This window comes from Lissotriton helveticus, chromosome 10 (assembly GCF_964261635.1).
Source record: "Lissotriton helveticus chromosome 10, aLisHel1.1, whole genome shotgun sequence".
Taxonomy (NCBI): Eukaryota; Metazoa; Chordata; class Amphibia; order Caudata; family Salamandridae; genus Lissotriton; species Lissotriton helveticus.
This window is the reverse complement of record NC_136071.1, coordinates 435,213,499-435,357,677: the sequence shown is the minus strand read 5'-3', so window position 1 is coordinate 435,357,677 and position 144,179 is coordinate 435,213,499.

Here is a 144,179-nt window from a genome sequence, read left to right as displayed (position 1 = left end):
AAAGCAGGTCTGAGGGGGGAGACAATCAGTTATACTGCCCGCAAGTGGAAAGAAGTGAAGGAAGAGAGAGCACATCTACTGGGTAAATTGGCAGAGGCAGAGGAACAACATAGGAGGGATGTGTGCCAGGGGAATAGGGATACTCAGAGTATGGAACGATTGAACAGTTTAAAGGCCGAAATACAAAAGCAACTGGCTAAGAAAGCTGCTGCAGAATATCATACCCAGAGGGCAAGGGTGTACGAAACCGGTGAAAAGGCAGGCAGAGAATTGGCTTTACGTATAAGACAGGCTACATCTAAGAATATTATCACTAAGATTGAAGAGGGGGGCCAAATCTTTAAAAAACCAGCCGAAATCCTTGATGTCTTTAGAAGATTTTACCAAGACCTGTATAAGGAAGAATTGGACACTGAGGACCTAGATGTAAATTGGCCGGAAAGTGGCACAAAACTCACATCTATTGAAAAAGACATTCTAGAACAGGATATCACTATGGACGAATTGTTAGAGGCACTACAAGATCTAGCAGCAGGCAATGCAGCAGGGCCCGACGCTATACCTTTGGAGGTCTATAAACATCTGATAGAAGAAACGTCACCTCTTCTATTGGATTTATTTAATGGAGTTGTAAATACAGGAGTAATACCGGAATCATGGACTAAAACTAATATTGTGGTATTTCATAAGAAAGGTAAACCGGAGGAAAGCCCAGGCTCCTATAGACCAATATCGCTAATAAACAGTGATAATAAACTATATGCAAACATTATGGCGACGCAAATGGGGAGGATCATTGGGACCCTGGTCTCTCCCTGGCAGCACGGTTTTGTTCCGGGCAGGGGTACGACTGATCACATAAAAAGAGCTATCACATTGTTTGACATCTATGCTGCCAGGGAGGGGGGGGCCGCAATGGTCCTCCTTGATGCGGAAAAAGCCTTTGACCGCGTCAGGTGGAGCTTTTTGTGGAGAGTGATGGAAGATAGAGGATTTGGCCCCAAATTCTTACAGGCAATTCGGGCTATGTATTTTAATCCCACTGCAAGCATTCAACTTATGGGTGAGAGCTCAGATCAGATTCATATAACAAGGGGGACGAGACAAGGGTGTCCGTGTTCACCTATCCTCTTTGCGCTATATATAGACCCTCTAATTACCCTTATAATGAATAATAATAGAATCAAGCCAATTACTATTAACGGTTTCCATACTAAAGTCCTCGCATATGCAGACGATCTAGCCATAACCACCACGGACCCCGACAGCTCCATGAGGGAAATAGTCGATATCACATCTAACTTTGGGAAAGTATCCGGATATCGTCTAAATGAGGCAAAGACGCAGGTATTATGTTCCAGAAACATAGTTAAATGCGATGAAAGATACGTTGACTCTGTAACATACCTAGGAATAATAATCAAGGCTCAGCCAAGGGATATTATTAGAGATAACTTTGCTCCGTTATTGATAAAAATGAAACTAGATCTAAAACGGATAGATACGCTTCGCTTGTCAATAATAGGTAGGGCCAACGTCATTAAAATGACAATGTTCCCGAAAATCTTATACACATTCAGATCTATTCCATATAAGATAGATGACTTATTGATCAAGGAAATCGAGGCTATTTTTATGAATTTTGTGTGGCAATACGGTAAAGTGAGGAGATCAAGCAAGCTGATGTCCCTTCCCCAGGAGAGGGGTGGGTTGGGAATACCAAACCTCAGGCTTTATAACTGGTCTTGTCTGCTCACAGATATGGCTCTACTTTTCTTTCCTGATGACATTAGGTACACTCAGGGAAATATCCCCTCCTTCTTTCAGCTTGCCCTTGGTAGAGAAGCGCACGGGGTTTTGTTGAGAAAATTCGACAAACGATATTTTAAGGCGTCAGGCTTGAAAATATTGGAAGACGTTTGGGGGCTTTGGACTTCTGTACAGAAAAACCAGGGTATTCCAAGGTATAATCAACATACTCTACTTTGGAAGTCAGGATTATTTCCTCATTTAAGCAGTGACGGGTCATGGAGACATTGGGAAACACAGGGAATCTCCACCTTAGGCCAAGTAATGATAAAGGACGTATGTAGACCACTAGAACTTCTGAGGCTACGTTATTCACTTCAAGGGTGCCAAGAGTTCAAGTATATGCAGCTGGTCAATACAATAAAATCAAAAAGACCCTGTATAAATATATCCAAAAAATGCGCACTATTAGACTACATGAAGGGGGGTGGCTGTAAAATAAGGGAAATATACAGGTTATTGATTGAAGTACTCCCTGATGACATGATTAAGACAGAGTCAGCTTGGGCCTCAAAATTAGGCGATCCAGATATTGACCTGGACAAAGTCATTATAATGGATAAAAGGTTCCTGCGATCCTCAAATCTAAGAGCACAGCACTTTAAGACCCTCTTTAACTTATATTATACACCGGTGAAATTATTTGATTGGGGCAAGAGGGCGGACAACAACTGCCCTAGGTGTGGGAACGGGCCAGCTGATATTGTACACATGTTTTCTAGCTGTAGTAAACTAGTTCCCATTAAGAAGGAAATCGCAGCTTTTTTAGAGGGGCTGCTAGATGTCAAAATAGACCTATCCCCAACACTTTTAATAACTGGTCGTGATGCTAAACTAGTTGTGACTATTGAGTGTGAGGCGCTCATCTTTATATCAACTGCGGTTTTTAGAATACTAATCGCCGCTGCTTGGAAGGATGTCGAGGCCCCGACTTTCCAATTGTGGATGTGTAGGATGCTGGGGATTCATAATATAGAGTCAGAACTTTATGCTCTAAAGGGATCTAAATCTAGGGAAATGGGGATACGGATTTGGGCGCCAGTGGCTAAATGGCGGGTATCAAGATGCGGGCCTTTATAATTCTTTTTTTGGTATGATCTTCATTCCCTCGACTCTGTCATTTTCACTACCCTTCTTTTAAATCCCTGTTTTATATCTAACATTCACTCTTTATGATATTTTTAAGTGCCCCTGCTTTTATCTTATGTAACTGTATTCCTATAATCTTTTGTATATTGTCATGTATGATATGTACCAAATTGCCTTGAACTTTCAATAAAAAAAAAAAAAAAAAAAAAAAAGAATTGCAGGGAATTTTTGTGCAGCCAACCAGCCGTCTCTCTTAGGCAATCGTGAAATGATGTTAGAGGGATAGAATCTTCTCCCTCCCAAGAGAGAATGAGCTGGGTATCGTCCGCATAGTTAATAGTTTTTAACCTATGGGACTTTATTAACGTGATCAGGGGCTTAAGGTACACGTTAAACAGAATGAGGCTGATGGACGAGCCCTGGGGCACCCCGTGGGGCACTGAGACAAAGGTGGATTGGAATGGGGGGAGGGACACAGCCTGCTTCCTGTCCCGCAGGTAAGAATGGAACCATAGCAGAGCCGTACCATCCACCCCAGCCTCTCCGAGTCTCTTCAGCAGAATCCCATGATTAACCGTGTCGAATGCGGCAGACAGGTCCAGCAAGATCAAGGCTACTGCCTGGCCCCTGTCTGCACGCATACGAAGATCTTCCATGGCTGTCAGGACAGCTGTTTTGGTGCCATGGGCTGGACGAAAGCCGAATTGGAAATCGTCCAGGATGTGATTCTGCTCCAGGTGAGTAGAGAGACAGGAGCTCACCCATCGTTCGGTAACCTTTGCCGGGAATGGCAGGAGGGAGATAGGCCGATAGTTCGACAAACATTCAGGGTTTAAGGAGGGTTTTTTCAACAGCGGGGTGATAAGAGCCTGCTTCCAAGGAGTAGGAACAGATCCGCAACGCAAGGATTGGTTGCAGATCCTGCGCAGGGTGCCGAAGAGTTCAGATCCAAAACCTTTCCAGATTTTTGGAGGCAGAGGGTCGAGAGGGGAGCCCGATGTAATCCCGAGCGCCAATCTGTAGAAATCGGTTTCTAAAATGGGGGGGAGTTCCCGCAACTTTCCCATGGGGTGGTGCCCTGAGTGCATCGGATCAGGGTCGGTGGTGCTCGCCTCCGGGTTGTTGGAGCTGTCCGATGATGGGGAGGTGTTCAGGTTGTGGATGATGGTCTCAATTTTATCTTTAAAAAATAGTGCGAGATTGTCGCAGAGTGCTTGTGTGGGTGGGATTGTATTTTTGGCACAGTCGGGGTGGGTAAGGTTGTTAAGAATCTGGAAGATACTTTTCGAGCTATTGGTAGCGTTGACTATGGTGGAGCAGAAGTAATTAGCTTTACTTTGAACAATTGCAGTTTTATATACCCGGAGATTAATTTTCCAGAGTGACTTATTGGTGTCGGAGTAGTCTTGCCTCCATTTCCTCTCAGATTGTCTACAGGCTAGTTTGAGGGCTTTCAAAGAGTCGTCAAACCAGGGGGCTGGTGCTCTGCTCTTAGGTTTGCATTTTTTCTGGGGGGCAAAGGAGTCAGAGGTAAAGGATATTTCTGTACAGAAGGCATTGTAGTTGTCCTCCACCGAATTAGTGGGGGAGAAACTGTTTTCCACTTTAAATACGGTGCCGTAAGATCTTAAATTATCCAGAGCTTTCCAGTCTCTGTACAGAAATTCAGGAGGGGTACTGTGTGGCGGCCTTCTGGCTCCGTTGCTGGTTATGTAGAATTTGATGAGCGCGTGATCGGTCCAGCACATAGGCAGGATGTCGCTAAGGTGTACTAGCTAAGGGGAGGAAAAAATTGAGTCAAGTTGGTGCCCTGCTGTGTGGGTGGGTTTGTTAACCAGTTGCAAAAGTCCCACGCTTTCACAGGAGAGTACAAGATTGTTCAATGCAGTGTCCAGGCTGCCATTTGGCCAGAGATTGAAGTCACCTAGAACGATCAACTTGTTGTGGGAGGTAGCCATATTAGTGAGGATGGTGAGTAGCGATTGTTGTTGTTGGGAATTAAAGGCTCCCGGGGAGCGATAGCAAATAATTGCAGTGAAGGTGACTCCGGGGTGGCAGTTTATGGAAAGGCCGAGGAGTTCCGTTCCGGCAACTGGGTCCATGTCTAGGATGTTTATAGACCATGAGGCTCTATAGATAATGCCTACTCCACCACCGCGGCCCTTGGGTCTAGGAAGATGCAATATTTTGAAATCAGGGGGGCAGGCCCAATCGACTTCAATGTTACAGTCGACGTGAGTCCACGTCTCAGTAAGGAATAGTGCGTGTAGGTGATGAGTATCAATAAGCAGTTGGATTTCGTTAGCGTGCTTTGGCAATGACCTGACGTTAAGCAGGCCTCCCATTAGCAGACCCTTACTGGTGAAATCGTGCAGAGGATAGGCAGTGTCGGAAAATAAAAGGTGACCTTCGTGTGCGAATTCTCTGAGATGGAGCAGGGACTCACGAGTTAGATGCGGGAGGGGGGTGGTGGGCAGCGACGGGGCCTGGGCATAGAGGGCTGTGCCAGTCGCGTCCGAGGCGCGGACGAGCGCAGACGAGCTTGCCTTATGCGCGCCTTCGGCGCGCAATCGTCGCGCCCGCTGCGCTCGTCCGCTGCGCTTCCGGCAGAGACTCATATTTTATAGTGGAACTCTGTGCGTAGGAGGGGGGGCGTGGCCAACCGGGTGGGCGCGTCTGGCGTGTCCCTCGACCAGGAAATGGCGGCAAGACGCGAGACCAGGGCGAACAACAAGCAATCTGTGGCTCAGCGCTAGTTCAGGTAATGCCAGGCGATAATGTGCAAAATGGTAATTTAAAAACACAGTATTACAGTATTTAAAAGTATATCAGGTTTCTCAAATTGCTGCTCCCGGCTTTCCGCCTCAGGAGTTTCTCAGAGTGAAATTGCAGCGCTAGCGATCAGCGCGCATTTATAGTACCTGTGAGGGGGAGGGGCGTGGCCAACCGGGTGGGCGTGTCTGGCGTGTCCCTCGACCAGGAAATGGCGGCAAGACGCGAGACCAGGGCGAACAACAAGCAATCTGTGGCTCAGCGCTAGTTCAGGTAATGCCAGGCGATAATGTGCAAAATGGTCATTTAAAAACACAGTATTACAGTATTTAAAAGTATATCAGGTTTCTCAAATTGCTGCTCCCGGCTTTCCGCCTCAGGAGTTTCTCAGAGTGAAATTGCAGCGCTAGCGATCAGCGCCCATTTATAGTACCTGTGAGGGGGTGGGGGGGGGCGTGGCCAACCGGGTGGGCGTGTCTGGCGTGTCCCTCGACCAGGAAATGGCGGCAAGACGCGAGACCAGGGCGAACAACAAGCAATCTGTGGCTCAGCGCTAGTTCAGGTAATGCCAGGCGATAATGTGCAAAATGGTAATTTAAAAACACAGTATTACAGTATTTAAAAGTATATCAGGTTTCTCAAATTGCTGCTCCCGGCTTTCCGCCTCAGGAGTTTCTCAGAATGAAATTGCAGCGCTAGCGATCAGCGCGCATTTATAGTACCTGTGAGGGGGGGGCGTGGCCAACCGGGTGGGCGTGTCTGGCGTGTCCCTCGACCAGGAAATGGCGGCAAGACGCGAGACCAGGGCGAACAACAAGCAATCTGTGGCTCAGCGCTAGTTCAGGTAATGCCAGGCAATAATGTGCAAAATGGTAATTTAAAAACACAGTATTACAGTATTTAAAAGTATATCAGGTTTCTCAAATTGCTGCTCCCGGCTTTCCGCCTCAGGAGTTTCTCAGAGTGAAATTGCAGCGCTAGCGATCAGCGCGCATTTATAGTACCTGTGAGGGGGGGCGTGGCCAACTGGGTGGGCGTGTCTGGCGTGTCCCTCGACCAGGAAATGGCGGCAAGACGCGAGACCAGGGCGAACAACAAGCAATCTGTGGCTCAGCGCTAGTTCAGGTAATGCCAGGCGATAATGTGCAAAATGGTAATTTAAAAACACAGTATTACAGTATTTAAAAGTATATCAGGTTTCTCAAATTGCTGCTCCCGGCTTTCCGCCTCAGGAGTTTCTCAGAATGAAATTGCAGCGCTAGCGATCAGCGCGCATTTATAGTACCTGTGAGGGGGGGGCGTGGCCAACCGGGTGGGCGTGTCTGGCGTGTCCCTCGACCAGGAAATGGCGGCAAGACGCGAGACCAGGGCGAACAACAAGCAATCTGTGGCTCAGCGCTAGTTCAGGTAATGCCAGGCAATAATGTGCAAAATGGTAATTTAAAAACACAGTATTACAGTATTTAAAAGTATATCAGGTTTCTCAAATTGCTGCTCCCGGCTTTCCGCCTCAGGAGTTTCTCAGAGTGAAATTGCAGCGCTAGCGATCAGTGCCCCCAGTCTGTACAGTGAGTGCTGAGCCGCCAAGGTTATCATAAAGTGCGAGCCTTTTTATCGGCGTGTCCGTGTAACACATTCTAGACACAACATTTTGGCAGCAGCAAGCAGAGTAAGATTCTGGAGCCTTTATCATAGCACACTTGCCATAATTACACACACTTGGAAGATTCCAGGCATGCAGTGAGACTGACCGGTCCTGATATAACTGACACTTACTGAGCAGACAGGTAAATGGGGTCCCCCTAGCAAAGCTCAAGAGACCTTCGATAGTTTTATAATACATAGTTCCTATATAGGGAGGGTGTTTAAACTAGGCGCTTTTATCATCTGTTTGCACTATCATTGTAATTTGATTCCTCCTTTTATATTTTATGGAGTTGTAACCATGCTGACCATATTCTTTTTTAATCATATGTATGCTTATGTTGACTAAAATACTGCGCTTGAGATCACGTCGTTAAAATGAATATTTTAACCTTATCGTGTCTCTTTTTTACTCCTGTTGTGGACTGTTATGAGAGTATAACAAAAGAGTGTTCTCACTTCCCACCATTCCTGAGATGGTCCTTAGTCGCTTGTTCTAGGTTGTCTAATCATTGGTTTCTTTGCTATAAGACGAGGAGCTAATGTGACACTGATTGCCAGTCTGGTAAGGGATTTTGGGTACTAATGTGTTTTTGGCACACCCTAATTCACTGAGGTCCTGAGTCTCTGTGCACAGTTCTGTGTCTGAGCAGAATCCCTGCAACAGTCTACCTTACAGAATTGACCTCTGATAAAATCAAATCAAATAAACTGACTAGAATAAAAAAAACGGATAGGCAAAATAAACAACATTTATTCACCATCTACAGATAATCGTGAGTAATCAATCTTTTAGATGGGAAGCTATTCTCTGAGATGCATGGCCATCTCTTGATACATATGTAGACCATTTTGAACTTTGGTATCTAATTTGATGTATCTTGATTCAATGTAAGTCACTTATGTTCTCTGCCACCACCACAAGGGTGACTTTCTATTGTGTTGATGATAAAAATCCTCAACAGTTTACGGTTACTATTGTGTGCCAGTTGACAATGTCTTGCAACAGGGTACTAGTGATTATTATTCTCTAAGGTTCTGCTTTGTTCAGGAATTATTTTCTTCATTGGGAATATAGTACTCCTTGCACACCATAACTTAAGGACAAACCCAAAACTTACACGCAAAAAGTTAATTTACCAATCTTTCAATTGTGTCTGATACCTGGTATTTTATATAAAATCTATTGGTGCAATTCTTGCAGGCTTTACAGGAATTAAATGTATTAAAACATTTTATGGTATTCCTGTTTTTCTGAACCCCACTTTTTGAGAGATGACCAAGTACTAGCGTATCTCACAAAGATTTTGCCCTTTTGAATCTAACAGAGGGCTTCAGACTCAGCTTCTTGCACAATGTGTTTTCTAACTGCAAGAATTTCCAATTTCTCTGTAGTGTACATCTTATGGCAGGCAGCCTTACACTGTCATTTAATATAATAAATATTATTTAATTTGAATTCTCATGTACTTTTGGGTTGAGTAAATTGTTCCTTAGTCCGTGTTGAATCTTTTCTACTGCTTGTTTCAATACATTCTAGGATAACCAGGGGGCATATTATCAAGAACGGCATTCAAATTATTGCCGCTTTAGCTGCAGGAAAATGCCGCTAAAGTGGCAATAATGGACTTGATAATATGCCCTTATGAATTCCTATAGAAGCCAATGTTCTGGTGTGAACATGGGCTTCAATGGGAATTCACAAGGGCATATTATCAAGCCCATTATTGGTGCTTTTGCGGCAGTTTCCTGCCGCTAAAGCAGCGATAATTTTAACACCGTTCTCAATAATAAGCCCCCACATTCCGTTAACTTTTGAAACATACCATTCTCAGTTCCAGTGTATGAGGATTCAGTGAAACAATTTCTCTGTGCATGGAGTAGCTCCCCAAATGGAATACTCAATTTCAAGTGTTAGGGATGATGGCTGGATGCATGTAAGACTATTAGCTGAGTTGTGTTTGCGGAATAGTTTATTCTACATTATACAACCTTACATTTTCACCAACACTTCTTGGAATTCTACTTCCAAATTATTAATTCTGTAGGTGAGCTGTACATTAAGGTCACCAACACTGAGCTTACTAGTTAAGTTTGTGGTGGTCTCCTGTGTCAATCCAAATGACAAACAAATTGTCCATACAGTGTAAACATAACAACATATTGTTGTTATGTTCTGCTAAGGTAGGTGCCCATAGTACTTGCTCCTCCCACCAACCCATATAAAGGTTTGCATAACTTGATGGGAGCAGCAAGTACCCATGGCAATCTCCCTACATTGTCAATACATTGTATTTTGGAACACAACATACTGTTCTTGAGGTAGAATTACAACATACCCAGTAGCCTTTGAGTATGTTCTAATAGGTGTATTGGTTGAGGTTTCAGAAAATGTCTACATGTTTTGAGACCATATTTATGTCTTATAATAAGATACAAACTTACTACATCAATTGCTAATAAATGGTAACCTGCTGCCAGGGACACCTTCAATGCTTGATAGTAAATGTGTAGTATCTCTTACATATGAAATCAAATCTTTTAAATATGGTACTAAGGAATGAGCCAGGTAGTGTGATGTATTTCGAATGGGAAATAACCTTCACAATGCAGACATTAGACCGCTGAAGAAAATAGAAACCTTCTCAGGGGTCTCACTGATACTTGGTCCTTTTAAACCAACAAAGAAGAAATTGGCACAGAAGCTGAAATATAAAAAGAACATCTTTATTAACCTCAAATGAGGGAGACTATGTCACACAGAAGCCTTAGCAACTGAATGAGGCAGTCTAAGGAGTACAGGAAACTGGGGCCTTATATATGCTTAGGGTTACATAGTCAGCATAAGACCAAGGGGCAGTCCTGGCTCATGTAAGCATGCAAAATGACTAATATGGACATGCAAGATCTGCTTGTTCAACAAAGTGGGAGGAGCTAACAGTTGCTAATTCTGGTGAACACATCCTGACATTTACAGACTAGGAACATTTGCAAGGACAGCTACAAGCTCAACTGAGCATGTGCGAAGGTGGAAGATGCTGAATATAGTTTGTTTCTAGGCAGATTTCAAGAGCAGTCAACACTGAGGGAGGACAGAGCACAAGGCGAGCACGTGTCAGCACATGGCTAACTAAAATGGCTACCAGAAATAGAAAATGGCTTTCAGCTCATGCTAACAAATCCGTCCAATATTTAACAGATAGTCCTTTTAGCATGAGCTAAAGACATTCCTATGATCCAGTAGGAACATAGAAAATATGTGCACGTTAATTTTCATAAATTTATCAATATCCTTATTCATTGCTAGGTGGGCATTTTCCATTCTAAACATTTTATTAAGCGGGTATATATAAGCATAAGCAGGAATACAAAGGAAACGAAGCATTAGGTCATAATTAACATACAGACAGTAGGAGAGAGTAATGACCACTATTACAAACAGAATTATCATTTTTTTAGTCCTAACTAAAGCAAATCCTAAAACCATCTAGTAAACATTTTCAGGGCTCCTATGCATTTCAGTGACTATTCATTTTAAATTTCAGAATAGCCAACAGCACATATCTAATAAAAACATTTTCCAATTGACTTTTACATTTTCCTTTTTTGAGGGCTAGAACATCAATTATATCTGGGACCAGGAGGACCACACAGGTCCATAAGAATTAGAACGAAGAGCTGCAAAGGCCTGCTCCTCCTCAAAAATGGGACGAATAGAGGGTTACATTCTTGACAAAAAAGAAGAAGTCCTTGGGGAAATTGAAGCCGCTGTACAACCAAGCCAGAGGGGAGTTTTCTCCCTGTGACCGTTTGTGCCTCACAGGCAGGCTCTTGTTGTTTCCACGGTGGAGCTGCACAACTCGCAACTTAAGAATCACAGCCCAGTTTCAAGGAAAAAGTCTCTTCTTTCAGGATAGGGCAGTCACCCACCAGGGCAAATGCTCTTAGCGATCCTGTCCAGTGTCTCAGGCAGTGCTCCAGTTTTCTTCACTTCAATCTAACAGGCACCAGAGACACAGCACCTGTACCCTGAACTCAAGTCCTTCCCTAACTCCTGTATTGCTCTGCTGGCGCACTGCTCATTCGTTGGGGCCACACATTACATCCAGTGTACCCAGGTATCTCTTGACCAACAAACAAAGGTGCAAATATGCATTCAGTTTAGGACCAGGATTCAGAGGCCTGATGCACGGATCTCTGAAGCAACCCTTGTTTCAAAACGGGTCACCTCAGGCAAAGCCTCCTCGCATTCTGATCGGTCTGTGACTCTCAGCTGGGCATCAAATATTTCTCCTTTCTGATTTGTGTCCCCGTCTTTCGCCTAAGACAGTGGCAGGGGTTCACAATTCATTTCAGGGCTTTCTCCTTCACTGAGGTCCTAGTTGCCAGCAATGCCTGTGCTGGTTACCTTTACTTTGGCTTCAAGCTGGACTGGTGTTGATGCTGACTCTCCAGGCTGAATCTGATGTCCGGGTCCCTCTGGCAATGGTTGTAAGGCAGCAAATATCTATTGGTGGACAGAACAAAAGGTCTTTAGACAAGCACAGAAACAGTCTATCACCAGAGAGGATAGTCTCAAAATATTTCCTAGTCTTGGGACGTCCCATATATTAGCAAGGCACCCAAGAACCTCTTCCATCTATCTATGTGAGAATAAAAAAAACAACAGCCTGGACCTATTGGCAAGTATAAAAGGAACATCACCCAATCCCAAGCAGCCAAGGAAGTCTGTATTAATTTACTAAACTCAGAGGAAAAGAGAAAAACAACACAGACATACCCTAAATCCTTACATTGGTGTATTCCTGTATACTAATCTGAAAACCCTCAAAAAAAAGGAAATGTTCTACACTTTTGCTCATAAATGTTACATTACTTGAACAGGACTGCAGACACTTCTAAAATGATTCTTCTTAATAAAAGTACCTACATACCTACAGTGTATGCTTAGGACCGTGCTCTCATGTTATAGGAGCAGCAGGAAAAACTGCTAATTTAACAGGGTTTCTTATCTACAGAACAACATTTTCTTCAAAACATTTGCTAAGGATCACATAGGCATCTTCCCTGTGTTCTACTTTTCATGATCCAGACTATGCAACATCAGCTCTAATAAGGAATGTTAGTTTATTTACACGGACTAGCTAATAAAAAACTAGCAATGGCCTTGCAAAACTATGTAGCATGGAATAACATACAATAATGGTGTTATCACCTAAGAATTTTAGAACAAAAACTACCCACATCTAGCTCCCCTTAAAGGTCAAATGAGGGAAAAACAATCTAGACTACTGATCCTGTCATAATTTCATCAAACAGGACGGGCAGTAACATAACATATATTTTTATTCATTTTATTAATGCTAACAATGTTTAAAACAGTATACTAAATAGCCAATTAAGTGTCTTATTGCTAATTCACAGTTTAGACAGGCTAAAAAAATTGAGAAAAGGAGAGAGCAACATACATATTACCTAGCCTTAATTTGTAGAGGAGCTAGCCTCCTTCCCCCATTTTGACAGTAGGAAACCTGAAACAGGTTTCACTTCTGTCAACACTATTAACCCCTATTTGTAACAACTGGGCATAAATAAAGTTATAGGAGGTAGATAGCACATTTGAGAGAACTAAAAAAACATGAATACCCAAACCCCAAACCCTTTTAGCAAATGTACAAATGAAACATGAGGGCAAATGAATTCAAACTAAATTTCATTGGCTCAGCCCTAGTAAGCACCAAACTAAAAGCATTAGTGCTGTATATATGGCCAAGTTCACATATACAATTGTATTATGGTATATTCATATGAGTGCATAAAACTTGCTTTTGTCAACAAAAAATTGGCACAACTCCTCCTTCTTTCCCTGCGCTGCCATGTTGTCTTTCAAAAAGTTTCAGATGCCAAAATGTCAAAGCAGACCTTACTCTGGTAGCCCTGCCAGGCTTCTAAATATAGAACTGACTTTTAACTCTTCCCAGCTGTCCAATTCTGTGTGCAAATGCAGCCCCATTCCCCTGTTTGTCAGCTTAGGGTTACGAAAATAACTTCTGCTCATTTTTTATACATATTTTCAATTATAAGCAGTGTGGAGTAGACTTGTCTAACAATATAAAAGTCAGCTATTTGTATTATACCTAAATGAATGCATTTACTGAAGCCTAAGGCACTTTAAAAGCTGCTCAGAATGGAAAAACTACTGTTTAAATAGTGAATTTCACCCAATTTCGACTTTGATATTTGGGGCACTTAAAAATGAATATCCTATAATTGTTTTGCATAATAGTCATCCTCAAAATGTTCTCTAGATAGCCCAGGAGTAAGAAATAAAAAATAATCATATATACCCTTATTTAAATGAGTTTTTTACGCCTGCGTGGAGTTATATTTCATATGCAAATATCCTCATTATGCGGTACAACACAACTTAAATTACATTTTTATGCTAGGAGGTCACAGTATGAGTATTAAGCTTTATAAATATTAAAAAACGAATTTAAAAGCACTTATTTTTATAATTTTTTTCATAATTAATAAAAAAAATTATATAAAACCAATCATTTTGATAATTCCACATAGGAAAAGCAAGCTTCATTCCTTGCCTATCATATTTAGACGCATTCATTCACAAGCCAAAGCACAGATGCCTAACTTGAAACATGACACATTTTTGCGCCACTTTTTTAAAAGGACAGTTATTATTTAACATCAGAACCACGAATATGCTTATAAAAAAGCTTTAAGAAAGGAAATCCCTACTTTAAATGTTTTCCTGGTATCTAAAATAATGAACCTGATTTTTGTAACTTTTTAAAACAGCAGTCTGAAATGCAGGATTTTGCCCCGTGTTTAACTGTCAAAATCCTGGCTGAGTCAACATTCCTGTCTCTCCATGGCCTACAATCAAAACAACAGCTGCTGCTACGCGGCAGTTAAAACACAGCTGTTGTAAAGCTTTTTTTTGTGTTGAAATGGAAGCACGGTGGCAGTCTATTTAAAACTGAGGCATTTCAATGCATGTTCTATAATATGTGTTTAGTTCAACAAAATCCAATTTACTCAGATGATGTGTTTGCCTGTTAATATCTAATACAATGTATTTAAGGAAAATGGTGTAACATCCTATTGTTTATTTATAGCAAAACACACAATTTCGTTTTTTTTTTTAGATCTATTTTATTCCTATTCAACGTGAATTCTAAATTTATCTTTTAAGCATTGGCAATTCGTACATGTGCATAGTTGCTTACTCCATTAATTAAATAGTAACATATAATTATTTAGCATATCATATGGTTCATTTCTAGATTTTTATTATTTTTATTTATTATTAATTAAATTACATTTTGCAGAACAGACTGATGACAGCAAGAAAACACAAACACACACATTGAGCTCATTCCAGACATATACAGAAGGGGTCATACACTCAGGACACACAATACAGCATGCTTAAGGCTTGCAATCCTTACACAAAGAGCGCAATTGCTATTTACTTACAGAAGTATCACTAATGTTAAAACCACAAACCACATAGACATTTAAACACACATTTAATCCACAGATCAACACTTAAGACAGAAACAAAGGACAGCCCACAGACTGTACTTAAATCAAACCATTTGTAAATACTAGTTGTAAGTCATATTTACAGGAAGAGCTTCTCTATAGTATTCCAAAAGACTGCACAAAACAGCCCAACAGACTGTTTTATTTCCAAGAAGCCAAAATACACTCAATTCACTAGCTTTGGCTGGCAGAACACCAAAAATAGCTCTGCATATCTCCATTTAAAAAAGTGCGCAGAAAAAGGATCCTTGTTTGAATTATATCCATATTTGAATTCTATGGGGATACAGAATCACCAAGGAAGAAATATGTTTTTTTACCTAAACCTATTTAGATATTCCGTCAGGGGAGCCGGCTAATTTAATTCACATCTCACTATGGTACCTCCAAAAAGCAACACATTCTTCGATGTGTGCTTGAAACAGGCATGCCCAAAAAATTGCAGAATATGCAAATATTATAATCAAAGTAGCACTTAAAGTACTCTTTGTACGTTGTGCCGTTCAAACAAATTCAAACAGAGAAAAATCTCCTCATTACCTGCCTATACAAATTGCACTTCGTATATCTAGCCCAAAAAAATCCAAAGTTGGCCAACACAAATTCCAAAATTCCAAAGCCACAGCAAGCGTTACTAAACTACCTTACCAATCCAAGGCATCAAACCAACAGCAAGCGCCGCAGAACGACTCTTACCAAACAAATGGTTGTCCAAATTCTAACTGCCAAGTTCTGAATGACCTAACGGTCTTTTTAGAATACTCACGCCAAAAAGGTTCTCAGTCAGGGGTGACATCATGTGGAGGATCAAAATCAGGAAGATCAGATATATACTGGGCTGCAGAGACAGAGAATCCCCAGAATCTCCGTGCACAGAGTACCTCCTTAGTAGAGTCCTGTTGTGTCCTCTTCAGTAGATTTCTGTCTCCTGACAAGATCACTCCTTAGATATCCACTTCTCTGATGAGGTCCACGTTGGAGCGCCATTTGTAGAAAATATAAACCTTCTCAGGGGTCTCACTGATACTTGGTCCTTTTAAACCAACAAAGAAGAAATTGGCACAGAAGCTGAAATATAAAAAGAACATCTTTATTAACCTCAAATGAGGGAGACTACGTCACACAGAAGCCTTAGCAACTGAATGAGGCAGTCTAAGGAGTACAGAAAACTGGGGCCTTATATATGCTTAGGGTTACATAGTCAGCATAAGACCAAGGGGCAGTCCTGGCTCATGTAAGCATGCAAAATGACTAATATGGACATGCAAGATCTGCTTGCTCAACAAAGTGGGAGGAGCTAACAGTTGCTAACTCTGGTGAACACATCCTGATATTTACAGACTAGGAACAGTTGCAAGGACAGCTACAGGCTCAACTGAGCATGTGCGAAGGTGGAAGAGGCTGAATATAGTTTGTTTCTAGGCAGTTTACAAGAGCAGTCAACACTGAGGGAGGACAGAGCACATGGCGAGCACGTGGCAGCACCTGGCTAACTAAAAGGGCTACCAGAAATACAAAATGGCTTTCCATCCAATATTTAACACCGCGATACCTTTACAACGCGGTTGTTACAACGACCGCATTGTTTCGCTAGTCCTTACATCGACTTGCAGTAGATGGCGCTCTAACATAAGGAATAGTATAATTTACTACTCCAAAACCTTCCCTACTGTTGTGTAGGCGGGAGTTGGAATAGTAAATTATACTATTCTGAATGTTAGAGCACCACCTACTGCAAGTCAATGTAATGACTTACGTAGTAATGGCATCGCATTCTAACAACGCGGTCGTTGTAATTACCTTGTTTTTAAGGAAAGCAATGTGATTGCATGCGTTCCATTGGACACGAGAATGGATCTACCTGGTGGGCACCTAGGGTTCTTGCGTATTTTCGGAAGAAAGTACATAGTAAGGATTGTATGGTTAGACTCAGTAGACTCGCTAGTGAATTTCATGTGCATGTTCGATTTGCTCTTTCTCATGTTTCTGTTGCAGGTGGAGAAATTCATCCTTGTTAGCTAGAATAATGTGTTTGTTTTAGGTTTAGGGAGGATACATTGAATGGTGATACTGATAATATAGGACTGTTGTACTTTCTCATTGGAGTGACCCTGGGAATCAAAGTCATCTAGCCAAGGCCTGGGACCATTGTTGCTGCGGGGAAAGTTACCTACAAGGAAGTGGCTTGAGTGGATGGTGTGATTTCGCAATGCATCTTGGGGTATTACTTGCAAGTCATGTTTTGAAGTTAGGGACAGTGCCCCGGGAACTTCAGCCTTGCCTTGAGAGAGAGAGAGCATCTTAGAACAAGCTCTGTAGCTTCATGCTACTTGACTCATCTACACGAGAAGAGACTTCTTAGGAAGACTTCACATGCTGACACCTTTTACTGATCTTGCCTTGAGAAATGCTATGTAGGTATGTCACGTTAGTGGTAGAGTACGGACAGACTAATGCTTTATACTTACAAATGTCCAATGAAGGGGAATCTCGACATTGGGGCCATCATTTTCTGTATCCTGATTCAAGAACTGGTCATTCTGTGCATGCTGCACCACCTAAATTTCACTTGTACGGTTGGCTTTGCATTAGTTGCAATGTATTTCTACACTCTCATCTTGAGGTGCCTGTATGCCCAACTGTTTTTGGCTGGGTAATAAACTAACTACATTTAATTGGAAGTCTGTGATTCTCCAGGGTCATGGTTCATTGGACATGTAATGATTGATTAGCTAACGATTTTCCTACCCTCCACACTTTCATGCAGGGAGAAAGAGACATCGGCCTAGGGTTCCAGAGTACATCTAGAACTTGGAACCCGACTCCTTCAGTTGGTAGCAGAGTAGGATAGTTCTCTCAAAAATTGAAAGGATAATCTAGAAAACTCTAGAAAAGATCTAGATCCCTAGAGTCCCAAAATAGAGCCCAGCGATCGAGAGTGGAGAACAACGCACTTTGGTGGAGACTGACAGAAATTGATGGTGCAGCGAGAACAGCAGTGAACGGAGGAGTGGGTATCAATAAGGATGCGTTGTGTGTTAGATTTCGGGAGAGTGTTGATAGTATGATGTCTAGTGCAGTTTGTGTGAAACTCGAGTGAATGTAGTTTCGGGCCAGACATGGTCCAAGAGATTTGTTTTGAGTTTCAGGCTCTGAATTTGCCTAAGATCCTGGGATATATTTTGTGGTGTTGAAAACACAGATTTTATGTGATTGTCTGACCATTGGCTTGAAGACTTGTCCTTAGACGTCATCAGCAACTCACCTGAGGCAGGGAGCTTTGTGTGAGTGGGACATGTTAGGATCATATGGTAAACCTTGTGTACAGGGGTGGACTATATTGATTCAGGTGACCAGCGCAGGTCAAGGGTTCGTAAGTGTAAGTGTTCTTGAATGATTGAATTCTATCGATCTTTTAGAAAGGCAGACAATTACATAGTATGATTGCATGAGTAAATGGAAGTGGAGAAATTGTTCAGAAGGGTGAACCCCTGCGAGGAGGAAGAGGTGACTTTGGAGTAATAGGCCAGTTTGTGTAACACCGCGCTGTGATTGGTTGGTGTTCATCAGGAAGTTGAAGTGAGGAAATATTGTCTGTTGAAGAAAAAAGGTGATTTAATCATGAGATGCTTTAAGGTATTACGGGATCTCTTCAGGGGAGATCAGGCAGTGGCAACTGGAGTGAGTGAGGAAGCACCGCCCGAGGATACTCCAGCACAAGACATAGCAACAAATGTAGGACTCCATACTATAGTTTGGCTTCAAAATTGGCACAAAATCACTGAAAAATCGGGAGATTTGGCTTTTCCGTGTTATGTTTCATTTTGATCGGAGGTGCTATATAAGTTGAGGGGAGTGATGTCTTGTTGCAAAGTTATCCAGTGCCCTAGGCACCCCCAACTTTTTGCGGACTGATACTGTTGGTAACTGACTCTGACTGACCCTGGGCTCTGCCTAATCAGGCCCTGGACCAGTACAATGCTAAAAGAGACACTTATAATACAGTAAAAACACCTAGATACACTAGGGTACACTATGGGTTAGGGTACTCCTGTCATTGGCATGCCCTATCCTATAAGGCCCTAATACATAATCGGGCAGGGGGATTGAAACTACCTCTAGTCCCTAGTATATAGTAAGGCATAGTAGTTTAGAGGCCAGCAGCCCTTTCTGCACTTGCATGTGTGCACTGCTGAAGCCTGAGGTCAGTTTAAAAGTAGCTGTGTTGCAGGACTGCTTTTAAAAAGTAAATTGTGTCCAAAGTCAACTTGGGTGTTTGAGACACTTAAAAATGGATAACCAATCAATCAATCAATAAGGCGGTTTAAATTAGGCTATTCACCCATGAGCGTCTCAAGGAGCTGGGGTGGTACAGCTTCGGATCAGCCGTAGAGCCAGGTCTTGAGGCTTTTCCTGAAGGTGTGCAGAGTAGGGGACCGTCTGATGCTGACTGGGAGTTCATTTCAGGCTTTGGTTGTGATGTAGGAGAAGGCCCTTTGACCTGCACTGATTCTGCGGATGATTTGGGTTTCTGCTAGGGCAAGGTCGGTGGAGCAGCTGTTCCTAATGGGTACATGGAAGGAGACTCTTTCGTTGCAGTATTTGGGTCCGCAGTTTTGGAGGGATTTGTAGGCATCAGTGTGAAGCTTGAAGGTTACTTTCTTCTCGACTGGGAGCCAGTGGGGGTCTCGCAAGTGTTGGGTGATGTGCTCACGGCGTGGGATGCAGAGGACGAGTCTAACCGCAGTGTTCTGGACGGTCTGGAGGTTGAGTACCAGGGATTTGTTGATTTCTGCCTAGAGGGCATTTCCGTAGTCCAGTCTGCTTGTTATGAGTGCGTGGGTGACAGTCTTTCTGGCTTTGAGAGGGATCCACTTGAAGGTCTTGTGGTGGATGTGGAGGGTGTTGAAGCAGGTGGAGGCAACCGCTTTATCTGTTGGATCATGGTGAGGGTGGAGTCGAGTATGATGCTGAGGTTTTAAGCGTGGTCCGTGGGGTTGGGGTGTTGCCAGTGCAGAGGGCCACCAGGAGTTGTCCCACGCCGAGGGGGAGGGTCCAAGGACTAGGACTTCTGTCTTCTCCGAGTTGAGTTTCAGACAGCTGTTGCTCATCCAGGCTGAAACGTTTTTCATTCCTCCTCAGTCTGGTGGTTTCGGGGTCCTTCAGGAGGGAGAGGATGAGCTGGGTGTCATTGTCATAGGATACAATGTTGAGTCCGTGCTGTCTGATGATGGCGGCGAGGGGGGCCATATAGATGTTAAACAGCGTAGGACTGAGCAATGATCTTTGTGGTACACCACAGTTGATCTATGTGGGCTCGGAGAGGAAAGGTGGGAGTCTGATCCTTTGGGTTCGGCCAGCTAGGAAGGAGCAGAGCCAGTCGAGGGCAGTATCCTGTATACCGGTGTCTGGCTGCGAGGATGTGGTAGGAGACGGTGTCAAAAGCTGTGGAGAGGTCGAGTAGGATGAGGGCTGAGGTGTGGCCTTGGTCAAGGAGCGTGCAGATGTTGTCAGTGGCAGCAAAGAGGGTGGTCTCAGTGCTGTGGTTGCTGCGGAATCCGAATTGGGAGGGGTTGAAGATGGAGTTCTCTTCAATAAAGTATGTCAGCTGGGTGTTGAGGATCTTCTCAGTGACTTTGGCTGTGAAGGGAAGGAGAGAGATGGGTCAGTAGTTTTTCAGGTCTGTCGGGCCTGCCAAGGGTTTCTTGACTTCTGCACATTTCCAGTTGTCTGGGAAGGTGCCGGATTTGAAGGTGGCATTGATGGTGCATGTAGCTGGGGCGCAGTGGTGGCGACGGCTCTGTGGAAGATGTGTGGAGGGCAGGGTCCTTGGGGGTTCCTGTGTGGATGTTCTTTATGGTAGTGGTGGTATCTTCTGTTGTGACCGGGGTCCAGGAGGTGATGGTGGGCTGGCTATTGTTGCTGGAGGAAAGTGTGGTTTCTGGATTCTGCTTGCTGTAGTTGTTGTAGTGGGCTTTGATTTTCAAGTAGAAGTAGGAGCCAAGCTTGTTGCAGAGGTCTTGGGAGGGAGTGATGTCTGTGGCTTCACTGTGGGGCTTTGTGAATTTCTGGATGATCTTGAAGAGTTCCTTAGAGTTGCTGGAGTTGGTGAGGATTTTGTTCCGCATGGAAATCTTCTTTGCGGATCTCATGCGTTGTAGTAGTCTGTCATCGCATTCTTGTAGATGGTCAGGCCTTCCATGGTATTGCTGTTTCTCCATCGTTTTTTGAGATATTTATTGGAGTGTCTGGTATCTTGGAGGTTGGTGGTGAACCTGGTGGCCTTCATGGGGGGCTGTCTTTCGGTGGTGCGGACGGGTGCAAGCGTGTCTGCGCAGTTGGTAATCCAGTGGTGTAGCTCCTTGGCTGCAGAGTTGGAGTTGGTTGAGGTGGAGGGGTCACGGTTGAGGGTAGAGTTGAGGTGCTCCTCTGTGACCTTGCTCCAGTTCCTTCGTGGAGAGTGAGGAATGGGTTTGAGAGAGGTGGAGGTATTGAAAGTGAAGTCTACGCAGTGATGGTCCATCCAGAGGGGCTGTGTTGTGTGGCTGAAAAGGATGTTGTTTCCACCTGCGAAGATGGGGTCGAGGGTGTGTCCTGCATTGTGGGTAGGAGTGGTGATGAGCTGTTGCAGTCCGATATTGGGGAGGTTTTCCAGGAGGGCGGTGGAAATGGAGTCGCTGAGGTTGTCGAGGTGGAAGTTAAGGTGAGTATGCAGTCCATGGAAGTGATGGCATGGGGTGCGACTAGGTCGGCAATAGTAGTGCCGAACAAACACAGGGGCCGGTAGGTCTGTAGGCAAGTGTGCCTCGAAGAATGGTTCTAGGACTCATCTGGATCTGGAAGTGAAGGTGTTTGGTGGTGGGGAGGAATTGCTTGTGGTGGAGGTTTAGAGTCCTAGGGAGATCTTGTTTGCGATTGCGAGTCATCCTCCTGGGCGGTTTGAGCGATCCTTTCTCTGTATCTTGTAGCCGTCAGGGACGGTGGTGGCGATGTTGGGGCTGGAGAAGGCGTTGGTCCTGATTTCCCTGAAGGAGGCGACGTCTGGTGAGAGGGTGTCGAGGAGGTCCCAGATGCCTACGGTATGTCTGTGCAGGGAGCGCAGGTCGAGGAGGATGCCCTTCATGGCTTCGGTGGTGTTGGCAGTGAGGAGGGTTGTGAAGGTTCGGTGTGAGTATATACCTTTACATCGCAGATTTTATTCCGCAATACAATCACAAAGCGGTTGTTACAACGACTGCGTTGTTACCAGGCAATACCTTTACTACGCAAGTCATTACATGGACTTGCAGTAGAAGGCACCGTAACATTAGAAATTTATAATTTACTATTCCAACTCCAGCATACGTAACAGTAGGGAGGGTGTCGGAATAGTAAACTATACTATTCCTTATGTTAGAGCGCCATCTACTGCAAGTCGATGTAATGACTTGCGTAGTAATGGCACTGTGTGGTAACAATGCGGTCATTGTAACGACCGCGTTGTGATTGTTTGCGGAATAAAATCTGCGATGTAACGGTTGTTTCCCATTCGGCTGCAGTGGCGGCAGGAGAACTGGCGGTGGATGGGGTTCGGTTTCGATAGCTCGCAGTTGTTGTTTCTTCTGGGGTTGAGTGCGAGAAGAGCAGCTAGGTAATACCGCTGGGTGGCCAGGGCACCCGGGTCTTTGGTGCTGGTCGCAGTTGGGTCGTGGACAGGCGCGGACGGGCCCAGACGGGCTTGCCTTTGGTGCACCAGCGGCACGGCCGCACAGTGGCTGCCATTAAATAGAGGAAGGGCAGTGGAGTGCAGCTAGGAGGAGGGAGCGGGAAACCATCGGGGGGGAGGTGCCCTGGGGCAACAGCGTCGAAAAACGAGCACGGAGGGAGCAACAGGAGAAGAGGATCAGGGGGCAAAAGAAATTAAACTAAGGCGAATAAAAACAAGTAAAAACAGAAGAGACCACAAAAGGGCACAGGAGCAAGAGGCAGACTCAAACCCCTACCAGCGGACAGGTAGAAACAGCAGCGGCAGAGGCACAGTCAAATGAGCTCACGGGCGGAGAGCTGGGTCACGGACCAGGAGTTCAGAGGTCCTGCTCAGACGTCCTGCAGTGGCTGCCATTAAATAGGGGAAGAGGGGAGGGAAGTGCAGTTAGGAAGCGGAAGGGGAAAACTGGCAGGGGGGAGGTGACACGGGGAGCAGAGCAGCAAAAAGAGGGTGAGCAGGAGGCAAAAGAGATTAGACTAGGGCAACTAAAAAAAAATAAAAACAGAAAAGACCACAAAAGGGCACAGGGGCTAGGCAGACTCGAACCCCTACCAGCGGAAAAGTAGAAACAGCAGCGATGGAGGCACAGACAGCCGAGCTGCACAGGAGGAGAGCTGGGTCACTGACCAGGAGGTCAGAGGTCCTGTTCAGACATCTGCGTAGTGGCCGCCATTTAATAGGGGAAGGGGGAGCGTAGTGCAGCCGGGAGTCGGGAGCGGGAAACTGGTGGGTGGAAGGGGCTGCGGGGGCACCAGCAGCAAAATTTGCCATGGTGGGCGCAAGAGGAGAAAAGGGTCAGGGGGAAAAAGATATTAAATTAAGGTAAATAAAAACAAATAAAAAACAGAAAGGACCACAAAAGGGCACGGGGCAACAGGCAGACTCGAACAGTACCAACAGAGAGGTAGAAGGGCAAGCGGCGGAGGCACAGTCAGCAGAGCTGCTTAGTGGAGAGCTGGGTCACTGAACCTACAATGTTTGGGCATATTAGGTACCCCCAGGGTCTCTCCTAGGTTTTCCAGGGGTGGGGCTCAGGTATTTAGAAGGAGGACCCTTATAAAATTAGTTTTACATGCCCTCGGTTAAGTGAAATTGCACATTTCACTTTCCACACTGTAAATAAGTGCTGCACAAGCTTGGCTTTAATGCAAGGAGCACTGTGGAGGGAGGATATGCAATATTTATACATATTCAGAACCCCTAAAATCTCCCCTAGGTGTACAGACCAAGAACGCCTCAGTACAACCTGACCCCTGAAACGGTGGCAGGGATTATGCCTGTGATTGAGTAGCAAAACACACCAGCTGATGGACGGAATGTTGCACATTGGCAAAATATTCACCCCAGTAACACATCTGGCTTTAATCCATCGTTATTTTGCTCACCACGCCACCCCAGTTCAGACATGGCCATATGCAAATCAGTCTTGACCCTGTGCCTCATGGGATCAGTCCAGACCGAACTGCCAAGCAATGTCTTCCCTGGACCGGAATCAAGCATCCTAGGACCGGTTTCTGGCTATCAGCCGTCTTCAGCCAGAATAGCTTGACTCCAGTGGCGTAGTGAGCGCGGGACCCACGTCTGCGCATTCCCTTCCCACAAAGGGTGAACAGCAAAACACACAAGGTGATGGACGAAATGTTGCACATTGGCAAAACACTCACCCCCAGTCACAGATCTGGGTTTAATCCATCGTTAATTTGCTCACCACGCCACCCCAGTTCAGACATGGCCATATGCAAATCAGTCTTGACCCTGTGCCTCATGGGAACAGTCAAGACCGAACTGCCAAGCCATGTCTTCCCTGGATCGGAATCAAGCACCCTAGGACCGGTTTCTGGCTATCAGCCATCTTCAGCCAGGATAGCTGGATTCCAGTGGCGTAGTGAGCACGGGACCCATGTCTGGGCATACCCTTCCCACATAGGGTGAACAGCAAAACACACAAGGTGATGGAGGGAATGTTGTACATTGACAAAACATTCACCCCCAGCCACAGATCTGGGTTTAATCCATTGTTATTTTGCTCACCACGCCACCCCAGTTCAGACATGGCCTTATGCAAATCAGAATTGACCCTGTGCCTCATAGGAACAGTCCAGACCGAACTGCCAAGCCATGTCTTCCCTGGACCGGAATCAAGCATCCTCCGACCGGTTTCTCGCTATCAGCCGTCTTCAGCCAAGATAGCTTGACTCCAGTGGCGTAGTGAGCACGGAACCCACGTCTGGGCATATCCTTCCCACATAGGGTGAACAGCAAAACACACAAGGTGATGGACGAAATGTTGCACATTGGCAAAACATTCAACCCCAGTCACAGATCTGGGTTTAATCCATCGTTAATTTGCTCACCACGCCACCCCAGTTCAGACATGGCCATATGCAAATCAGTCTTGACCCTGTACCTCATGGGAACAGTCCAGACCGTACTGCCAAGCCATGTCTTCACTGGACCGGAATCAAGCATCCTAGGACCGGTTTCTGGCTATCAGCCGTCTTCAGCCAGGAAGGATAGCTTGACTCCAGTGGTGTAGTGAGCACAGGACCCACGTCTGGGCATACCCTTCCCACATAGGGTGAACTGCAAAACACACAAGGTGATGGACGGAATGTTGCACATTGGCAAAACATTCACCCCCAGTCACAGATCTGGGTTTAATCCATTGTTATTTTACTCACTACGCCACCCCAGTTCAGACATGGCCATATGCAAATCAGTCTTGACCCTGTGCCTCATGGGAACAGTCCAGACCGAACTGCCAGGCCATGTCTTCCCTGGCCCGGAATCAAGCATCCTAGGACCGGTTTCTGGCTATCAGCCTTCTTCAGCCAGGATAGCTTGACTCCAGTGGCGTAGTGAGCACGGGACCCACGTCTGGGCATACCCTTCCCACATAGGGTGAACAGCAAAACACACAAGGTGATGGACGGAATGTTGCACATTGGCAAAACATTCACCCCCAGTCACAGATCTGGGTTTAATCCATTGTTATTTTGCTCACCACTCCACCCCTGTTCAGTCCAGGGCACCTTGAAAAAGATAACTGGAAGTCAGTTAAATTCACCCATAATGGGGTTACAGAAACCGAGTGGTAAATACCATATTGTTCAAGATTTGAGGAAAGTTATCTCGATTGTGATTCCATGTTGTCCCGTGGTACTGAATCCTTCTGTGATCCTATTCCAAATTCCATGTGAGGCTAAATTGTTTACTGTGATTGACCTATGCCAAGACTTCTTTTCAATCCCATTAAATGAGGAAAGCCAATTTGTATTTGATTTACGGCTGGAGAACAGTGTGTTTACAAGGTGTATGCCACAAGGATATACTGAGAGCCCATCATCCGTAATTAGATCCTGAAAAATAACCTTGAGAGCTTGGTGCTGCCACTGAGTTCAGTGCTTTTGCGATATATCGACGACCTTCTGATTGCTTCAGAGACCAAGGAGGCTTGTAGGGATGATACCATTGTTGTACTGAACCACTTGGCTGGTAATGGACACAAGGTGTCACCAAGCAAACTTCAGCCCTGCTTACCTGAAGTTCAGTATTTGGGTCATCGTATTGAGAAAGGAAAGAGAAAGGTGCCACTAGATCGGATTGAGGCATCATAAAAATGAATGAGCCTAACACACAAAAAGAAGTCAGGATGTTTCTGGGAATGGTTGGCTACTGCCGACAATGGAGCCCAAATTTCTCACTGAAGGCAAAGCCATTACAGAGACTGACCCACAACGATGTGAGTGATCCGGTACCCTGGGATAACGATTGATTGGTTGCATTCTTGGAGTTGAGAGATAGTTTGTGTTAAGCTCTGACTCTAGGAATGACTGATTACAACAAAGCATTTTCATTATTTTTCTGTGAGAGGGACTGCTGTGCTCTATCTGTACTCACCCAGACATATCAGGGTGTCTGTATGCCAGTGACCCATTCCTCAGCTACATTAGATCCTATAGCTTCAGCATTGCCCAGATGCCTCAAATCCGATGCTGCAACAGGTGTCAGCAACAAAAAGATGTGAAAGTATTGTGATGGGTCATCCTCTTACTGTTTATGTTCCACACTCAGTTGAGCTCCTGATGACGAGAACCAAAACAAAGCACTTCACCAATAATAGGCTCACAAGATATGGGTACATCCTGTTAGCCTCTGAGAATGTCACCTTGAAGAGGTTTTTCTGTGTTTAATCCTGCTACTTTTATGCCTGTTCCCAATGTTGAGGGGGAAGATTGTGAGGAACATGACTGTCTAGATGTGACTGAACATTGTTCCTAACCGAGACCCGACATTGTCGATGAACCTCTACCTGAATCCAATCAAGTCCTTTTTGTTGATGCTTCATGTTTAGGAGACAATGAGAGTTACTTGAGAGCAGCGTTTGCTGTTTGTACCATTTCTGGAGTTTTGGAAGCTGCTTGTCTACAAGGAAGATACTCCGCACAAGTAGCTGAAATAATCAATTTGACCAGTAAATGTCTTGTTTATGATCATATCTGAGTCACCATCTATACAGATAGCCAGTACGGTTTTGATGTAGTTCATGACTTCGGACAGCTATGGTCACAGAGGGGGTTCTTAACGGCATCAGGATCTCCCATCAGAAATAGAGAGTATGTGAGGCAACTGTTGGAAGACTTACAGTGGGCAATGGAAGTGGCAGAGGTAACGTGTGCTGCCCATGGGAAAGGGGAGGATGTTGTGACAGTTGGTTATCGGTATACAGACGGAGTTGACCGCTTTTGTGCTAGTCATGCATGCATTTTTAATGGGGAACATTCAGGGAAGACCACAGAAAGAACTATAGCGGATACCTGGGATGAGGTCAGGTATATGCAGGGAGAACTGACTGATCTAGAACAGGCTAGTTGGATCAAAGCAGGTTGTGAGAAGAGCGACGATGACATTTGGGTTTTGACTGATGTTAGAGCACTGTTACCAGACTGTTTACTGAATCCTATGGTGAGACAGATTAATGGAGAAGTTCACATTGGGAGGGATACAATGGTGTGAGTGTTCAGACAGACGTGGTTTAACCCAAGGTTTTGTGTGTTTGCTGATGCCTTGTGCCATTGATGTGTTACGTGTCAACAGATACATGCTGGAAAGAAAACTGTGGTTGCCTTGAGTCACATTGGAAGGTCGGGGGTCCTTTTAACCAAATTCAACTGGATTTCATTGAGATGCCTAGGTGCAATGAACTGTGGTACATTCTAGTTGTAGAGTGCATCTTTTCACAGTGGGTGGAAGCATATCTGACTTGAAGGTGTGATAGCCTCACAGGAGCTAAATGATTGCTAAGAGAGTTGATACAAAGGTTTGGATTTCCAACTTCATTGGATTCGGATTGAGGAACTCACTTTCATAGTGAGATCATGAAACTGTTGTGCACTGCCTTGAATGCAGATCAGAGCCTGCATTGTAGCTACAGGCCGGAGGTGTCAGCCATTGTGGAGCAAATAAACGGGACTTTAAAGAGGAAAATGGCAAAAGTGTGCTCTTCAAAGTATCTGAACTGGCCTGATGCGTTGCCTTTGATGTTGATGAATTTGCACAGTATTCCAGACAGGACAAAATGATTGTCCCAGCAGGAGATTCTCATGAGGAGGGTGATGTACTTGCCAGAGGTGCCATCGACAGCATTGATAAACATCACTGATGATTTGGTTATTGACTATTGCAAGGGATTGGCTGATGTTATTATTTCTGTGTCTCACCAGATTTAAGCTGCAACTGCACCAACCTCAAAAGACCTCTGTCTTGACCTGGGTCCTAGTCCGGAAGCATGTGAGGAAGAATTGTCTTGATGCATGTTGGTGAGGTAATTACCAGGTGATTTTGGGGACAAACACTGCTGTGAAGTGCTGAGGTTTGCCGAATTAGTTTCAGGCCTTCCACAACCATAGAGTTTCAGGACCCTCAGAAGAAACAGCTCCTCTCCCTGAAGTTACTCCAGCCGTGGTTGCAAGACCACCAGAGAGGACAAGCCAAGCTGTGGGGGTTCCTGAAGAGGCTAGATACCACCAGGTCAAGCTGAGGGGGGTCACTCTGCACAAGACCCAGGTACAGACTCAGAGGGAGATGGTGACGTTGCGAATGGTGTAGAGTTTGACTTAGCTCAAAAGACTGGTGTGGAAAGTGGTCCAGTACCTAAGAAGAAAACTGAGGTCGCAAGAGAATGGTGGCCTTTGAGACAGAAAAGACAGAACCTGAGATTGCACTGGAAAGAGATCTTGTACCCATATCTGAATCATCTCAGTCAGATCACAGTGATGCATATTGTTGTATTTACAAGTGCTTATTATGTTTCCTTTACAAAATCTTTATGTTGTCATGGGGCTAATGGGGTTCTAATTCTGTAAATTGTCAGTTGGTGTTTCCCAGTGCTAGTGCATGGTGCGGTGGCTCGTTGCTCTGAGAATAAACACACCAACCAACTTAATATTTGTTTCCAGTATTTTATTTGACACCCACAACATTATTTTAATTAAAACCCCATTAGCCCCATGACAACATAGAGATTCTGTAAAGGAAAGATAATAAGCACTTGTAAATACAACACATAACAAGCACAGGGGGGCTTGAGGAGATCAAGGAGAGTGACAATACTGTGCCAGAGATACGCTTCCCCGTGTGGACTTATCTGGGTACAAATGCTGGGGATAGTGAGGTCTGGGAGAGTGAGGTCCGGGAGAGTGAGGTCCGGGAGAGTGAGACGCGGATGATCAGTGGTGATAATTGAAATTGAAACATTAGTTCCTGGAGTAGAAGCTAACGGAGTTCAGACATTGACTGTACCAGATCAACCGAGGCTGAGTGGCTTACTGAGCTTGATTTGGAAAGATCTCACATTTCCAACTTTTGGGTATCAGCCACCAGCTCAGGAGATTGCAACATTTCATACTGAACTTTTGCAGTGTGTCATTTAAGAGATTGGCTCTGATCTCATAAGGGATGTAAATTGAACTGTGAACTGTAAACAAAAATCTTTTGCTCAAAAGAAGATAACCTAGGCCCAAATGGAAGAAGAATAAAATGAGGGACTTGTCCATAGAAGAAAAAAGGGGACTAGAGAAGTAAATAATTGTGCCACAAACTGTGTGAGAACTGTTTCCAATCCTTCAAGAAACTGTTTATGAATTTTGTTGTGAAACAGTGAGAGGCCGAGAAAGAGACTTTGCATTGATCCTGTTACAGTCACAATCTGAACTCAGTCAAAAATGGAGTCTGGAAATTTAAACAGTAGGAACAAATGTATAATAGGTACACTTATAGTAAGAGTGATCGTAGTTATATCGGTAGGCATCACTATGTCCGTTATAGGTTCACTCAAAGCTTAAGTTAATGGAGTGGGAGTACATGCGACGTCCACACCTACCGCTTCTAACACAAAAGAGGGTACATTAGGAGCTGACAGTGGTTGGGTAGAAGAGACTAGTCACTTGCGGCACGTAGATTTATCTAAGGGTGATTATACTTTGAATGCATATGCAAAGCTACTATCTGAATATGTGAATACTATGGGTGCGGCAGATTATGTGTGCATGCAATTACCTGCATCTGTTGGAGAGGGTATCAGATACCACCACCTGCCTTTGACGTGTGGAATCACTTGTAGTTTGTTGCTTAACATGCTTTATGGCAAGGGTCATTACGAGTACTATATCTCAAATTATGAGGTGGTGCTTTCAGAGGTTCCAACTTACAAGCATCTGAACAAGTATGTCTATTACAAACAAGAGAAATATGAAAGTATTTCATACTGACTATTACGTTAGACACAGCTTATGCACATAGATATAATTTGACATGCATTTTAATTGACATAGAAAGAAATGTGTAGATCAAGTTGAAGATAGACATAGATCATTAGTAGTTAAGCTTAACCATAGAAAAGGGAATTTTAAATGGATCAAGGAAGAGTTAGCTCACAAGGCTAGGGGAAGTTATGGCCCAATTGCTTTAGACTTGGAACACTGAGGAAAGCTTTGCATCAGACAAGTACAGAAATTCTATAATAGTATATTCGTGGGATAGAGTGTGTGTGACCATATCTTCACAATTAATGCTCCCTTAAAGAGAAATTCCAACAGGACACAGTGAAAATGATGCCAAATGTGTATTTTGTTTAAAAAAAATATTTTGTATTATTTTCAAGCCAGCATCAGCGAATTAATGTGACCCAAAACAAGATGAAAATCATCGACCAAAAAGACTAATACTCAGGATGGCAGACATAGTTAAAGCATGCATAAGTAAAACCCAGAACATGAGACATACAGCAGAGTCAGAGAGAAACTACACAAAAGAAAAGAAAATTAAACTTTCTGTTTTGTGTAGACATTATAACATTAATAATGGTCCAGCAGGACCTGCAGGACTATCCCCATTGCAGACCAGCCCAAATCCTTTTTAATCTTAACACCGAACAGGGGCCTCTGGCCTTGGCTAAGGCCAATTCAGACTAAGCATGGGCGTAAAATCCGTTCCGCTCGCGGATTTTGCGTATTTTCGGTAAATTCGCAATCCGCGAACTCTAGCGAACTTGCTGAATTTCGTAAAATCCGTGCGAAGCGGATTTTTTGCTTGCCAACTAGAATACTATACAATTTCGCGGGAGTAAATACTTGCGAACATGTAGATGCGGCGGGCAGCGACAATCTCGCAATTGCGAGATTGCAAAATTTGCAATTTCGCACAAGAAATCCACCAGCAAGCAGCATAAACCTTGGAAATTATGATTTTTATCAGAATAACTCCTCAGGTTGACATTTTCCTGCACTTTTTCTATGCAAGGAGTCCATTTTGGGGGGTGGGGGTGGGAGGAAGGACGTGCCCCACAGTCTCCAACTTCCTGTTCCTGTCCACCAGGCACCTCCCAGTGCTTTCTTCATGTGCTGGTCACTTTGATTTGGATCTTGACCTGGAAGGACTACTTTTGTGGATGCTGCTGGATATTTGGATTTTTGCAATACTGAAAGCACTCAGCAGGTGCAAAAGTTCAATCTTATCATTAGTAACCATTCCCTGTAGTGCTTCCTGAGGGGCCGCTTCAGAGTTCATTTGCCTACTTGCAACTATTCTATGACCCTGCTCTGACCCTCACAGCAGGCTCAGAGAATAGCTACAAGTATACAACAAAGGTCCTGTTAAAAAAATTACACTGCAACAGAAAGCAATTACAGACAAAACTGAAAGCACTCAGCAGGTGCAAAAGTTCAATCTTATCATTAGTAACCATTCCCTGTAGTGCTTCCTGAGGGGCCCCTTCAGAGTTCAGCAAATTACAGATAAGGAAGCAAGTGCCAGCCAGACTGGAAGTTTAAATTCAGTGACACATTATTCAACCCCAAATTAATTCATGTCAGTTGAAGCAGGGCAGGTGTGCTTGCTTTTTTTCACCCCCATAATCTACAGTGATAAACCAACCAGAGGGTGGCAGTGATGTACCAGAGGGTGGCATGGGTGTACCAGAGGGTGGCAGTGGTGAAACAGAGGGTGCTGTGAACCTGTGATGATGAACCAGATGTAGAAACAACATAGTCGCGGCCGTTGCGAGCCGACAAGTAAGTTCGCAATTGCGAACTGGTACAGAACCCTCGCGAACTGGCAGAAATCCTTGCGAACATAAAAAAAAAAAAAAACGCAAATTCGCGAGAGTTCGCGGATTTTGCGGATTGCGAATCCGTAAATACGCAAGTTCGCGGATTGCCAATTCGTAAAATCCGCCCATGCTTAATTCAGACTCAAACACCTGTCTAAGCAGGACACAGAGCTCATTTACATTTGGGGTAGTAGGGTTTATCCAGGCCCTAGCAATACTTTGATGAGCACATTAAATGATGATAGATGCCAGCAACCCCTCATGTCGGGTAGCCTGAAATTTAAACCCAAGGAGGATTTCCTTATCTGTGGCCAAAACTCCCGGCCCATACGCCCTGTTAGGAAGAGGAGATGTAATTCCAAAAAGCTTTTGACATAGAGAAATCAACAAACATATACCTCATAGAGCTTAAATTTAGGGAAATATGCTTTATCGGAGATTCTGAGAGTTGCCCATTTGGAGAAAAGCTCTGGCATGTAAGGCAACATAAGGATTGGGCTATGCTGCTGCAATTTTAAAGTAACAGAGGCTACTGATTGATCTATAATATCCAGGGCCTCCTGTATATCGATTATAGTGACATCAGATGCGAGAAGCCAACTAAGTTTAGCAGATATCTGCATGCTATCATCCTGTACTGATGAAATAAGTCTTTGATACACTACACTGATTGAAGTTTTAACAGGCATCCTATAGATACAAGACAATATTTCAGAAGTGAATGGCATATCCTGCAATTTCTGACCATATATGTGGTAATCCCTTATTTGTAAGTATTTGAAAAAAGACTTCTGCGGGCACAACGTAACCCCCGGTTGTCATACAACTGACCCAAGTTGCAAAACCCCATATAGTGTCAAACTTTCCCAACATTATCCTGAAATATTTCTGGAAATATTGGGTTACCCCATAGCAAATGTGTATTTTGTATGTGGGAAAAATGTACTGTTGCCACTGATTTGATATGGCACATGTTATGTGGCTGTTGTGTTTACTAAAATATACCATGTTGAGGATTTGAAGACTTTAAAAAGGAAGTCACAACATATAGAGAGACGTGGTACCCATGCAGGAGAGATTGTGGGAGATGTGCTTGAAGCGATTATACCTAGTTTGGGAGTGGCTTTGAATGATGTTATGATTAGAAGGTTGTCAACTAAAGTGGATAAGTTGTCAGTCAATACAGCTCAATCATGGCTACTCGTAGATGGAGGGAAAGTTTTGATACAGGACATGGTAATGCAAAACCGTCTTGCTTTTGATGTGTTATTAGCAAAAGAGGGAGTAGTCTGTAAAATGCTGAGGTTCAACAGTCCTGTACTTATATCTCAGACCATAGGAAGGATATGAGAAAGTATGTAAGTGTTGGACCTGTCAGACTTAGGGAGGTCCCCCCCTAAATTTTTGCCCTTTTGCCTCCCACTTTAACCGCACATTTTTGTTGGACTTAGGACTCTGGGCACCTTACCACTGCTAAACAGTGCTAAGGTGCAGGTGCTCTCCCCTGAAAACATGGTGACATTGGCATACCCGCCGCAGGCCCCTGCCCTTGGAGTGAGGCCTAACCCTCCATAGGCTAACAAAGGGAACCACCCTTATATCCCTTTATGGGATAACATCTGAATGGGACATAATAGGTATGTCATCTTTGGCATGGTTGGAATGGTGGTGGGGAACCCTCTCAAGTGGTGTATTGGGTTTGGGCATTATTGTCTCCTAAATAGAAAGTGGGCATTTTCCTGCCCTGCACTTAGTTCTGTGCACTACAGACTCCCCCCTCCCATCTGCATGCTGATGGCCTCCCCGGGCTGTGAGGAGGGAGTGGTGATTAACACCTTTCCATTTGAATAGGCTGGGCCAGGCTGCCCCACAATAGACTTAACAACCCTGCTTTTGTCACCGCAGACAGCCAGGAGCCAGGTCAGGGAAGACAGGGAACACCCCAGAACTCCCCAGACCCTTCCGGAAGCATCTGTCACCTTCTAGTGGCTTGGCATAAGGGTATAAGAGGGAGGGCCCTGGCCACACACCTTGGTTACACTACTGGACCAAGGAGAAACTCTGCCGGAGTAAAGACTGCTGCGCCAGGAGGATTGCCACTTTGCTGAGTTTGACTGTTCCGAGGAACTGCCACCCCGTTTTGCTGAGCTATCCTATGGCCTGATGATCTTGCCCTGTCAGGGGGAGCTGAAGAACATCTCCAGAGTGTCTCCACACCTTGCTGGCTGGCCCCTGTCCTTCATAAAGTAGCAGGGGACCGCAAAGTTTTCAAGGACTGTCTCTGAGGCGCAGTGGGCTCGTGCTTACAAACATCCCAGCCAGCACAGGGATCTGCGTGAAGTCTGGAGCGCAATCACCAAGATTGCTTGCGCCCCGTCACAGCCGCTGGCCCGGGTGAAACGTTAACAGAACCGCCGCTGCAGAAGTAGCCACGCTAGAAGTTGGAAGGGCTGCCCTGCTCCTCCCCCATCCAGTGCCAGCAAAGACAAAGCACCCCTGGGGTCAGAGGAACCTCGCACCGGCGCCTGCACTCATCTCCCCAGGTAACACTTCCAGTGCGCACGGAGTCGCCGCGTGGGGCGGGCTGTGGGCCGGCAGAACTGTTTTGGGGCATTTTTGAGAGCGGGCCTGTCAGGGGCTGTTTCTGTCTGATAGCGGGCCTGCCGGGACCTGTTGACTCTGCATTAAGTTGTTTGAAGCATTAAAAGGCATTGACCACGGAGCCACCATAACAGGTGTGAGCTAGTTTTGCCTCAACAGGGGCATCGTTACGCTGGAAAGAAGAAAGAGGTACAGGCGCTCATAACATTTCAACTACTACAAGTCAATAACCGTCCCCACCTCAAATCTCTCTCTGACTATCTTACCCCAGTGCATGTGACTGAGGAGGTACAGAATCCACAAGCTCATTTTTGTAACAGCTTCCCAAAAGACATTTTACTGGAAATCTTTTATTGTGATTCTTGTCATTTTTGATCTTGGCAAAATTTAGATAAAGATACTTTTATTTTTCTAAAACCGGTGTATTGTCCTTTGGTGGGGTTTCACTGGACTACTGTGAGAGTGTGCTACGCAAGTACTTTACACATTGCCTCGTGAGTTAGGCCTTCCTGCTCTGCACCAAGCTACCAGAGGGTGGTCTAGGGTGTTTTGGGATCTATCCTGTCGGAAGTGGTGATACCTACTTGGACAAGGGTGCAACCCCTGCCCACTAGAGACCCCGTTTCTAACAATAAGTAACATCACTGAGATATATTATGAGATACATGATTTGACAACAGAGGGAGTTTGGAGCTGAGTTGGTAAAGGATTTTGAAAGATTGGAAGTTGGTTTGCAAGGCTTGGAAAGGGAGTTCTTGGTTATATCTTGAAACCAATAGTGATAGTTGTGGTTTGTGTCATCTTGGTGATGGAAACAGTGAGAGAGTACAAGTGGCATCAGTCCAGACAAGCTGAAAATTCTCTTACACAGTGAGGGAGGAAACTATGAGAATCTCAAGAACTTAGAGAAGTTTCTACAGGCAAGACTGGCTACAACTTCTGTTTAGGTCGGTCCTTTCTATAGCAAGTGGTAAAATGATTGCGATGACACTAGTCATCAGAGGGGGACTGATAGAGCGCAGATTTTGCTCTTTCATTTGTAGGGGTGCATTATACTCACTGATAGTTCACGCCCGCATATAATCTTTTGTGGTGTTAACATTAGGTCATTCGAATGTGAACTGTAGTAACATGAAAAGTGAAGCATTAGGTATATTTCAATGTAAACGTGAAGAAATTAACGTTGCAAATATACATGATCAAATGAAACCATTAACGTGTAGAATGTTTACATGTAGCTAATGAGTATTCACACAATTCATGTGCTTATGTAACGTGTTAACTTAGATGCACTCAGTAATAATGATCACTTTATATGTGTACTTTCATGAGGCTATGTGCTATTTCTTATGTTGACAAAATTCTGTAGGCCTGGATTGTATTTTTCCTCTGGAAGCTCTCTCATTAGACTCGCTAGTGAATTTCATGTGCATGTTGGCTTTGTTCTTTCTCATGTTTCTGTTGCAGGTGGAGAAATTCATCCTTGTTAGCTAGAATAATGTCTTTGGGGCCGATTCACAGAACTAACTTAAGACAAAATCCTAAACTTACTACTTTTGGTATTCACAGAAATTAGGATTTTTCTTAAGATTGTTTTAAGACAGACTTAAGACAGACTTAAGTTAGGATTTTGTCTTAAGTCTGTCTTAAGACAAACTTAAGACAAAATCCTAACTTCTGTGAATACCAAAAGTAGTAAGTTTAGGATTTTGTCTTAAGATAGTTCTGTGAATCGGGCCCTGAGTTTTAGGAGTTAGGCTTAGGGAGGAGAGGATACATTGAATGGCGATTCTGATAATATAGGATTCTTGTACTTTCTCATCGGAGAGAGCGCCTGGAAGGTTACCTACAAGGAGGTGGCTTGACTGGATGGTGTGCTTTCGCAATGTATCTTGGGCTATAACTTGCAAGTCATGTATTGGAGTTAGGGACAGTGCCCTGGGGACTTCTTCCTTGCCTTGAGAGAAAGAGAGAGAGCATCTTAGAACGAGCTCTGTAGCTTTGTGCTACTTGACCTATCTACACATCAAGAGACTTCTTAGGAGGACTTCACAGGCTGACACCTTTTACCAATCTTGCCTTGAGAAATGCAAAGTAGGTATGTCACGTTAGTGGTAGAGTAGGGACAGACTAATGCTTTACACCTATAAACTTCCAATGAAGGGGAATCTCAACATTGGGGCCATCATTTTCTGTATCCTTATTCTAGAATTGATTATTCTGTGCATGCTGCACCGCCTAAATTCCACTTGTAGGGTTGGCTTTGTATTAGTTCCAATATATTTCCACGCTCTTATCTTGAGGTGCCTGTATGTCCAACTGTTAATGGCTTTGTAATAAACTAACTTATTTTAATCGGGAGTCTGTGATTCTCTGGAGTCATAGTTCATTGGAATTGTAAAGATTGATTGCCTAATGATGGATTCGACACTTGATTGACGGAGTTTGGTCCCGCCCCGCACCTGGAAGCTCTGACCGTTGGAGTGGCTTGATGACGGCATGAGAGACGGAAAGAAGCAGATTTCTCGGCAGCTTCGGCTTGCTCGCTGCCTCGGGTGCTGCAGGCTGCACAGAAGAGAGGGGCGCGGGACTTCGTTCCTGACTTCGGTATCGGCCCCCGCTGTGGTTACTTCGCTCACGAGGCTCTGTCATTGGTGCTGGGAGACCCAGGCAGCACCGTGGGTGAGCTGCTCAATTGAGGAGGGTTTACTTGCTCTGGATGGTTGGCTGACCCGGTGTCTTTTCTCTGAGGCTCCAGCAAAGGAATTCAAGGTCTCAGAGTGGTTCACAGCGGCTAGTGGCGTGATTCCGGGGTTTTTTGGAAAGAGAGCTTCCCTCGCTGGCCGCGACTGTTAGCACAGCAACGTGAGAAGCAAAAAGGAGGGGGAATTAAGATTTGAATAGTCGGGAGTCTTTTCCTTGGGAACTTGGCATCCCTGAAGCCTAAATAAAAAAAAAAACTAAATCATGCGGGATGCTTAGGGGAGTTCTACACTGTCAAATCTACTGGAGACTTTGTTTTTTGTTGTTGCGGCGTCTTGTGCTGCACTCCATATTATCGCGGCTGTCAGCCATGAACAGCATGCCCTGGTGGGACTCGCTGTCCCAGGGTGCACCAGCCCCTAATCCGCGCATTGGTTCCAGCTGCTGCTGGGGGAGGCTATAAAGCGTTGCCCAAACCCCGCGGGACACGCACGGTTGCGCCGGCTTAGGGAGGTTTGAGCCTGTTAAAGCCAGGTAGAGGCTGGGCTGGGCCACCCCCCCCAAGGTCTCCGACACCAACGGCGGTACTGTAAGTGGTCTGAACTACTGTTTTTGTGCTAAATTAAACTGTTTTCCTGCTTACCTGACTTATAATGACAGCCCGAGAGGGAAGAGGGAGGAAAGCTGTTGGAACGGGGTATGTTGCAGGGACCCTCGATCAATTTATAACGAGGGCTACATCAGTTCTGGCACACAAGATCGCCCTCACGGAACGACGCCTCTCTATGGACTCAGTATTTTCTAAAAGATCATCTTTAGGGGCCATTACGAATGTGTGCTCGCCAGAAAATCGTGGTAAAATCGCTCTGGTTACCGTTCCACAGGCTGAGAACACAAGTATACAGGAAATCTCAGCATCCTCACCACCCCGCAGTATACTGCCAAAATTGCCAATGAACACAGTAACGGGGGTGGTAGCAGTTCATGAAGAGCCCCGACAATAGTTGAACATTCGCAGGGGGCTACCTCGAAAAGGAAGCGAGGAGTTACACGAGGTGGCACGCAGCAGAAAGGGAAGAAGCCCAAGACCTCCAACCAAAGTACGCAGAGGGAGACCCCTAATGTTGACCCCTCAACTATCCAAGCAGTACAAGGTCCCCAGTGTACAGAAAATGCTACAATTAGGGATGACACTGAAACCGCAACTGAATTATTGCAGATCGAGGAAATGTACTGAACAAAAATAGGGGCCCTTTTAACATCCCGTTTGGTGCCCCTATTGGAAAGACTCTCTGCAATTAAGAGTAGACCTGGGAAGGCGGAAGGACTGATCTTGCACACCCTGGGTAGCATCGACGACAAAATAGCGAACTATTGTCGTACTAAGAAATCAGGAAGGGAGGGAGAAATGGAGGGTGCATCCGGTACGAACCTTATTGTGTCACCCATTGTGGACCATGTTGTGCAATCACTGGGCACTGACAAGTTGGGGGGGGGAAACCACAGGTAGTGGAAACCCAGACCAAGCAAGGTCACAGGGGGAACCAAGTAATGCTGATAGGGGAAGGAATAATGCAAAGAAATGGTATCTCCATTTAGATCTACCCCCAGATTGTACGCCTTATGTTGTTGTCCTGACTGGAATCGGGTGCAGTGGAACCTTATGACCAACTCAAAACAAGACAATACACTGGTTAAATAACAATAGATCACTGCCCGAGATGTCCATTGTAAGATTCTCTTTGTAAGGAGAGTGAGATGGGTGGGACACAGGCAAAAAAATGTAGCTGGGGATTGCATTTTCGTTAATTTTAAAGACTCAAAGGCAGTGCACTATGTCACCCAAGGTCTCCAGATAGGCTCACGATCAAAAATCCAGGTACAGGATTTAAGTTATTTCTACAGGCCAGCAGATTATAGGTCTAATCGTGGGCATTTTGAGACCTATAGGGGGAGGAATGATCAGCTAGGCAGACTGAGAGGGGGGGTTGAGGGAGAGAGGAGTGAGTTTCTGGAAAGAGTTGCAGTGGGAGGAAATACACACAACTGCCAGGCAGCACCACAGAGGGAAGGAGGAGGGCCAGTGCTCCCGCTATTCAATAAATATGTGCCACTTGGTTGGGGAAGACACCTCAGCGAAGTGGACTGACTATACGGAGAGGAGTTAGGGCAAGAAAGGGAGTCAAACTCAACATCATTTGCAGGGGAGTACTTGGAATTTGCTTCTCTGAAAGAGAATCAGTTGACCCCTTGCAACCTAAACCTAGCTAGGATGAAGGGCACCCAAAAGAGTAATGGGTCTATTATGCCCATTGGTCCCCTCACACACTGCTATGGGAGCTCTTTCGAGCTGGTATCCTGGAATGTGGCAGGTTTGTCTGCCAAATTTAAAAACCAGGAGTGGCTCGAATACATTAACAGATTCAAAATAATCTCTATGCAGGAAACTTGGGAAGTAGATCACACCAACTTTCATCTAGCTGGGTATAAGTCCTTCGGGGCCCCAGCAAGCAAGTCAACGGCCAGAAGAGCAAGGGGTGGTCTCCTAACGCTGGTAGATTTGGGTCTGGAAGGGGTATGGACCGACCTAAACTGGAACTCGATTGCATGTTAGGCTTACGGTTTAAAAGTAGGGACCTCAATATAATTTTGGTCAATTTTTATAATGTGGGAGGATATAGAGCAAGAGAGCTGGATGAAAGACTTAGTTTTCTGCGAGAGCAGGTCCAGGGTACAACGGCTCCATTGTTTCTAATAGCTCAGGACTTTAATTGTCACCTGTGCCCAAATCCTATACCCTTCACAGAAGACTGGACCTCATGCAGTTTAGAAAAGGGAGTACACTTCGAGCACACAGTGGAAGGCAGGGTACTGAGCAGGGTGATGAAAGGACACACAATGGAACACTCAATGGACTTACTGACCATTGAACCCAATAAGCAGGTTAATCCTACCTTTAAAGGGAGGGGTTGCAGCTCATACATTGATTTTATACTAGTGGCCCAACTGTTTAAGAAGTGGCTTTTGGGATTTGCAATAGAGTGGAGTGGTTTTAGCAACCACAACCCACTAACACTGTCGGTGGCAGCGACAAACGTTAGTAAGGTTACAAGGAGCGGGGTGGGGACAAATACAGAGAAGGTTACGGATCAAGGCAGGAGCCTGAAATGGTCTAGGCTTGACGGAGAAAGTTTTAATAAGTCCCTCGCGGAAGAGGGGAAACAGCTCCTGGAGGTGTGCCTGGATATAGCAGTGGAAGGTCCCCCGTTAGAAGAGGCATTTGAAGAAATAGGGCGGTTGATAGATGGCCTTATGCAGATGACAGGGCAGGGCAAGAGAAAAAATGATCCCAAGTGGTTTGATAGAGGGTGCTCTTTAGCCCAGAGGAATTTACGAGCAGCCCTTAAACATAAGCGAAGGGATAAACAGAGGGTTAAGTGCTGCAGACTAATCTACAAGCAGGCAGTAAGGCGCTGGAAGAACGCACTCCAAACTGAAACGTGGGAGGACCTGAGAGTAGCTGCTGAACGGAAAGACCTGTCTATCTTCTGGAAGACAGTTAATAACCCTTCCTTCCAAGACACAAATAGCCCGCAGATAGCGTCTAATGTGCTTCCTGAACAGTGGGTGGAGCATTTTAAAGGGCTATATAATCAGGGGAACACCATGATACAGGAGAAGGAGGAGGGTGGGGGGAGGTGGAAGGTTGCGCTAGAATTTACTCTAGAAGAGATTATCGCTGGTATCCTGGGCCTAACTCGAAATAAGGCTCCGGGACCAGATGGGATCCCTCCGGATCTTTTCCTAAGAAAGGTGGACCTATGGGGGCCAGTCCTAACAAGAGTAATAAATGCTGCCATAGCCTCAGAGCTTCCCCGCTCATGGTCAACGGCCATAATAGTCCCATCTTTAAAAAGGGGCATAGAGATAGCCCCCAATGCTACCGTCCTATCTCTTTGATAGACGTGACTGTTAAGGTGCTGGGTCGAGTCGTCTTAAATCGCCTGATGAGTTGGGCCGAGGACCATCACATCCTTACTGATGTTCAGCATGGATTTAGGGCCAATAGATCAATGACAGACCAATGCTTAAACCTGTATTTATTAGTGGCGAAATATATCATCGCCAATAATGAAGCGGTTTACCTAGCCTTTATGGATCTGGCCGCAGCTTTCGACTGTGTGAAGAGGGAGAAGTTGTGAGCCTTAATGTCTAGCTTAGGGGTGGACCAAGATCTTATTAAGATCCTGAGAGCTTTGCATTGGAATACATCGGCCAAAGTTAGGTACAACTTGGATGGCGGTAATACCGAGCCTTTCATTTGCACTAGCGGGGTAAGACAGGGATGTATTTTGGCCCCGTTCCTCTTTTCCCTGTATATTAATGGCCTGGAGGAATCACTAAAAAGCTTAAAAGTGGACTCACCCAAAGTAGGTAGTAGAGCAATCCCTGTCCTGCTCTATGCTGACAACGCGGTCTTGTTGTCACGCACTCCACTGGGACTACAGCGATTGATAGACGGTTTTGTGGATTTTTTGACCAGTTTAGATTTATCTGCCAACTTGACCAAGTCGTATGTCATGGAGATGGGGACCAAACCTAAAAAACATTTTAACTACAGAATAGGCGCATTTAGTTTAGCGAAGGTACAGTCTTTCTTGTACCTTGGCATTTTATTTGATAGGGGCTTAAATTTTAGTTTACTGATTGAGGAACGATGCAACAAGCTAATATCTAGTTCAGGGGCAATAATGAATTTCGGTCTCAGACTAGGGCGATGGTCGCCGGAGCAAATGATGACTCTATACAACTCAATTTCCTACTCGAAAGCGGCATATGGGGCAGAACTGTGGGGAATCGCCATTTTAAAGTAACACAAGTGGGCGCTGGAGTGAACCAGGTACCCGGAGGGTAGGAGAGGTAATAACCGGAGTATGTCCTCCCAGAGAAGTTAAGCACGAAAAAATACTCCAATGGACCGCGTGATGGTCAGTTGAGTAGGGAATAAAAAGTGTACCTGAGGTCTAGAAACAGGAGAGTAAGGGGGGAAATATCTACTATAAGGTTGTGTCTAACGCAACCATGTATGTGGGGGAAAAACCTAGTTTGTTTATATTACCTTCACACACCCTAGTGGTGTCATGCTTCATCATCGGGTCACCCCGACCCCTACAAGTCGGGGTGGGCTCGACCACAGTGTTGGGAAGCTCTTCTGATATGTACAAAGAGGGGGCTCTAAATAAAATCACCCAGATAAATCCCCGGTATCCCTTTATTTTGGGGTCTATCTGAGAGGTTAAAGTTTTTGTATAGAAATTATTTATACAAATGGGTCTTATCAGGGTATAATGGTCCTATGACCCTAGTGCCAACATGTTTCAGTCCACATGGCCATGAAGGTCTGGGACTTTCTTCAGGGCAAGACAAGCCCCCTATGTGAGGGAAGGAAGGATGGGATTCCCTATCCTAACGGTGTAGCGAGGGCAGAGTAGCTGCTCCTCAAAGTATAAGATGTAGTGTGTGTGTCAACTGCCAGGCTCCGTCCAATTAGGGAAGTCGGCTTGCTTCACACAGTACCGGAAAAAATGTGGGTGGTCTTCAATTGAAGGTCTCACCCCACTTAGTACCTAGATCGGTTCCGGTCCCCTACAAAGCCGAGAACCGGAACCGATCTAGGTACTATGCGGGGTGAGACCTTCAATTGAAGACCACCCACATTTTTTCCGGTCCTGTGTGAAGCAAGCCGACTTCCCTAATTGGACGGAGCCTGGCAGTTGACACACACACTACATCTTATACTTTGAGGAGCAGCTACTCTGCCCTCACTACACCGTTAGGATAGGGAATTCCAACCTTCCTTCCCTCACATAGGGGGCTTGTCTTGCCCTGAAGAAAGTCCCGGACCTTCATGGCCACTGTGGACAGAAACATGTCGGCACTAGGGTCATAGGACCATTATACCCTGATAAGACCCATTTGTATAAATAATTTCTATACAAAAATGTTAACCTCTCAGATAGACCCCAAAATAAAGGGATACGGGGATCTATCTGGGTGATTTTATTTAGAGCCCCCTCTTTGTACATATCAGAAGAGCTTCCCAACACTGTGGTCGAGCCCACCCCGACTTGTAGGGGTCGGGGTGACCCGATGATGAAGCATGACACCACTAGGGTGTGTGAGGGTAATATAAACAAATTAGGTTTTTCCCCCACATACATGGTTGCGTTAGACACAACCTTATAGTAGATATTTCCCCCCTTACTGTCCTGTTTCTAGACCTCGGGTACAGTTTTTATTCCCTACTCAACTGACCATCACGCGGTCCATTGGAGCATTTTTTCGTGCTTAGAATCGCCATTTTAGGCAAGATGCAGATAGAGGAGAACAAATATTTGAGAAGGCTCCTCAAAGTCCCACAGTGTGTATCCTCTTATATCATACATGAAGAACTGGGTGGAGCGTTTATAGAAGACAGGGTGGAGAGCAGGCTCCTGCTAGCATGGTTAAAGATCTGGGTCAACCCAGAACCTCAGCTGACTAAACAAATAATTACGGACTATCTGGGGAGGGATAGGGGAATTAATATCCCGTGGTTGAAGTACATAAAGGGATCCTTGGAAAGCATTGAATGTAAGGACCTTTTTCTGATGCCGACTGGCATAACAGGTCGGGGCCAGGTTAGGGTCAAGGAGATGTTTTTCAAATACAAAGCCCTAGCCAGAGAAGTTAGGGATGGGAGCAAACAATCAGTCAATGCCTACGGTTTAGTGAGGACCTGTGAAGGAATAGAGCCCTACCTTGCCCTCATATATAATGCCCAGGACAGATTCTTAATCACACGTTTTAGGCTCAACTTTTACATAATTTATTAGCCGATCCAGCAGGTTTTACGAATTCAGTTGAGTCAAAGGGTCCCTGCGGCTGCGATCAACGATCTCCGCAGGATACCCTTCATTTTGTACTACTATGTCCATTTTATTCACTGCCCAGGCGCCGTTTTTTAGTAAGCTTGCTGAAAAAGGTCACATTTAGGCATGCAAAGGAGGCCCTGATGCACTTACAAATGGTCCAAAACCCCCTGACCTTACTTTCCGTGACAAACTTCTTAAGGTTAGCAGTAAAACTAAGAGACACTAGAGAGACTTGTTGAGTAAAATACCCCCATAACTTTGATTAATATGTGGGGGGGAGACGGGCCCAATGAATTGTAAGAGTAATAGCCTCTGTATCCTTTTTAAATTGTACAATACTGTCATTTTTGTCTGTACTTTTATGGCGTTAATCTAAAATGCCGAATAAAGAAATGTTGTATTGTATTGATTGCCTAACGATTTTCCTACCCTCCACACTTTTCATGCAGAGAAAAAGAAACATCGGCCTAGGGTTCCAGAGTAGATCTAGAACATGAAACCCAGCTCCTTCAGTAGCTATGATTGATTTCATTGAATTCACTTTTGCTAATTATGAAGTAACAAACACGATCCTCGGGTTGCTTAAAAGCTTCCTCGACATATTTCTCAGTATCTTCCCAAAAAATGTTGTCCCGTTAGTCTGAGGGCCTGATCACAACACTGCTGTCATTCACCAGTGAGTCTCTATTGCATAGTAATTCAGTTTATTCGTTTCCGGAGGACTTAAATTACTTATGGATGAAGGTATTTTCTCTTTGCATTTCTATTTCTCTTTTTCTGTTCTTTCTGTTTGCACCTCAGTGCACTAGCTGATACATATTTGCACTATGAATTAAACTAGTGGGAGTGAAGTTATTTGGAATCGAGGAAGTGCATGGGATAGGTCTAAGCGTAGTGTAGAGTTTACTATTGTGGAAAATACACTGTTTGACCAGATTATCAGCTGTCAGGGTATGGGTTGGACTTCAGAACGTGAATGCAAAGGGATGTCTTTTAAAGGTGATGGATGAAAGTTCTTCAATTATCCTGAGCCACCGGTAGTTACTCTGGGGGCATGCGATTCCACTGCGCCATAGGAGCTCAGGCAGAGTTTCACTGATGAGGTCTAATAAGACACAATGGACTTCATTTATGAGAAGTGACGCATCGCTGCGTGAAAGCAGCGATGCGTCACTTCTCAGTGCGCCCTTCTTGCGACATGAATGATGCATCATAATTACTGTATGACGCATCATATCGCATGGAGTTACAGATACGTCAGTATTTTTGACGTATCAGTATGGCGCAAAAGTGACGCATTGCTGGAGTGTGTCACAATAGGGACGCAACTCCAGCAATGTGTCCTTTCACATGGGGCAAGCCTCATGTGAAAGGGCTTGCGTCAGTCTTATGCCTGCTGTGAGGCAGGCGTAAGATATTGACTTATTTGCACCCTAGAAGTGGCGCAGTGAAATCTGGTAGATTTCACTGCGTCACTTAAATGAGGCTTACTTACGTGGGAACGGCCACCCTGCATACACTGTACCTGACGCAGGTATAATATAGCGCAGGGGTTTACAAAGTGACACATCTACTTAGATACGTCACTTTGTAAATAGGGTGCAACAGGAGGCATGTTTTACGCCACCGATGCGTCACAAAAAGTGACGCATTGGAAGTGCAAAACTGTTGCAAGGCCTCATAAATAAGGCCCAATATGTTTGGGCTTAGTAGAATTACAGTTTAGAGGTGGCATATATATCATTTATAGGTTCCGAATGTCTCTTTTGGGGCAAGACCACGACTGAAAGGCATATAGTTAGGTCCTTTTCTGAACGAAATTGTAAATAATATAACAATGGAATGAAATGCTGTCCAGAACACTTTCTTCGGTTGAAATTTGTTAAAGGAGCCTGACAAAATTTGAGCTGTGCTAACGTTTAGCTATTTATCCTTCAGTAGCCATCTTTTGTTAGACTAATTAGCGGACTAACCACAGGCCTTAACCTCATAACAAGACAGGTTGTTGTACTTGCCAACAAATATGTGATTTTCAAACTTGCAGTACATGTAATAGTGGCATGCCCAACTAGATGCTTAGATATCCTTACCCCCAGTTTCACTATTTCATTCCATTGCTGCGCCTGCCTCATAGAATAGCAAACTTGTTATCATGTATTCTTGGATCTGGAAACTTCAGATCGAACTATAAATGTATGGAGCTCCCCAACTTGGCAACTGTCAGGTGGCTGTTGTTCTATTCTTTTAATCACAGCTTTTTCGATTTTAGAGACAACAAAATGCAGAGTAATGAAGCTCTCTTTGACAATCTTGGTGCTTAGATGTTAGATTTGAAATGACTTTCTTGTGTGTGATGTCTGGGCCTGGTTCAAACATCCACTCAAGAGTCAAAGGTGTTTCCAAGGTAAGACTGGGGTTTCTCTGTAGAGGTAATTGGATAGAAAACAGCCCAATGCTGAGCTCGTCAAGCCTGGATGAGAAAGCCATAAAGTGATAATCAGCGGGTAGGAAAGCAGGTAGTTCAAGTGCAAGGAACGAGCATGTGGCTTAAGAGGGACATTGTACCTGTCCGTGTGCCCAGGATAGAACCTATTAGATGAATGCTGTTGACCACTGGAAACTGGTTCAATCACCCTTGGAACACTGCAAACTCCACTATGTTGAGAACAGAGGCTTCTTGTATGGAAAGGAGCCAGTGGAACTTAGTAGCCCCATAGATGTGATTACATATTTTTGGTCCTCCCTCTGTGGGCAGGATTTGTCATTAGTTGATAGGCAACCAAATCCCAGTTCCCCAGTGTGTAAAATCAAGTAAAAGGGGATACCTGTTCACCATATGAATCACCAGTATGTTAAAAACGTGCAGATATTTAAAGGATTGGGATAGGAGCAAGGATGTTTCTCTAGAAAGTAACTTCAATTTGAATAGCACCACAAATCCTAAACACAATTTAGAAAATCCAGAAGTAAAAGTTCACTCATCAATGGAAGGCATTCCTAAACTGCAGAAAGGAACCCTCAAACAACTGCAAGGATCCCAGCTTAGAGGCCTTAAAGGATACTCAGGAAAAGGCAAAAAACAGTTTACCCACACGAAGAACAAAATCAGCGGCTGCAGCAGATTCCTTGGTCAACAATGCGTTACAGATTATTACAGATACTTGTGTTAATGCAGTAATGGAAACATCTCTGACCAAATAAGACTGGACCTAAATAAACAATTACAATTTAATAAAGGGGAAGCACCCATTTACTATTGAGACTGTTTCAAAGACATTTGACGAACACACTGGCATTCAGAAAGCTTATATACCTGCTTGTGGATGTGAGGGCTTCTTTTGTTCAAGGAGTGCTCCCTAATGTAGAAGAACAGTTGAATACAATGTATGGATATACAAAACCAAGCTGGGTGGATTTACAACACAAATACTTTTTTCAGAACACCTGTAGATAATGATTGTTTGGCAACCCAGTAGAAAAAGAAATAATCAACACAAAATAAATGAATGTAATCACAGCAAGCAGTGGGAAGGGGGTAGGGCAGGAGGGGACATCGAGGTGATAGAGGTAGGGTGAGGAGGAAAAAGGGGTGGGCTCACCCCACCAGATAACAAATCCTATTTCTGCTGTAAAGTAGGCCCTCCCCAAACTGTACCCAGTGCCCCTCGAGCAACACGAACAACACAGTGTTATGTTTCCTCTGCCCACTTCTCCACAGCAGTTCCCTACCTGCAAAGGCAGCCCAAGAAGAGGCTTCTGCACCTTATAAGCCTGATGGAGCATGATTTGTTTGTGCATAAAATCTTGCTTGATCAAATCTGCTCATAAGTGTGTTATTAATAAAATGAAGCTAACTGCGTGAAATTACTAATGTGCGAAACTTTCAAATTACAATGTGAAAATGTGCAAGGGAAACACGTTTTAGAGAAAACACTGCAATAGCCAATGTGCAGAAAGCAAAGAAAACATGTATTATTTATATAATAAGCCAAAGAACGAGAAAGATTGGGTGAAGTGCTAAGTAAACATACAAGTGGAACTTTGAAAATAATGATAGAGAAATTGTTTCAAGTAAAATGTCCATGACAGTGTTTTATCTTTAACAAGAATGTGACTGATTAATCATTTACGTTTCAAACTGAATATACTTATGAGTTTAATTAGATTAATGAACCATTGAATAATATTTCTCTATGTATTTTCTTTAACTCCCTTAACCAAAGTGTGTTATGGGTTAATGCTTTCTCTATGAATGGCCTTAAAACCTGCTAGAGTTATTTCCTTTCCCTAATGTAGGCCTCAGAAGAATGTACTTTGTCCATCATAATTTTTAAACAGGCTGATCTATTTGTTTAGCTGTGCACAAGGAATATCACTAGAATTTCCCTCTTACAGTTTAAGTATTTCATTCAATGAATAATTGTGTCAACTATGTTGCAAGGTGATGCGGAAGTGAGCACCAGGAGATGAAGAAGTTGCAAATTCTTTTTAAGCTGCCAAGGAACTAATCAATCAATCACATATCATTTAAAAAGCGCAATACTCACCTGTGAGGGTCTCAAGGCACTAAGGTGGGGGATGCGCTGCTACTGCTCGAAAAGCCAGGTCGAGGAGTTTTCTGAAGGTCAGCAGGTCTTGGGTCTGCCATACGTGGATGGGAAGGGTGTTACAGGTCTTGCCTGCGAGGTGGGAGAACGATCTGCCGCCGGAGGTCGCTCTTCGGAAGCGGGGGACTGTGGCGAGGGCGAGGTTGGCGGAGCAGAGCTGGCGGGTGGGGGTGTAGAAGCTGAGTCGTCTGTTGAGGTACGTTGGTCCGGTGTTGTGGAGTGCCTTGCGTGCCTGGGTGAGGAGCTTAAAGGTTATCCTCTTGTTGACCGGGAGCCAGTGCAGGTCTCTCAGGTGGGGTGTGATGTGGCTGCAGCAAGGGATGTTGAGGATCAGGCGTGCAGAGGCGTTCTGGATGCGTGAACATGACGACATCTATGTTAATAATGGACTGGCTTACTTAACAACGGATGAACTGCTTTGGAAGATGATCACCTCATGTACTTTAACGAATAAAATTGTGTAGAACTGTAAAACTGAAACATTTTAGTAAAGATTATGACCCTTTTGGGTATACTTAGTTCCGTGGGAAAGAATTAGGTAGTAGCGGTAGCAGTTGCTATGAGACGAGAGTCTTGCTGCTTTACTCTTGTTTGCTACTCTGGGTGGCTATAATCCTTGCAATTCCTGAATGAGACTATCCTGATTACTTTGCACTTCACGAGCTCGTGATGTTGCTCGAGCTATACCTTTTTGGCCAAGGGGTTAGCTATTTCTGACTATTGCACGCTGTGTATTAGGGCCTTGATCTTAGGTTCGTATGAAATTTCTGCTATTGCATATTGATTATTTGCAATAATATTTCTCTCCCTCTCTCTCTCTCTCTCCTCTTACACTAGTTATTGATTTAATGATGTATTTGCCATGAACTGTATTTTCTTATTGTGAAATTACCTATAACATTTGATTAACACAGATATAATGTATTTTTTGTATTTTGTGTATTGACCATTCATATTTTGAAATATTAGATAAAAGTGACTTGATAAGTATACAGCGTTTGTCCTTGTTAATGAGTTAGTGACATATTATATATTGTGAATAAGGTTGTTGGTTAGGCTTTTTCTTCATTATAGGTCCTCATGAATGAAATAGCATCCGTCTCTTATTATCGCTTCTCTATTAGCTCTACCAAAGATCTATCAGGAGGATCTGATATTTGTTAGTGATTATTCAATCAATCAATCAATCAACGACATTTATAGAGCGCACTACCTACCCGTAGGGTCTCAAGGCGCTAGGGGGGGGCCGTTACTGCTCGAACAGCCAGGTCTTGAGCTTCTTCCTGAAGGAGAGGTGGTCTTGGGTCAGGCGCAGGTCGGCCGGGAGGGAGTTCCAGGTCTTGGCGGCCAGGTAGGAGAAGGATCTTCCTCCTGTGGTGGCTCTTCGGATGCGTGGGACGGCGGCGAGGGCGTGGCTGGCAGATCGGAGGTGGCGTTTGGGAGCGTAGAAGTTGATTCGGTTGTTGAGGTAGCTCGGGCCTTGATCGTGTAGGGCTTTGTGAGCGTGGGTGAGGAGCCGGAAGGTGATTCGTTTGTTGACGGGGAGCCAGTGCAGGTCTCTCAGGTGTCCGGAGATGTGGCTGTTCCGTGGGATGTCGAGGATGAGTCTGGCTGAGGCGTTCTGGATCCGCTGGAGTCTCTTCTGGACCTTGGCGGTGGTTCCGGCGTAGAGTGCGTTGCCGTAGTCCAGTCGGCTGGTGACGAGGGCCTGGGTGACGGTCTTCCTGGTCTCCGTGGGGATCCACCAGAAGATCTTCCGAAGCATGCGCAGGATGTTGAAGCACGACGAGGAGACGGCGTTGACTTGCCTGGTCATGGAGAGGGAGGAGTCCAGGATGAAGCCCAGGTTGCGTGCGTGGTTCGTCGGTTTGGGTGCGGTGCCCAGGGCGGGGGGCCACCAGGAGTCGTCCCAGGCGGAGGGCGAGGAGCCCAGGATGAGGACCTCCGTCTTGTCTGAGTTCAGTTTCAGGCGGCTCGTCGTCATCCATTCGGCTACCTCTTTCATCCCTTCGTGCAGGTTGGCTCTGGCGGCGGCGGGGTCGTTGGTCAGGGAGAGGATCAGCTGGGTGTCGTCGGCGTAGGAGATTATGTTGAGGTTGTATTGGCGTGCGATGGCCGCGAGGGGGCTCATATAGACGTTGAAGAGTGTGGGGCTCAGCGAGGATCCTTGAGGGACGCCGCAGATGACTTTGGTGGCCTCTGACTTGTACGGTGGTAGGCGGACTCTCTGTGTTCTTCCGTCGAGGAAGGAGACGATCCAATCCAGTGCCTTCTCCTGGATTCCGACGTTGCTGAGGCGCTGCACTAGGGTGCGGTGGCCGACCGTGTCGAAAGCAGCGGAGAGGTCTAGGAGGATGAGGGCCGCTGTTTCTCCGTTGTCCATCAGGGCTCGGATGTCGTCGGTGGCGGCGATGAGGGCGGTCTCGGTGCTGTGGTTGGCGCGGAATCCGGACTGCGATGGGTCGAGGGATCCGTTCGTCTCGAGGAAGGCGGCCAGCTGTTTGTTGACGGTCTTCTCGATGACTTTGGCTGGAAACGGGAGTAGAGAGATGGGGCGGTAGTTCTTGAGTTCGGTGGGGTCTGCTGTAGGTTTCTTGAGTAGCGCGCTGAGTTCGGCGTGCTTCCAGCTCTCGGGGAAGGTGGCGGTGTCGAATGAGGTGTTGATAATGTCCCGTAGGTGGGGTGCGATGACAGCGTCGGCTTTGTTGAAGACGTGGTGAGGGCAGGGGTCGGTCGGAGATCCGGAGTGGACGGAGTTCATCATGCGGATGGTGTCTTCGGTGTTGACCGGAGTCCAGGTGCGGAGGGTGGTGGTGGGCGGCGTTGCTGCGGTCGTGGCGTATTGAGTTTTCATAGGCCCTGTGTCTAAGTTATAGCAAAGTTTCTGTTCATGTTATAATAGAGGATAACGTGAATGATTATACATTTTCTACCACTTCCGCTGGATCACAGTTTACTCTCAGGAGGTCAAAAGAGGCCATGCATCCATCCATTGCGGTATTAATGGCAGACCATATTCCCCTCTTACTGATACTGGTGCAAGTCGATCAACTTTGAAGAAGTAAGATTTTCCTTTCCTTCCTGTCAGAGAAAATGATTGATGCAGCTGCCATACATACCCGAAGGTTACCCCACAAAGTCACACACCCCATTACTGTATCCTTAGGTCCAGTATGCTTGTACCGTGTACTTTGCTCCAGATGGCATTTTACGTAGATGTTCCTGTGGGAAAATAAAAATGCTGATTTAGTTTTGCTGAGTGAATCCCTCCTTATGTCTCAACAAGACCTTACACCTTTTCGGAGGCCTAATCTGCTTTTATTGAGCAGGCTTCCCTTTCCCTGTGATACCTTCATGCTACTGAAGTAGGATGAATTCTCATTACTCTTCCCTTTCAGATCTGCCTGACCCCTGCGAAAAACTTCTCTGAGTAACCCCAGCATCCCCTCCTGTCTAAAGTTGAAGAAAGGATTTGCCCTAGTGTTTCAGCTTTACTGGAGTAAAGTATCGCTGTCCCTATATTTAACATCCGCAATGTTCATGTCTTAGATAACAAAAAGCCTAGGAAGGACACTCACTGTTTTGTTGTTGTGCTTAGTTTTTCAGTTATGCCAAACCCAACCTCCATGTTGTCCATTTTACCACTTATTTCTTCCTATTTTACTGCAGTTTAATGATGACATATTTTATTTTCAGTCACACTACCTCCTGAAATGCAATTCTTGATTCTGCTTATACTTGAATAGAGACAACCAACTGAGATGAGTATTTGTCGGTGCTATACAGAATCACACTCCATTTTCTGCTAGAAAAAGTGCTTCATCTTCCCTGGTGGTTCAGTTCTCATTCAGTATGTGGATTACCTCCTGGTCAACTCACATTCTTTGGTACAATGAAAACATGATTCATTGCGCTTACTGACGTAACAGCGAAAAGGTACAGAGACTTTACAGTTCTGCCTTCTGCATGTGTGTTACTTAGATCATGACATTTCAGAAGAAGAAAGAAGCTCATCTACAGCCCACATTAAATCTATTCGTAAGGTATCGTGTCCCGCTTCTGTATCCCCAATGTACAAGCTGTTAGGAATGGCTGGTTATTATCACCAGGCTATTTCAGGTTATGCTGACACAGTAAAGCACCTGCATGACCTCACAAAATAGAAATTCATGAACCTTTGTCCAAGAAAGCAGTGAATACTTTTGTCTCCTGAAAAACTGCTTTGGCCCCAGTCCCTGTTTTAGGTTTGTATAATCATTTGAAGCTTTTCATAGTATATTGTCATGAATAAGAGAGTGTTGCCCTTTGGTTGAAACACAAGAACACAGTGCTAAAAAGACCAATTGCTAATCATGCACTTGATTTCAATCCAATTGTTGGTGGATAGACTCCATGTTTATGTGTGGTGACAGCTGCTGCCCACTTGGTTAAAGTGTTCCAAAATATTGAGTTCTCTGCTTAAAGTTACCATTCCTCATTGTCTTATTGCCTTCCTGCCCACTACTAAAACACAGCATTTGTCAATGCCAAGTCTTTGAAAAGTCTGACATTTCCCTTTTGTGGATCATGACTTGCCAGAGTCTAGATCAGACCCCATTTGGGGGTCCACAGGGAAAGCAGGGGCTGTGGGCACTGACTATCAGAGTTGGGAGGGTGAGCAGCCAAAGGCTTCTCAAGACGGTAATGTGGGGTAGAGTCTCAGAATGCAGACAGCCAAACAACAAGCACAATATTTCATTGGCCAGCCCAGCACTTTTCTGTTAGTAAATGGAGCAGTACTTCAATCACACCAAATGTCATATTAAACAAAGGAAATGTTACTCACTACAAGGTTACGTACCTCTGAGTTATCTAAAGAGAAATTACTAGATTACAATGAAGTTCAGGTGCAGGCTCACTGTGAGTGCAGCTACGCAGCTTTCTTGATTTCTGTGACCTATAGGTAAGTTTGTATTTCCTTTATAAGAAGGTTCTCTTTAAGCATGATTGTTTTTAAAGCATGGAAACTGGTTTTAAAGTTCACATCAATGTCCAGTTCAGTTCATGGTTTTGTGTGAGTTGCTTCTTAGGCACAAGAGCAAGCATGTGGCCCTCAGCCATGCAGATAAGCAGGTCCAATTTTGGGTGCAACGAATCAGACAGGAGGTGCTCCTCCTTCTCTTTGTCCAGGAGCATCAACTCTGGGGAAGTCTGCTCTGACGTCACTTCAGGCGGTGGAGTTTCATAATCTTGTCCGTGGTGTTGGTTCCTGCTTTTGGAGCACAGAAGGTAGAGTCAGCACGTGTTCTTTGTCTTCCTCTTTCCACCGAAGCAGGCACATTGGGAGGTAGGTGAGCTATTTGGACTCATATTGCTTAAATGTAAGAATTCTCAGCGGCTTAGAGACCTTTAGACGACTGACATCAATTCTGATTACTCGCCTACAAAGAGTCTGCTCTTCTGCATCTCCCTTCTTCCAGGCTCAACAGTTGGAGTTCTCATTCTCAGGCTCTCAACTAGACCAGAGACACACCTACACATTCTTAGCAGGCCAGGCAGGCTCCCAGGACACTTGCAGACTCACAGATATTCCACCTATATGTGCAGACTTCAGAAGATGACCACTTCCCTCTAGGAGACTGGCTGTCTTACAGACACCAGTCATGGATCTAAGCGGAATGTTAAGTACTCTGCAGAGCACTTGCTTCCTTGGACTTGAAGAACCTGGAAGTGGAACCAAGTGGGATAATTTGGGTCTCACTTTTGTACACACTTACCAGACAGAGAATGTTGATCCCATTGTCATTGCTCAGGAACACATTTGTGGTGATTTCTTTTTTTATTTCATGTTATTTCTGCAGCATTGAGTCTTTGTAAAAGATGAGTCCTCTCACAACAAGCAGAGATGATGCTGGCTCCAGTTAGCGGCAGCCAAAACGTGAGAAGAAGGATGTGAGAAACCTCTGCACCTGGTTGTCATCAGTCTTCCTCAAGTACCACTCATGGAGAGACAAAAGTGTCAGTCACTGAGTAAGGTCTTCAATCAATGTATCTATCAATTTAAACTCCGATTCTCCCACCATTAACCCAAATGGAAGTTCTCGCAGGACGAATCAGTAATTCTCTCCTACAAAGGTCACCATGGACTTTCCAAAGGCAGACATGTCACCATATTATCACTCTTCAGTGTCTAGAGCTTTACCCTTAAACTCAGAAATGCTGGCAATAAACATTCACATTTTGAGGTGGCTGCATCACAGCCTCCATCTTGTGTCATGTAAATCCATTGGCAATCCAACATGGATCCCGTTGGCCTCAGCAATTTTAAACTTATACTTATATGGGGTACTGCTGCCAAACACACTTTACAGACTTCGTACCTAACATGCACACAGAATGGCAGCGCAAGAGTCTGGTTAAACTTTACATGAATCAGGCCAATAGGCACCATGCTTCTGAATCAGAGAAAATATATCCAGTGCTAGAATTCTAAAAACGGTACACTGACACAATTTCTTAATGTCGACACCCGAGGGCATGGACATTAGTCCAGTGTCAGCCAAATGTTAAACTTTGTGTGCCCTCCATGTCTCAGAACCAGGCCCTGACGCTCTGAGTCAAAGAACTGGCCTCAGCCTAAGTGAGCAAATTAAATTAGCATGCGTGTTGGGCTACGGGAAGTCAGAAAACCATCTATCACATGTAGTTGGGTTAACCAGGTCAGGAGCACACACACATTTGTTTACGATGCAGGACACATTCCCTTCCCAACCTACTTGTGCTGAGTTGGAAACTTGCAAGAAAATTGTGCATAGAAACAGGTTCCTTATGGGGCCCTCTATTTCCTGTAAGCTGAAGAACAAATCTGTACTGTCCCATGGAAATGACACTTTATTGGAGACCCTGCCTGCATTTTATCACAAACATATTTTGATGAAGTCGAGATCAGATGTCAAATGTACTGTAATACATCTGCTGGTAGAGGTGGTGCTGTCTGCTCTCATATCTCAGTAAATAGTCCAACCTCTTGTGAGAAAAAGCCATGTTTTAGAGCACTGCCCAAGTTCACCCCTTAAATGCTTATAATATATTAAAAAATTTATTTTTTTCCTTGAAAAATGGGAAAAGGTGTTGTGCAAGAAAGTGTGTGTTTGCTTCTACAAATTGCATCAACAAAAGGTTTCCTGGTCTAAAATTGCCCTCTTCGCAGTTTTCAAAGTGGTGGTCAATTTTCCCCCTTTTTTGTGGCTTCCACTTATTTGCAGTGTGTGGGAGAAAAGTGTGATACTCTTCGGTGAACCCAAATAGCTATATTTTTATGAAAAGTAGACAAAGGGGGCTATTCACAAATGTAAACTTACATATGAGTAAATCTACACATGCAAGTTTACTCTTACACTTTGAAATAAATTTGCAACTTTGGACTATTCACCATTTTTGATTGTAAATGTACTACAAAGGGTAGACTTACTTATGTCCACACCCTTAGTTTAAGGAGTGGAGTCAGAATAAATGTAATTTCTGACAGTAAAGTTACTACAAGTAACTTTACAACTGTATTATACGTTATGCACACTTTGCAGGACCACCAGAATTGGGCATAGGTCCCTTCACTCAGGACAGAGCCCTCCACATGGAAGTGAATAAGAAATATATACACCAGAAAAAATACATACACACCTGACACCAATTCCTTTCCAACAACATAAGTATTGTCACACCATCAGATCTGCTTTTTGTCTCATCAGCTTTCAGACCCTGTAGCTACCACATTAAGCCTGAAGAATTCTGATCACACTTCTGAAGAGGAATGGGCATTTCACAGAGGATGAGACAACCCTTGTAGACAAATTTGCTGTAAAACATGACAAAAACCTCAATGGGTTGCCTGCATTCACCCTCAGTGGAACACAGAAGCCACATCATGGAGGATATGAAAAAGTGTCAAGATAAGAGGAGGACGGTGACGTAGACGTTATCCAGGATTCAGCTAGCTGAAGTTCTTCTTAGAGGGTCAACTGGATCCTATTTCCATCTGACCCCCATCGAAATAGCTGTCCTCTCCACAATGCACCCTCACCCCTTGTAAGGGCTGCCTCTTTCCAGCAACATTATCGTGATGCCAGGCAAAATTATAAATCCCCCTCTCTCTCTCTAAAAGCAAACGTACAATTACTCACTCATATCTGTCCTTCACTCATACCAGTACTGTCAGGCACACTTCACATATATTCCACTCAAAAATACCCTTGTACAGGAGCCCTATACATTTCTACATGCTGTGCTAATATTTTATTTGTTTTTACTCTTTTCATACAGCCACTCTCTCAAGTAGATTGGTTGATAAAGCTTGGGTGGGAATCCATTGCAAGAGGAGAAGGGCAATATGCAGGGCCTGTCTTGCAATGGCATCCACCTACACACATGTATTCCCTTCTTTTGAAAAAATAATAATTTTGATTTGGTCTTACATAGTAGAAACCAAGCATAAAGGTCAGATAAGAAACCAAGAGAAAAAAACAAGAAGTTAAACACATGAAAAATAGATAAGTGGAGAAGAGGCTGGGCGGATCCACTGAAAAAACACAGCTATAAGCTAAGTGGACCGGTCCTGGGAAGCGGTTGCCAGTGTGAAACAACCCCGCAAAGTATCCCTGACCCGGCCTTACCATTTCCTCCGGGTTTCATTCTCTATTAGCACCATCTCCAGCTGACTTAAATTAAAAATTTGCACCACCAGACCCATGGCTTAGGGGCCTTGCAAGAGTGCCAGAATCTTGCCAGACCCAGTCTAGCTAATGCTATAGTCAAGAAGTAAAGCCCAGATAAATAAACAGGGATGCCTGGTGAATAACCCTACATAATCAATTTCGGGTCAGCCAGAGTTGGCAACTTAGAGATGCCTACTAATTTACCAAAGACAAATTCCCCAAAAAGCCTTAAGGCAGGACAGGATACGAAAACATGAAAAGCGTCAGCTTCTGCAAGTCCACAAGGAAAGCAGGGATCATCTTGCTGGTGTTTCATGTTAAAAAGACAGTGCGGGTGTAATACCACTTATTAATACATTTAAGATAATGCACCTTGATAGGGGAAACATTCAAAACTGAATGAAACGTGTTACTATACATAAGGTCGGCAAAGGTGACTCCCATATTGAGTTAAGCACTCCACTTCATGGCCCTCACCTGAAACACATCATCCAACTGATCAATAGATATTAAGCGGCCTTATAGATTAGCCAGATGGTTCTCTTGGACGGAGCATTCCTTTTTATTTTATTTTTTTATTGTTATTTTTTATTTTACACCATCAGTATTTCATCAATCATTACAAAAAAAATCCATCCAATATTATACAGGATTAGTTTACACCCCCCAAAGAAACATCAATGGGAAAGTGATAGAAAAATAAGACAGAAAACAAGCTTGGACAATCCATCTAATGGCTGTATCTTCAGCAGGACGACCAGAGAATACATAAAACAATTAATTTTTAACATTATGCCAGCCCACCCACTCAATGAAAAGTAAAAGGGCAAATGAAATCATAGCAGATGCAGTTTTTATACAGTACACAACGATAACCAAGAGTTATGACCGGGGTTTCTCCAATCTAGCATTCCAATCCGTAAGCGGGCCAAAATAAGTTTCCCCAATTTCATAGCTTTCCACCCTTTCTTCTCGTGAAGGCCTTTTTCCAGGCTATGAATGGCTAAAAGCTGTGATAACCATTGTTGAAAGTTAGGAGGGTTGGGATCTTTCCAAGCAGCTGCCACGCAGATCCTAACAACCGCCATGGTGATAAATAAAAATTCATGATGTGCTACTAGAGCTCCCTCCCTGCTCATACCTAGAACCACTAATTCATTGGTTAATTTTATTTGAATCCGCAGAGTTTTTCCCATAAAGTGCTCAATTACCCTTTTCAAAGGATCTAACATAGGGCAGGAAGCGAACATATGTATCGTATCAGCCTCCGTGCTGCGACAGTGTGGGCAGCAAATTCCCATTGTCCCTCCCCACTGGGCTATTCTGGCAGGGGTATAATAAAGTTCAAAAATGTTTTTGAAGTGTTGAGCTTGTCGACTAGCTACTTTCAATACCGTACATCCTAGCTTAAGCGAGGCTATAAACTCACTCCCTTCAATACCGAGCTTCCCCCGCCACTTCTCAGAGTGTTTTTCAAGATCGTCGTTTTGATGTTGATTTATCGCGCTACAAATCTGAGTGATAGAGCAACCTTCCAGATTTTGCACCTTTTCCATAACTGTGTCTCTGTCAAATGCTCTTGCTCCCCCACTTTTTTTTATCAAGGACCGAACGGATCTGTAAAAACGCACAAAATTCCCTACGCTCCAAATTAAACCAGGGTTGGGCTCTTACAAATGTAATTATACCATCAGAATCTATAATTCTCCTACTGTTTTAACGCCCAACCCATCCCAACGCCTCATTACGCTGTCATGAAAAACCTCAGGCAAAGATGTGTTCCTATATAGGGGAGTTTAACGATTAATCCTGCCCAATCCCAGCTTTTTCCTAACAGAAGACCAAACCGATACTGCTGCTCCTAAGGTCTTAAATTTGACTTTTTTTTATAATAGCTGGCCTCACTGAAGCTCAGAAGCCAATTACACGTTTTGCCTTTTATAAGTAGATCGTATACATCAGGTACAGCATCCTCATCCCTCCACCTATCAGTGACAATACCTCCCAGCGGATGTATGACATTACAACGCATGCTTTTACATCGCATGCCTTTACAACGCGGTATTTACAACGAATACCTTTACAACGCATAGTGCTTTTGGGCGCTGGATAGTGAATAGTTCAATTTACTATTCCAACTCCAGTCCCCGTGGATAGTAGGGAAGGTGTTGGATAGTACATTAAACCTATTCCCTATCCTAGAGCGCCCCCCAGTGCAATGCGTTGTAATGGTTTGCGTTGTAAAAGTTGCGTCGTAAAGGCACTGCATGGTAAAAGTTGCGTTGTAAAGGATGTTTACCCCTCCCAGCAGCCAACGCGTATATTGTAATATTGCGGCCCAATAATATGCTTTTAAATCGGGCACTGCCCAACCCCCTTTCTCCCTAGGGAGGGTCATAAACTTAAGAGCCCTTCTCGTCTTCCTGTGTGACCAGACAAACCTGTTAATCATTCTTTCCGTTTCTTTAAACCAACAGTTATCAAATTTCTGGGGTATCGTTCTGAACAGATATAAAACTTTTGGAGGGAATAACATTTTAATGATGTTACATCTTCCCACATTTGAAAAGTGTACATCATTCAACCTATTAAGATTTCTCCTTGATTTCTGGATCACAGGTGAAAGATTCAGATCAACAACCTTAGTTAGATCCGATGTAATAACAACCCCTAAATAGGTGGCCGACTCAGTCACTCGTGGGTCTACCAAGCAGGTCTTCTCATTAACAACAATTTGCGTCTTCCCCCGGTTGAGTCTATAGCCAGAGACTGCCCCAAAGCGGTCTGCATCATATTCAATTTCGCCCAACGCTGCAGTGGGGTTAGCGGCCGTAATTTCCAGGTCGTCTGCATACCCCAAGATTTTTGTTTCAAATCCATTAAGCCGTATAGGGAATATGCCTATGTTTAGCTCTATCCTCCTGATAAACGGGTCGATATAAAAAGCAAAAAGGAGGGGTGAACACGGGCACACCTGCCTAGTTCCTCGTTTGATATATATTGGGTCGCTCTGTCCTCCCATAACACGCAGACGGATCTTAGGGTTCTTATACAGAGCCTGTATGGCTCTTATGCACCCCTTACCAATATTTACTTTCTCTAGTGCCGACCAGAGGAAGCCCCACGAGACCCTATGAAACGCCTTCACCGCGTCCAGCAGAATAAGCGCAATAGGATGTCGTGTGACAGAAGTGCCGTCTAACAGGGGGCAGGCTCTCCTGATATGTTCTGCAGTTCCCCTACCGGGAATAAAGCCATGCTGGCGAATTGATACCACTTTCCCTATAATTGTACTAAGACGATTAGCTAAGATTTTTTAGTAGATCTTTGCATCACTATTCATTAGGCTGATTGGCCTGTATGATCCAGGTTCGTTAGGGGGTTTGCCTTTCTTTAAAAAAATAATCATAGTAACTTCTTCCCATGACTGCGGAGGTGTTTGTCCATTCTGAACCTGGCACATTATACAACATAGAACCTCACTCAATATTGAAAAAAAAGTTTTATAAAATTCTAACGGGATAAAATCAGGGCCTACCGCCTTGCCTGATGGTAAATCTGTAATAGCTCCCTGGATTTCTTCATCCGAAAAATTAATCTCCATGGCTGTAGAATCTTCTATAGAAAAAGCCTTGGACTGGGCTAACTCTAGATAATCCCTTATATCTTTAGGATCCCTAGCAATATCCTCGCTATATAGATTGTGATAAAACCCATGGAATGCTTTGCAAATGTCCTTAGGGGTGGTAGCAACCGTGTTTTAATCTCTCACGATGTCCCCCCTAGTGGCTATCTGTCTGGTCCTTTTTGCTAAAATGTTCCCAACTTGCTTGCTAAATTCATGGTGGGGTTGTTTCCATGCCAAGAATTTACCAGCTGCTTTAGTAGCCATGATATCCCCTGCAGTAGCATTTGCTAATGCCAGTTATTGTAAAATCTCCTCAATATTAAGGCAGGAATTGATTGCTCTAACCAGTTCTTCCTCTAGGTCCGCAATTAATCTTTGTATGGATTCCCTCTCCAATTTTTCCATCTTATTCCGTTTCAAAGAATAGCTTATAGTTTCCCCCCTAATGCCTGCCTTAAGAGCGTCCCAAACTACCCCGAGCTTGGCGCTCCCCCTGTTAACCTCCAGAAATTCTTTAAGACATTTATTCATATGTTCAACATATTTTACATCCTTCAGTAAGGCTCGCTCAAACGTCCAACTTGCTACTTGTGTAACCACTGCAGAATTTTGAATCTCTAAGACCAGGGGGTTATGATCGGATACCACTCATGGTCATTTTTGGATTTTACAAAGGGAGAGAAGAGAGGAGGTAATTAAAAAATAATCCAGATGAGCCACGGCCCTGTGAGGTGCTGCATAATACGTGCTGCCCGTCCCCAATGAATTTGACTGCTCCCATACATCCATAAGCCCGTTATCCTCCATCAGTTGGATTATGGCTCTGTGGCATTTCTTTTTACGGCCTACAAATTTAATTGGATCCCCTTTCCACAACCGATTTAAGCCATTGATATTAAGATCCCCACACACAGTAATCGGGAGAGGCCAATTATCCAATTGAAAGTTAACATAATTAAACATCTTGGCGTCGTCCACCGTGGGTCCATAGACTGAGCCTAGCGTACAAGTAAATCCTTGCATTTGACAAACCACAATTACCCATCGACCATACTTATCAGATAGACATTTCTTAACTGTTATCCCACTTATTTTGGCAAGTATTGCCACCCCCGAGTCCTAGTCCCTTGCGAGGTACACACTATTAAATGAAAACCCAGCTGATCTAAGAGAGACTTTCGCGGCCCCTCAATATGCGTCTCCTGTAAACAAATTATATCAACCAGCAGGGTCTTGAGATATTCTCCTACCATCCTTAAATAATAATAATAATAATACTGAGCTTATATAGCGCCTGGTTACACTAGCCAGTGTGTCCCCGCGCTTTCAGTAGGCCAAGCAGCCCCCCCAAATACTGACCCATCGGCAATCTAAATCCTTGGGAACAAGAAAGTTTTAAGGTCCCTCCGAAAAGCCATCTCCGAGGGCTCCATACGGAGTCTAAGGGGAAGAGTATTCCATTTGCGCGCCGCCAAATAGCAGAATGATCTGCCTCCCATTCTCGCCCTTCTTGTCGTGTTTTGGCAGCTCCTGAGTTAGCGTTTAGCACAGCTACACGGTCTTTTCGTTAACTTGACCAAAACGAACAGGGGCCATTTTGAATCCTTCTGGCTTCCATTTTCTATGAACACACTGCCTCGTGGTCAGTGTGCCCTTTCGTCCTTCCTCGATACCCATGGTCACCTATTCTGCTCGGCAACAGGCTATTTTTAGTACTGGTCAAGCGCACATGCGCACTATGCATCAACTGGTCACTCTTTAGGAATGTTAGCACTAACTGACCAGTGCTATTGAACTCCTCCCACATGCTGGATGTGTTCCAAAAATGACCTTATATGTACCGAAAATGTGTAACTTGTAACCGCCTATCTTTTTATTGCTATTAAACTGTATAAAAGAGGTCGCGCACCGATGTTCGGTGTGCTACTTCTTACATTGCCGAAGGGTGCTGTAGGAATGTATCACCACCCCATGGGGTCTTAATAAACTTGTTTTTTGCCTTTTCCAGTGTCCGTGCCGACTTCTATACTAAGGTGTTCGAGAGTTTAGCAGAGTATGTAGGCCTGATTTGAACCCAACACCACAATTGGCAACCACGAAGGGACTCATCGGCGACTCGGATGCCCGAAGGAGAGGTCGTGACGAAGGTCAGGAAACTCGCCATGGACGCGTACGCTGCCACTGAGTGACCCGAGTCTTGGCACCCACGGTGTGTTTTTCCTTCCTTCCGATCTGACCTTCCAGGTGGCGCCGGTCTTCGACTGAGATTCTGATCTTGGATTGTCGTGATGTGCCGTTTTGGCTGATTCGACCACAGAATTTGGCAGTTGGACCTTGGACGTTTGAAAATATTTGGTAAGCTTTTGATTGGTGAGGTAGTCTACTGACACTTACTGTGGCTTTTTGAATTTTGAATTTGAATTTGTTTGAAGTTAGCTAACGTTTGGATCTTTGAATTTGAATATGTGAAGTGCACCTCACATAGGCAGGCATGTAGGGATATTTCTCTGATTTATTTGATTTGAACGATACACCGTGTTAGGTGCCATTTCGTGTAGTATCGCGTTTTCGTGGTACTTTTTGAACATGCCTGTTTTTAGCACACTCCGAAGGATGTGCTGTTTTGAAAATGGTACCAATTATCGATTAAATGAATCACAGCCGGCTCCCCCAGAGGGGACTCCAAATCGTGAGATGTATGTCAAATTCGGTATTCCACCAATAATGTACAGCACGTTATGGCATAAGTATACTAAAACTGATCGTGAATTACAGTGGCCACTATATGGGTCGTTTGACCTTCGAAAGGTTCAATATGTAGAGCAGTGTTTGTTTCAGCGAAGGTCTAGACAAGATATGTTTGATTGCGTGCGTATGTGGGAGAAAGAGGTGCGTGAACGAGTGAAGCGTGAGGAAGCCTTGGCGGAGAAGGTGCAGCGGAAGGCTGCACATGATAAAGCTTTACAGCTACAGGAGAAGGAATTACAGGAAAAGAAAGAGAGAGAGACGCGAGAACACAATTTACAGGTTAATGGTCAATTCCCTATCAGGCGTCCTCTTTATCCGGTCCTTACTAATGAAACAGATGATTTTTCATTACTAGATCGCTGTCCGCCTCCGTACGTCGCACCTACGGCTCCGAACGAGGAATCAGATGAGGATAGTGATCGTACACAGCGTACAAGGTTACATGCGGAACGAACTGCGGAATTACGTTCGTTTGCACGAAAGCTAAATATTAATACTGTTACTGTTTCTGAAATTACTGCACAAATGGAACAGTGGTCTGATCAGGAGCGACTGTATTTCTTAGATCATTTTGGAGATGAGGTTGTTGACCGGTTCAGAAAATATTCTCCAGAGTTAGAACCCAAGGATATATCCAAGGGTCGTGAGAATTTTCGTAAAGGTCTTTTTGTTCTTTCAGATGCGGATCAATTCTTCAAACGTTTGATTCATTTACGGAATGAGGCGACACGACTACGGGAGTTGGAAAAGTCGAAGAATCCGCCTGCGTCCGGAGCGACGGGGATATCCAAAGAATGCCCTATCTTTGGAACAGATAAGATCGCTGCGATTAATGTTAGACCTATGCGAGAAGCTGCGCCTTTATATGTCCCTCATAAAGGGGATGGCACAGATGATGATAAAAGATCCAAAGACGCGAAAGGGTATTTTGTATATAACTGGGTTTATACGCCTTGGAATAGAGCAGATGTTATGGCGCTGAAGAATGCTTTGCCTGATCCCCGTAAAAACCCTGCGGCTTGTTATGAAAGTGTTGAAAGTGCAATTTCTTCGTGTATTATGACGTTAGTTGATATTGATCTGTTTTTCGGGTTGATATTGCCCCCTGATATGTGGAGAGCGATTCGTAAGTTTGATGACCACACGACTCTCGGGGCCACTTGGAAAGATCTTGTTCAAGCTGATTTGGATAGGGAACCAGCATGTAAGCCGTGTCAATTAATATTAGACCTCCCAGGGGCCATACTAACAAAATTGAAGACTCTTGCTCCCGCTAAAAAGATTGATTGGACTATATTAGCCTCTTGTAAGCAGAAGACGGATGAATCGGTTTCCGATTTTTTCTCTCGCTTTGAGGAAGCGTTCCATGATTACAGTGGTCAATCATTGACAGAAGATACAGGCAGGCATTTATTCGTTGATAAGTATGTGGCTAATCTCCTACCGGAGATTGCGAAACGATTAAAAGCGAGTGAAAGTTCATGGACCACAGCAACCCCTGCTTCTTTATTGACTATGGCTCAATATTATGAACGACAGGAATTGGAGGCAAAAGAAAGTAGTGAAAAGAAAGCGAAGGATTTGAAGACGAAGGTAATGTTGGCTCAGGTTCAGGCTACGAGAGGAAGCAACCGAGGAGGGCGAGGATCGTACAATAATGCTCCTCCCCCTCGTTCTGACATTTCTGTGAATCAATGTGCATACTGCAAACAGTTTGGGCATTGGATTGCAGACTGTCCGGTGTTTCGAGAGCAGTGTAATTTGAGGGGACGAGGAAGTGGAAGGTCTAGGAATAATTATGGAGGGCCAAGAGGATGGGGAACGCATGATCGAGGAGGTTATGGCACGAATGATCGTGGAGGATATGGAGCAAGAGGTCGTGGTCAGACAGATTATAATACGTTTGATAATCGCAATCAATATCAGATAAATGAGGGTGGTTCTGCTGAGCCACGGGATGAGCACTATGCATAGGATTGCGTAGGATGGGGTGTGGAATCGGTTGAGGTACCAGTTGATCAAAGGGGTCCATATATAGAAGCACATGTTTTGGGTTCTACTGATCAATTTCTGGTCGATACAGGAGCTACTCGTAGCGCTTTGTCCAAATACTTGGTTCCAAGGGCTCCCCTGTCTGGCGAGGTAATTACAGCTATAGGGTTCGATGGAACACCTACTTCTAGCCCACTGTCTCAACCAGTTGCATTTCATGTTGATAAATTTGCTGCCCCTTGTCCCTTTTTGTTGTCTCCAAATACACCAGATAATATTATGGGACTAGACATGTTAAAACACTTTCGAGCTACTATTCGCTGTGCCCCAGAAGGAGTGCGAGTTGTGTTGAATGAGAATTACCCAGAATTTGAGCGAGTGTGTTTTCTCCATGAATCTGAAGTATTGGCCTCCTTACCAAAAACGTTGTGGGCCACTTCTGACACGGATGTAGGGCAGATGATAATTCCTCCAGTACGTATCACTGTAAAGGAGGGAGTATCTCTACCACGTGTCCCACAATATAAGATTTCGAGAGAAGGTGAACTTGCTTTGATACACATTGTGAACGATTTGATTTTGGCAGGAGTAGTTGAGGAAGTCCCCTACAATGTTTGCAATAGCCCAATTTTACCGATCCTTAAAAGAGATACAGATGCTAAGGTCTACCGTTTCATTATTGATTTGAGGGAAATAAACAAGATAGTAGTGCCTCAGTACCCGGTGGTGTCTGACATCACCACGTTGCTTACGTTGGTCCCATCGACGGCAACTACTTTTACAGTCATCGATTTGAAGAATGTTTTCTTTTCGATCCCTGTACATCCTGACAGTCGATATCTATTCGGCTTTACATTAAATAATAAATCGTACAGATTTTGTCGAGTTCCTCAAGGCTATACCGAAAGTCCTAGCATTTATAGTCAGGCATTAAAAAGACAGCTTGATTCCTTTGAATTACAAGATGGAGTGGCTCTTATTCAATATGTAGATGATATCTTACTTGCTGCAGACACACCAGAACAATGTGAGAAGACTACCTTTTCCTTGCTTTCCTTCCTAGCCAAACATAATCATAAGGTTTCGAAGAAAAAGCTGCAATATTGTAGACCCAAGGTGACCTACCTCGGTCATCTTTTGTCTAAGGAGGGCCGTGCATTGACACCAGATCGAATTCAAGCAGTTTTAGACACACCAGTTCCTCGCACTCAGAAGGATGTTCGTGCCTTTATAGGTTTGACGTCTTTTTGTAGGCAATGGATATTGGGTTTTTCACACATTGTTAAACCATTGTTGGCATTGTTGTCTAAAAGTACACCGATCCCCATTGAATGGACGGATGAATGTCAGAATGCTTTTGAACAATTGAGACAAGCTCTTTGTTCTGCACCAGTGTTAGGTACACCTGATTACACAAAGATTTTCACATTGTATGTACATGAGAAGGATGGGTGCGCATTGTCAGTGTTAGTGCAGACACACGGAGACAAACAGAGGCCTTGTGCATACTTCTCGGCGGTACTCGACCCTGTGGCTCAAGGATTACCTGGATGTTTTTGAGCAGTTGCAGCAACAGCAGTAGCGATACGACAAAGTGAGGGAATAGTTTTGTCACACAAATTGTTGGTGTTAGTTCCCCATGCGGTAGATGCGTTATTGAATCAAACGAAAACACAGCATCTAACCAGTGCCCGTCTGACAGGATATGAGCTAACGTTGTTGGCGCCGCACATCACACTAAAACGATGTGCGACACTGAATCCTGCTACTTTACTGCCGGATCCTGTTGCTGAGACCCAGAAGGAAGAACAACATGATTGTGTTTTTCTGACTGAGGAACAGACAAAGGGTCGTATCGATTTACAGGATACACCATTTCCAGATGTAGATGGGGAACTGTGGGTTGATGGATCGTGCGTGAGGTTACCAGATGGTACGACTTCCGCAGCCTACGCGATCACGACACTTAAGACAGTGGTAGAAGCAGCACGAATACCCCAGAAATCGGCTCAAGCAGCTGAATTGATAGCCTTAACGAAAGCATGTGAGTTAAGTGCTGGACTATGTGTGAACATTTACACGGATAGTCGTTACGCTTTTGGAGTAGTGCATGATTTTGGCCTACTCTGGAAGGAACGAGGATTCTTGACTTCACACGGAGTACACATCATGCATGGAGAATTGGTACGCGATCTCCTGAATGCACTATTATGTCCAAAGAAAGTAGCAATAGTGAAATGCAGTGCACACAAAAAGGTGACGGACAAAATAGGACAAGGCAATGCTTTCGCAGATCGCATTGCGAGAGAGACCGCTATGCTACAAAATAATTCCCCCATGTACGTGGTGAAATCACAAGCCAAGCGGTAGCATGATGCTAGAGAAGAAATACTAGATATACAGAAGTCAGCATCTGAAGCAGAACTTATGAAATGGGCCACTGAAGGAGTATTGGATGATGAGGGTTGCTGGCGTAGTAAAGATATGGAGAGATGGAAATTACCCATGGCCTATTTACAAACAATGGTGCAAATGACACACGGGCTGGCACACATTGGAGCTTTCGCAATTACTAAATTGCTTACACGAGTTTGGGAAAATGCTGACATTGCTAGCACGGCTAAGAGAGTAGTGCAGACCTGTCTGATATGTTTACAGCACAATCCTGGACAAGGGACTCATACTCCTAAAGGAGGGTTTGTTCCACCTACTGCACCATTCGAAGTACTACAAATGGATTACATCCAGCTGGAGCGCTGTAATAATCTCAAGTATGTCCTAGTGGTGGTGTGTGCCTTCAGTAAATGGATTGAGGCTTACCCTACGAAAGACAATACAGCATTGACAACAGCTAAGGTGTTACTCAAAGAGTACTTCCCGCGCTATGGTGTTTGTAAATTTATGTGGAGTGATAATGGTCCTCATTTCATCGGGAAAGTAGTGGAGTACGTCCTGAAAGGATTGGGAATCAAGCAACGATTCCACGCTGTCTTTCATCCGCAATCAGCAGGTTTGGTAGAAAGATACAATGCAACTCTGAAGCTGAAGCTAGCAAAGATAGTGGCATCCACATCTCTGAAATGGCCGGATGCTTTGCCTCTGGCATTGCTATCCATTCGATCAGTGCCACATTCTCGATCTGGCCTCACACCCTATGAAGTGGTGTTTGGAAGGCCGATGAATATTTGGGGAGTTCCAAAACCTCGTTTAATACATGATGTGCCTTGTATAATGATGAACGATTATTTGGCACGATTAACAAATGATTTGCTTTCTATTCATCAACAGGTTCGAGAGGCGCTCCCTGATAACTCCACTGGTGAGGCTCACGATCTTCGTCCTGGTGACCATGTTATGATCCGGGTGTTCGAGCGCTCCAGCTTGGAACCGAGATGGCATGGCCCTGAGCAAGTGCTGCTGGCGACGCGGACTGCTGTGAGAGTCACCAATAAGAAACGGTGGATACATTCAACGCACTGCCGACGTGTCTCTCCGGATCTGGTGAGCCCTGTGGTGCTATCCGACTACAGAAAGATTTTGGATGCAGAAAAGAGCCCAGCTGTCACGCCTGATGAATTGGAGGGAGCCTTCCCGGACCACGTTGTTTCTGATAAAGTGAAGTACAATCTACGTCCCAGGAAATAAGATTCCTTTTTGTATTTTTGAACTGGTTGGTAACCGCTCTGAGGTTTGTGAAACGGAAGCCGGGAATATCAAGGGGGGGGGATCAGTTCTGCCCAGTGTAGCGACACCCGTCTTGAATCCCGGAGAACAAATCAACGGCAGCCTCGGTCCAGAACCATCGTTTTATTTTTTCGCTTAGTGTTGCTTTTTAAGAGTATTGTTTTGTGAACTATGGCATCTCCTTCGACACGAAAAGGGAGAATTCTTGGTGCTGTTTTGTTTGTCTTGACCGTAGTGGTGATCGCAGTATTAGCTTGGACTATAGAACTATTGTTTCCTGTACGAGAACATTTGCTGCCCACCACTCCAAGTCCATCTGAACATTTTCATTTTACTTTGCCTTTTCACGAAGAAAGACATAGGCAGACTTATTTGAATAACAGCTTTATTCAGATTTTGCATTATACTCATAATATGACCAACACGTCCAATTGTTGGGTATGTGGAATGTTGCCCGGACATCAGAAGAGGGGAGAAACTCCACTCATTCCTCTCCCGTTTTCTCATAATGGTTCTTGTCATGCTTGGTACACTCTTCTTTTCACCCTGCGATGTCCAACGAAAGGTGGACTACTTTTTCGATTGAATAAAATATGCTATAACGACAAAGATGGTTATCCACACGCTGAAGGAACTAAATTTGAATGGGAAGAGTATCGTCCGGACAATGTCTCTACACCTCGTGTATATACGAATCAAAGACTTATAAATGTGACGAGCTTGCATATGATAACAGTCATTGATACAAAAGCAGATTTGTGTATTAGAAATAAAGGTACAATCCCTGTAGGCCGCAGTGAATGTAATATTACACTTACCTTTGATACATCAACTGGAATTGCATTCGTAGCTTCACGTAACACATATTTCATTTGTGGAAATAAGGGATACCATCGTCTACCATTGGGATGGTTAGGAACATGTTACATAGCTTTTGTATTACCACCTGTATTTATTGCTCCTCCCATGTACCACAATGATTACGTTCTGTACCATGATTTCGTACTGAACAGAGTTAAACGAACATTAGATCTTGATGAAATCGACCAGACTGATACCACTTTACAACAATATGTAGATTTCAACTTGGGGTTATTTTCATTCGTAGGAGCTGCACTGAATAGCAGGAAGATAAGGCGGCTTACACGTGTGGTGGAAGCTGTCGCTAATGAAACTGCCTCTGCTTTAGGGAATATTACTGAGGAATTGCAAATTACCAGAATTGTAGCGCTCCAGAATCGAATGGTTCTAGATGTGATACTAGCTGATAGAGGCGGAGCATGCCGCGTCATCGGAAGTAGTTGTTGCGTGTACGTACCAGATAACTCACCTTCCGTGTATGATTCGATTACGAAATTACATAAGATAGCTGCTGAGATCCACCCAGAAAGTGGAACATGGACCTTTTCTGGTTGGTTCTGGACCCTGCTTAGTACTTGGGGTTGGAAATTATTAACGATTCTCTGTGTTTTTATTGGAGTACTATTTTCCCTTTGTCTATGTATTCAATGTGGCCCTACATTATGTTCTGTATGTATCACAGCCTGTATTCCGTCTAAACGAGCTATTGTTCAGCAAGAGAAACTGATCAATGATGAAGTATTGAAAATAATGGCTATTAACATTGATGTTGAACATTCTGATTACGTTCACTATGAGGTAGCTTTTGCTAAACGCCAAAAGGGCCGTCTGTCGTGTTTTGGCAGCTCCTGAGTTAGCGTTTAGCACAGCTACACGGTCTTTTCGTTAACTTGACCAAAACGAACAGGGGCCATTTTGAATCCTTCTGGCTTCCATTTTCTATGAACACACTGCCTCGTGGTCAGTGTGCCCTTTCGTCCTTCCTCGAAACCCATGGTCACCTATTCTGCTCGGCAACAGGCTATTTTTAGTACTGGTCAAGCGCACATGCGCACTATGCATCAACTGGTCACTCTTTAGGAATGTTAGCACTAACTGACCAGTGCTATTGAACTCCTCCCACATGCTGGCTGTGTTCCAAAAATGACCTTATATGTACCGAAAATGTGTAACTTGTAACCGCCTATCTTTTTATTGCTATTAAACTGTATAAAAGAGGTCGCGCACCGATGTTCGGTGTGCTACTTCTTACATTGCCGAAGGGTGCTGTAGGAATGTATCACCACCCCATGGGGTCTTAATAAACTTGTTTTTTGCCTTTTCCAGTGTCCGTGCCAACTTCTATACTAAGGTGTTCGAGAGTTTAGCAGAGTATGTAGGCCTGATTTGAACCCAACACCACAATCTGACCTTGGGTACCTGCAACAAGGCAGCACCCTGAGATCTCAGAGGTCTGGTAGGCACATAGGGTGTAAGCAGGCTGCGCAGGAAACAGGGTCCGTTCCCCTGAACAATCTTGTGACTAATGCATAAGACTTTGAACTGGATCCGCTCTTTGATCGGCTGCCAATGCAATGCCTCAAGGGCCTTTCTGGAGGAACATCTCCTGGGGATCATCAATATCAATCGTGTGGCGGCATTTTGTATATACTGCAGTCTCTGGAGACACCTCCTACTTGCTCCCAAATAGAGGGTGTTACCATAGTCCAGCCTGGAGGTAACCAAGGCATGGACACAGTACCAGTATTATTGGATCTAGGTTGCAGATCGATCAAGGACCAAGCGCAACTACGCCCCTTGCTTCTTTGGGCTCGGTTGTGGCGGGTGCCTGAACTAGCCTCCTATGCAGAAGCGCTATGAGAGGTTATGGCTATGGAAGGTTGGTCCAGGATTAAATGGTTGAGGGATGTAAAATGGCTATTAGCGGAGTTAGGACTAGGTGATGCGTGGGTATTGAGAACTGCCCCACCTAAAGCCATGATCAAGAAATTGTATTGGAACTGGGTCTCCTCTAAACTACTTTCAGATCCATGTCATTGTAATTCCACTGTAGCCTTTGTAAGGATTAAAGATGTGGTGGCCTATTAACCCTACTTAGATATGATTTCAATCCCTTTCGACCATGCTTTGTATTTTAAGTTTAGAGTGGGGACCCTACCAGTAGGTGAACTAGTTGCCCGATGGAAATCCTCTCATCAGTTTTCCCCTTTTTGTGCGCGTTGTCCCACTCGAGTAGAGTCGGTAGCCCACATTCTTTTTGAGTGTCTGGATTATTGTGCACCCAGGAGGCGCTTGCTCAAACCTTTATGTAGACTTTTAGGTACCCACCAGCACAAAGAGGCGTTACGCATTTTAATGTCTGACACATCCACTTTGATTGTTTGTGCTGTGTCAAAATTTTTAAAGTGGTCATGGTTGATTCGTGCAAGAAGGCTCTCCTTGTCAATTTAATTCTTGTTTTATTGTTTTTAACACTCTCTTCCCTTTTTCCCTTTTTGTGTAATAAGGAAACAATTGTTAAAAATGTTGTGTTTTATATTTGTTGTACCAGCTTTTATGATAATTTTATATCGAAATAAAGCCTATCAATCAATCAATTTATTCCTTCATTCCTTTCCTATTTTAATTTACAATCTTGTTTTAAACAGTGCCTCCCAAGTAATTCATGTAACACAACTAAACCCACTCCTATGACTCAAACATTGAGTGCCTAATTAAACTACAGTTTAGAGTTTCAAGGAGTCCATATAAACTGTAGCTTGAACCTCCGAGGTAAAAACTCTGGATGTATTCTCATAAATGATCTTTAGCCTCTCGGGATTCATCAGGTATGCTTGTGCTCCCATAGCTGACATGGCTGGATCAGCTCTCTTAATCGCCAATGTCTTTCCACGGTGACGTGGCAGTAATCTGGCCTGGCGAAGAAAGACTGGTTCTCAAAGACCCGTTTGGCATTTGGGCGCGCTTTAGCGTAGATCTCTTCGCAGAGCAAAACGTTTCCAAAATAGATTAAGATTGCTCTTGGCATTACGGTTCCATCCCTGCTTGGATGTGGTGATTTCTTAAGTATCATGGGAAAGCATTGAACGCGCTGAATCTCAATCTCCCAATTCCAGTGGTGAAGTTCTGGAAAGGCACCGTTCATCAACTTCAGAATGTAAGCCCGCATGTCGTCACCTTCAACGCCTTCTTCAATACCAAAAATGCAGAGGTTATTACGTCTCTGCCTATTCTCAAAATCCTTCATTTTCCATTGGAGATCTATAAGCTGCTTATCATATGATTCAGTCTGTACATGGGCTTTCTCTATATTCTCCTCTAGTGTGCTTTTGCGTTCTTCTACATGGGTCAGTCTTGCATTTGTATCTGTACAAGCTTTTGCCATTTTCCTTACTTCACCTTGAAGCTTCTTCGTTGCCAGCCTGTTTTTTCTTTCCTTCCATACGTGTCTCCTCCTGCAGTTGTTTAATAGAATCAAAAATCATTTTTAAAGAGGGTGCAAAATTGTCATCTTCGTCACCCCCCTGTCCTATTTGGTAAGGATAGATACTCCTAGTGGCAGAGTAGTCCCATTTCAGAGTGGGGTCCGTACTTCCTCCACTTTCTCTGCGGTAGCTCTCCACGCTTTTCTCCTGAGCTTGACCATCTCTCTGTTTCTTCATAAGTTTCTTTCTTCTAACCACTGTATCTTTCTGTGGTATGCTGGGGCTGGTAGTAGAGCTGGGGAGCTGAATGTCGCTGCTCCCCTTGCCTCAGATGGGCTAAGCTCAAAGCCATCAGTCACTGAGAAAAACTTGTCCCCTAGATCAAGATCTAGTGTGTCTTCTGGGTCATTACTTACTATGATCCCCACTATTAATTTACTTGTATTCATCTGTTCCTTGATAGCTGCAGGGACTTCCAGCACAAGAATTGGTCCAGAAGTTATGCCTTGCTGTATTTCCTCCATTACCCGAGCTTGGCCCAGAATATTATTTTCTGGCAGGCTATAGCTTCCGCTAATTTGGCTGAGCTCAGCCAAGAGATCAGCTTGGGGGACGTTCACTGAGGTAGGTACAGAGGGTACATCAACAACAGAGTCAGTCTGACAGAGTTGCAGCTGGACTTGCTTATCGTTGTTAGCCCCCCTTGCCTCGTTTTGCCCATTTTCTCCCAATGTAGGGGTATAATTTCTAAGAGCTGGCCAAGTAGCGGGAAAGAAGTCTGCTATACTATTTCGCCTGCCCAAGTCTTTAAACCCTGTTCTTGTCCCTTTAGCTCCTGTGCCACTGGCACTCATTTCCTTTTTTTGAGCGCCTCAGTACTCTCACCTTTCGTTAAGCAGTCCTGGGAGACCTGGGAGACTGAGTCTTTCGGACTGACAAGGCCGTTGCTTTGCCTCCCTTGGATGCCGCAGTCCCCACATTATCCCGGGCTTCTGCACATGCCTGTGCATCTGGAGCTTTCCCACGGGCTTCTCAGGGAGACTTTGGGGACATCTTTGCTGATTTGCTTTGTTTGGTTTGCTGTCCCGCTGCAAGCCGCCCAGTCTCCCCAAACGTATCCGCCCCTCCTCCTCCGCTCTTGTCCACAATCCAGCGAAGCTCCGCCAGCACCAGCCGGGCTGATACCAGCACCGCCGTCAAAAGTCCCTCCGCAACAGCAAGGAGCCAGCCTCGCCCTTCCTAGATCATCAAGTCATAGAGGGAGCAACAGTCCCTTATTGCGATGTATTTAGGCTGTTCGGCAGTCGTTATCAGCCGAAACAGTAGTCTGGCAGCAAGGGGTGATCACCGCGGACGTCAGTCAGGCACCATCTTGCTTCCTTTATAGGAGCATTCCTAATTAGGTAACAAGTTAAACATCCCACCCAAGGGCCAGTGCCCCAGCCCAAAAACAACCAGAGTTGTGAGAAAAAGGATGCCAGACAGTAGAGCCTGATGGCTATCAGTGAGACCCTCCATCATCTTAGACTGCTGTAAAAACATAATCTTACAGAGAGGCTTCCGGTATAACCAAATAAACAACTGCCATAATGACTCCACTTTCGTATAAAAAAAGAATTGCTAAAAAACAAGTGGAATGCAATGGAAAAAATTCAGATATTAAGGAAGAATAATCATTTTAATGAGATTACAGCAGTCAATGAGCCCCAAATAAAACGGTTCCACTTGAGAAACACCTCCGCTGAATGTTGAAACAACTTGCCAAAGTTATTGTCTAAAATATCCCATGTGTTGACCGTTAGGGTAACCCCAAGATATACCAAAGATTGTACCCACTTTTCGTCCTGGTCAGGAGGAGCCACATTAGATAGAATCTGGGTCTTTTCCTGATTTAGCTTGTAACTGGCAACAGCTCTAAATGACTGGGCCGCTTCCACTACCACATGCAGACCACTGTTCGAGGAAGGAGTCAGATTGGCCATGTCATCTGCATAAGCCAGGATTTTAACTTCAAAGTGATGAAGTCCAAGGGGTTGTATCTCTACCGTCCATTTGAGGGACTGGATAAATGGTTTGATATTAAGAGTAAAGAGTTGAGGGGAAAGAGTACAACCCTGCCTAGGCCAGCAGAGTATAGAAATAGAATCTGATTGCTACCGCATGTAACATATCCAAGCCGTAATGCCCACATTAAGAAGCATGACCCTAGAGATAAAAACTGGGCCTAAGCCTATGACCTCCATGACCTCCCCCAAGGATGGGCCAGGAGACCCTATCAACCTCCTTTTCCGCATCCAAACATATCAAGCCAATTGGCCCACCCCAAATGATGCTACGTCCAAAGCCGTGATAGCAATATTAACATGAGATGTTGTGTCCCGTCCAGGGATAAAACCATGCTGATTTGGGTCTAATATTACCATATTGTGCCCCAAGCCCATTCTGTCCACATCTGAAGCATGAGAGTCTCAAATGTCCCTGCCCATAGACAGGGTTGTGCTAAAATTGTCCACGCTGCCTTGAGCATCTACAGAGGCAGTAGGCCTCATGCCCTTCTGTAACCTTAGATGTATCTCTCCTGTGTAGGCCACTAACCACAGGTCACAGGCTTTCTGTTGAACAAGTCACCAAGCCCCTGTCCTCTGCATGCACATCTTAATGTACATTGAGATCAAGATAAGTTAAACGGCAAATATCTGTCATCTAGAAGAACAAGACGGGCTAAGAATAGAGGTAGTGGCTAACTGTAACATTCTCACCTGATGAGTTGCTAATTTTGGAAAACTATGACGGTGACATGGCTCAAAAATAAACTATAACCTTTTGATAAACTTTTTACCTTTTTGTAACTTCTGCTTTCTTAATTTTCCGAGAAGTGACGTAAATTGTTTCCAGGTTTTTGTAATGTTCTGCAGTGAAACACCTGATAACATTTTAATTCTGGGTCACCAGTTCCTTATTACAACTGAATAAAAGGACTGTCCACTGACCAGCTCATTGATCATCTCTTATAGTGTAAGTCACGTTGAGGTGCTCCCAAGTAGCTATATGATTTATTTATTGATTGAACATTATATAAGGTAATACTGCCTCACTGTACTTTGATATTCGATTTCTCTCTCTCTTTTTCACTCTCTCTTTAAATTGCAGTGACTTTAAACTTGCCAGACTGAATGTTATTTACTCTTGATTAATGATGTGTCTTTAACTCTTATTGTTTCCTTGTTTAAATAAATTGCCACTCCGGACTCGATTCCTGCTTTTCAAAAGTGCATTTTGTTATTTCAGATAACACATTCAGGGGTCGATTCCGATCCGGTAAAATCCCCTTCCGTACGATTCGTATCCGGAGCCGTTTCCATATGACTCGTACACACACCGTACGACTCGGCGAGTACGATCCAGACCGGGTGATCAGGACGCTATTCGTACGGTCCACGTCAGGTAAGGGCGATTCGTACGGAAAAGCGCACAATCACATACACACCATACAGCGCATACCCCCCATGATCGCAGGGGTACGGCGCGTACCCCTGCGATCATGGGGGGTATGTGCCGTACACCCAGCGTACATGGGGTACGCACCGTACACCCACCGTACATGGGGTACAGTGCGTACCCCATGTACGCTGGGTGTATGGCACGTACCCCCCTGCGATCATGGGGGGTACGTGCCATACCCGGGGGGGGGCGTTCCGTACCTGTTTCGGCGCGAACTCTGCATTTACGACTGTTTTCAGCTCCCATAGGAAAAGGGTCGTACGGTGCGTACCCGACACGAATCGTACTTGCTGGGTCGTAAAAACCAGCCGCAAACCGTAGTGATGTCGCGTACAGCGGGTTCCGAGTGAGACTCGTACGGAGATTTGAGTCATACGGAGTCCTGTACGACTCGTACGGAGTTCGGCTCCTGGTACGGATCATACTTCGTCGTACGTATGGGACGTTTACGGGTACGATTCGTACGGGGAAAAACGCTCCGTACGACGATTCGGAGCACATTTTACCGGATTGGAATCGACCCCTATGTGTTAGTTTCTATGGGTAAAACCACCCTCTAACAGGCCCACCAAATCCTCAATGATAACAGACAACCAATTAGCGAGACCATGCATATAAATCTTGGAGTAGGTATTGATTAACAAAATTGGATGGTATGATACGTGCAGTGTAGGACTTTTTCCCTTTTTAGGTAAGATAACAATGATTGTCTCCCTTCAAGACTCAAGAACCCTGTGCGACAGATCAAAAGAATTGAACAAGTCCCTCAGCACTGGCAGCAGATAATGCAGGAAAGTAGCATAAAACTCTAAAGGAATCTGATAGAGACGAGCCGCCTTCCCACCGGCCAGAGAGCCTATAGCATTGTTAACCTCTCTGAGGGTAATCGGTGCCTCCAACTCAGACCGCTGTGTGACAGCAGCCATATACTCAAGATGCTGCTGGTTCAATTGGAGTATATCCTCTGGCAAAGATGAGCAGCCCTCATTATAAAGGTCCTGATAGAACCAACGAAAAACTTTGCAGATTGCGGCTGAACAAGTAACTAGGGATCCGTTATCATCCCTAATCAACCGAACACTATTTAAACTGGATCTATCTCTAGCCCTAATTGATAAGATTTGACCCATTTCCTTACTATTTTCGAAATAGGTCATCTGCCAATACCTTTCGTTTTTGATCTCTTTTCCAAACTTATTTCCTGAGAGAGGCTTTGAGGACCAAAGTCTGCCCCCGAAAGCCGGTCAGCCCATGGCCTGTCGTTTAGCATGAGCCAAGAACCCCAATTAGTTTCTAAAACACTCAAGATCCGCCGAGTCCTAATTTTCTCCATAAGTGCTTCTTTCCAACTCTGAGAGGCAAATTGAAGGGTAGACAAGGCCTTAAGAGCATCCCAAACCACTGGAGGGAATGCAGATCTGATATTAGATTCGAGGAATTCACTTGAATGTGCTTTCATGCAACTAACATGATCCTCCTCCAATAAAAGCCTATGTTCAAATGTTAACCTTCGAGGGCCTGGTACCAGAAAAATCACCCTTAACCCCTTCGGGGCTGATGACGAGCTGGGCTCGTCATGGAGCAGGGCGCTCGCACGCTGATGACGAGCCCAGCTCGTCATGAGCCCCACCCTCGGGGGAAGCGCCAGCGCTCCCCCCGAGTTTGCCTGATTGTCTTCTTTTCTGCGGGGATGGCAGGGGAAGACCTTCCCCTGCCTCCCCTCGCCCTCCCCGCCCGCGTCATCAATGACGTCAGCGCGCCTCCCGACGCGCAGGGAAGCCATTTGCGCGTCGGAGTACAAAGAGGTTTGTTTTGCGGCTGGGGCAGGGGGGAATTTTTTGTAACTTACATCGAGTGAAAGGAAAGGCTTTTCCTTTCACTCGATGCAACTTTAGAGCATTCCTGCTGCACGATCGTGCGATCGTGCAGCTGGAATGGTAGGGAGTTTATTTTATTTTATTTTTTTTCAATTTCGTTGTTCGGGGAGCGGCCCCTTGGGGAAGGGTCGCTCCCCTTTTTGGGGGAACATTAATTTGGATGTGTTTTTGTGCCTCCTTTGTTGTGAAATGGTCGTTTTTTCAAAAAAAATGCTGATGGGGTCATTTTGAAAATATAAATATAGTGCTAATTTTATTCAAGGATGCAAGTGCCTCTGTCCTTCATTTCTTTTATTTTTTGTTTAAGTGGCTAAAAAACACACCTGTCCTGCCTAGGCAAAGCTCACTAGTGTTTTTGGGCTGATGAATGTTTTTTTTTGTGCTGCTTTTCGAACACATGCTTTGTCTCCAGTGACCATGTGTGTGTTACTATGCCATCGCAGCGATGTGCGAAGGGGTCCCTTGAGTGAGCTGTCCATCATAGTGGGAAGCTCACAAATGTTTTTGGGCTGATGATTGTTTTCCTGAATTTGTGCTGCAACTCGAGCGCCATCTTTGTCTCCATTGACCATGTGTGCGTTACTATGCAATCGCACAAATGTGCGCAGGGGTCCCTTGTGTGAGCTGTCCATCATAGTGGAAAGGTCACAAATGTTTTTGGGCTGATGAATGATTTCCTGAATTTGTGCTGCAACTCGATCACCTGCTTTGTCTCTAGTGACCTTTGTGTGTGTTATTATGCCATTGCACCGATGTGCGCAGGGGTCCCTTGAGTGAGCTGTCCATCATAGTGGGAAGCTCACAAATGTTTTTGGGCTGATGATTGTTTTCCTGAGTTTGTGCTGCAACTCGAGCGCCATCTTTGTCTCCAGTGTCCATGTGTGCGTTACTATGCAATTGCACAGATGTGCGCAGGGGTCCCTTGTGTGAGCTGTCCATCGTAGTGGGAAGGTCACAAATGTTTTTGGGCTGATGAATGTTTTCCTGAATTTGTGCTGCAACTCGAGCGCTTGCTTTGTCTCCAGTGACCGTGTGTGTTACTATGCCATCGCACCAATGTGTGCACAGGTCCCTTGAGTGAGCTGTCCATCATAGTGGGAAGCTCACAAATGTTTTTGGGCTGTTGATTGTTTTCCTGAATTTGTGCTGCAACTCGAGCGCCATCTTTGTCTCCAGTGTCCATGTATGCGTTACTATGCAATCGCACAGATGTGCGCAGGGGTCCCTTGTGTGAGCTGTCCATCATAGTGGAAAGGTCACAAATGTTTTTGGGCTGATGAATGTTTTCCTGAATTTGTGCTGCAACTCGATCACCTGCTTTGTCTCTAGTGACCTTTGTGTGTGTTATTATGCCATTGCACCGATGTGCGCAGGGGTCCCTTGAGTGAGCTGTCCATCATAGTGGGAAGCTCACAAATGTTTTTGGGCTGATGATTGTTTTCCTGAATTTGTGCTGCAACTCGAGCTCCATCTTTGTCTCCAGTGTCCATGTGTGCGTTACTATGCAATTGCACAGATGTGCGCAGGGGTCCCTTGTGTGAGCTGTCCATCATAGTGGGAAGGTCACAAATGTTGTTGGGCTGATGAATGTTTTCCTGAATTTGTGCTGCAACTCGAGCGCTTGCTTTGTCTCCAGTGACCGTGTGTGTTACTATGCAATCGCACCAATGTGTGCACAGGTCCCTTGAGTGAGCTGTCCATCATAGTGGGTAAATTTAGGAAAGATGGTGCACTCCGCTAGTTGGTGGGCGTTGCCAAACGGGGATCTTCTGTGTGAGTTCACATGCCTCTTATGTGTATAAATGGTCAGAGACTGATGAGAGCAGCAGATGGGGAGAAAGAAGCTCCTGGTCATAGGAATTGTTTTTGGATTGCGCTTGTGAAAATCAAGGATGCAAGTGCCTCTGTCCAGCATCACAGTTAACCACAGTAATTCTGTTGTCCCCCTCCCCATGAGAATCCCTGATGACGTCAGCGCGCACAGCACGCGCCAACATCTTCAGGGATTCCCAGGCGGTCGGGAAGCCATTTGCTTCCTGCGCCTGGAGGTGTTAGGTTAGTTTTGAGATATTTGGGGGGGTTTGGGGCTGCAAAGAGGCATCAGGGGAGAGGTAAGTGAATTTCCTCTCTTCTGATGTCTCTTTGCAGGGCATTTCTGCCTCACGGTCGCGCACAGCATTGCGATTGTGCGGTGGAAATGCCCCCACTAGCACCAGGGATTTTATTTTAGATTGTAGGAAGTGACCCATTGGGCAAGGGTCGCTTCCAGGTGGGTCGGATTTTGAATTTAGATTTTCTGCCCCCCCCCCCCCCGGTGGGCAAATCAGCCCGTACTTTTGTCCGTTTTGCCCTTTTTGATGGCCCATCTGTGTGGTTGTGATTTTGGGGGTAAATTTGTGTGTTGTTTATTCATTTGTTATGTTGTTTGTGAAATGTAGTATTAATTTATTTTTTTTCTTCTTTGTTTTTGTTCCAGGCTTTTGCTGTTTGTATTGGTGTAGGTTGTGGTTCAGTTAATGCTGGTTTTGCAGCTTGTGTAGTTGCATGTGCTTGGTAAGTAAATGTTTTTTGTACTACTTTTCCTAGATGAATGTGTTTTTAGGAAAAGTGAAGTTATTGCTGTTTGTGTGGCTTTGTGTTTCTTGATTGTTTACTTTTTTTTTGTATTGCTGCTTGATGTGTACTTTGTCTAATCTATACTTTTTTTTTCTTTCCAGTGGGATTTCCTTTCTTTTTGCTGTGTTTCAGCAGAGTAGGTGCTGGTGAGTGTTCTTATATTTGGTTAGATTTGAATTGTTTTTGAGTGTATTGATTTTTGTGTGAAGACTCTACCTTGTTTACTTCTTACTTTGCACAGTGTAGGTTGTTGTTCACTTGTGTGTGTAGTCTTCTTGCTTTGTAAGGATAATGGCTGCTCGCAGGATGACTGCTAAGCAGGTTGTTAGTTTGCTTTTTGAGTCTTCCTCTGACCATGGTCCAGACACTGACTCCGATTCGGAGCATGAGGTAGGTGCAGAAGATTCAGGCAGTGAGTTTTCTCTTCGCATGGTATCATCGGATGATGATTCTTCTTCTAGTGCTGATGAAGTGCCTGTGGCAGAGAGGGACATTGATGTGCCGGTAGAGAGGCAAGAGCCATGTGAGCGGCAGCCTAGGTCCTCAAGGTTTCCCTTTTTTTGTCGTCGGGAAGAGGCAAGTGTGGTAAAGGCTGCGCCCAAAAGGTTTCACATTGCTGTGGTGCGCCAAGGGTTATCTGGTGCTGCTAGTCTTCCTGTTGCAGAGCAGCATGAGGCATCTGGTGCTGCTAGTCTTTCTGTTGTTGTTGAGCAGCAAGTGGCATCTGGGGATGCGAGTTCTTCTGTTGATGTTGAGATGCAAGAGGCAGCTGGGGATGTGAGTTCTCCTGTTGGTGTAGAGATGCAACATGTATCTGGGGATGCTAGTATTCCTGTTGGTGTAGTGATGCAAGAGGCATCTGGGGATGCTAGTGTTCCCGTTGATGTAGTGCAGCAAGAGGCATCTGGCCTGCAGGCTAGGGTGGCTTCTTCTCCTGATGTTAGTGATGACGTCTGGGTTGCCCCTGGCATGGTGCAGCCGTAATTGCCAGACTTCACTGGTGTTCCAGGGTGTAGAGTGAATACTGACAATTTTTTGCCAATTCAATTTTTTCAGTTCTTTTTTGATGATGAGTTTTTGCAGGAGATTGTGGAGCAAACTAATTTGTATGCAGAGCAGTATTTGAGGGACCACAGTGCCAGCCTTAAGCCCCATTCTAGAGCTACCCATTGGTCTCCCACATATGTTGAAGAGATGAAGAAGTTTTTGGGAATAACTTTTTTGATGGGCTTGCTAAGGAAGCCATCAATGTCTTCTTATTGGTCCACTAGTCCCTTGATGGCAGCATCTATATTTCCAGCAGTTATGACTCGTGATCGATATATGCTTCTTCTTCGCATGATGCATTTTGTTGATAATGATTTAGCGTTGCCACGCGATCACCCTGATTGTGACGGTCTTTTTAAGATTCGGCCTGTCCTTGATCACTTTGTTGATCGTTTTCCTGAGATCTTTGCACCTGGAAAAGAAATAGCTGTGGACGAGTCTTTGGTATTGTTCAAGGGCCGCTTGGTTTTTAGGCAATACATTCCTAGTAAGAGGGCACGCTATGGAATCAAACTGTATATGCTGTGTGACAGTGATACTGGATATGTTTATAATTTCAGGGTGTACACCGGTAAGGATTCCAGCATTAACACTTCTGCTTGTCCGTCCACTTTTGGAGTGACTGAGAAAATTGTGTGGGAACTAGGTAGACGATTATTTAACAAAGGCCACCATTTATATGTAGATAACTTCTACACTAGTGTGCGTTTGTTCAAGGAGTTGGCCAAAGTGGGCACTGTTGCATGTGGCACGATGCGCAGTAACCGGAAAGGTTTCCCAATAGAACTTGTTTGCAAAAGGCTTGTGCGGGGACAGTCTACTGCATTGCTATGTGGGAAGCTTCTAGCTGTGAAGTTTTCAGACAGGAGAGATGTTTACATGCTGACTACTATCCATGACGAAAGCACTGAAGCTCTGCCAGTTCGGGGTGAGACTGCTGAAGTGCGTAAACCAGTGTGCATTTTAGACTATAATAGGCACATGGGTGGTGTTGACAGAGTAGATCAGAGGTTGGAACCTTATGCTGCTCGTCGAAAGGCTTACGTTTGGTACAAAAAGTTGGCTATCCATCTTTTCCACTTGGCATCCTTTAATGCTTTTGTTGTTTTCCAGAAATCTTGTCCTGAGTCAAAGATGCCTTTTGTTAAGTTTCAGGAGACTATAATAGGCAGCCTTGTACTAGTGGAACAGGCAAGTGTGCCAAGATTTGGAGTGGTGGAGGAAGTGGCTAGACTGAAAGATCGCCACTTTCCAGAATACATTCCTCCCACAACTGCAAAAGACAATCCCACTAAAAGATGTAGAGTCTGTTGGCGAAGAGAAGTGCGGAGGGAGTCTCGTATGCACTGTCCTGACTGTCCTTCAAATCCTGGATTGTGTTTGCCAGCTTGTTTTAAATTGTACCACACACAAAAGAAGTTTTGGGAGTTTCATTGAGCTTGTAAGTGTACTGTCTGGTCTGTTTTCTGTAATACTTTTTAGTCTGCTTTAAGGTTTGCATTAGTGCAAAGCATTTAGTTTTTGAATTTGTGTTAGCAGATTTGTAGGTTTCTACATTTGATTTGTGGTATTTCTTTAAAAAATTCTAATTTCGATGGTGGTGTGTGCAGGATTGTGCTTGGATTATTGGTGTGCGTGGACTGGCGCTTGGCTGGTGGTGTGCGTGGTCTGGTGCTTGGCTGGCATAGTGCATGGATTGGAGTTGTGCTGGGGGGGTGAGTGGTTTTTTGCTTGGCTGGCGGAGTGCATGGTTAGGTGCTTGGCTGGTGGTGTGAGTGGATGGCGCTTGGCTGGTGGTGTGCGTGGTCTGGTGCTTGGCTGGAATAGTGCATGGATTGGAGTTGTGCTGGGGGGTGCGTGGATTTTTGCTTGGCTGGCGGAGTGCATGGTTAGGTGCTTGGCTGGCGGTGTGAGTGGAGTGATGCTTGGCTGGCGGTGTGTGTGGAGTGGTGCTTGGCTGGTGTTGTGTTTGTGGAGTGGCGCTTGGCTGGTGGAGTGCGTGGAGTGATGCTTGGCTGGTGGTGTGTGTGGAGTGGTACTTGGCTGTCGGTGTGTGCTGAGTGGTGTTTGGCTGGCAGTGTGCATGGTCTGGTGCTTGGATGGTGGTGTGGGTGGACTGGCGCTCGGCAGGCGGTGTGTGAGTAGTTACTTTCTGTTGGTCACTACACACACTGCTAGTTGAGTGACACTCCACACAGTCCATCATTTTGTGTAGTTGCAGTGTCAGAAATGTGGGCGTGTGAAAGTGATGGGCCCTTGAATGGCGCTGTTTGCTGGTGTGAGTGTTGAAATGTGATGGGTCCGCGGCTGGCGGTGTGAATGTTTTGTATGTGTCACGCGTACGAAAGGTGTATGAATGGCCTGTAAAGAGGTTGGTGCCTTGACGTGGCTTTACAGCTCACGAGCTGTGAGTCAGTGGTTCAGTTTATCATACTTTCAATTATACGCAGTGTATTTCATTTTTGATGAAATTACTTGCGTATCCAATTGTATGTACTGAATCATCACTCACCCTCGTGCCAAATCCAACCAGTATGTGTGTGTGCTTGCGGATTAGATGGGTGTGCAGTAATAGTTTTTTTTTTCTCTTTCTGCATTAGGGTGTACCTTGTCCCTTATTGTGATTGTTGTAATGTGTTGCTTTTCCATTCGGATGCTGTCAATGGTCTGGTTTGTATCAGGTATGAAAGGTGCGTGAATGGCCTGTAAAACGGTTGGTGCCTTGTCGTGGCTTTACAGCTCACGAGTTGCGAGTCACTGGTTCGGTTTTTATGCATTTATTTATTGACAGACCATTTAATTTTTTTGAAATATCTTGTTAATAAAATTTTATGTACTGAACCATCACTCGCCCTCGTGCCAAATCCAACCTGTATGTGTGTGTCTTTGAGGAACAATGGTGAAAATGTTAAGTTCACCAGCTTTTGCAAGAGGGGTTACCTGGGTTTTTGGCCCCGTGCGAGACAGCCATCTAGGGAAACCTACCAAACCCACACATTTCTGAAAAGTAGACACCCGGGGGCTTCCAAGGAGGTATGGCTTGCGTGGATCCTCCAACGTTCCTTTACCCAGAATCCCTTGCAAACCTCATTTTGTGCTTGGCTTGGAAAAAATCCGTTTTTTCACACGTTTTAGTGTGGGAAAGCGTGGCATCACTGGGCTCACACAAATTACCTTCCAACCAACGTTCCCCAAGGTCTCCCGATAAAAATGGTACCTCACTTGCCTGGGTAGGCATAGTGGTTGCTTTAGGAAAAGGCCCAATTCATACTGTGGAGACCAAAACATTACCTTTAGCCAAATAATTTTATTTTTTGAGGGGCTCACCTGAGCTTTTGGCCCGGGGTTTGGCGGGCATCTTTGGAAACTACCAAACCCAAACAGTTCTGAAAACTAGACACCCGGGGGAGTCCAGGGAGGTATGGCATGCGTGGGTCCCCCAATGTTTTCCTACCCAGAAACCCCTGCAAACCTGAAATTTTGGTTAAAAACCCACTTTTCCGTACTTTTTTGGGTGGCATCTCGCTGCCGGAACAAATGTCCTACCACCCAGCGTTTCCCTTGTTCTCCCGAGTAAAATGATACCTCACTTGTGTGGGTGGGCCAAAGGCATGTGACTCAGGCTGGGGGGCTTAATTTGTAAAACTTAAACATGAATAAAAACTACTTTTTTCAAAATTCATTTTTGGGGTGTTCTGCTTTGGGGCACCCACACAAGTGAGGTATCCTTTTACTCGGGAGAACAAGGGGAACGCAGGGTGGTAGGACTTTTTTGCCGGCACGGCGATCCCACGCCAAAAAGTTTGGAAAAGTGCTATTTTTACCTAATTTTAAGGTTTGCAAGGAGTTCTTGGTAAGAACACTTTGGGGGACCCACGCATGCCATACCTACCTGGACTCCCCCGGGTGTCTAGTTTTCAGAACTGTTTTGCAATAAGGTAATGTAAATTCACCACCGTACGATTTGAACCGTTTCCTGTTGCAGCCACTATGTCTATCCACGCAAGTGAGGTACCATTTTTTTCAGGAGACCTGGGGGCACGCTGGGTGGGTGGAATTTTGTGGATCCCCACAGATTCCAGAACTTTCCACCACAGAAATGTGAGGGAAATGTGTATTTTTTGTCAAATCTTTATGTTTGCAAAGGATTCTGGGTAACAAAACCTGGGGGTAGGGAGACGAGTCAACCCATCCTGAATTCCCCTGGGTGTCTAGTTTTCAAAAATGTATAGGTTTGCTAGGTTTCCCTAGGTGCTGGCAGAGCTACGGTGCAAAAACAAAATGTAGTCTTTTTGTCCGAAAAGTGCTAAATTTCACTGGGAAATTGAGGTGCGACCATGCTGCGTTTTGCGCTGTTTCATGTCGCAGCCACTATGCCTACCCACGCAAGTGAGGTACCATTTTTATCGGGAGACCTGGGGGCACGCTGGGTGGGTGGAAATTTGTTGATCCACGCAGATTCCAGAACTTTCCACCACAGAAATGTGAGGAAAATGTGTTTTTTTGTCAAATCTTTAGGTTTGCAAGGGATTCTGGGTAACAAAACCTGGGGGTAGGCAGACGAGTCACCCCATCCTGAATTGCCCTGGGTGTCTAGTTTTCAAAAATGTATAGGTTTGCTAGGTTTCCCTAGGTGCTGGCAGAGCTACGGCGCAAAAACAAAACGTAGTCTTTTTGTCCGAAACGTGCTACATTTCACTGGGAAATTGAGGTGCGACCATGCTGCGTTTTGCGCTGTTTCATGTCGCAGCCACTATGCCTACCCACGCAAGTGAGGTACCATTTTTATAGGGAGACCTGGGGGCACGCTGGGTGGGTGGAAATTTGTTGATCCACGCAGATTCCAGAACTTTCCACCACGGAAATGTGAGGAAAATGTGTTTTTTTTGTCAAATTGTTAGGTTTGCAAGGGATTCTGGGTAACAAAACCTGGGGGTAGGCAGACGAGTCACCCCATCCTAAAATGCCCTGGGTGTCTAGTTTTCAAAAATGTATAGGTTTGCTAGGTTTCCATAGGTGCTGGCAGAGCTACGGCGCAAAAACAAAAGGTAGTCTTTTTGTCCGAAACGTGCTAAATTTCACTGGGAAATTGAGGTGCGACCATGCTGCGTTTTGCGCTGTTTCATGTCGCAGCCACTATGCCTACCCACGCAAGTGAGGTACCATTTTTATCGGGAGACCTGGGGGCACGCTGGGTGGGTGGAAATTTGTTGATCCACGCAGATTCCAGAACTTTCCACCACAGAAATGTGAGGAAAATGTATTTTTTTTGTCAAATGTTTAGGTTTGCAAGGGATTCTGGGTAACAAAACCTGGGGGTAGACAGACGAGTCACCCCATCCTAAATTGCCCTGGGTGTCTAGTTTTCAAAAATGTATAGGTTTGCTAGGTTTCCCTAGGTGCTGGCAGAGCTACGGCGCAAAAACAAAAGGTAGTCTTTTTGTCCAAAACGTGCTAAATTTCACTGGGAAATTGAGGTGCGACCATGCTGCGTTTTGGGCTGTTTCATGTCGCAGCCACTATGCCTACCCACGCAAGTGGGGGGGCGTGGCTTAGCAAGCCACGATGGCGGCTGTGTCCTGCTGAGGCTCCGCGATCGGGCTAGCATCTTGCCCATTTCCGATGATCGCCTGGAGCCTCAGCCTACCAGCGACTACCCCATAGCGGCTTACCTGCAGTGGGGCACCCTCTGGCTGCATTGTGGGAGCAGCGGACGACTGCCGGACACTGACCGGTCCCTCTTCGTGTCTGGAGCCAGGGGTCGAGCGCCGGAGGTGGCGGGCGCGGCTCCTCCTGCATCTAGTGGAACTGCCGGACTCCTACCCCCGGGGGGGCGACCCCGCGCCGAAGCGGACTGCGGACGGCGCCGGTGCCCTGATGAGGTACGCAGCGACGGACAGCAGACGTCCACTACGGAGCAGACGACTTGTGGAGGCGGCCTGGCGCGCAAAATGGCGGCCGCTCTGAGGTAGTAGCGCTATACCGGCGCTTCCTCACGACTGAGAGCCCGACCCCGGGGCTGTCCGGCTCACCGCCGCGGCCCGGAAGACACCAGCGGAGGTGCCGCCTGTGTAGTGCTGGACCCCTCGGGCGATCACGACCCCTCCTGGAGGCGGTAGGTGTCGGCCCTTCCCCCTCCCCCCCCTTCTCCTCCCGTGTACCGGCGGCCCCCCTGCCCCCTCTGGTGCTTGCCGAGGGATCGCGGACTGCACCGACCCCTGCTCCCGGGGGGGCGGGGAGCCAGAACGCCTCTATCTGTTCGTGTGGCCCGGAGGACCGGGGTGCCTGACCCTAAGATGGCGCCCGAGGAGACCAGGGCGCCGTGATCAACGTGGAACCTACCTCGGAGGCGCGGTGTTCTTCTGTCCCTGAGGCGGTGGCACGCCATATCGTGAACACTTCTCGGCCTGGGGGGACCTCCCTGGACCCTACTCCCTGACCCCCCCCCCCCCCCCCCCCGGGGGTAGCCTGGGAGACAGCGCTGCGCACCGGGGAAGTGGGGACGCAAGATCCAGTCTCACTGAGGGCATCCAATGGTGGTGGTGCCCCCCGGTTATACATCTCCTACTACCTGGACTGTCGCCCCCTGCAGTCACAAGTTACTGAGAAGCGCCCTGACCTGGCGGAGGTCCTCTAGACGTGGAGCAGTGACTGCCCCGGGATTGCATGGGTCTGGTCGTTTAACCTGCGTTGAGCTGCTGCCTACCTGAACGCGACGAAGGGAGGTGACCCGTTGAACGCAAAGTGCACAGGGACCTGGGGGTCCCCTTTCCATCTTTGACAGCACTCATGGGGAAACCTAATTCCTCGAAAGGGACGACTGTCCCCGAGACGGCCCCCGAGAGGATGCCGCAAACAAGAACATGGACGCAAGCCCACGCGTCGCAAACCGACCCTACACTGTCGGCAAAGCTGGACCAGGTGCTGGCAGCAATCGAATTGTCCCGCCTTTCGATGGAGGAACGATTAGGCGCCCTAACAACGGACATCAGTCTAATCCGTGACGACCATCGCAAGCTGGCGGACAGAGTGAAGGAGGGAGAACGAGTCGTGTCCGAGCTGCAACCTGCGATGAAAACACAGGACGCGGAGCTGAAGGAGATCCTACACCGCGTGGCGGCCCTCGAGGAACGCACAGTGGACTTGGAAGGGCGCTCCAGAAGATGTAACATCCACGTCCTCGGTCTGCCGGAAGGGATCGAGAACTCGGACCCTCTGACGTATATGGAATCCTGGACCAAATCTTTCACACCGGAGGCAGACAGATCGCCATACTTCTCCATTGAAAGGGCCCACAGGGTCCCGGCCCGGGCGCCCAAGCCGGGCCTTCCTCCGCGACCCATGTTGGCTAAATTCCTGCATTTCCGAGACCGCGACGCGGTGCTCCGTGCGGCCCGGACGGCGGGCCCCCTACAAGTGGAGGACCAACATGTAATGGTGTTTCCGGACTATGCACGAGAAATCCAGCTCCAGCGCTCCACCTACCTAGACGTCAAGAGACGCCTCCGCGCAAATGATCTTCAATACTCCCTGCTGTTCCCGGCCCGCCTGAAAGTGCTACACAAAGGGAAAGCCCTCTTCTTCAACACGGCGGAGGAAGCACAGGATTGGGCTGAGTTTCACTGCCCAATAATCCCTAACCCTGGACCCCAAAGAGCTCGCAACAACGACTTTAGACGATCCAGACGACGAGGGGCAAGCCGGGCCCGATCGGGCCGCCCCAGGGACCGGGAGTCACCCCCCACGGGCTCACCCGACCTCACACAAATTATGCAGGAGCGACGAGAGGCCTTGAAAGCGGTGACCGGACTGCGCACGTCGCCCACGACGTCGGATCTGGAGGGTCAACCACACCTGTTCACTCCTGAGAAGGACCGGGACAGTGATGGAACAATGTCAGGGATCGGGCCGATCTCCTCCCCCCTTGTTGCGGGGCACACCTTGGACGCTACCCTGGCCAACCGACCTGGCGCCTCTTCATGACCTGGCACCTCCTCATGATGTCAGGACTTTCCACTGTTATATCCTTTTCATGGTGGCCTATTGTATTGCGCGACGTCTAGGAGCCTAGACTGCTTTGTTTAATAATTGTGAGCGCTTGCGAGCGATAGACGCTTATCCTACCAGAGCCCGACCCGCGCACAGGCCCAGCAGCGACACATGCTGCCACTCCCGCAGATACCCGTTGTATTTCTCCCCTAGTGGGACACTTGTTTGGATATGCCACCTCCGGTGAGATATCCTCAGTATTGGGACTGTTTCCCACCCAAGGTTCTGTTTACTGTTAATTCCCCAAGTCCCTCCCCCATGATTGTGGAAGCATGGCGCACTAGAAATACACGCGACACATACACACTGGCGACCGTCGGGGGCTTCAAGGGGGTCCCTCTCCCACTCATGACACCGTACGAATGGCGGACTCACGCTCAGACATAAATGTCCTTACACTGAATGTGCGGGGCCTGCACACGCCCAGCAAACGCTACTCTGTTTACTCATACATTAAACGTATGTCAGCCAGTATTGCGTTCCTGCAAGAGACGCATATGAACACCACCGAACTCTCTCGCTTGCAGGTCAAATGGCGAGGGACCTTCTGTGCCACTCACTATTCAGCGTTTGCGCGCGGCGCGTTAATTTGGGTCAGGCCAGGTACTCCCTTCCGAGAGCTCCGACGAGTGATAGATAGAGAGGGCAGGTATGCGCTCCTAGAGGGAATACTTGATGGTCAGGGTGTACTCCTTGGCAGCATTTACGCCCCCAATACAGATCAGGACAAATTTTGGGACCACCTCACGGGCGTTCTAGCCCAGTTCACTACAGTTCCGTGGGTGTTGGGAGGTGACTTTAACTGCACGCTGGACCCCACCCTGGACCGCTCGCATCCTCCCCCCGCACATTCCCCGGCTCCCCGACAGGCAGAACTCTTCAGGGCATGGACCACGCACTGGGCACTCACTGACGCATGGCGACACCTACACCCACTGACTCGCATTTACTCCTTCCACTCGATTCCACACAACCTCAGGGTCCGCCTGGACCGTTTCCTCTGCTCTACACCCATCCTCCCCAAGATCACTTCCACAGATTACCTGGGTCGGATCCTCTCGGATCATGATGCTCATATCATTCGCCTAACTTGGCGCCCCCCGCACCCACCGGTCCCCACCTGGCGCCTCCCTAGGGACTGCCTTTCAGATCCAGTATTCAGAGACACACACGAATCCAGTATCCGCGACTATTTTACGCACAACACTAACACGGCATCGTCGGTACTAGTGGAATGGGACGCGTTTAAGGTGGTGGCGCGGGGAGAATGCATCAAGCAGGTGGTGGGAGTGCGTCGCACCTTGGAACGGGCGCTCCAAGCCTCGGAACAATCTTTGGCCGCACTCACTAAACGGCCTGACGACTCGGAGGAGCACGCCGTGCTCGTGGCCAAGACTAAGACGGAGTATCAGACTGCCTGCGCTGACCTCCGCAGATACAATTTTAGGGCTTACGCCTCTAGGGTGCATAAGGACAGAGATAAAACTGGAGCGCTACTAGCCTGGATGGCGAGGCAGGATACCGAAATCAAGCCAATCACGGATATTGTCGATCCGGACGGTGTATTGGTACACTCGCAGGCCGAGATCCTCCTAGCGTTCCAGCGCCACTATACGCAAGTGTACGGGGCCCCGGCCCAATCCTCCCCATTCTCTGTGGATCGTTTTTTGAACCCACTGACATTGCCCGCGATCTCGGATATAGACAAGCGCACCCTCGACGCCAAGATAAAACCCTCTGACATCACCCAGGCAATACGTGCCATGTCCAGGAATAAAGCGCCGGGACTGGACGGTTTCCCGCTGGAGTACTACTCGACTTTCTCGCCCCTAATAGTCCCCCATTTATCACGGGTGTTTGAGACGTCTCTTCATCTAGGGAGGTTACCCCAGTCACTGCGGGAATCCGTGATTGTCACCTTTCCCAAACCCCACAGAGACCCACTCCACATGGGGTCGTATCGCCCCATCACGCTCCTGTCGGCCGACTGTAAAATCCTGGGGAAAATTCTGGCTGACCGTTATGTGCAGATTATACGCCCGCTGGTCCACCCAGATCAATGCGGCTTTGTTCCGGGAAGGAACACCTCCCAGAACCTCCGCCGAATCTTCCACGTTCAAGACCAGATACGTGGCAGATTTCCCCGCGCCGCCTGCCTCATTATGGACCTGGAGAAGGCGTTTGACACCCTCACCTGGCCCTATCTCTTCTCAATCTTGCAGCGCCTAAATATTGGCCCAACGCTCATAGCGTACACACGCCTCTTGTATACCGACTTGACCACGCGGGTACGTATCGGGAAACGCATATCACCAGCATTCGCAGTTCGGCGAGGTACGAGACAAGGGTGCCCCCTGTCGCCTCTCTTGTTTGCGCTAGCAGTCGAACCGCTGGCGATTCGGCTCCGTCAGGAAGGTAGGGAATGGGGCATTCCACTTGCAGACAACATGCACTGCGTGTCCATGTACGCGGATGATCTTCTCATATACGTCCGTGACATCGAAACGGACATAACCCCTATAGGGACGACGCTGGCGGACTTCGCAGAAGCCTCGGGACTACAGGTGAACTGGGACAAGTCCACGGTTTACCCCTTACACCCGAACCTATCCCCCCGGGAAGTCAGGCTCGGAGCACATACCCTCTCATGGTCCGCGGAAGCCCCCCGTTACCTTGGTGTCCGCTTGTATCACTCCCCGGCTGACCTTTTCGAGGGGAATCACCGCACAGCACTTGCCAATCTGCGCCCGGCGGTCGCTTTTTGGAATAAGCTCCCACTGGCCCCGATAGGAAGAATAGCTCTAGCCAAAATGATAATGCTCCCCCGACTCCTTTACCACTTCACGAATTTGCCGGTAATACCACCCAGATCCTTCTTCCGCGACGTAGACTCCCTCCTAGGGACCCTTATCTGGGGCGAGGGCCGCCATAGGGTCGCCCTGAAAACCCTTCAACTTCCTACGACGCTGGGAGGACTCGGAGCTCCGTCCTTCGAGTCATATTTCCTTGCGGCACAACTCCAATGGCTATCATACTGGACGGCGGACCGTTATCCCCAGGAGACTGTCACCTCGACTGGCAGAATCGCAACCCCGGAACTCACCCGTCTTCTTCTCCCGGGCACCAAGCCACGGCGTACGTACCCCCTCCAAGTGGCGATAGCGCGCCGGTGCATGATGCGGATCCACCGAATGTCCCCTAATAGGCCTCCGTATTCCCCGTTGTTACCATTGGTAGGCAGCCCCAGGCAAGACTCCTACTACACAGCTCCGTTCTTCTCCGAATGGTCGCACTGCGGCATCACGGATCTGGAACCGCTATTTGAGGAAGGCCAGTTAAAATCCCTTGACCGCTTGACCGCTGAATACGGGCTCCCTCCGGGCCAATTCCTCAGATATCGACAGCTGATTGACGGATACCGGCCCCATTTTAATCTCTGTACTGGCGAGCCAGACACGCATCCTGTAATACACGCTGTCCTGCGTATGGGGGTGGGACGCCACTTAGTTACCTGGCTGTATAAATCCATCCGGGAACTCTTACACGCACCTCTGACAACATTGCGGGCTACATGGGAGGAGGATATAGGTCGCGCACTGCATGACTCGGAGTGGACTAGAGCGCTCGAGGCCCCTAAACGCGTATCTAGGAACGCCCGCTTCAAGAACATCCAATACTATATCCTACACAGGGCGTACCTCACCCCAGCGCGATTACAGAAGTTCTATCCCTCCACACCATTCTTATGCCCCAGATGCTGCTCCCCTGCTGCAGACTTTCGCCACATGTTCTGGAGCTGTCCAGACCTTCACCCCTTTTGGCAAGCGGTACACAACACACTGTCTGACCTGACAGGTCTCACTACACTATCCACCTGGGAATCTAGCGCATTAGGCATCTTCCATGTCCCTAAGCAAGCCCCAGTGCATAGGCGCTTCGTGTCCTTAGCGCTCCTGATGGCGAACAGAAGCATAGCCATGCGCTGGCGATCCCCGGATGGTCCCCCTATAGCAGCATGGACGGGGGCAGTCGGTAAATGGGCGGCGGCGGAGGAGGATGCTCTTAGAGAGGAAGAAGCCAGGGGTGCGCGTAAATTTCCCATATCCATGGAATGGGCCATGCTCCTCTACAGTTTTCGACAGTCCACGCAAGTGGGTGACCCACCTACCCCTTCCCCTCCCTCGACCCGGGGAGACCGTTTACGTCTGTCTGTTGTCCCCCTCCCTGAGGTAGGGTCCGGATACCCCCTGCATCCTGATTGACTTCCCGCCCTTCTGGAGTGCAGGCTGAACAGTTCCTTGGGCCCGTTTATTCCCCTCCCCCCCCCCCCCCGGCGCCCATCGCCGATATTTCCATCGCGCTAGCGCCCACATGCTTCCCCCCCACGGTTTTGTCCCCCTCGTTTTCTGGTAACACCATTACACGGACTGAACAGGCCCCGATCCCCCGCCCTTTGAGACGGGACTTTATATTCCTGTTCTCATGCACTGTCCTCCTAGCTATACAGGTTCATTGTCTTCTGACCTGCACACATGGCTGCATGGTATGTATTGTTTCTGGAGGAAATGGATATTTGTACCAGTTGGTTAAACAAAAAACACGTTGCACGCATGGCTGACTGTTGAGGCCACGTCAGCGGCTTATTCACACTGTACCGTATACTTTGATGCAACAATAAAACAAATTTCAAAAAAAAAAAAAATGCCTACCCACGCAAGTGAGGTACCATTTTTTTTGGGAGACCTGGGGGCACGCTGGGTGGGTGGAAATTTGTTGATCCACGCAGATTCCAGAACTTTCCACCACAGAAATGTGAGGAAAATGTGTTTTCTTGTCAAATTTTTAGGTTTGCAAGGGATTCTGGGTAACAAAACCTGGGGGTAGGCAGACGAGTCACCCCATCCTAAATTGCCCTGGGTGTCTAGTTTTCAAAAATGTATAGGTTTGCTAGGTTTCCCTAGGTGCTGGCAGAGCTACGGCACAAAAACAAAAGGTAGTCTTTTTGTCCGAAACGTGCTAAATTTCACTGGGAAATTGAGGTGCGACCATGCTGCGTTTTGTGCTGTTTCATGTCGCAGCCACTATGCCTACCCACGCAAGTGAGGTACCATTTTTATCGGGAGACCTGGGGAAACGCTGGGTGGGTGGAAATTTGTTGATCCACGCAGATTCCAGAACTTTCCACCACAGAAATATGAGGAAAATGTGTTTTTTTTTGGTCAAATTTTTAGGTTTGCAAGGGATTCTGGGTAACAAACCCTGGGGGTAGGCAGACGACTCACCCCATCTTGAATTGCCCTTGGTGTCTAGTTTTCAAAAATGTATAGGTTTGCTAGGTTTCCCTAGGTGCTGGCAGAGCTACGGCGCAAAAACAAAAGGTAGTCTTTTTGTCCAAAACGTGCTAAATTTCACTGGGAAATTGGGGTGCGACCATGCTGCGTTTTGCGCTGTTTCATGTCGCAGCCACTATGCCTACCCACGCAAGTGAGGTACCATTTTTTTCGGGAGACCTGGGGGCACGCTGGGTGGGTGGAAATTTGTTGATCCACGCAGATTCCAGAACTTTCCACCACAGAAATGTGGGGAAAATGTGTTTTTTTGGTCAAATTGTTATGTTTGCAAGGGATTCCGGGTAACAAAACCTGGGGGTAGGCAGACGAGTCACCCCATCCTCAATTGCCCTGGGTGTCTAGTTTTCAAAAATGTATAGGTTTGCTAGGTTTCCCTAGGTGCTGGCAGAGCTACGGCGCAAAAACAAAAGGTAGTCTTTTTGTCCGAAACGTGCTAAATTTCACTGGGAAATTGAGGTGCGACGATGCTGCGTTTTGCGCTGTTTCATGTCGCAGCCACTATGCCTACCCACGCAAGTGAGGTACCATTTTTTTTGGGAGACCGGGGGGCACGCTGGGTGGGTGGAAATTTGTTGATCCACGCAGATTCCAGAACTTTCCACCACAGAAATGTGAGGAAAATGTGTTTTTTTTGTCAAATTGTTAGGTTTGCAAGGGATTCTGGGTAACAAAACCTGGGGGTAGGCAGACGAGTCACCACATCCTGAATTGCCCTGGGTGTCTAGTTTTCAAAAATGTATAGGTTTGCTAGGTTTCCCTAGGTGCTGGCAGAGCTACGGCGCAAAAACAAAAGGTAGTCTTTTTGTCCGAAACGTGCTACATTTCACTGGGAAATTGAGGTGCGACCATGCTGCGTTTTGCGCTGTTTCATGTCGCAGCCACTATGCCTACCCACGCAAGTGAGGTACCATTTTTATAGGGAGACCTGGGGGCACGCTGGGTGGGTGGAAATTTGTTGATCCACGCAGATTCCAGAACTTTCCACCACGGAAATGTGAGGAAAATGTGTTTTTTTTGTCAAATTTTTAGATTTGCAAGGGATTCTGGGTAACAAAACCTGGGGGTAGGCAGACGAGTCACCCCATCCTAAATTGCCCTGGGTGTCTAGTTTTCAAAAATGTATAGGTTTGCTAGGTTTCCTTAGGTGCTGGCAGAGCTACGGCACAAAAACAAAAGGTAGTCTTTTTGTCCGAAACGTGCTAAATTTCACTGGGAAATTGAGGTGCGACCATGCTGCGTTTTGCGCTGTTTCATGTCGCAGCCACTATGCCTACCCACGCAAGTGAGGTACCATTTTTATCGGGAGACCTGGGGGCACGCTGGGTGGGTGGAAATTTGTTGATCCACGCAGATTCCAGAACTTTCCACCACAGAAATGTGAGGAAAATGTATTTTTTTTGTCAAATGTTTAGGTTTGCAAGGGATTCTGGGTAATAAAACCTGGGGGTAGACAGACGAGTCACCCCATCCTGAATTGCCCTGGGTGTCTAGTTTTCAAAAATGTATAGGTTTGCTAGGTTTCCCTAGGTGCTGGCAGAGCTACGGCGCAAAAACAAAAGGTAGTCTTTTTGTCCAAAACGTGCAAAATTTCACTGGGAAATTGAGGTGCGACCATGCTGCGTTTTGCGCTGTTTCATGTCGCAGCCACTATGCCTACCCACGCAAGTGAGGTACCATTTTTTTGGGAGACCTGGGGGCACGCTGGGTGGGTGGAAATTTGTTGATCCACGCAGATTCCAGAACTTTCCACCACAGAAATGTGAGGAAAATGTGTTTTCTTGTCAAATTTTTAGGTTTGCAAGGGATTCTGGGTAACAAAACCTGGGGGTAGGCCGACGAGTCACCCCATCCTAAATTGCCCTGGGTGTCTAGTGTTCAAAAATGTATAGGTTTGCTAGGTTTCCCTAGGTGCTGGCAGAGCTACGGCGCAAAAATAAAAGGTAGTCTTTTTGTCCGAAACTTGCTAAATTTCACTGGGAAATTGAGGTGCGACCATGCTGCGTTTTGTGCTGTTTCATGTCGCAGCCACTATGCCTACCCACGCAAGTCAGGTACCATTTTTATCAGGAGACCTGGGGAAACGCTGGGTGGGTGGAAATTTGTTGATCCACGCAGATTCCAGAACTTTCCACCACAGAAATATGAGGAAAATGTGTTTTTTTTGGTCAAATTTTTAGGTTTGCAAGGGATTCTGGGTAACAAACCCTGGGGGTAGGCAGACGACTCACCCCATCTTGAATTGCCCTTGGTGTCTAGTTTTCAAAAATGTATAGGTTTGCTAGGTTTCCCTAGGTGCTGGCAGAGCTACGGCGCAAAAACAAAAGGTAGTCTTTTTGTCCAAAACGTGCTAAATTTCACTGGGAAATTGAGGTGCGACCATGCTGCGTTTTGCGCTGTTTCATGTCGCAGCCACTATGCCTACCCACGCAAGTGAGGTACCATTTTTTTCGGGAGACCTGGGGGCACGCTGGGTGGGTGGAAATTTGTTGATCCACGCAGATTCCAGAACTTTCCACCACAGAAATGTGAGGAAAATGTGTTTTTTTGGTCAAATTTTTATGTTTGCAAGGGATTCCGGGTAACAAAACCTGGGGGTAGGCAGACGAGTCACCCCATCCTCAATTGCCCTGGGTGTCTAGTTTTCAAAAATGTATAGGTTTGCTAGGTTTCCCTAGGTGCTGGCAGAGCTACGGTGCAAAAACAAAAGGTAGTCTTTTTGTCCGAAACGTGCTAAATTTCACTGGGAAATTGAGGTGCGACCATGCTGCGTTTTGTGCTGTTTCATGTCGCAGCCACTATGCCTACCCACGCAAGTGAGGTACCATTTTTATCGGGAGACCTGGGGAAACGCTGGGTGGGTGGAAATTTGTTGATCCACGCAGATTCCAGAACTTTCCACCACAGAAATATGAGGAAAATGTGTTTTTTTTTGGTCAAATTTTTAGGTTTGCAAGGGATTCTGGGTAACAAACCCTGGGGGTAGGCAGACGACTCACCCCATCTTGAATTGCCCTTGGTGTCTAGTTTTGAAAAATGTATAGGTTTGCTAGGTTTCCCTAGGTGCTGGCAGAGCTACGGCGCAAAAACAAAAGGTAGTCTTTTTGTCCAAAACGTGCTAAATTTCACTGTGAAATTGAGGTGCGACCATGCTGCGTTTTGCGCTGTTTCATGTCGCAGCCACTATGCCTACCCACGCAAGTGAGGTACCATTTTTTTCGGGAGACCTGGGGGCACGCTGGGTGGGTGGAAACTTGTTGATCCACGCAGATTCCAGAACTTTCCACCACAGAAATGTGGGGAAAATGTGTTTTTTTGGTCAAATTTTTATGTTTGCAAGGGATTCCGGGTAACAAAACCTGGGGGTAGGCAGACGAGTCACCCCATCCTCAATTGCCTTGGGTGTCTAGTTTTCAAAAATGTATAGGTTTGCTAGGTTTCCCTAGGTGCTGGCAGAGCTACGGCGCAAAAACAAAAGGTAGTCTTTTTGTCCAAAACGTGCTAAATTTCACTGGGAAATTGAGGTGCGACCATGCTGCGTTTTGCGCTGTTTCATGTCGCAGCCACTATGCCTACCCACGCAAGTGAGGTACCATTTTTTTTGGGAGACCTGGGGGCACGCTGGGTGGGTGGAAATTTGTTGATCCACGCAGATTCCAGAACTTTCCACCACAGAAATGTGAGGAAAATGTGTTTTCTTGTCAAATTTTTAGGTTTGCAAGGGATTCTGGGTAACAAAACCTGGGGGTAGGCAGACGAGTCACCCCATCCTAAATTGCCCTGGGTGTCTAGTTTTTAAAAATGTATAGGTTTGCTAGGTTTCCCTAGGTGCTGGCAGAGCTACGGCGCAAAAACAAAAGGTAGTCTTTTTGTCCGAAACTTGCTAAATTTCACTGGGAAATTGAGGTGCGACCATGCTGCGTTTTGTGCTGTTTCATGTCGCAGCCACTATGCCTACCCACGCAAGTGAGGTACCAATTTTATCGGGAGACCTGGGGAAACGCTGGGTGGGTGGAAATTTGTTGATCCACGCAGATTCCAGAACTTTCCACCACAGAAATATGAGGAAAATGTGTTTTTTTTTGGTCAAATTTTTAGGTTTGCAAGGGATTCTGGGTAACAAACCCTGGGGGTAGGCAGACGACTCACCCCATCTTGAATTGCCCTTGGTGTCTAGTTTTCAAAAATGTATAGGTTTGCTAGGTTTCCCTAGGTGCTGGCAGAGCTACGGCGCAAAAGCAAAAGGTAGTCTTTTTGTCCAAAACGTGCTAAATTTCACTGGGAAATTGAGGTGCGACCATGCTGCGTTTTGCGCTGTTTCATGTCGCAGCCACTATGCCTACCCACGCAAGTGAGGTACCATTTTTTTCGGGAGACCTGGGGGCACGCTGGGTGGGTGGAAATTTGTTGATCCACGCAGATTCCAGAACTTTCCACCACAGAAATGTGGGGAAAATTTGTTTTTTTGGTCAAATTTTTATGTTTGCAAGGGATTCCGGGTAACAAAACCTGGGGGTAGGCAGACGAGTCACCCCATCCTCAATTGCCCTGGGTGTCTAGTTTTCAAAAATGTATAGGTTTGCTAGGTTTCCCTAGGTGCTGGCAGAGCTACGGCGCAAAAACAAAAGGTAGTCTTTTTGTCCGAAACGTGCTAAATTTCACTGGGAAATTGAGGTGCGACCATGCTGCGTTTTGTGCTGTTTCATGTCGCAGCCACTATGCCTACCCACGCAAGTGAGGTACCATTTTTATCGGGAGACCTGGGGAAACGCTGGGTGGGTGGAAATTTGTTGATCCACACAGATTCCAGAACTTTCCACCACAGAAATATGAGGAAAAGAAGGTTTTTTTTGGTCAAATTTTTAGGTTTGCAAGGGATTCTGGGTAACAAACCCTGGGGGTAGGCAGACGACTCACCCCATCTTGAATTGCCCTTGGTGTCTAGTTTTTAAAAATGTATAGGTTTGCTAGGTTTCCCTAGGTGCTGGCAGAGCTACGGCGCAAAAACAAAAGGTAGTCTTTTTGTCCAAAACGTGCTAAATTTCACTGGGAAATTGAGGTGCGACCATGCTGCGTTTTGCGCTGTTTCATGTCGCAGCCACTATGCCTACCCACGCAAGTGAGGTACCATTTTTTTCGGGAAACCTGGGGGCACGCTGGGTGGGTGGAAACTTGTTGATCCACGAAGATTCCAGAACTTTCCACCACAGAAATGTGGGGAAAATGTGTTTTTTTGGTCAAATTTTTATGTTTGCAAGGGATTCCGGGTAACAAAACCTGGGGGTAGGCAGACGAGTCACCCCATCCTCAATTGCCCTGGGTGTCTAGTTTTCAAAAATGTATAGTTTTGCTAGGTTTCCCTAGGTGCTGGCAGAGCTACGGCGCAAAAACAAAAGGTAGTCTTTTTGTCCGAAACGTGCTAAATTTCACTGGGAAATTGAGGTGCGACGATGCTGCGTTTTGCGCTGTTTCATGTCGCAGCCACTATGCCTACCCACGCAAGTGAGGTACCATTTTTTTTGGGAGACCGGGGGGCACGCTGGGTGGGTGGAAATTTGTTGATCCACGCAGATTCCAGAACTTTCCACCACAGAAATGTGAGGAAAATGTGTTTTTTTTGTCAAATTGTTAGGTTTGCAAGGGATTCTGGGTAACAAAACCTGGGGGTAGGCAGACGAGTCACCCCATCCTGAATTGCCCTGGGTGTCTAGTTTTCAAAAATGTATAGGTTTGCTAGGTTTCCCTAGGTGCTGGCAGAGCTACGGCGCAAAAACAAAAGGTAGTCTTTTTGTCCGAAACGTGCTACATTTCACTGGGAAATTGAGGTGCGACCATGCTGCGTTTTGCGCTGTTTCATGTCGCAGCCACTATGCCTACCCACGCAAGTGAGGTACCATTTTTATAGGGAGACCTGGGGGCACGCTGGGTGGGTGAAAATTTGTTGATCCACGCAGATTCCAGAACTTTCCACCACGGAAATGTGAGGAAAATGTGTTTTTTTGTCAAATTTTTAGGTTTGCAAGGGATTCTGGGTAACAAAACCTGGGGGTAGGCAGACGAGTCACCCCATCCTAAATTGCCCTGGGTGTCTAGTTTTCAAAAATGTATAGGTTTGCTAGGTTTCCTTAGGTGCTGGCAGAGCTACGGCGCAAAAACAAAAGGTAGTCTTTTTGTCCGAAACGTGCTAAATTTCACTGGGAAATTGAGGTGCGACCATGCTGCGTTTTGCGCTGTTTCATGTCGCAGCCACTATGCCTACCCACGCAAGTGAGGTACCATTTTTATCGGGAGACCTAGGGGCACGCTGGGTGGGTGGAAATTTGTTGATCCACGCAGATTCCAGAACTTTCCACCACAGAAATGTGAGGAAAATGTATTTATTTTGTCAAATGTTTAGGTTTGCAAGGGATTCTGGGTAACAAAACCTGGGGGTAGACAGACGAGTCACCCCATCCTGAATTGCCCTGGGTGTCTAGTTTTCAAAAATGTATAGGTTTGCTAGGTTTCCCTAGGTGCTGGCAGAGCTACGGCGCAAAAACAAAAGGTAGTCTTTTTGTCCAAAACGTGATAAATTTCACTGGGAAATTGAGGTGCGACCATGCTGCGTTTTGCGCTGTTTCATGTCGCAGCCACTATGCCTACCCACGCAAGTGAGGTACCATTTTTTTTGGGAGACCTGGGGGCACGCTGGGTGGGTGGAAATTTGTTGATCCACGCAGATTCCAGAACTTTCCACCACAGAAATGTGAGGAAAATGGGTTTTCTTGTCAAATTTTTAGGTTTGCAAGGGATTCTGGGTAACAAAACCTGGGGGTAGGCAGACGAGTCACCCCATCCTAAATTGCCCTGGGTGTCTAGTTTTCAAAAATGTATAGGTTTGCTAGGTTTCCCTAGGTGCTGGCAGAGCTACGGCGCAAAAACAAAAGGTAGTCTTTTTGTCCAAAACGTGCTAAATTTCACTGGGAAATTGAGGTGCGACCATGCTGCGTTTTGCGCTGTTTCATGTCGCAGCCACTATGCCTACCCACGCAAGTGAGGTACCATTTTTTTCGGGAGACCTTGGGGCACGCTGGGTGGGTGGAAATTTGTTGATCCACGCAGATTCCAGAACTTTCCACCACAGAAATGTGGGGAAAATGTGTTTTTTTGGTCAAATTTTTATGTTTGCAAGGGATTCCGGGTAACAAAACCTGGGGGTAGGCAGACGAGTCACCCCATCCTCAATTGCCCTGGGTGTCTAGTTTTCAAAAATGTATAGGTTTGCTAGGTTTCCCTAGGTGCTGGCAGAGCTACGGCGCAAAAACAAAAGGTAGTCTTTTTGTCCGAAACGTGCTAAATTTCACTGGGAAATTGAGGTGCGACGATGCTGCGTTTTGCGCTGTTTCATGTCGCAGCCACTATGCCTACCCACGCAAGTGAGGTACCATTTTTTTTGGGAGACCGGGGGGCACGCTGGGTGGGTGGAAATTTGTTGATCCACGCAGATTCCAGAACTTTCCACCACAGAAATGTGAGGAAAATGTGTTTTTTTTGTCAAATTGTTAGGTTTGCATGGGATTCTGGGTAACAAAACCTGGGGGTAGGCAGACGAGTCACCCCATCCTCAATTGCCCTGGGTGTCTAGTTTTCAAAAATGTATAGTTTTGCTAGGTTTCCCTAGGTGCTGGCAGAGCTACGGCGCAAAAACAAAAGGTAGTCTTTTTGTCCGAAACGTGCTAAATTTCACTGGGAAATTAAGGTGCGACGATGCTGCGTTTTGCGCTGTTTCATGTCGCAGCCACTATGCCTACCCACGCAAGTGAGGTACCATTTTTTTTGGGAGACCGGGGGGCACGCTGGGTGGGTGGAAATTTGTTGATCCACGCAGATTCCAGAACTTTCCACCACAGAAATGTGAGAAAAATGTGTTTTTTTTGTCAAATTGTTAGGTTTGCAAGGGATTCTGGGTAACAAAACCTGGGGGTAGGCAGACGAGTCACCCCATCCTGAATTGCCCTGGGTGTCTAGTTTTCAAAAATGTATAGGTTTGCTAGGTTTCCCTAGGTGCTGGCAGAGCTACGGCGCAAAAACAAAAGGTAGTCTTTTTGTCCGAAACGTGCTACATTTCACTGGGAAATTGATGTGCGACCATGCTGCGTTTTGCGCTGTTTCATGTCGCAGCCACTATGCCTACCCACGCAAGTGAGGTACCATTTTTATAGGGAGACCTGGGGGCACGCTGGGTGGGTGGAAATTTGTTGATCCACGCAGATTCCAGAACTTTCCACCACGGAAATGTGAGGAAAATGTGTTTTTTTTGTCAAATTTTTAGGTTTGCAAGGGATTCTGGGTAACAAAACCTGGGGGTAGGCAGACGAGTCACCCCATCCTAAATTGCCCTGGGTGTCTAGTTTTCAAAAATGTATAGGTTTGCTAGGTTTCCTTAGGTGCTGGCAGAGCTACGGCGCAAAAACAAAAGGTAGTCTTTTTGTCCGAAACGTGCTAAATTTCACTGGGAAATTGAGGTGCGACCATGCTGCGTTTTGCGCTGTTTCATGTCGCAGCCACTATGCCTACCCACGCAAGTGAGGTACCATTTTTATCGGGAGACCTGGGGGCACGCTGGGTGGGTGGAAATTTGTTGATCCACGCAGATTCCAGAACTTTCCACCACAGAAATGTGAGGAAAATGTATTTATTTTGTCAAATGTTTAGGTTTGCAAGGGATTCTGGGTAACAAAACCTGGGGGTAGACAGACGAGTCACCCCATCCTGAATTGCCCTGGGTGTCTAGTTTTCAAAAATGTATAGGTTTGCTAGGTTTCCCTAGGTGCTGGCAGAGCTACGGCGCAAAAACAAAAGGTAGTCTTTTTGTCCAAAACGTGATAAATTTCACTGGGAAATTGAGGTGCGACCATGCTGCATTTTGCGCTGTTTCATGTCGCAGCCACTATGCCTACCCACGCAAGTGAGGTACCATTTTTTTTGGGAGACCTGGGGGCACGCTGGGTGGGTGGAAATTTGTTGATCCACGCAGATTCCAGAACTTTCCACCACAGAAATGTGAGGAAAATGTGTTTTCTTGTCAAATTTTTAGGTTTGCAAGGGATTCTGGGTAACAAAACCTGGGGGTAGGCAGACGAGTCACCCCATCCTAAATTGCCCTGGGTGTCTAGTTTTCAAAAATGTATAGGTTTGCTAGGTTTCCCTAGGTGCTGGCAGAGCTACGGCGCAAAAACAAAAGGTAGTCTTTTTGTCCAAAACGTTCTAAATTTCACTGGGAAATTGAGGTGCGACCATGCTGCGTTTTGCGCTGTTTCATGTCGCAGCCACTATGCCTACCCACGCAAGTGAGGTACCATTTTTTTCGGGAGACCTGGGGGCACGCTGGGTGGGTGGAAATTTGTTGATCCACGCAGATTCCAGAACTTTCCACCACAGAAATGTGGGGAAAATGTGTTTTTTTGGTCAAATTTTTATGTTTGCAAGGGATTCCGGGTAACAAAACCTGGGGGTAGGCAGACGAGTCACCCCATCCTCAATTGCCCTGGGTGTCTAGTTTTCAAAAATGTATAGGTTTGCTAGGTTTCCCTAGGTGCTGGCAGAGCTACGGCGCAAAAACAAAAGGTAGTCTTTTTGTCCGAAACGTGCTAAATTTCACTGGGAAATTGAGGTGCGACGATGCTGCGTTTTGCGCTGTTTCATGTCGCAGCCACTATGCCTACCCACGCAAGTGAGGTACCATTTTTTTTGGGAGACCGGGGGGCACGCTGGGTGGGTGGAAATTTGTTGATCCACGCAGATTCCAGAACTTTCCACCACAGAAATGTGAGGAAAATGTGTTTTTTTTGTCAAATTGTTAGGTTTGCATGGGATTCTGGGTAACAAAACCTGGGGGTAGGCAGACGAGTCACCCCATCCTGAATTGCCCTGGGTGTCTAGTTTTCAAAAATGTATAGGTTTGCTAGGTTTCCCTAGGTGCTGGCAGAGCAACGGCGCAAAAACAAAAGGTAATCTTTTTGTCCGAAACGTGCTAAATTTCACTGGGAAATTGAGGTGCGACGATGCTGCGTTTTGCGCTGTTTCATGTCGCAGCCACTATGCCTACCCACGCAAGTGAGGTACCCTTTTTTTTGGGAGACCGGGGGGCACGCTGGGTGGGTGGAAATTTGTTGATCCACGCAGATTCCAGAACTTTCCACCACAGAAATGTGAGGAAAATGTGTTTTTTGGGTCAAATTTTTAGGTTTGCAAGGGATTCTTGGTAACAAAACTTGTGGGTAGGCAGACGAGTCACCCCTTCCTGAATTCCCCTGCATGTCTAGTTTTCAAAAATGTATAGGTTTGCTAGGTTTCCCTAGGTGCTGGCTGAGCTACGGCTCAAAAACAAAAGGTAGTCTCTTTGTCCAAAGAGCTTAAGATTTCACTGGGAAATTGAGGTGCGACCACGTTGCATTTTGTGCCGTTTCCTGTCGTAGGCACAAGGCCGACCCACACAAGTGAGGTACCATTTTTTTGGGAGACCTGGGGGCACGCTGGGTGGGTGGAAATTTGTTGATCCACGGAGATTCCAGAACTTTCCACCACAGAAATTTGAGGAAAATGTGTTTTGTTTGTCAAAATCTTAGCTTTGCAAGGGATTCTGGGTAACAAAACCTGGTGGTAGGCAGTCGAGTCATCCCATCCTGAATTTCCCTGGGTGTCTACTTTTCAAAAATGTATAGGTTTGCAAGGTTTCCCTAGGTGCCGGCAGAGCTAGGGTGCAAAAACTACAGGTAGGCACTTTGCCAAAAAAGGGTCAATTTGTAACTGCAAAATTTAGGTGTGACCACGTTGCATTTTGCGCCGTTTCCTGTCGCAGGCACAAGGCCGACCCACACAAGTGAGGTACCGTTTTTATCGGGACACTTGGGGTAATTCAGATTTGTAAATCAACTGTTATTACCAATTGAGCTTTCATGCATTTCTCCCTTTGAATGAAAGACATTGTGTAAAAAAAAAAAATCTTTATGAAAAATGACCAATAATTCTCATGCTAGTATGAGTATTCCCAACTTTGAAAATTTGCAATTACATACTGTTTCTGAACTCTATAATTTGTACCCAATTCATAAATACATAGGTGTCTTTCATACAGATTATTCCATGTATACATTTTCCAAGACAAAGTGCACTATACCCAGTAAATGAAAAAATACCATTGCAAGTTGCTGCTCAGTTTTTGGATCTGGGTTCGTCGGGTTCTTGGTGAAACTACAAGTCCTATATATCCCCACAACCAGGAATGTCTAACGGATATAACGGTATATTGCTTTCCAAGAGCTGTCAAAATTAGAAAAAGTTATAGGTGAAAACGTTGAGACAAAAGGCTGTTTTTTTCAACAAATTTTCAATTATTCCAATATCTAACTGTTAGTTTCTATGACAAAACCTTCATGGATTTAGACAAATGACCCCTTTCTGAATTCAGAATTTTGTCTACGGTTCGAAAATGTAAAGCTTTCCAGGATCCATTATTGCTTTCAAACTCATTTCTACCATTAACTGGAAGGAGGTGGAAAGCTCTAAAAATAGCAAAAATAGACTATGTCCCAGAAACATGCCAAAACTGAGTGAAAAATTTCGGTTCTCTGACAAAAGACTGTCATTCCCTGAAAGCTGAGAAAATGGAGATTACAGCCCCACAAACCCTTTTGTGATACCATTTTCAGGGAAAAACCCAGAGGCTTTCATTTGCAGCCCGTTTTTCCCATTTTTCTGAAAAAAACTAAAAAATCACTATATTTTGGTTAATTTCTGGTACCCCTCCAAGGGAATCCACAAACCCTGGGCGCCTTTAGAATCCACATGATGTTGGAAGAAAAGGACGCAAATTTGGTGTGGATACCTTATGTGGTCAAAAAGTTACAAGGGCCTAAGCGTGCACTACTCCAAAACGCCAAAAAAAGCCTCAGCACAGGAGGGGAAAAGGCCTAGCAGCGAAGGCGTTAAGGAAGTAGACAATAAAAGAGAATTGTGATCAGACAAAACCCACAGATTACATGTAATATTGGAAGAGGAAACTAAGGTACTGCTCATGAAAACATACCTAACCTAGATACAATTTTGTAGGGGATGGAGTAGAAGGTAAACACCAGATCCCAGGGATGCTTCCTGAGCCAAAGGTCAATCAGTTCCTCAGCCAAAGGTCAATCAGAGAATATGAGGAAAGTAATTTGTGAACTGTCCCCTAGAGCCGGTGCTTGCCTCATCGGGACAGATCATCCGACAGCCGATGAGAGAGAGCATGCTGAGATACTAAATTATTTTTAGGGCACAGTGTCACATAAAAATCCACCCCAGATGATATAGGATGGGGCCCAGAAATACAACTCAGATAGGAGGAAGTCAAAAACCCTTGGATTATCCTTCTAAATTGTTAATATCAGCCGGCACCCTTCCAAATCCATCTTTTGTCGGAGTACCCACCACCTGCTGTTATGAGCTAAAAGTGTAACCCCGCCTCTTAGAGTAAGTGTAACGAGAGAGGGATAGCGTCTGGTAACTTAGTTATTTTAATAGTACACTTTCCATCCAACACAAAAGGGTCTCCTGTAGACAAAGAATTTGAGGCCGGAGCGTGTTAAGTTCTTTCAATACTAATTTACGCTTTTTAAGCGATTTGACCCTGTTAATCTTCAAAGAGAGGATATGAAGCCACTAGCCAAGACATCCGCTTTTGCTAACTGTAACCATTATCACATAGAATTCACAAGCTCCTCCTCCACCTTCCAATTTGAGAAAGACCACGTATATACAGGTTCTGATAACATTTTTTACCACTGTAAAAGGTCTTATTCCAGATCTAATTGGCTAAAAGACTGCCCCGTATGCTCTAAAAGACAATAAAGTGATCCCCATTCCTCAGCCTATTCCCCACTGACTCACCTAAAAACCCACCCCTAGCTCCCTTAGTGGTGAGCCACACTACCCTCTGATACTATGCCTCTTGAACCTAAGACCCATACCGGTACTCCTAGGATTTGTTAGTAATGGGAACCTATGCCAGATCATCCCAAGGGATCACTGACAGAATATTGACGGATTGAATATCAACCTAAAAGAATATCGAGTACAGAATATCGATGGACAGAATATCGACATCCTATCTCTATAAAGATACGCACAAACATATCGAAACCAAAATATCGTTGTTTAAAATATTATTGCTTAAAATATCGTTTTTTTTAAAAATGTCTTCAATATAATTTAAAATTCATTAAATAATAAATATAATTAATAAAAACATAGGGGCCTATTATAATGTCGGTGGCGATCCGCCCGACATTATCTCCCGCCTGCCTCCCATTTCCCCCACCTAATTATGATGGCAGGGGTACCGAGGCGGACGGGAGGACCGTCCGCCGCTTTTCTGCCCAGTCAACGAGTTGACCGGGTGGAAAAGGGTTGAATATGGTGGCGGTGTCTGCAAGACACCCACATCCATATTATTATGCAGGCGGGAAGCAGCACTTTCGTGGCGTTGCCGCAACGAAAAGGCATGCGGTGTGTGCAGTTGGGGGCCCGTTGCCGGCCCCCAGAATATTGGGGGTGGGGGGTGCACATGGGGGATACCTATGATACCCTCCTGCATTTGCATGCGTGGTGCCTGCCACGTTGTGCATGCAAATGCACAGTGTGCAGCCACAGCATTGTGGCGGGAGGTGCTGTGTGCACTGCCTGCCACAATGATGGGGATGCCACTGTCACCGTGGTGGCGCCATCCTAATTGCCGATGCGGGGCCCCCGAACCACTGGCGGCCGGTCCCAGCACCGCTAGGGTCCACCCGCCATCCTAATAGGCCCCATAATTAGAATTATTTTAAAAAGTTAAAAACGATATATAATAAATGTAATATCAAAAATATTGAACATACATATTTAAAAAAATATATATATTAACTTAATAATATTAAAAATTATTCTTTTATTTAATTATATAATGTTTGAAACATAATAAAAATTATAAATAAATCTATATATAGACATAAACCTGTAATATAAATATAAAAATAAAATAAATATATATTTTTTTAATTACAATTAATATTTATTAGTCAAAAAATATTTTACATTACATTAACTATAACAGTAGGGAAAAAGTTGGAGAGTGTAGGGGATAAAATTACTTTTCCCACTCCAGAGAGTACAACAGTAGGGAAAGTGTTGGATAGCGGAGGGGAATAATTTACTATTCCCACTCCAGCAAGTGGAACGGTAGGGAAAGTGTTGGATTGCAGGGGGGAATAATTTACTACTCCCACTCCACGGAGTGTAACAATAGGGAAAGTGTTGGATAGCGGAGGGGTTAAAATTACTATTCCCACTCCAGCAAATGCAACAGTAGGGAAAGTGTTGGATAGTGGATGGGTAAAAAATACTATTCCCACTCCAGTGAGTGCAACAGTAGGGAAAGTGTTGGATTTTTGGAGGGGTATACATTCATATTCTCACTCCAACAAGTGTAACAGTAGGGAAAGTGTTGGATAGTGGAGGGGTAGAATTTACTATTCCTGCTCCAGTGAGTGCAACAGTAGGGAAAGTGCTGGATAGCGGGTGGGTAAAATTACTATTCCCACTCCAGTAAGTGCATCAGTAGGGGAAGTGTTGGATGGTGGGTGGGTAAAAATTACTATTCCCACTCCAGCGAGTGCAACAGGAGGGAAGATGTTGGATAGCGGGTGGGAATAACTTACTATTCCCACTCCACCAAGGGTCCGATTCCGATCTCGGTCGGAAGGGCACTGAATCGGGTTCGGCATTAGCGGATCGGATTCGGAGGCTGAATTCCCATCCAGTTCGTACACGGGTCCGGCCGTCCAAGTATGATGCAAAGGAGCGTGAAATCTCCATCCGAATCGTTTCCAGGTCCGAGCCGCTCCGTACGACTCAGTCGCAAGCAAACCATGGCGCGCAATGGAGACGAATTCTGACGAGCCAGTACGATGCTCGATTCGGACAGCCGGATCGAGTCAGAGCTTCCGGCTTGCAATAGCTCCTGGAGGTGGGCTTTGGGAGTCCGCATCAGACCCCCTGTTACCCGCAGCCTTCCGACTTGGACACAGGGGGAGACCCATGGGTCTCCCCAACATAGGCATGTACGGTGCGGAAGGCACAACGCGTACTCACTGTAGGGGGCACACTTGTCCGTGACGTACCCATTCAGTCAATGAGAGCCCATGTAAGCGTTGTATGACCGGCTCCAATTGACACCCTGTATCCAGATCGGTCGGAGTGCTTTCCAACCGAGAACGGAAACGGCCCTTAGGTGCAACAGTAGAGAAAGTGTTGGATAGCATAGGGGTATAATTTACTATTCCCACTCCAGCAAATGCAACAGTAGGAAAAGTGTTGGATAGCGGATGGGAATAATTAAGTATTTACACTCTTGCAGATTAATTAGCATTAAAGAAATAATTCATCGTCAAAAATAATTTACCGCCCACCATATTCCCCTATAAACAACACCACCAATATTGTAAAATAATACACAATTAACAAAATTAATTAACAATTAATTAATTAATAAAAACTAAAAAGCAATTTAAAAACCATAAAAAAGATATGATATCACACAATTAACACTATAAAATGACTTTAAATAAATAATATATATAAAAAAATGTTATTAAAATTAAATTACTTTCCACCCTAATCCCCTATCAACCCATAACCCACTCCTAAAAAACAGTTAATATATTTACCAATTATTTATTAATAATTAATATCCAATTAATAACTAAGTAATAACATTTTAACCCAATTAACACAAAATATTAACATAATTAATCATTAATAGAATTATTAATTAATGAATTATAATTAAATTACGTTCCACCCTACTCCCCTATAAAACCACAACGCGCTCCTAAATAAATTACACAATGAACATATTTACCAATTCATCATTAATTAATAATAACCAATTCAAAATTAATAACAAATTAAACAACACAATTAACAGATATAAATTTGTAAATACAAAAATAGTAATTAATAAAATTATGAATTAATTCATTTAAATTAAATTACTTCCCACCCTATTCCCCTATAAACCCACAACCTGCTACGGAACTAAAACACAATGTATATATATATTCACTGAAACAAACATAGATTTCAGTCCTTATATAGTTAGGAATTAGCATTTAAAAAACCTTTGAAATTCACTCAAAAAAACTGTAAGTTATAGGGGTGTTGTAGTTAACTGCACATTTCACTCATACAAAACCATTGAAACTGCTCCTATATAGTTAGTTGTACTAACTATATTTTGCGCAGCCGCAATCCACTACATATTACATCATTTATGACATGGTCAGTGACATCACTGATGACATCATTGATGACATCACTGATGACATCATCCAGTGAATGTGGTTTGCTTCATTATTTAAATATGCATTATATATATATAGCAATTTGCATTGAAGAATGAGTGGATATATAAAAATAAATATTTGGATGGAGGATTTAGTAGCAGTGTAATTGACTGTTTACTTTACCAATTTATAGTGTCTCACTAAATAAAGTGGATAGTGATTAAACTGTGTGAATATCTGTATCACTTTGTCAGTTGTTGTGTAAACTGGTTCTCCAGTTGGTTACTAGCTATGTGAAAGTCTATATTAGTTATTGATTAGTTAACTGAGTATTTGTATGGGAGTGTGAAAGTGTGTGTGGTTCGGTGGGGGGTGTGTGACTGCCCAAAGATGTGTGAATAGTTGATTCAGTAGATATATGAAGTTAAAACTATATGTTCTAACAGCTGTTTGGGTGAGTGAATATCTTTATGGGTGTGGTGATGAGCAAATATATTTCTCAATGGTACATGTCCAACAAACTAGAAAAATAAAAGGCAGTGTATGTGTCAGTTGTTGTATATAAATAAGTATACATAAGACTCAATGATTGTGTGAGTGACTGTATGGATAACTGTATACTTGTAATAATGATTTTATAATACACTAAGTATGACTTACTATCTAAATGAATAGATGAACTGGTGTTTGTATAACTGTGTAGCTAAGTAAATATGTAAGTATGATCCATTGTTTACATAAGTGAGTACCATAACTTCATATGTGAATAGGTTGTGTGCTGGTGTGTAATGTTGATATAGTTGTATAAGTATTTTTGATAGTGTTCTATTGTTCATTGGCAGCATGTATGAGTGAATCTAGGGGGGAGTGAGAACAGATTGAGTGATACACCAATACAAGGTAGTAATTGAGGAAGATAGGAAACAGAAGTGAGAGTCAGACAGTGGAAAGAGAGAGTTACACAAGGTCAGTTATGGTGAGCGAAGAGTACTTTTGGTGAGAAAAGGAGTGTAGAAGTGAATGAAGGGCACTAATCACAACGAGAAAAGGTGAGTAACATGATAAAGGAAGGTTAGTAAAAGAGAGATTAAAGAATGGGAAAGACACAAAGAAAAGTAAGTGAGTGATGAAAAGTATTTTTTGTTTGTCAAACTTACCTTAAAAATAATGTCAACTGTGGAAGAAAAGAAAAAATGTAGTTATATATTTCGTAATAGAAAAAAAAGTAGAAGTCAAGGAAACAGAAACGGAAAGTGAGGAAGGGTGAGGGAGAGAGAAAGAGAGAGAGAAAGTGAGAGAGAAAGAGAGGGAGAGCAAGTGACTTACAGGAAATGAAGTGATTAGACTGAGTGAGACAAAGGGAGAGAGAGAGAAATGAAGTGAAAGAAGTGAGAGACTAAAGGAAAGGGAGTTAGCAAAAGTAAATAAGGAAAGAGGTGTAAGGGAAAGGGACTGACGGATGAAGTGAGGGAAAGAGACTGAAAGAAGTGCAGAGACTGAAAGAGAGTGAGGGATGATGAGTAACGGGAGAGTGAGAAGAGACTGATCAATACAGCAAGACAAGGGTAGTGATGGAGGAAGATAGGAAAGAGAAGTGAGAGACAGAGAGGGGAAAGAGGGAGTTGTATAAGGTACCTCAGGGTGAAGGAAGAGTACTGATGGTGTGAGGAGGAATGCAGAGGTGAATATAGAGGAGTAAAGAGAATGATGGAAGAGTACTAACATAAGCAAAAGGAAGATGAGTAAGAGAGAGAGTGAAGAAAGGAAATAAGAGAAAAATAAATAATAGAATGATGAAATATATTTTTTTGTCATACTTACCTTATAAATAATGACAAATTATATTGTATCTGTGGAAGACAAGAAAGAATGGAGTTATAATATATATTTCACAATACAACAGAATATAGGAGTAAAGGAAACAAAGTGAAAGAAAGTAAGGGTGAGGGAGAGAGAGAGAGAGAGAGAGAGAGAGGAATAGAGTGACAGAGAAAGAGAGGGAGAACAAGTGACTGACCGGAAATGAATAGGTTAGACCGAGTGAGACAAAGGGAGTGAGGGAGAGAGAAATGGAGTGAAAGGAGTAAGACACTAAAGGAATTAGAGTAAAGAAAAAAAGATTGAGGAAACGGAAATAAAAGAAATGGATTGACGAATGGAGTGAGCAAAAGAGATTGAGGGGGAGTGAGGGAATGGGAGCAGGCCAAAAGGAATTAGAGTGATGCAGAGAGAGGAGAACATGAAGTGGTGGAAAAGAACTATGATTGAATGCAGCACATTGTCAGTGAGGGAAGGGATATAAGGGTGAGATAAGAGATATGATGGAAAACAAAATAGGAGAAAGTAAAAAGAAGTAAGTGATAGAGAATCATTTATGGTAAGTGAGAAAGAGGAAGACAGTAAAAAAGACAAACAAATGGAGATTGAGGGACTGTGAAGGACTAAGTCAGTTATAGTGACTTAGAGGAATAGATTTAGAAACGGATAGAGGAAAGGGAAATGAGGGAGGAAAAAAGGAGAAAGGGAATTAGCCAAAGGGAGTGAGGAAGTGAAAGGAGTGGAATAACTGAAGGTGACTGAGGGATAATGTGAAGGAAAGAGAGTAAGAGGGCAATACAGCAAGACAAGGGTAGTGATAGAGGAAGATAGAAAAGAGAAGTGAAGAACAGACAGATGAAAGAGGAAATAAGGAGAATAAGAGAAGAGGAGTACGTTGAGGAATGGTAAAGGAGTAAAAGAGAGAGTGAAAAAAAGAAACAGAGAAAGAGAAGTAAGAGAGTGTTTTTTCTTTGTCATTCTTACCTTATAAATATAATATCTGAGAAAGACAAGAAAGAATCGAGCTATGATCTATATTTCATAATACAAAATATTTGTACAATATGTTATATATTTTATTTTGCTGTTCTCAGAATATATTGAATTTCACTAAAAACAGTGAGTCTAATACTACTCATCATATGACAGCGGGCAAAAAAAAAACACAATCAAAAAGATTGTGTTTAAAAAACCCATACAACATTTCAATAAATAATGTAAATATTTGAAAAAAACATATCTTAAATGTTTTCCATTTTTCAACCTTCGAAATCAAAAGCACCAACATCTTTTATACCATCCAACAATGGTTATCCCCCTTTTTTTTCAACTTGATCACCCTTAATCACAAAGTTATTCTCAACAGCAGATTAACCTTTCTTAACAGGACTAAACTGCCTACATCAATTATTTCTTCTAAAATTTGGGTTTTAAAAACACTAGGCAAGAATTTGGTAAGTCAAAAGGCAAACGTTGTTTAAAAGTCAATTGAGTATCATTACATTGTGTCCAACCTTTTGGAGATTTCAAATAAGCTGTGTAATGTCCTGATGTTGTAGAAGGACCATCATGGAAAATAATAGCTACAGTTACAAAAGTTCTTCCTGAAATTGATAGTTGAGAAGCCGCAACATTTTTAATAAAAGTTGTCAATTTTGTTCCATCAGGTCTACATCGTTGGAGCATTAAAATTACATACTGTCCATATCTTCGTATAAATAATATTGATAACATTTGTGAGTTACATTGGGTACAGACCATGTTTTGATTTGCTTCTCTAACTAGATTAGAAAAAGACACCGATTTGCAGTCTGGTAACGTTAAATATATAAATCTTTCAGTGTCTATTTCTGTACTGCTTGAAAATGGACAATTGTCACAGTCATTTTGCCATTTATAAGACCAAAAAGATTTTCAATGTCTACACCTTCATCTTGCAATATAACAAGTATATGCATTAAAAATTCCTGACAATCTTGCTGAATATTCTGTGAAAATTGATTTACACCGGAACATATGTCTAAAACATTTTGAATATCAGAGACACTTTCTATTTTACTTTTATCACTGCTACATTTCTCAAAGACAGAATTCAACAAACTACAAAATCTTTGGTCCCGATTTTCAACAATCTGTTCTTGTAAACTTTGAAGAAAAAAAACAACATTAACCACTACATTAGCATAGCAGTTGACACCAGAACTGTTTTCAAACTGAAATCCAACAACCTCTTCAATAGTATCCTTTTTCTTTTTGCTTACAATTACAGGTTCATCTAGTTTTCTTCTTTTCTCTACAACCTCACTACATATTTTCTCATATTCTCTTTTTCGACGTACCACAGGCTTTCCAAATAAAGGATATTGAGGTAAATTTGGAGCATATTTTCTTCTTAACCTATTATACTCTTTCACACAATTTTGATCTGCACTAATCTTTGTCTCATCAACATCAATCAAGTATAATCCAGATAAAGTTCTGACTTGAGATAAAGCCACATAGGCCATACCCTCTTTGAACATAGTGCTTCCAATATTCACCAAAGCACTATCTACACTCAAACCTTGCGATTTATGAATAGTCACTGCATATGCCAAACAAACAGGAAACTGTTTTCGGCGGACATATAAATCTTTTACTACCAAAAATCGAGTCGAACAACGACTCAATTGTTGTACTTCTTCAATATCATCAAATTTGATTTTCAAAAATTCAATGTCATCTCTATTTGGGTAATTCACAAAACCAACAACATGTCCCATTGCTCCATTTACTAAACCTCATTCCACATGTAAATTACGTCGTAAAATTATCCGACAATTTAAACATACATATAGATTCTTTTCTAAACCAGCTGTTTTAGATATTGATTTGTCTAAAGAATCCAATTTTGACTTTAACTTTTCTGACAAAATAATAGTAGCTCCTTCATGCTCTATTCTATCAATAGCTTCCAATTTTATAATTTCTTCATTTTCTAACTTCAACATTTCTTCATTGAAGATTGCGCATTCTTGCAGAGTTGGCATTAAGCATATCACTGATTTATTTTCTGAAATTTTTCTATATATATTCTCTGCACCAACATTTTCCTTTGGAAACAAATTAGAAAGTAATTGTGCCTGTAAAGCTTCTTTGCCATGTTCACTCACTTTTCCAATTCTTATATCTTCAAGAATACTTTTATAATCAGCATCCTTTGCCTGTCGCATATTTTGAGTGAGTTCTGTATATTTGAAATATAACCATATATTAACATTTCCAATGCTTCCCAGACACTTTCTGGTATCTTCATGTATAACAGTTTTAAACACTTGTTGTCCTTTCACAGGTGTTAGCTGTAGTAGATCTCCAAAAACGATGATGTGTTTTCCTCCAAACAACACATCATACTCTGTTTTAAGAATGTGTTGCATTCTTAAATGCACAAAGGCAAGCATTAAATTTGATACCATGCTTACCTCATCAATAATGAGAACTTTCATTTTTTTCAGGACTCTGGAAACTTCACAACAAGCTTCTCCAGATAGCTTGTGGTATTCTAATTTATTTTCGTGCTCTACTGGCAGCATCAACAAACGATGTAAAGTAATCCCTTTAATGTTACGTGCTGCCAACCCAGTTGGAGCGGTAACAACACATGAGAGTGACGACTCTGTTCTTTTCTGTAGATAAGATGCATTTCCTTTCATTAGAAAACTTTTTCCAGTTCCTGCTTGTCCACTCACATACAGTCGGACAGGTTGAAATGAGCACTCTTTTTTCTCATGAAGTAAACCATGCTCAATCTGCTCTGTCACTTCATCATATATTTGTTTTTGCTGAACATTTAGTTGTTTTTCCTATTCTTCTAAGTTTATTACATCCTCCTGAGCTTGTTCCATTGCTCTTTCCACCTCATCCATGGCAGTGGCTGCTTCATTTTGGATAATTGGTCCTCCTAATGGATCCTAACTCAACGAAGCAGAACTTTGACTGTGTTGACAACTGTCTCTAGCAATCTCTGCTGCAATTGTAGCTTCTTGCTGTATTTCCTCGTTCAACATTTCTAGATAATTGGTGAAAACAGGACATTCTATACTATTTTTGGTTGCATTGAATGAATCTTCATAACTGAGAAAATCCCCAAGTAGTTCCTCTTCTGTACGCCATGGTTTAAAGAGTTGCAAAAGAGCTAAATAGTAAAATTCCCTTTTTTCAGAAGTTTCACAACTCAGTTTTTGAAGATTAATCAAATGTCCTTTTCTTTGTTTCACCAGACAACCTTCAGTTCCAATCACAACATATACTCTTTTATTGATATCTTCTGTAATGTTCTTCTTAAAAGTATAGCTTTGCAGTACTTCATAGAGACAAACATTCTGAAGATGATTACTTCTATTTGGATAGTATGTATCCAACATATTGGTCTTCAAAATATCTGTACTGTTTGGTTCTCTCTCTGCTAAATACTCAATTTCTGGTACAGATTTCAAAACTCGGTTTCGTGTTCTTGCAAGACCTAAACTCACCCAAATGATTGTTCTAGATTTGGAGTATAGACTTGCAGATGATAAGCGACCTGAACATTCATATGCTCAGATTTCTCGATGAGACAACATCTTCAAACTGTAGCTGTACAATTTCTTGCTTAGACTCTTTTCATGAGAAATTTCTTCCCACATTTCCTTTAGTTCCGTCTTTTCAGATTTAGTAATGTAAGACGTTACATATCGAGCCACAGCAATCGAGTTGTCTGCAACATATTGAATATCCATGTTAGCATTCCACATGGACAAAATGACTGGGTTATAGTCATTTATGTACCTTGACTCTTCATTTCTTCTTAAGTTATAGGTATTTTTCGGTGATTTTCATATCACAGTATGTCGCAAAGATGACATAAAATTGTTCACTCTTCCTTTTGATGTTACTGGTCGTGGAAATCCAAAACGACATTTTATGTAGAACTTGTCCTTTGATTTGTACTTTCAGCGACAGTATTTTCCAGAGCGATGGGTTTGAAACCGCAAGACTTGATGTTTTAAATTCTTTTTTTCTGTATTTCTTGGAACAGCACATGTAGAATACTGTTCAATAAAACTCATCACTGTGTCATCCGAATCTGTTCCAAATTTGGGGGCATCTTTGATCCATAGCAGCATATGTATGTGAGGAGCACCTCTTGTTTGATACTCCTTTCTCCAAAAGAAATCCAGAACCTGTCCAAGAGGAGGATTTTTTTTGTTTGTTATAAAAGACATCATAGCTTCAAATGTATGATTGAAATACCTGCATACATTAATTGGATCCAAAGAGCACAATTCTCCAGGTGTCTTGTATTCTATATTTTCCATGTTTGCATTTGCCTCTTGAAGAAATTGAAGTAAATCTTCACCAAACATACTCAGCACAGCTTAGAGTAAGGAACCATGTAGTAGTTCCTAAGTTTCTTAGCATACATTTCAATTCCCCATGACGACGGTACCAATACTCGTTAGTAGCACACTGACATGCCATGAGATTAATTAGCTGAGATTCCAAAACAGTGTCTTTCTCTTGGGCTTTATTTATAAAGTCCCTTGCCGAAATATTTTGCAGATGTACTTCACTTTTTAGTATGTGGTTAACTGCATAAGAACGTCCAGACAAATCACTCTCAAACAGAAGGTGAAACAAATATGGAATACATTGTCGAAATCTTGGATCTTCTGCATACAATCTCGATGTCTGGTATTCAGATGCTGGTATCTGCACAGGTCGGTCATCATATCGTCCACCTCGACCTGTTGGAAATAACTGAGGAAAACAACGAGCTTCCAAGCTTTCTTCCCATACACTTCTTTCATTTGGAATAACTCAATAGCATTCCCCATTACTTCTTTGTAATGCAGTGAATGAACACTATAATGTTCATAAATTTGTTCACTTCTGGACACATCCACTTTTTCAATTTGTCCGGCTGACAAATCACTGTCTTCTTCTACAGTTGTTTCCTCTTCTCCTACATATACATTTTTGTAGTATTGATTGTTTTTTACCAAATACAACGTTGCCTTTTTGACTTTCCTAACATCCACTAACTCTTGCCAGATTTTCTTACTTTTTGTAGGTACGACATTAACTAGAATACCTAGAGGTTCCTCTTCCTCATTTTCAACACCAATTGTATCAATATTTTTCTTTACATTTAGAGGCAAATATTCAACTCTTCCCTTTAATCCTCTCTGTAAATCTGAAGGAGGCAATTTCCCTGTCTTAGGCTCCATACGAACAATAGCCTGAAATGGATGCACACATTGAATCAGAATAGACTCATAAATATTTAAATCCATCAGTTCTGAAGGAATATTTACCAACTCAAGATTATTATGTACAGCTCTAGCTGGCATTTTGTTTTCATTTAATTTATTATAACAATATTTACAAATACGTTAATCAGAACCCAAATCAAAACAATTCTCTACCAACAAATAAGTTGCAAATTCCTTCCACTCATTATTATTCTCCTTTTCACTTTTTAAATATAGATCAACTAACCTGGTCTGATTTTAATAATGAATTCTTCTACAACAAATACAAGAAAAATTGGGCCTTTCTCCTGAAATGACCTTAAACCTTGTAATTTCTTGGTCATAATTTTCTGTACTAAAACATTGTTCATTTTTTTCTACATTTCCTTCTATTACTATATCAGTTTCTGCACTGCCCTCTTTTTCACAAAAGTAACTAACCTCAATTTCTTCACACATGTTCTTTACATCTAATACAGATCCATGTAAAAGATCACTGTTGAACTGTTTTAGCTAAGTGCTGGACTTTTTGCATAATACATCCTTCTCACTAATTTCCTCACTTCAGTATGATGCACTGCTAACATCCTAAAATGGTGAAAAACACTCTGGCATACTTTTGTTAGAAAGACAAGCCAGAGAATGACCTCGCAAACCTGTTTTTTCTCTCACTTGGCAGGGGTCTAATTCTTGCAACATCTTAATCTTCTGCTTAATACTTTTCTTAGTATACTTACGTAAGAAATTGCGGAAAAAATCAATTGAATCCTGTCGTACACTACAAATACTACCACAATTCCAAATGTACACTGGACCCTTAGGACGTCTCCCTAAAACTTTATCAGCTAACACCTCTTCTGAATTCCTTGGGACAATTTTCTCTTTTTAATCGGACAACCATCCTTCACCTCATATGCTTGACCACTGGTGTCAACTGCATGCAACAAATCATTAGTGTGAAAGTAAGCCACTTCATTGAAAAATGGCTCAGAACTTGAACTATGCTTCCATTCTCCAGAAAAAACATTACAAAAATGAGTTCTATTAATGACTGTTTTCCACTTACTTTTCGCTTTCAAAAGATTAATTGCCTTGTCTAGTGTACGAAGTCTTTCTATTGATTATTAAAATAAACAATTTATTTTTTAATTCAAACACCTGATCAACAAAATTTTCTATTCTTTTTTTTGCTTATAAAAAGCTGTTTTTCTTTTAGAAGTCTTTCCACTTTTCAATAAATTTAATACTACTCTGTTATAAAACATTCTCTTACGAATTTCAACAAACTGATTTCTGGGTCTATTACTAAAACCATTTTCATCGCCAGGCACTTTTGCCACATTTTTTTTTAAGTCCTTCTTCTTTCCTCTTACAGTTGTTTTCTTAATATTTTCCACATTATCCACATTTCTTTTTCTTGCAGTTAATTTCCTAATAAAATCCTTTGTTGTCTTACCAGGAGCATTCTTCTTTTTCTCTGTACAATGTTGTTTAGATACAACTTGCAATTGTGTTGTCTTGGAAAAGTAAGCCTGTTTATATTTTCTTCTTTTGACATCCTGGGTAGGCATCTTGTTTTTTCTTTCTGTAGATAATAACAATCTATTATGAAGAAAAAAAACATGTTATAGACCACTACTAAAATACTACATAGCAATTAGAACAACTATTCACTTCATAAGTAAGTTGAAGGTACAGCAACAGTGTCTGAGCAGAGTAGAAAATCATGCAGTGAGTGCTGTTTTTGAGTTTATAGCAGTGCAGTGGTGTTTTAAAATTGTATGGTAATTTGCTAAGAATGGTGTTTCAGGGTTCAGAACAGTGCAGTAGTGTTTAGACAATGTAGAGAGTCATGGTGGGATAGATATTTCTGACTTTAGAGCAATACAGTTGTGCTTCCGCAGTGTATGGTATCATGCAAGGGCTAGGTTAATAAGGCATTTCATGTCCTAAAGTCTAACTCACTCCATGAGTACATGTATTCACATGTCTTAAAACACATACACAGAGGAAGTGAAATGATTACTACATGCTACGGAGAGAGTTGCTATGACATTTCTACAACACAGCCAAGATCTTCAGTACACAGCATGGAGACTATTTGCAAATTAAGAGGCCTGACAGACGTACTGCATAGCAGTTTCTAGCACTACATATCCTAAAGCCTGACTCACTTCATGAGAACATGTATTCCCATATTTTTAAACACATCAACGATACAAATTATCACATTAGTACAAAAATACTCACTCGAATAATTTTTAATTATAAATCATAAATTTATTCATCAAACTTTTCATATTCCAATAAAACCTCCAACATCACCTCATTCGGTATTTCATTTTGATTTTCCTCAAATTCAAAATTTTCATCTTCAAATACAATATCTTCCACTGCTTCCAGCAATTCACTGTCCAAAGTCTCATCAAAGAAATCTGTATTTTCTTTATTCATTTTCTCTGCAAAAGGTTCATTTAGATCCTCTATTAGTTCATTTGAGATGTCAAAATTTAAAGCAAAGTTCTCCTGATGCTGTTCCATTGCACCAATATGACAATTTTGTTGCACCTTGCAAAAAAATATAAACACTTAATTATATCATTTTCAGTAATTGATAATTAAAAACTACCATTATCAATTTTATAAGTACATATATTCCCATATTTTTAAACACACTAACTACACAAATTATTCTGCCACATTCCTCTTAAATAAAAATAGACTCACACTGTAAAATGATTACTACAATGAAAGGTAATCTTCCTGGAAATATTCTTTCAGAGTTTAAAACACTGCAGTTGTGTTGCAAGAGTTTACAATATTTTTCTAGGAATGGAGTTTCAGGATTTAGGCCAATGAAGTGAATTTAAAGCAGTGTAGTGAGTCAAGGTGTGACTGAGAATGTACAAATGAAATTCACTGAAATTATTACTACATGCTACAGACACAGTTGCTTTTGCATTTCAACAGCATACCAAGCATCTAAATTGCACAACATAAACACAATTTGAAAATTAAGAAGCCAGAAACACATACTGCATAGGACTTTCTACAACTACATCACCTCTGTGTCTTTACTTCAACTATTTCACCCTCTCTCTGTACCATCTTTTCTCTGACTGCACCATCAGTCCCTCTGCCTGCAGCCCTACACCATCTATCCTCTAATTGTAACAGTTTACTCTCTGGCTGCATTATCTCATATTCTGTCTGCAACAACCCTCTCCCTCTGCTTGCACCCTCTCATGTGCATCTGCAGAGGCCTATTATGATATGGCTGCTGGTGTGTGTTAGACAGCGCTACCATGTTAAATCTTTTCCTTCTCTGCCTGTAGTCTCGCACCCTATGTGTGTATCATTTTATCTCTGTCTTCACTATCTCACTCTCTGTATGCTCCACTTAAACTCTGCATGTAACATTTATCAAACTGTTTCTAGCATTTCTTCTCTGTTGGACCATTCTATCCTCTGTGTGTACCATGTCTGTGTCTGCTTGCACTATCTGTGTCTCTGCTTCAACCACTTCACCCTCTCTCTGCACCATCTTTTCTATGACTGCACAATCTCTCTCTCTGCCAGCAGTCCTACACCATCTACCCTCTGTATGTACCATGTCTGTGTCTGCTTGCACTATCTGTGTCTCTGCTTGAACCATCTCACCCTCCCTCCGCACCATCTTTTCTTTGACTGCACCATCTGTCCCTCTGTCTGCAGCCGTACACCATCTATCCTCTGTGTGTACCATGTCTGTGTCTGCTTCCACTATGTATATCTTTGCTTGAACCATCTCACCCTCTCTCTGCACCATCTTTTCTGTGACTGCACCATCTATCCTCTGTATGTACCCTGTCTGTGTCTACTTTCACAATCTATCCCTCTGCACAGCTTACACACAATTGGAAAATTAAGAGGCCTGAAACACATACTGCATAGGACTTTCTACAACTACATCACCTAAACCATGAATCAGTTCATGATTTAGGTGATTTAGCACACAGAGGGAGACAAAGTACAAACAGAGACAACATGGTACACACAGAGGGTGTGAGACTACAGGCAGAGAAGGTAAAGATTTAACATTTAAGCGCTGTCTAACACACACCAGCAGTCATATCATAATAGTCCTCTGCAGATGCACATGAAAGGGTGCAGGCAGTGGGAGAGGGTTGGTGCAGACATAAAATGAGATACTGCAGGCAGAGAGTAAACTGGTACAATCAAAAGATAGATGATGCAGGGCTACAGGCAGAGGAAGAGATGGTGCAGTCACAGAAAAGGTGGTGCAGAGAAAGGGTGAGATGGTTCAGCAGAGACACAGCCAGTGCAAGCAGACACAGACATGGTACACACAGAGGATAAAATGATAAAACAGAGAATACAGAAAATAGTAAAAGAAATGTTACATGCAGACACTAATTGGAGCACAGAGAGGGAGAGATAGTGAAGGCAGAGATAAAACGAAACACACAGAGAGTGCGAGACTACAGACAGAGAAGGAAAAGATTTAACATGTAAGCACTGTCTAACACACACCAGCAGCCATATCATAATAGGCCTCTACAGAAGCACATCAAAGGATGCAGGCAGTGGGAGAGGGTTGGTACAGACAGAAAATTAGATAAGCAGAGAGAGGTAGACTGTGAGGAGAAACAGAGTAGATTATAGAAAAAGGTGCAAATATAATTCTTTAATTTACACAGACACTCAGTATGACTTTAAACTGCCTCATTCAGTTGCTAAGGCCTATATGAGACGTACTCTCAACTCATTTGACTTTATTAAAAGTGATCTTTTAAATGTCAGCTTCTGTGCCAACTTCTTATTATTGTGGGATCAAAAGGATTAAATATCAGTGAGACCCCTGAGATGAATTAAGAGAATTAAGATGTCACCAATCGATGCCATTCAGCCAGATTCATCTTAAATGAATCTTTTTTTTTTAAACTTTTTTTTAAAATTCTTTTTATTATTTGAAGAATGGTATCATACAGAGCAAATTGTATCATACACATTTCACATATTCAGTACAGTTATCAAAGCTCTTACAATTGCGATGTAAAACATTAGGATGCAGGTTTTTAGTAAACGGTATAACGACTTAGGTTATCGGCAGTACCTCGGAGATTGAAATATTGAAGCACATTGACAGTATCAAAAACATGGCATGAAAGGCTAGTGCATCGATGGACGGGTTAACAATTTGGTGACAAAAAAACAGTGGTATAGTTATAAAGGCTCTATTAGATATTAAGGGCAGTTTGTGCATTCATAAGGCAGAGAAAGTGAGGTGGTTAAAAGCGGTGTATTCAACATGAGAGATATACAGACTAACAATGCATTAGCAAGAATCACCACGCCTTTGCGTCTAGATCATCCCTCCGGATCTCGGCAGCCACGCAAGGTTATGGTGCGTTAGCAGGCTCAGGAGACTGCAACGCATCTCTCTCTCGCACCCATTGGAGGAATGGTTCCCAGATGTCCCGAGGGTGAAAGGCAGTCGGCATGGATTCCCAATAAATCCCGAACTGAGTGTGGCCATAAGTCACGTCTGATAACCAGTCTGCAAATTTGGGAAGAGTCCTGCGCCCCCAGCGGATTGCCACCTGGTGTCTGGCATATAGTAACAAGAGAGCATGAAGTTTGCGACGTTTGGGTACTGTATCCGCCACCCATCCCAATAGTCTCAGCAGTGGGGATGGCGTGTCTGCTCTCTGAAGAATCTGGTTTATTGCATTAAAAACTGCCATCCAGTAAGTGTGCAGGGATGGGCAGCTCCATGCCACGTGGAGGAAGGAGGCAGCCTCGGCACCACATTTCCAACAGTTATTGTCCTCTCTTAGACCCATGCGGTGTAGAGAAACAGGGGTGCGATAGAATCTATGCAAAAATTTCAAGTGGATTAACCGGAGTCTGTAATTAGGGGAAAGTTCTAACAGTTGTCTACAGCAAAAGGACCATTGGTCGTCCGTCAATTGCGGGTCAAGTTCAGCATTCCACAGTTGCATAGAATTTGGAGTGACAAGGGGAGATTGCTCTTGTATTGCATTGTATAAACAGGATATCAACTTTTTCGGGGAGGCTTTGGCAAGAATGTTCTGGAGAGCTTGGAGCTGTGGAGGTTCCTCCGGAAAGCGGTCATAGAAGGCTTTACAAGAGGACTTCAGTTTATGGTACATGAACTTGTCTGTGAAGGACGGGGCTGGTCCTGTCTCCACCAACTGTATATCGCGGAACACGCCATCAGGATAAAGATCAGCAAATGTGTGTAATGTCGTCCCTGTCAAGGAAATATCCCCCCTACTTTCCTCCAGGCATGGTATCATTGGGTTTTGTCTGAGAGGAATTGCCGGCGCGTATAAAATAGAAAGACCTGCACGCCTTCGCAACTCCTGCCAAACCCAGCGCAACATATTCACAGTGTCTATGTCTAGTGAGGGTCTAGGGGTTTTGTGATAAAGGGCTACACTTAGTGGAAGCGGGGATACTGTGTCCATCTCCACCGCAACATGCGGTTGATAGGGATTGGGGTAAGCCCAAAAGTGTGCAAACTGGGCCTGTGCGCGCAAGGCGTACAGGTGCATGTCATGCGCACCCATGCCACCCAGCCTCAGTGGTAGTGTCAGGAGCGCCCTAGACAGCCTAGCCTGTCTGCCCGCCCAGACCAATGCTAGTAGATGAGAGCGCAGACAGGTGAAAAAATGCTTCGTTAAGGGGATCGGAATGTTGACAAAACGGTACAGGAATTTTGGCAAAACTACCATTTTTACAAGGGCAATTCTGCCGGCAAGAGATAACGGCAGTTTTGTCCAAATGGCCACCTTCCCTTCCAGCCAAGCTACAGCTCTGCCGAAATTCAGAGTCCAGACATCTTGGAGTTTGCGACTTATCCACACTCCCAGATACTTGACTTCATCAGCTTGTACCTCTTGAGTGTTATCAGTTAGTGGAAAGATGACCGATTTGGCGCAATTAATTGAAATACCAGACAATCCAGCGAATTTTACAAATTCGCGGAGGAAGGGATCCAAGTTTTCAGCCGGTTTCGAGACGTATAGGGTCACGTTGTCAGCATATAAGGAAATCACTAGGTTGCGGGTGCTAAAACCTATCCCACGTGCAGTGTGGTGTTGTCGGATTCTGGCTACTAGTGGTTCCATCGCGATGGCGAACAGGAGCGGGGATAAAGGGCAGCCCTGTCTCGTACCTCGGGACACAGGAAAAGGTGCAGATATTAGGCCATTTACTCTCACCCTCGCCTTAGGTGCCGTGTAGAGTGGACGAATGAGCGCTATGAACATTGTGCTAAACCCCATACGTTCCAAAATGCGGAAGAGATACGGCCATTCAAGAGAATCGAAGGCCTTTGTAGCGTCTAAAAATACCGCTGCAGCTTGTACATCTGGATGAAGGTAGTGTAGTACCGAGAAAACAGTCCTTAGATTATGTGAGGATGCACGGACTGGTATAAATCCCGATTGGTCGGGGAGGGCTATCATTGGGAGCAGCGGCAATAAGCGATCAGCAATGATTTTCGCATATATCTTCACGTCCACATTTATAAGAGACAAAGGCCTGTACGAATCTTGAGATTTGTTATCTTTGTCCGGCTTCAAAAGCGTGACAATAAGGGCCTCTGTCATAGACTCCGGCAGTACCCCCTCCACTAAGGTTTCGGTAAAAACAGCATGTAATCTCGGCGCCAGTTCATCCACATACGTTTTATAGAAGGCCGTGGTGAGCCCATCAGGGCTTGGGGCTTTGTTCAAGGGTAGACCCTTAATGACCTTAGCAATGTCTTGGACAGTGACCGGAAGTTCCATATATTTACGATGGGCATCGTTAAACCAAACGAGGGCGATGGAATCTAAATAGGTCTCGAGCAATTCTCGAGTTTGCACATGTGTGGATTCATAGAGTTTGGAATAGAACGTGGCAAAGTCGGGAGAATCTCCTCCTGGCCCATAATCACGTCCCCATTGGGAGCAACTATGGTATGCACATAGGAGGGTGAACCAGTAGTATTAATGAGCCTGGCTAGTGTTTTGCTAGGCCTATCCCCTTCACCATACCTTCGCGCCTCCGACTGCTTGCCTAGGAACTTAAGTTCGCGCTGCGCTTCCTCTGTATAATCTAACAGTTTAGCTTTAATGTGGGTCACAAGTTCAGGAGTGGGGTTGTCACTAAAGACTTTCTCAAGGTCTTTGAGGTCTCTCTCCAACGCGCTCAGGGTACCCCTAATAGCTTTAAGAACACCTGTTTGACGCGCTATGCATTGTCCTCTAATTACCACTTTAAATGCATCCCATAATACTGATTCCGTAGAGACAGAACCGACATTATTTTCAAAATAATTGACAATATCTGTCCTTATTTCCTCGGTGAAGGCAGTATCTAGCAAAGCGTGTGGCGGCAGGCACCAGGCACAGGCACGAGTAGGGGCACCGGGAATTTTCAGTTCAAACAGGCAAGGGGCATGGTCGGACAGCGAACGGGCCAGACCCTCCACACCAACCGTCCAAGCCGCTACATCTGAAGTTACCAGCCAGAAGTCCAGTCTCGACCAGGCTCCATGGTGACTAGAAATACATGTGCCTTCCTTACCCTTGGGGTGTCGCACCCTCCAAATATCTATCAACGAGCCTTCCTTGAGTATGTCATTTAGGGCAGTGCTTGCGTGCGGGTGTAGAGGTCTGGGGGCACCTTTGCGATCTAGGGAATCGTTGAGCACCACATTTGAAGTCTCCACTCCAAATGACTGTTGGGCAATGCATCAACGTAATATGGGCCCATACCTTCCTGAAAAACTCCGATAATCTACATTGGGGCCGTAGACAGCCGCCAACACTAACGGCTTACCCATGAGGGTCCCATGTATCACTACGTACCGCCCATCCGTGTTACAGGGCACCATGTGTTCCCTCCAGTCAAGGCCTTTCCGTACAAGTATCGCCACACCTCGGGCATAATTTGAGAATATAGCAGAGTATACAGGCCCCCATCTAGAGTGTTTAAGTCTGGGTGACGGCGTGGCATTCAGATGTGTTTCCTGTAAAAAGCATATGTCAATACTGTGCCTCTGCAGATAGCTATGCAGCAGTCTCGCCTTTCTACTGTCTTGCAAACCGCGGATATTCCACGTTAACACCTTAGTCACCCCCATTTGTCCAATTCTAATCCTATGTCTATAATCCACACCAGCCATAGCATGACCACGTAGAACTGTGATATCGGACCTAGTGTCAAGGCACTGACCTAGAGCCAAACAACCCATTACCCATCCCTCCCCCCACCCACACCAACCCCCCAATCAGGTTGTGATAAAATCCCCCCCAAAACGCACATGGCGTAAGAACAATTGAACAAAGAAACAGCGGGAGACACCCCTCGGGGGCCAGGCATCTCGAGCATACAGCCCTGTTTGCACAGGGTGACTGCGTTCCATCTATTAAGACCTAAGGCACTGAATTACAACTAAATCTACAGTTGCATAGTGGGAGAACCACGTTTCAGAGGCACAATGTAGAAGGCAACCATAACAGATAAAACAGGTTTGATATCAAGGTTACACAGTAAAGCGGAGCGAGGCGCACATTGAAGTACTCAGTGCGATCATAAATCAGAGCTCCGTTCCCAATAGCAATAACAGTAAGGAGCCGCAAGCATTCAATCATTATCACTCAATCTCGCCTCAGTTTCTCCATCAGGCACAGTCTTCTTCTTCGACCTAGAACCACGTATGTGCTTCGCAAATTTAAGGGCAGAGCGGGCATCTGTGAAGTAATTGGTAGTCCCTTCATGTACAACTCGTAGTTTTGCAGGGTAGAGGAGGGAATATGGAAGACCCGCCTGCAATAGTAGGCGTTTCGCCGGTGCCAATTATTTTCGAGCCGCCTGCACCAAAGGCGTGAAGTCAGGGTAGAAGGAAAGATTATTACCTTTGTCTATTATTTTACCTTTCTCTCTCGCCAGTCTGAGTATGAGATCCATGTCCTGATAGTTCAGCAGCTGAACGAGGATGGGCCTCGGCGTTTCTCCAACCGGCGGCTTCTTCCCTAGCGCCCTGTGCGCACGTTCCACAGTTTACACAGGCGACAGGTTAGGGTCGAAAAGTTCATGCAGTAGGTCAGTGATGAAGACATCCATTTTCCAGATCGCTGTGATCTCTGGAATTCCTGTGACTCGAACGTTGCACCTCCTGGAACGTGCTTCCAAGTCGTCGGCTTTGGCGCGCAAATCTTCAATCTGTTTCTCCATGTTGGTGAACCTCACCTTCGCATCATGTTGGAATTCACAGCATTCGGTGTTGCGATTTTCCAGGCAGTCCAGCCTAGTCTCATGCGTGCCGACCTGTGCTCTCACTGCCTTCAGCTGAGTAGTCATTGAGTCCAATTTCGTTTATATGCTCCGCAAACTAGAGCGCACATCCAGCATCAATGTTTTAACATCTATGTCCTGCTCGTCGTCATGTGTCTCCGACTCCACTGCTCCGGAGTCTGGAGGCGGCTGCTTGTTTTGGCGCTTCTGTTCGAAGTTGATGCGCGGCTGCCGGGGGTCCCCTTTGCCCATCCTCCCAGCTTGGACGAGGCACAACTTCACGTCTTCAACAGCCAACCTGCAGTATCCCGCTGCTACGGTCAATGCAGGTAAAGGATGAGCAGAATGCAGGGCTCACAGGTCACAGCACATGAATATGACTTTGAGCAGTGAGATGGGTGCTTGTAAATATGGGCACAGTCGCGATAGTTGTCGATCCTTCTGCTCGGCCAGCGATATCACAATGCTCGAAGGAGAATTGGTGGCACAGTCAGGGGCCAGACGCTCCCCAGGGACCGAGATGACCTCCCGTGCAGGCGCCAGAAATCTACAGGCCCCACAACAGGCCCCCAGTGCCGGTCCGTAGATTGGAGGGGAAGCGTGCAGTAGATCGTGCTGAGCGCTATTCCCAAGATCTTGCGCCGAGCTCGCCCATCAATGCCTGGCGGACGGTTGTCTCGTCCCGCCTTCAGCAGGTGCCCGCCATCTTGATTTGAAACAGCCAGGGTCAATCACTACATGTAATGGCGGCGCCTCGTTATTACCCAGGGAGGAGTGGGTCGCATCAATCCTGCCTGCCTAGACAGTCACAGTGCCTCAGGGCTGCCTCCGGATAATGGGGCGAGTTTGCCGGGGAGCAGTGTGCCAACGTACCCTTCAGTTTGTGTGCTCAAACCTCGGATTCACAGTACAGCCCGATCCAAGATGGCGGCCACCATAAACGACGAGCTCCGATTTTATAAAAATATATTTCCAAGTCGTATCACAGTGCAGGATAGTGCTGATGTATGCTAACAGAACGGTGGTTTCGCACATACCCGTCCGCTACGAATCCACAGGCCACAACAAGCTGAGGCGCGGTGTCTCCGTCGCTGCCCTCTCGACCTCGGGCTCAAATGGAATCAGGTGCCCAGCGAGGGTATCGCCACCCTCGGCTTCCGTCTTCACCTCGTTCCGGAGCTAGCAGCTGGTGCGTGCGGTTCGCGAACCCCACACGTTACGGGCCTCAAAGGATAGCTGCTGGTACCTCTCGGCAACCACAACCCCACCGTGCAAGGAGTTTCGATGTGCCGGGCGGTCTGGAAGGATTAGTGCAGGATTAAAGGCGAAGTCGGCGGAGCTCGCTTATTCAGCGGCCATCTCGCTGCCGGGTCAGCCACGCCCCCCCATCTTAAATGAATCTTGACGCACAGTGTGATCTTAGCCACATGAGAATATGCCAGACAGAGGGAGAGCTATAGTGCACACACAGAAAGTAAAGATGGTGCACAGAGAGGGTGACATACTTCAAAGAGAGACACGGATGGTGCAAGCAAACACAGACAAGGTACACCCAGACAGTGAAATCATACACCACAGATCAAATGCAGAAAACATTTAAATAAAAATGACATACAGAGGCTAAATAAAGCACACAGAGGGTAGTTAGTGAAATCAGAGTGAAAATGCTACAAGCAGAGGGTGTGAGAGTACACGCACAGAAGGAAAAGATTTAACATGGCACGCCTTTTGTATTTCTAGCTCCCATTTTGTTTGCCATATGCTCTGCCCTACCTTTCTGTTAACTGTTCTTCTAGCCTGCCTAGACACAAACTATGTTTGGTATACTCCACTTCGCACATGCCTACTACACTAATATAACTGCCAGACTATTTGTGCAGCTGTATGAAGAAGTAAATCTCCTCACACTTTGCAAAGCAAGCAGATTTTGCAAACGCAAATTAGTCATTTTGCTTGCTTACATCAGCCAGGACTGCCCCTCGCTTTTATGCTGAGTATGTAACCCTCACATATATAAGGCCCCAGTGTTCCTAACTCTTTAAAGTGCCTCATTCAGTTACTAAGGTCTCTATGATACGTAGTCTCAACTCATTTGACTTTAATAAAAATGATCTTTTAAATTTCAGCTTCTGTGCCAACTTGTTATTATTGTGGGATCAAAAGGACTAAGTATCAGTGAGACCCCTGAGGAGAATTAAGAGCATTAAGATGTCACCAATCAATGCCATTCAGCCAGATTAATCTTAAATGAATCTTGACGCACAGTATGATCTTAGCCACATGAGAATATGCCAGACAGAGGGAGAGCTATAGTGCACACACAGAAAGTAAAGATGGTGCACAGAGAGGGTGACATACTTCAAGGAGAGACACGGATGGTGTAAGCAAACACAGACAAGGTACACACAGACAGTGAAATCATAAACCACAGATCAAATGCAGAAAACATTTAAAGAAAAGTGACATACAGAGGCTAAATAAAGCACACAGGGGGAAGTTCGTGAAATCAGAGTGAAAATGCTACAAGCAGAGGGTGTGAGAGTACATGCACAGAAGAAAAAGATTTAACATGGCACCCATTTTGTATTTCTAGCTGTCATTTTGTTGGCCATGTGCTCTGCCCTACCTTTCTGTTAACTGTTCTTCTAGCCTGCCTAGACACAAACTATGTTTGGCATGCTCCACTTCGAACATACCTACTACACTAATATAACTGCCAGACTACTTTTGCAGCTGTATGAAGAAGTAAATCTCCTCACACTTTGCAAAGCAAGCAGATTTTGGAAATGCTAATTAGTAATTTTGCTTGCTTACATCAGCCAGGACTGCCCCTCGCTTTTATGCTGAGTATGTAACCCTCACATATATAAGGCCCCAGTCTTCGGTACTCTTTAACCACTTGGCTGCTAAGGGGTTTTACCGTGCTGTGCTGCATATTTGAAAATCCCATTTTACATGACGAGTTGACCTTGTCATGAGCACAGCTTAGCTGTGCACCATGACGAGTTCACCTTGTCATTAGCATGCAAGTGGTTAAAGTGCCTCATTCAGTTGCTAAGGTCTCTATGAGATATAGTCTCAACTCATTTGACTTTAATAAAAATGATCTTTTAAATTTCAGCTTCTGTGACAACTTGTTATTATTGTGGGATTAAAAGGACTAAGTATCAGTGAGACCCCTGAGGAGAATTAAGAGAATTAAGATGTCACCAATCGATGCCATTCAGCCAGATTCATCTTAAATGAATCTTGACGCACAGTGTGATCTTAGACACATGAGAATATGCCAGACAGAGGGAGAGCTATAGTGCACACACAGAAAGTAAAGATGGTGCACAGAGAGGGTGACATACTAGAAGGAGAGACACGGATGGCGTAAGCAAACAAAGATAAAGTACACACAGACAATGAAATCATACACCACAGATCAAATGCAGAAAACATTTAAAGAAAAGTGACATACAGAGGCTAAATAAAGCACACAGAGGGGAAGTTAGTGAAATCAGAGTGAAAATGCTACAAGCAGAGGGTGTGAGAGTACACGCACAGAAGAAAAAGATTTAACATGGCACCCATTTTGTATTTCTAGCTGCCATTTTGCTGGCCATGTGCTCTGCCCTACCTTTCTGTTAACTGTTCTTCAAGCCTGTCTAGACACAAACTATGGGGTCGATTAGGATCACGGACGGACTTGAGTCCGTCCGCGACCCCAGAGTAGGAGGGAACGTCCGCATGGGCTGCGGCGTTCCCTCCGTGCAGATTAGGATGTGTCCGCCAGGGTGGCGGGCACATCCTCTATCTTTAACATTGCGGCGGGTGCAGCTTGAAGCTGCACCCGCCGCAATGGTAAAAATGCATGCATCGCATTTGCGTGCACAAAGCGGCAGGCACCGCGCGGTGCCTGCTGCTTTGTTCACGCAAATGCAGGGGGGTACCATAGATACCCCCCATGTGCACCCCCCCTTCACCCAGGGGGCCCGCAACAGGCCCCCGAAGTGAAGGTCCATATGCTTTTCCACGGCGGAAAAGCCGCCGCGGAAAAGCATACATTTTACACAATCCTAATATGGCTGGCGGTGTCTGATAGACACCGCCAGCCACGTTAAAGCTTTTCCGCAGGGGTCGGAAGGCGACCGCAGCGGAAAAGCTGCGGACGGAATGCCAGACCCACCAGCCATCCTAATATGGTGGTGGGTCTTTCAAGGCTCCGCGGCGGTTTTCCCGCATCCTCCGAGCTGGCGGAGGATGTGGGAAAACCGCAATCATAATAGGCCCCTATGTTTGGCATGCTCCACTACGCACATGACTACTACACTAATATAACTGCCAGACTACTTTTGCAGCTGTATGATAAAGTGAATCTCCTCACACTTTGCTAAGCAAGCAGATTTTGTTAACGCAAATTAGTCATTTTGCTTGCTTACATCAGCCAGGACTGCCCCTCGTTTTTATGCTGTGTATGTAACCCTCACATATATAAGGCCCCAGTGTTCTGTACTTTTTAAAGTGCCTCATACAGTTGCTAAAGTCTCTATGAGACCTAGTCTCAACTCATTTGACTTTAATAAAAATGATCTTTTAAATTTCAGCTTCTGTGCCAACTTGTTATTATTGTGGGAACAAAAGGACTAAGTATCAGTGAGACCCCTGAGGAGAATTAAGAGGATTAAGATGTCACCAATCGATGCCATTCAGCCAGATTCATCTTAAATGAATCTTGACGCACAGTGTGATCTTAGCCACATGAGAATATGCCAGACAGAGGGAGAGCTATAATGCACACAGAAAAGAACATGATGCAAGCAAAAACTATACTTTAGAGGAAAAACACAGACCATATATATAAGCAAGACATTACATTCATTTCTCTTTTCAACAGCACACCCTATATCTTTATTGCACAGCATAGAGACTAATTGGGAAATTAAGAAGCCTGACACACATTCTGCATAGGTCTGTCTAGCTCTGCATATCCTATAGCCTTACTCACTTCAAGAATACATCATTACCATATTTTTAAACACATGAACAAAGCAACTTATTCAGCCAGATTCATCTAAAAATAATCTTGACGCACAGTGTGATCTAAGAGACATATCAATATACCACATAGAAGGAAAGCTATAGTGCACACAGAAAAGAAAATGATGCAAGCAAAAATGATATTTTACAGGCAGAACACAACCCATATATATAAACAAGACATTACATTCCTTTCTCATTGCAATAGCACACCCTATATCTTTATTGCACAGCATAGAGACTAATTGTGAAATTAAGAGGCCTGACACACATTCTGCATAGGTCTGTCTAGCTCTGCATATCCTATAGCCTTACTCACTTCAAGAATACATCATTAACATATTTTTAAACACATGAACGAAGCAACTTATTCAGCAAGATTCATCTAAAAAGAATCTTGACGCACAGTGTGATCTTAGACACATAACAATATGCCACACAGAAGGAGAGCTATAGTGCACACAGAAAAGAACATGATGCAAGCAAAAATTATATTTTACAGGCAGAACACAGCCCATATATATAAGCAAGACATTGCATTCCTTTCTCATTGCAAGAGCACACCCTAAATCTTTATTGCACAGCATAGAGACTAATTGGGAAACTAAGAGGCCTGACACTCATTCTGCAAAGGTCTGTCTAGCTCTGCATGTCCCATAGCCTTACTCACTTCAAGAATACATCATTACCATATTTTTAAACACATCAACTAAGCAAATTGTTCAGCCAGATTCACCTTAAATGAATCATGACGCATAGTGTGAACTTAGACACATAACAATATGCCAGAGAGAGGGAGAGCTATAGTACACATAGAAAAGAACATGATGCAAGCAAAAACTATATTTTAGAGGCTGAACACAGCCCATATATATGAGCATGACATTACATTCCTTTCTCATTGCAAGAGCACACCCTATATCTTTATTACACAGCATAGAGACTAATTGGGAAACTAAGAGGCCTGACACACATTCTGCATAGGTCTGTCTAGCTCTATATATCCTATAGCCTTACTCACTTCAAGAATACATCATCACCATATTTTTAAACACATCAACTAAGCAAATTATTCAGCCAGATTCATCTAAAATGAATCTTGTCGCACAGTGTGATCTTAGACACATGACAATATGCAAGACAGAGGGAGAGCTATAATGCACACAGAAAAGAACATGAACATAAAAAAGGTACACACACACAGTAAAATGGAATAAGTGAGTAGAACTTATGGAAAGAAAGAGGAAATTAAAGAAAGAGTTGTGGAAAGAAAGGAAGTCAGTCAGAGAGAGAGAAAGAGAGGGACAGTGAGGAACTGTAAGGAAGTGAGGCAGTTATAGTGACTAACACAGAGGAAAATGACAAATGCAGTGAAAGCAAATGAGGGACAAAAAAAATGGTCGCTAGCAAAAGGGAATGAGGATAGGAAAATAAAAGAAGTGGATTGACAGATGCAGGGAACAAACAAAAATGGGAGGCAGTAAGGGAATGGGACCAGGAGAAAAAGAATGAGAGTGATGTACAAAGAAGAGAACATAAAGTGGGGAAAGAGGGGGAAATTCAATGAAAGACAGTGTCAGTAAGGGAAGATAAAAGAAGGTGAGAAAAGAGAAAGGATGGAAAAAGAACCATATTAACAGAAAGGAAAAAGGAATAAGTGAAACAGAAAGATTTATGGAAAAAGAGAGGAAAGAAAAAGAACAGTGGTGCAAAAAAAGAGAAACAGTGAGAAAGACAAACACAGGGACAGTGAGGGACTTCCACATTAGAACACATTTATCGTATTAACTTAAACTGCACAAACATAGATCCCTTACAAATTAACAACTCACTTTTAAAAATGCTTTTGAAGATATAGAACAGTGTCAATCACACACCAGATTTTCTTGAGCAGAATCTCTGAAATGTACCTCAGACACTGCAACCAGTAAATGGCAGTGATTCCCTCTCATTTCAGACCCATATTCTTGTACATAACCAATCAAATTTCTTCCCACACAATTTCCAAAACCAAACTAACATTTCAATTGGTTCTACCTTTCAACATTTGAAAAGTCACATACAGTCTAACCTTCCCCCTCTGCCCTCTCTGCCTGTTACCATGGTAATACTCCATACAGCACCTGGGTGGACACACAGGTCAGAAGTTCATATCTCAATGTTGCAAATAAATCCAGCAAGGCTGTTTGACCTTGCAGTACACCTGCTTATCCAGTGCTATGTTACTTTTGATGGCTTTTTCCCAACCAATAGCATTTTTCCTTCTTAAAAAACATTAGCATGCACCCTAGTTTTCAATGTTAAATTTTAAGAAACAACCAATCATTTCTAGTTTTTCAATTGCACTGAATCTCATCCACATTTTTTTTCTAAACTCTCAGCTTCAAACTGCCATTTGACTTCCAGAGCCCATCTGAGTACTACCGGATCTGCCTTAAAAATGCTAAAAGTCTGGATTGTAGGACATAGCTATATTTTCTGGAGTGACAGGTATGCAACAAATAGATGCTTTCTCAACCTTGATTTACCAAATGTGGATATTATGTGAATTGGCCAGAGAGGATTGAGATGTCACCAATTGTTGCCCTTGGTAAAATCCTTTATGCATCTCCCATACCCTGACCTCATAATTGTGCACTGTGGTGGCAATAACCTGGGCACTTTGACTGGGGTAGGTCTGGAAATGCTTTTAAAGGACACCTTTGGCCAATTGATGTCACTTTTTCCACAAACTGCCTTAGTATATTCTAATATATGCCTAAGGCAAAAATGGAACTGGTCCAACCAACATTGTCCACAGATGGAGAAAGCAAGGAAACATGTGAATAAGTCTGTTTCTGCTTTCCTCAGAGACTATGGCATGGGTTCTATATACCACAACAAGTTGCGTTACAACATGCAAGGCATCTAGGAGAGATGGTGTACATTTTACAGATGAGGGGAACAGAGTCTTCCTTTTAAACTTTAGACTCTGCATCAGTACTTACTTGTAGGTACAAAAAACAATCAATGAACACAACGGCTCTTTTTAGAGCAACCCAACATCTAAACATACAAACTTGTTATTTAAATCTATTTTTTTTTGTTTTTTATTCTGACGTGCCCGCACCGTGCGCGCACCTCGCGATTTTTTTTGTATAAAAAAAAAGATTTTTGGGGCCTTTTGGGTTCCTTCAGCGACCCCTTCAGAAGGCCTAGGGGGTCAGGAAGTCTCTACCCTGCCCCCTTGTCACGTTATCAACTTTTCTTATTTCTCTTCAATCTCAGAAATACAAAATGGCGGATAGGGGTGCGTGCACCGTGCGCGCATCTCACGATTTTTTTTAAAAGAAAATAAATGTTTTTTTTGCCCTCCAGGGTCCTTTGGAGACCCCCTGAGAAGACCTAAGGGGTCAGGGAATCTCTACCCTACCCCCTTTTCACGTTACCCACTTTTGTTTTCAAGTCACTTCTGCCTCGATGGTGCGCGCACGCCAAGACATGTGATTTGAACAAAAAGTCATGTGACTCTAAAACAACACTTTTAATTGGTTTACAATAGTTTCTTTTGCAACTATTGAAAGACCCCACCCATTTCCCTGACTTTTACTTTGCCTTTGTTGAGAGTAACACCTCCACTGACATCCTGCTTGCTTTTGGACCCTGTTTCCTGGTGAAAATGTCTGCTGCTGCTCCTCCTTCTTCATCTGACTCAGACATTGACTTTGTGTCTGAGCAGCTACCTCAGAAGAAAGTATAGGAGAGTGTCGTTTGAAAATTTTCAAGGACCAAAAAAAGTAAATGCGGCGAAAGTAACATGGAGGATCTGCGAAACCACATTGAGCAGAGGGAATCCCTCAAAGCATAATGGGCCATATGATTCCAAGCCTTTTGCTTTTCGCAAACGGCCTTTTTGCATGTTTTGGGATGTATGAAATATTCGCAAAATAAGGAATAGCAGAGATTTGCGATTCCTTATTTTGCCATAGCATTTAAGGAATCACAATTTTGCGATTCCTTAAATGCTATGTATGTGGCATTTTTGGGTTGCAAATTATGGTTAAGAATTCGCAAATTACCACCAACTTGTAGTTGATGGTAACTTGCGAATTCTTCAAAAAATGCACAATTTGGCATTTTTTAAGGTGGCATGTGATGCACACACATGCCCATAGGGCGTGTATGTGCGCCATATGCACACACATGTACTTTTAAGGGGAGACACTCCTGCACCCTTGAAATAATTCTCAAATTGCGATTAGCAAATTGCGAATTCGCAATTTGAGACTGATTTCGCAATAATTTCTAAGGGCATCCTGGCCCATAGGAATGCATTGGAAATTATTCCTTACTTGCGAATTCGCAAAATGCGAATTCGCAAATAAGGAAGATTAAGGAATCGCTAAAAAATAACGAATTTTTTCATACATACCATTTTGCGATTCCTAAATAGCGATTCCTTAAAAATCGCTATTTAGGAATCGCAAAAAGGGTTTGTTGATACATATGGCCCTATAGCTTTGGAATTGCCAGCCTCATCCGCCACATGCAAAAAATGCATCCCAACAACTATGCACGGGCGTGCACAAGGGATCTTGCAGGAAATCGTGGATCTGCTGGCCCCAGCACATCAACAGCAACACCGAGTACATCTTCTAGTGCATCCTCATCTCTGGTGCCCAACATCCAGCCAGCGATTGCCGACGTGAAAATTGTATGTAAAAAATGTAATGAGCTCCTTTGCTATGGGGAGCAGAGCATTGAACTCATCGTGCGGAGGAACGAGGCACACTGCTGCTCGACCCAGCAGTAATTTTTCCCCATTTTTTTGCTCCTGTTGAGCAATTTTTGATTCCCTGTTAATTTCTTCTCCCCCTAAAAATTCTCCCAAAAATATAAAACTGTTCCAAAAATTACAAAAAAACAACAAAACAAAAAAAGAAGAAAAAAAAGAGTTCATCTAAACACTCAAACTTCATTTTAATTGTATTTTTCTATCAATTTTTTTGACGCGTGCGCGCACAGTGCGCGCCGCTAGCAATTTAAAAAAAAAATATATTTATTTGCTCTTTGGGGACCTTCAGGGACCCCCTGAGAAAGCCTATGGGGTCAGGAAGTCTCTACCCTCCCCCCTTGTCACGATATCAACTTTTGTTTTTGGCTCTCTTCTACCTCAGAAATACAAAATGGGGGATAGAGGTGCGAGCACTGTGCGGGCACCTCGCGATTTAAAAAAAATAAACGACTTAATACAATCCCCGCTTGTAATACTGTGCTGTATGTATTAAGTCGTGTGGGTCACTGACACTAACGAGCCATGATTTGTTTATTCTGACCTACTAGCCGTTTAGACTCATGTGTCAATAACACATACCCATAATCAGTTACCTGATGTAAGTTGTTGATTATGATATTATATTTTGAATACCATTGAATACAGACTATAGGCTGAACAAATCCACAATAGGAACTGGGATAAGATATATAAACTACGAATCCCACAATACACGGGTTAAGATTAAAATGTAATAGGCTATACAAATCCACTACATGAATTGGAATAGATATATAACTACAAATCCCACAATGCACATGTTAAGATTGAACTGCAATCTCGAACGTAGTTTTACTAAGTTCAATACGATCAGTGAGATCTGTACACAGATTAAGTGGGACTTTGAAGGACATTATAATACATTGGCTTTATTGAGCTGCGGCCATTGAAAGCATTTTATTTACATTATCATTTACGATCGTTTTATAACATTATAAGATGGCGGTGTAAAACATAGTCCTCTTTTCATGTAGGTGAACCAAAAGTGTGTGTTTTTTAAAGTTTTTTTACGTTTCTTCATAAACACGAACAAAATGTAAAAACGTTGTGTGAACAAGCGCTCTGTGGAGCGCGAAACGCGTCACAAGGTTTATGACTTAATAAACCTCGCTATCTTGGCTTAAGAGACCCGACTCATGTGTATTTCTTGAACTGAGTGCTCGAAGGCACGCCGTTATTTATGGATGTTTATTTCCGGCTGCTCCGCCGGTTACGAGCCACCCCTGGAAAGGTGAAGGATCTCCAGCAGGAGCAACGTTGTTGAAAATATATGTATATATATATATATTTTTTTTACATAAATAACTTGTAAAAAATAATGAATTAATATATTATAATTAAAGTACTTCTCACCCTATTTCCCTATAAAGCCACAACCCGCTACAGAAGTAAAATACGCAGAAATTAATTAACATAAAATTAATTACTTGTAAAAAATTCAAACATACGTTAGAAAAATAAGCTATACTTTAAACACATATACTAACATACAGAACACCCCAACAAAATTCGATATTATAAACAACGATATTTTTACTTGCGATATTACTGACTTCTATAGTATGTAAAACAATATTTCTGACCTGCATGTCGATATTCTTGTTGATGATATTCTTGCAGGTCGATATTCTGTCATATCGAAATTTAAACATAGATATTATGGCATTTTGAAATTTAAAACTCGATAATATGACTGCATACCCAGACCAAAGCCGGGACCGCCCCGCCCACCCATAAATTCCACTTGAAAGAGAAAAGCTGCTCTTTCCTTTCCTTTATTCTCTCCCATTTAATCTTTTCTTTGTATTTCACTTTTATTTTTCCTTTTTCCCGTTCCCCTTCCTCTCTCCCCACTTTTCCTCTTTAGTTTCTCTTTTTTTCCATTTCCTGTCTTTACAACAGAGAACAAGATAAAAGAGAAAGAAAACATAATTGATACAGATCCAGCGAAGAAAAAAAGAGAATCCGAAAGTGAAGAGAAAAGAAGGGAAAAAGAAAAAGCACAAATGAAATGGCTCCTACAATGGAATGAAAGACCGACTCCTCACCCCACTGCCCACAGACCCCGGCCTGACTGCCCTAGGGCTTACCCTTTTACTCCCCAGCCAGGTAGCCCCCTAGCCAGGATTAAACATCACAGTTAAAAAAACACAGGGAGGAGCCCTATGCACCAAAGAGAATAACGACTTCAAAACCAAACATAACATCCTCAGCCCCCCGGTTGTCACTTGGATAGCAATTCTTGGACTTTAAGGCTGTTGTAGAAATAGAAAGTCTGACCATCCTTCCAAACCCGCAAAATAGCAGGCTCCATGAGGGAGACTGAGGTCCTGAGTTTCTGAAGAGCCGGAATATGTTCCCGGAGCTGCCAACACCTCACGACTGTTTGATTGCAAAAATCTGATTGACCAAAGAAGTTAATGCCTCTAGCCTTCACTGGCTGCTTAGCAAATGGCTGCCCCAAAAATTTGTTGTGTTAGAATAAAATTGCCAATGTAAATCAGTATAGCCTGAGGATACCTGGAGAGCTTGCTGAAAAGTCGAAATGGGAAATGGTGAGCATGTTGAATCATACAATCCCAATCCCAGTCACTGAGTGTGGGAAAAACTTCTCAAAACAGATGAGCGACAAGTCCCACAGATATCTTACTTGGGGAGCTCAGTGCGTTTACCACCCGAATTGGAGGCCAAGATGGATTGAGCCGCTCAATCCAAGCCCTCCTCCCAATCACTATCAGAGACATCTGAGAAGGAAAAGAAAGCCTCTTGGTCATCACCCTTTGCTCCCACGATTAACGCCTGTTTCAGATTGCCTGGATACAAAATCTGAGAGGGTTGTAGAGGCTGCGAACTCAGATAAGTAGATGGACCTACTTTGGAATGAAGGGAATTCCTAGAGACAACAGATACTTAGGGCAACGTCAGCTGAAGTGGTAAGATGGAAATGGAAGGGGTTGACTTGTTGTTAAAAGGTAGAACTTAATTTAGGCCAGGAAGAGAGTGGTTAGTTACCGATAAATCAGTTGAGCCCAAAGCCTTGCCTGGCTCCATAGCTACTGTGGCCCCAGTCGG